Here is a 144,179-nt window from a genome sequence, read left to right as displayed (position 1 = left end):
TGATATAGGCAAATCCTCTTCTCAAAACAAATTAGGAGCATTACTTGAACACATTAGTACCCAGCATAGCTACATACTCAAAATAAATGAATAAAATAAAAGCCAATTATATCATGATTAAACCTGAGTTTTCAGCCCTGGCTCACTTAATCCAGTGTGTTAACAGAAGCAAGTCACTTAACCACTCCAGGTCTCTCCTTACTTCCTGTAAGAGAATGGAGCTAAAAATCTCTTGATGAGGCATCTCAGCTCTAAAGTGTTGCTAATACTGACCCTTCCCCATTTGTCACTGAATAACTATACCATCACATATATTCTGTATTAAATGCTATACTTAACTGTTAAAATCCAGGATTACATTTTATTAATGTCAAGTTTTTAATGGAAATCCCTAAGCTCTTGAAAAGTTCTGGCTCCTTGCTAATATTTTGAAGAGAAAATCTAAATGAGAAAGAGTATTATTTACTCTTACCTTGTTTGGCATCATCACAAGCTGTTGGCCTTTACAAACAGATCCTGATTCCAGCTTTCCCAGGACCACAGTACCCATATCCTGTTTCATTTAAAATGAAAAATCAAGTTTCAGACTTTTATTATATAAAAATGCAACATGAAATCTTGCGGAGCTTATTCACAATGAGAATCATTAGCTCAAGTGGTAGAATGTTTAGGATTAATCTTAAACAGAATACGCAGCAAATATTCCATAATATTTGTATCATAAGCATATGTAAAATTATAATTCTAATAAGTAGTTATGCCTAAGATTTTAAAAGAAAAGGTGCAAGAGACAGCACAAATTTTTATATCTGATCTGAGTTGCTCAAATTCAGATTCTCTCAGTCTCTCTTCCGGGGCCGTCTCCTTCTCATCCAGATCTCAGCTCAAAAGTCGTGTCCTCCGAGTCGCCCTGCGGGGCTGCCCGCCTCCTTGTCCCCACGCTTTGGCCCACGACTCGGTTTCCCCTCTCGGCCTCCGGCGCCCTGGAGCGATGTGGTCTCCTTCCTCGAGGCCCGGCTCGCGGTGTCCGACGGCTGTGGGAGCCCGCCCGGCGGGGAGGCGCCCTGTGTGGCCGGCCGCCTCCTGACGCTGCGGGGGCTCCCACGGGGGGGTGCCCACCGGCCAGGGCCCCGCGGCTTCGCTGACCGCCCAGAACCGCAGCCCCAGGGCCCCCACGGCGCCCGGGTGTACGTTCCGGGGCGGAGGGCGGAGCTGGGCGGCCGGCGGGGCGGGGCGGGGCGCGCTGTCTCCCGGCCTGTCTGGAGCTCCGCTGAGGCAGTGGCGGCAGTGGCGGCGCGCGGCGCAGGCACCGGCCAGGGTAGCGGCACCATGAACGGTGAGTGGCGGCGACGCCGCCGTGACCCGCCTCCGGCTTCGGGGTCCCCGCGTCCCGCTGTCCGCAGACCCCCGTTGCAAAGCTCCCGGTTCCCTGATGCCAGGCACGCCCAGTTCCTGGCCCCGGACACCCGCAGTTCTCAGGCGTCTCTCTAGTCCCTGACTCTTGTCCATCGCTTACAACCCGCTCCTAGACATCTGCCCCCCGTTTTCCTGCCTCTGCCCGTGCTCCGACCTCCCTGCCCGGCTACCAGGCCCCCAGACCTCAGACCTCCAGGGTCTCAGTCCCTCTTAACTCCTGAGCCTACTGAGACCCAGTTCCGGCCCCCCTGCTCCCCAGTCATTCCCACCACCAAGGCCTCTTGTCCCCATTCGCTCCAGGCTCCACACAGACGGAGTGTCATCCCTGGAGACTTAGACCTCCTGGCTCTCAGTCCCCAGAGGTCTCTGAGCTGTCCAGCCGCTTCGTCTCCCCTGTCCCTTCTATTCTCTTGTCTCCTGTCCCCCAGCGCTTTGCTGTTCCAGTCACCAGTTGTTCCCAGTCAGCCTGAGTTTCCCTTTCTGGTCCTTGCTTCTTATGTTTTGGTTATTTTTTCATTCTCCAGCTCCTTCCAGTTCTTTTCCTAGCTTATTTGAGGTCTCCCTTGTCCATGCCTGCAAACCTTCCCTCCTTGTCCAATGCTGAGCCCATCTGGGGACCATCCTTTGGTTTTCCCAGTCCCCCCTCTCCCTCCCATCAGTGAGGGATGTAGTTTTGGTGGGGAGGTTGGGAGGGACAGGGAAGCGCGTGTGGACAGCTTATCCTCAGTGTATTTGAAGTTTAGTCCCTGGACTTGATGGTATTCTCAGTCCTTTCCTCTGAAGAGATCTCGGTGGTGTGGTGCTAAGTCATTCCTGGGTGTTGCATGTGGAGGTAGGAGTGACTCAGGGAAGCCTCTCGGGTTGCCCAACTGGGATCTGGATTTACTTAAGAGCACCCACCTACCCTCACCGTCTGTTTTCCCCTCTCTGTGGGATTGCCTCTGAAGAGTCCTTGTGTCCAGCCCCCTTGGCCCTAGCCTTTAACCCAGGAGTTTCTGGAGGTCAGAGGGATCCGTCTCTCTTCAATTTTCCCTTTTGGGTTATCTCTGTGGATCACTTTTTTACAATTGTGTGCCTTTTGTTTTGCTAGTCAAGAGCAAGATTTGTGAAATTGATGGTCCTAATGAGGAAGCTGCCAAGGGGGTTTCCCGAGAGGAACTCCAGCTTCTGTTGCCAGAGTGAATGATTTTTGGCCTAATTAAAGTTTTTGGTCCTTGAGCATTATTGATACCACAACAAAGATGCGATAAGTTGGTTACCACCCAAGAGCTCATACAGCTTGGTTTAAGTGCAGGCCCTGGAGCCAGACAGCCTGAGTTCACAGCGTGCCTGTGACCCATAAAACTGTGGATTTAGAGCAACTTACTTGACTTGAAAGTGACTTTCTGGAAGTCCCAGTAAAATGGGGATAAATAATAGTACCTGTCACCTAGGCTCGTTGCAATGACTGAATAACTACAGGTAAAGTGACTGTTACTGTGCCTCTCACGTGGTTTGTAGTCAGGAACTTAGAGTTATTGTTTCCCTAAGGACCCATGTGGGGTTCAGGTGTCGTGGCTTTCTAGCCTAGCTCTGGAACAAGGGCTGAGGCTCGGCGCTCCCTGAAAAAAAATCTTCCTTTTAATATGACAGGGAGTCTCTATCTCAAGCTCAGAGTGCTGGGCCATTCTCTCTTCTGCCTTCTTATCAGAACAAGTGAAATTGACAAGGCAAGGGAAATTGATCATATATTCTTCAAGGAGCAAATTTCAATCAAAGATTAAAATGTTTTAAAATTTAATAGAAAAATATCATACGTCTAAGGCCAAACAAATTAGAAAGGAAATCAACAAATGGCTATTTCAGGAAAAGGCTTTAAGGATGAAAGCCTTCTTTTGCAAAGATTCTAATTAAGGCAGAAGAAGTGGCTGAGGATGGAAGGGGGAATGTCCTAGGTATTTTCAATCATTTTCTCTTTTTTCCTGTTTAATTGAGAGATAATTGACATACATCATAAGTTTAAGGCAAACGGCATGATAACTTGAATTGCATATGTTGTGAAATGATTACCACACTGGATTTAACTAACATCTATTTTCTCACATACATACAATACAAAGAAATGATAGAAGAGTAAAGGAAGATTTTCTCCTTGTGTTGAGATCTCAGGATTTATTCTCTTGGCAGCTTTCCTATATATCATACAGCGGTGTTAGCAATAGGCATCATTTTGTTCATTATATTTCTAGTACTTATTTATCCTGAACGTGCAGTTTGTACCTTTTGACCAGTTTGTACTTCTAATTCCCCCTCCTTGTTTCTTGAAAATACAGTTGAAATGGTTTTTTCCTACCTGTGGGATTGATAGTTGGCACACAGTAAAGTACTGTGGCATAGAAATATCTCCTCTCTTTTGTCCTTTTTAATAGAAAAATTTGAAAATCACAAAAGTGGAGAGAATAGTCTAGTGAACAATTAAGAACTCATGACCACTTCATCTGTATACCTGTCTACCTATTGCCCCTCTCTCCAGTTTATGTTGAAGCAAATCTCAAGACACTGTAACATTTCATCTGTGAATATTTTGATAAGTATCTCAAAAGTGTAGGGAAACCATTTAAAAAATGTGACTCATTTCCAGTGTCATACCTATAAGAAATTAGTAATAATTCTTTAATATCATCATATTGTTCACATTTCCAATGCCTTATAATTTTATAATATATTTTTAGGACTTGGGACCTAAATGAGGTTTAAGCAGTGCAGATTGGCTTGTCTTTGAAGTTTTTTAGATCTCATTGTGTTTTTTAGTTGGTTATTTTTTTAGTGTTTATTCAGAGTTGTGCAAACATTACCGTAATCAATTATAGAACATTTTCATTACTCCATAAAGAATCCCATACCCATTTGCTCCCATTCCTCATTCTCCCTCCCCTCAGTCACAGGCAACCACAATTTTACTTTCTCTCAGTATGGATATGGCTATTCTGGATATTTCATATAAGTTAAATCATACAATATGCGGCCTTTTGTGTCTGGCTCTTTTACTAAGTATCATGTTTCCAAGGCTCATCATTTGGCCTGGATCTTTCTTCGGTCCTTTTTGTGGCTGAATGCTGTTTCGTTGTATGGATGTTAAATATTTTGTTTATGCATTCTTCAGTTGATGGACAGTTGACGTGTTTCCACCTTTTGGCCACTGTGAATAATGCTGCTGTGAACATTCATGTGCACGTTTTCATTTCTCTTGCATAGATACCTGAGAGTAGAATTGCTGGGTCCATTTGAGGAACTGTCAGACTGTTTTCCAAGGAGGCTGCTCCATGTTCCATTCCTACCAGCCCTGTGCAAAGGTTCTGATTTATTCACATCCTTGTCAACAATCATTTTGGTAATAGCCGTTCTAGTGAGTGTGAAGTAATATCTCTTTGAGGCTTTGATTTGCATTTCTCTAATGATTAATGATGTTGAGCATCTTTCCATATGCTTATTGGCCATTTGTATGTTTTCTTTGGAGAAATGTCTACTCAGATCCTTTGTCCCTTTTTTGATTGAGTTGTTCTTATTGTTGAGCTATAAATTCTATATAATTTTGGGATACAAGTACCTTATCAGATATTTATGAAAATTTTCTTCCATTCTGTTTTCTCACTGTCTTGATGGTGTTCTTTTTTTAAACTATTTATCTCCTTTCATCTCTTTCTTTTTTCCTCTTGGAATTTTTGTTGAAAGAAGCCATTTATCCTATAAGATTTCTTTGTGGGATTTTGCTGACTACATCCTTTTGGGGAGGTTTGACGTGTTTGTCAGTTTCTTGTATATCCTACACATTGAAAGTTAAGAGTCTGCTATATATTTAGTTGAAAATGTTTGAGCAGAGCCAGAAGTTAGATGGGTTAAAGGCCGAATACATTAAGTGCAAATAACCACGAAGTGGAATGTCCAGGTAGTTCATACACAAGACAAATGAGCATCATGAGGCCAGAAACAGCTAAGATGACCGTTAAGAGAAGAGGATTACATAAATATATGTGGCAGGGTCACATGACAGAAAACCTCCAAGATGTTAAAAGGAATAAAAGGCATTTATAAACATCACTATGGCTATATCACAACAGTAACATTCTCTAAAAAAATACTGGGGTGCAGAATTATACCTAAAATGTATATACCTTGGTGCACATTAAAACATGCATATGAAACAATGTTTATAAATTCATGTAAATATGTAGATTTAAACAAATTGGCAGCAGCAGGGACACCTGCCACATATGGTGACTGAATTAGGGGGATAGTGGCCAAGTTTTATTTTTGTTCTCTTAAGGAATCCCGTAGGTAGGAATGCTTGATTACCAGTGTCTCCAAGGTAAGGAATTCTGATTTTCAGACAATGATTTTGCTCTTACTGGAAAAGTAGACCTTGTAAGGCCAGAAAGTCCTTGTGATGCTTAACACTGTCTTTCATAAGGTCCTCAGCGCTCACTTCCATTAGTAATTATTCTGTCAAGAATCCTTCTTAAGTTAGAAAGACATTGAAAGCCCCATTTCAAGGATGGGGAAACCAGGCCCTGAGAAATCATAGAATTTGTGGAAAAGACAAGCTCTAAGGGTCTGATACACCAGAGTTTGGGGCTCAGTGGGTAATTTGCTGCTGTTTCTTGCTTGATGTTCATGTACATTTTGGCAGGTTTTTTCTTAATTTTCTGGAATGTTGAAGGTCACGTTTTTCTCTTTGGCATTGACTGGGTCATCTCCAGCAGTGGTCTGTAGTTGGCACAAAGAAGTGGCTGCAAGAAGTGAATGGAAAAAAGAATATTTGTGGTTTTTCATTCAAAGCAGAAAAAGTGATGGTATCAACTTTTCTCCCCCTAATGAAGGCACTGGGTTGATCTACTGTGGCAGACTGTACGAAGTAAGTGTTCCACTGTCAGCAAGTATTTGACCACCTCCTGTGCAAGCAAGTGGCAATGGACTAAAACTCATTGACACTGACTCTCCTGCTTCCCTGTTGCATGGCTCCACCTGGGTAAGCAATGGGAGTCAAGTTCTTAGAGCTCTTAAAATGTACAACTAAAATCTAAAATTTTATGAACTGTCCAAATTCTGGCAATGTGAGCATAATTCCAGATAAAGCACCTTCCATTCTGCCACCATCTTGTCTATACATAGGCCATGCATTCTCAGTGGGGGTGATACCACACCCTTGGGGCCAAAAATTGGTTCTCAAGGGAGACAAAAATTTTACTGTTAGGCACAAAGCACAGATATGCATATACTGCATAAACAGATGTACAATATATCTGTGGTATTAAAATTTCATGGAGGGGGTAATTTTAAGAAAAAAATGTCTACAAAGGATCCTAAGGGGGAAGTAATGAAAGAAAGGTCAATAAACACTGATACAGGCTTAAGTAATTTTATCATTATCACATACATTGTCATTTTACTTTTACCTTTAACATTTCAGGATAAAACTTTGCCACATTGCCATGTGGTCTTCATATTGACCACTTTTTAAAAAATTGAAGTATCATTGATAGACAATCTCACATTGGGTGCAAATGTACAACACAGTGGTTCAACAGTTACCCATATTACTAAATCCTTACTACCTCTAGTGTGGTTACTATCACTGTAGAAAGATGTTGCAGAATCATTGACTATATTCTCCATGTTGTACAGCCATCCCTGTGACTAGCTTACATTGTGATGGTGAATTATTGTGCCCCTTTACCCCTCTCACCCTCCCTCCTGCACCCACCCCAACCACTCCCCCTTGGTAACCACTACTCACTTCTCAGTGTCTATGAGCATATTGACCCCTTTTATGGACTTCATAATCCGTCACTAGTCCATTATTTTGCATGGAGCAGAATTTATAAAGTCTTTGACTCTACTCATAGAAACAGCTTAATTTCCTCCCTTCAGTTTTTTTCTGTTTGTCGTTCTTACTATAAATAATGATGCAGCTAAGAGTTTTGTTTGAGGGAGTTTTCCTTCCTTGAAATTGATAGTTTGTAAGCTCACGTCTTTAGGATGATTTCCCTGAAGGAGCATTAACATGTGTTGGTCCTTCTTAGTTGCCCTGTCTTTCAAAGTTGTAGTGGTTTAAAATACTTCCGGGAAGAATGAGGACTCTCGTGGCAGCAGAGCCTGGCCAGAGACTCAGGGTTCAACAGTGAGCAGACATTTATTGGCTGACAGTTTGGTGCACCTTCTATCACTTAGCAGAGGGCTGTAGTGTTGGTCTCTGTCAAAGTGAATGAAACAAACCTACCAAAAAATGTCTTGTCGGGGTCATGGGTGTGTCAGCCAAGATTCTTTCCAATTGCGTGTGGCAGAAGCTGATTTCAGCACAACGGGAACTTAAAGTGTCTTGTAGTGGAAAAGCCTAGAGATAAGGCTGTCTTTCGGCTCAGTCGTATTCAAGTGCTAGAGTATCGGGACTACCTTTCTGTCCCACTCACAACTCTTCTTTCCTTTCTTAGCTTCATGAGGGTGCCTCGTCCATGGAGGCGAGGTGGTTCCTACCGGCTCCTGGTCACATCCTGCAGTGTAGCAATGCCTGAGGGAAGAGCGGGCTTCAGAAGTCCTCGGGCTGACTCACCGTCCTGGAACCCATCACTGTGACTCTGGTTGACCAGGCCTGGGTCATATGCCCAGCCCAGAGCCCGAGGGCAGTGTCTGACCTACTTGTTGTCCTGGTAGAGGCTGGACTAAAGGTGAAGGGCTGTTGTGATTTTGAATGGGGTGGTCAGGGAAGACCTCGCAGAGAAGGTGGTACCTGAGCAGAGACCTGAGGGAGGGGAGAGTGACTCCTGGGTTTTGGTCCTGAGCAGCTGGAAGGGGTAAGAATGACCTTTTACTGAGGTGGGAAGGCAGTGGATGTGGGTGTGGGGTGAAGAAGTTTGAAGCCTCCAGGGAGAGTGAGGACTGTCCAGGGCAGCACCCCATGAGGCCTGTGCTCCTGGGCTCCCTAAAAGGAGGGAACCTTGCACACTCACATCTCATTTTTCCTTACCTGAGTCTGCACATCTTGTAATCTGCTCTTTCCCCCCCCATCATAAAAAAGAAGAAAAAAACGAGAACCCACAATGACATTAAAGACTGTTGTGAAAACATAGAATATACCTATAAATATTGCCTCTTTAGCACATTAAACATTTGGACTTTTAGGTGTTCCCCTTCTGTCCTTGTTGAAAGCATATGCATTTCATATAATTGCATGAGTTTCATATATATGCGTTTGATATAATTGCATGAGTTACTCTGAGCTAGTGTTTCCACTTACAGTCGAGCACCTATCCATGTTCCTTCTCATCACAGTTATTGAAAAAGGCTGAGTGTCATTCCACCAAATGGATGTACCTCAGTTATTTAACCATTCTCCCATTGTAGGAAAAGAGAGTAAATTCATTTATAGTGTTCTAGGGTGAAACTGGCACTTGGTTTCTGCAAAGGGCCAGGTAGTAAATAGTTTCTGCTTTGCGGGCCATCTGGTCTCCGTCCCAACTACTCAGCACTGTTGCTGTACTACAAAAGCCATGAAGGCCGTAAGTAGGTGGAAGGATGTGCTGTGCTCCATTAAACTTATTTAAACTTTTAATTCCTTCATCAGAAGATGGAAATTAAAGCAAGTGATGAATGTACAGTCCCTTACTCAGCACCTGGAAGATAGAGACACTGGTGAAATATGTATTTGGGACATTTCTCAGTTCCGCCATCCCTCCTCCTTAGCTTAGTTTCTGAGGTATCAAGCGGGTATTGTGATATTTCTGTAGATTTTGGTGTGCACTGCCACATGGCTTCCCAGAATTCATTGCACTAAGGTGTGGTGTCCATTGGCACATCCATGGCTCCTATTGTTTTACCAGCATTGGGGAACTTCATTTTAAGTGTTTCTTGGTGAATTTGGTGGTTATATAATGTAGTAAGTTTATAATTTGTATTTTCTTCAGCCATGGGGGAAGATACATTCTCTCTTCAAAGTGCTGGCACAGTGCCTTTTTAGTGTTTCTTGTTTTTTGTTTTTCTAAAGCAGGGATTGGGAAACTGGGCTGTCCACCTGTTTTGTGAATAAAGTTTTATTGGAATGCAGACCCATCTATTCACTGACTATTTTTTTTATTAAGGTCTGATTGATATACACTCTTATGAAGGTTTTACATGAAAAAACAATGTGGTTACTACATTTACCCATAGTATCAAGTCCCCACCCATACTCCAATGCAGTCACTGTCCATCAGTACAACAAGATGCCACAGAGCCACTATGTGCCTTCTCTGGGCTACACTGTTCTCCCCGTGATCCCCCACACCATGTGTACTAAACATAATACCTCTCAATCCCCTTCTCCCTCCCTCCCCACCCGACCTCCCCAAACCCTCCCCTTTGGTAACCACTAGTTCATTCTTGGAGTCTCTGAGTCTGCTGCTATTTTGTTCCTTAAGTTTTGCTTCATTGTTATACTGCACACATGAGGGAAATCATTTGGCATTTGTCTTTCTCCACCTGGCTTATTTCACTGAGCATAATGTCCTTCAGCTCCATCCATGTTGCTGCGAATGGTAGAATTTGTTTCTTTCTTGTGACCGAATAGCATTCCATTGTGTATATGTACCACATCTTCTTTATCCATTCATTTACTGATGGACATTTAGGTTGGTTCCATATCTTGTCTATTGTAAAAAGTGCTGCGATAAACATAAGGGTGCATATATCTTTTTGAATCTGAGAAGTTGTAGTCTTTGGGTAAAGTCCAAGGAGTGGGATTCCGGGGTCAAATGGTATTTCTATTTTTAGTTTTTTGAGGAACCTCCATATTGCTTTCCACAATGGTTGAACTAGCTTACATTCTCACCAGCAGTGTAGGAGGGTTCCCCTTTCTCCGCATCCTCGCCAGCATTTGTTGTTCTTAGTCTTTTCGATGCTGGCCATCCTTTCTTGTGTGAGGTGATATCTCATTGTGGTTTTAATTTGCACTTCCCTAATGATTACTGATGTGGAGCATCTTTTCATGGGTCTGTTGGCCATCTGAATTTCTTCTTTGGAGAAATGTCTCTTCATATCCTCTGCCTATTTTTTGATTGGGTTATTTGCTTTTTGAGTGTTGAGTCGTGTAAGTTCTTTGTATATTTTGGATGTTAACCCCTTGTTGGATATGTCATTTACAAATATATTCTCCCACACTGTAGGATGCCTTTTTGTTCTGTTGATGATGCCCTTTCCATACAAAAACATTTTGGTTGGATGTAGTCCCATGAGTTCATTTTTGCTTTTGTTTCCCTTTCTCAAGGAGATGCATTCAGGAAGAAGTCGGTCATGCTTATATTCAGGAGATGTTTGCCTGTGTTGTCTTCTAAGAGTTTTATGGTTTCATGACTTACATTCAAATCTTTACTCCATTTTGAGTTTACTTTTGTGTATGGTGTTAAACAATAATCCAGTTTCATTCTCTTGCATGTAACTGTCCAGTTTTGCCAACACCAATTGTTGAAGAAGCTGTCATTTCCCCATTGTATGTCTATGGCTCCTTTATCATATATTAATTGATCGTATATGGTTTGGTTTATATCAGGGCTCTCTATTCTGTTCCATTGGTCTTTCCTGAGGTAGGCCTGTATTGCAATATACTTTCCTCTTAGCACAGCCCTGGCTGTGTCCCACAGATCTTGCGGTGTTGAATTATTGTTGTCATTTGTCTCCATATATTGCTTGATCTCTGTTTTTATTTGATCATTCATCCATTGGTTATTTAGGAGCATGTTGTGAAACCTCCATGTGTTTGTGGGATTTTTCATTTTCTTTGGGTTATTTATTTCTAGTTTCATACCTTTGTGGTCTGAGAAACTGGTTGGTACAATTTCAATCTTTTGGAATTTACTGAGGCTCTTTTTGTGGCGTAGTATATGATCTATTTTTGAAAATGTTCCATGTGCACTTGAGAAGAATGTGTATTCTCCTACTTTTGGGTGTAGAGTTCGGTAGATGTCTGTAAGGTCCATCTATTTTATTGTGTTTTTCAATGCCTCTGTCTCCTTTCTTATCTTCTATCTGTTTGATCTGTCCTTCAGAGTGAGTAGAGTGTTGAAGTCTCCTAGAATGAATCATTGTATTGTATTTCCCCTTTTAACTCTGTTAGTATTTGTTTCACATATGTAGATATTCCTGTGTTGGGAGCATAGATATTTATAATGGTTATATCTTCTTGTTTGATTGACCCCTTTATCATTATGTAATGTCCTTCTTTGTCTCTTGTGATTTTCTTTGTTTTGAAGTCTATTTTGTCTGATACAACTACTGCAACTCCTGTTTTTTTCTATTAGTTGCATGAAATATCTTTTCCATCCCTTCACTTTTAGTCTGTGTATATCCTTGGGTTTAAAGTGAGTCTCTTGTAGGCAACATATAGATGGGTCTTGTTTTTTTATCCACTCAGTGACTGTATGTCTTTTGATGGGTGCATTCCATCCGTTTACATTTAGGGTGATTATTGGTTGATTTGTACTTATTGCCATCACAGACTTTAGATTCATGGTTACCAAACCTTGAAGGTTAACTTTCTTACTATCTAAGAGTCTAACTTAACTCACTTAATATGCTATTACAGATACAATCTAAGGGTACTTTTTTTTTCTCCTCCTTTTTCTTCCTCCTCTGTTCTTTATATATTAGATATAATATTCTGTACTCTGTCTATCCCTTGATTGACTTTGGGGATAATTCATTTAATTTTGCATTTTCTTAGTAAAATGAAAAAAAAGAAAGATGGTGTTCTACTCTCTTTACTGTGGTTTATTGCCTCTGGTTCACAGCTATTAAACCTTAGGAACACTTCCATCTATAGCAGTCCCTCCAAAACAGTCTGTAGAGATGGTTCGTGGGAGGTTCATTCTCTCAGCTTTTGCTTATCTTGAAATTGTTTTATCCCTCCTTCAAATTTGAATGATAATCTTGCCGGATAAAGTAATCTTGGTTTAAGGCCCTTGTGCTTCATTGCATTAAATACATCATGCCACTCCCTTCTGGCCTGTAAAGTTTCTGCTGAGAATATGATGTTAATCTGATGGGCTTTCCTTTGTATGTCATCTTATTTCTCTCTCTGGCTGCTTTTAATAGTCTGCTCTAATCCTTGATCTTTGCTATTTTAATTACTATATGTCTTGGTGTTGTCTTCCTTGGGTCCCTTCTGTTGGGAGTTCTGTGTACTTCCATGGTTGGAGTGATTATTTCCTCCCCCAATTTGGGGAAGTTTTCAGCAATTATTTCTTCAAGGACATTTTCTATCCCTTTTTCTCTCTCTTCTTCTTCTGGTACCCCTATAACGTGGATATTGTTCCTTTTGAATTGGTCACACAGTTCTCTTAATATTGTTTCATCCCTGGAGATCCTTTTATCTCTCTCTGCATCAGCTTCTATGCGTTCCTGTTCTCTGGTTTCTATTCCATCAATGGCCTCTTGCATCTCATCCATTCTGCTTTTAAATCCTTCCAGAGACTGTTTTATTTCTGTAATCTCCCTCCCTGTTTTGTCCATGAGCTCTTGTATTTTTCTCTGCAGCTCCATCAGCATGGTTATGACCTTTATTTTGAATTATTTTTCAGTAAGATTGTTTAGGTCTATCTCTCCAAGCTCCTTCTCAGAGGTTGTCTCTGTGATTTTGGTCTGGATCAAATTCTTCTGCCTTTTCATGGTGATAGAGGTAGTTGTGGGGAGCTGTCGCTTGTGTCGGCTGGGAGAACATCCCTTCTTGCTAGTTTGTGGCCTTCCTCTCCTGGGAGAACAGTGACCCCCAGTGGCTTGTGCTGGACACCTGCACGCAGATGGGGTCTCTGATTCTTGCCTGGCCTCTGTGTAGTTAAGCTCTGTGGTTGCGGTGGGTATGGCCGCTCTCAGGATTCTGCTCCACTATGGTGGGACCACATCGGAGGGGGAACAGGCGGGAGGCTGCGCTGCCGCTCAGGGGGTTAGGGTGCCTGGAGTTCCCCAGGATTCCCAGCTGCTGGGCTAATTATCCTGGGACGCTTTCATCCAGCTGTGGGGTCTCTGTCCCTTTAAGACTTTCAAAGGGCACTCGCTTTTCTTTTGTCCCAGGGGCACCGGCTGCGGGGACTCACTTGCAGATTTTACCGTTCCGTTTCCCTAGTATCCAGCACACCATGCACCGTGTGACTGTGCTCCGGTGCGGGTGGCTAGGCCAGGGTGTTTAGCAGTCCTGGGCTCCCTCTCCCTCCCCGCTCCGACTCCTCTTCTCCCACCAGGGAGCTGGGGTGAGGGGTGCCCTCGGGTCCTACTGGGCCGGAGCTTGTATCTTACCTCCTTTGCTAGGCCCTGGGTTCTCACAGGTGTGGATGTAGTCTGGCTGTTGGCCTGTATCTTCTGGTCTCTCTTTTAGGGATAGTTGTATTTGTTGTATTTTCAAAAATATATGTGGTTTTTGGAGATTTCTGCTACTCTACTCACGCCACCATCTTGGCTCCTCCTCCATATGTTAATTTTATGTTTGAGTTTCTGGGGATGCCCTCCTCCCAGTAGTGTTTTCAAAGTGGCTGTGGACCATTTTTTTTTCTGTTTCAGTTTGTTTCTTTTATCACAAGATCTAATTTCCATAGATCCTCATTATTGCCTGCTGAATAAGAGCAGCCACTTGCTCTCTGATTGGCCCATGTTTCTGCCTGGCACAGCTCTCTGTCCCTGCTGGCTTGTCACTTTGCCACCTCGATTTGGAAGCCCAAATTCTCCACCCTTGGTAAATTTGGTGGCCCCCAAGTCCTCTCCTAGTGTCTGGTCCAGACTGGTGATGTCCAAAGCTCCATCTAAGGAAGGCCCTTCCAAGGACCAGCTCTGCCCTTTCCAGACAGTAGGTCTGCATTGGTGACTGCCATCTGCAGGGCTTGGCGTGCTTGGGGAAGATGACAATGGCCTTCTTGGATTGAGAAAGGAGAGCCCAAGACACCTTCAGAGGAGCGTGTGAATATTAGAGCCCCTGTGAGTAAAGGGGAGGACAAGCCTCACATTTTTTTTTTCTGAGAGGGCATCTCTCATATTTATTGATCAAATGGTTGTTAACAACAATAAAATTGTGTATAGGGGACTCAATGCGCAATTATTAATCCACCCCAAGCCTAATTCTCAACAGTCTCCAATATTCTGAAGCATAACAAACAAGTTCTTACATGGTGATCAAATTTTTACATAGTGAATGAGTTCTTACATGGTGAACAGTACAAGGGCAGTCATCACAGAAACTTTTGGTTTTGATCACGCATTATGAACTATAAACAATCAGGTCAAATATGAATGCTCGTTTGATTTTTTTATACTTGTTTTATATGTGAATACCACATTTCTCCCTTATTATTATTATTATTTTTTTAATAAAATGCTGAAGTGGTAGGTAGATGCAAGATAAAGGTAGAAAACATAGTTTAGTGCTGTAAGAGAGCAAATGTAGATGATCAGGTGTGTGCCTGTAGACTAAATATTAATCCAAGCTAGACAAGGGCAACAAAACATCCATGGATGCAGAAGATTTCTCTCAAAACAAGGGGGGTGAGATTCTAAGCCTCACCTCTGTTGATCCCCAATTTCTCACCTGATGGCCCCCTGTGACTGTGCCTGTCTTAGGTTGTTCCTCCCTTGAGGAATCTTACCCGTGTCTGGCTAACCAGTCATCTTCCGGGGCCATACAGGGAAATGTAAAGTTGGTAAGTGAGAGAGAAGCCTTATTATTTGAAATGGTTAGCTTTTTACTTCTTTGAAGATTTATGCCCTGTGGCTTCTATGCCCAGCATTTGTCTTGAGGTATCTTTACCACTTGGAAGAATTATGATACTTGGTAATTTTCTATATGAGGCACAAATTATACTAAAGGGCTGTAATTAGGAAGGAAGAAGAAAAGCTATAGAAGTAGCAGACGGAAGAAAACATGGGAAGATTGATTATTTCTTTGACATATTTTCTTGTAGAGTAGCATAAGCATGTATAGGTTTTAAACTACTAATTAACTTGTGCACACACATTAACATAATAGGAATACAGCTACATAACCAGAGCAGACCTACAATTACCAGCCATCTCCAGTGAAACCAAGAAAACCAGTTAGGTACCCTAGGCATTTGTGAAAACTTATCAATGATATGTTGGATATTGTCTAACTGAATTTGAATAGTTTGAGAAAAATCAGACAAATTAAAACAACACATTCCTGGGAACTGTTCACATCCCATATGTTCTTTTAACAGTAGATAGTCTGTAGTCGCAAGATTTCGGAGCACTGCAACTTGCACTTCTCCTAATTCTTGGTTGAGTAATGACAGTATAGATCCAGTCAAATTTGTTGTTTTACTGTATGCACAGGCCAGCTTAGATATCTCCTTCTTCATTCCAATGGCAAGTCCAGGAACCGGTGGGATGAGTGCAGCTACAACTGCAACAGCGCCAGGATCTTTGTTTAAGTTTTTTGATGAACATCTTCTGGAATGACTCTTCCAGAGAATGTTGATGTTGGAATTTCTTCTTCATATCGTATCTTAATTCATTTTCTGGGTAGCCAAATTAGGCTTTGATCCTCTGTATAAACACAAACAGACCCTTTGCCCACACTTTGATATGCCCTTTATACCATTGTGAAGAACTTATTGGAGATCACCACACAGGAACTGCTTTTTTTTTAAGATAAATGAATATTATCAGAAAAATGTACTTCCATAGCTAATCATCTGACACCCTTTAAATGATCAAAATTAAGGATATTTAAAGCATGCATTAATTGTTGATTTACAGTTAGTTTTATCCTATCAGGGAGTAATCCCCCTTTTCTTTATTTTTCTTTTTTTTTTGTTATCATTAATCTACAATTACATGAAGAATATTATGTTTACTAGGCTCTCCCCTATACCAGGTCCCCCCTACAAACCCCTTTACAGTCACTGTGCATCAGCATAGCAAAATGTTGTAGAATCACTACTTGTCTTCTCTGTGTTGTACAGCCCTCCCCTTTCTCTCACCCTTCCATTATGCATGCTAATCATAATAACACCCTTCTTCTTCCCCCCTTATCCCTCCCTACCCACCCATCCTCCCCAGTCCCTTTCCCTTTGGTACCTGTTAGTCCATTCTTGGGTTCCATGATTCTGCTACTGTTTTGTTCCTTCAATTTTTCCTTTGTTCTTATACTCCACAGATGAGTGAATTCATTTGGTATTTCTCTTTCTCTGCTTGGCTTATTTCACTGAGCATAATACCCTCTAGCTCCATCCATGTTGTTGCAAATGGTAGGATTTGTTTTCTTCTTATGGCTGAGTAATATTCCATTGTGTATATGTACCACATCTTCTTTATCCATTCATCTACTGATGGACACTTAGGTTGCTTCCAATTCTTGGCTATTGTAAATAGTGCTGCAATAAAAATAGGGGTGCATCTGTCTTTTTCAAACTTGAGTGCTGCGTTCTTAGGGTAAATTCCTAGAAGTGGAATTCCTGGGTCAAATGGTAAGTCTATTTTGAGCATTTTGAGGAACCTCCATACTGCTTTCCACAATGGTTGAACTAACTTACATTCTCACCAGCAGTGTAGGAGGGTTCCCCTTTCTCCACAGCCTCGCCAACATTTGTTGTTGTTTGTCTTTTGGATGGCAGCCATCCTTACTGGTGTGAGGTAATACCTCATTGTGGTTTTAATTTGCATTTCTCTGATAATTAGTGATGTGGAGCATCTTTTCATGTGTCTGTTGGCCATCTGTATTTCTTTTTTGGAGAACTGTCTGTTCAGTTCCTCTGCCCATTTTTTAATTGGATTATTTGTTTTTTGTTTGCTGAGGTGGGTGAGCTCTTTATATATTTTGGACGTCAAGCCTTTATCGGATCTGTCATTTACAAATATATTCTCCCATACTGTAGGGTACCTTTTTGTTCTATTGATGGTGTCTTTTGCTGTACAGAAGCTTTTCAGCTTAATAAAGTCCCACTTGTTCATTTTTGCTGTTGTTTTCTTTGCCCGGGGAGATATGTTCAAGAAGAGGTCACTCATGTTTATGTCTAAGAGGTTTTTGCCTATGTTTTTTTCTAAGAGTTTTATGGTTTCATGACTTACACTCAGGTCTTTGATCCATTTTGAATTTACTTTTGTGTATGGGGTTAGACAATGGTCCAGTTTCATTCTCCTACATGTAGCTGTCCAGTTTTGCCAGCACCATCTGTTGAAGAGACTGTCATTTCGTCATTGTATGTCCATGGCTCCTTTATCAAATATTAATTGACCATATATGTTTGGGTTAATGTCTGGAGTCTCTAGTCTGTTCCACTGGTATGTGGCTCTGTTCTTGTGCCAGTACCAAATTGTCTTGATCACTATGGCTTTGTAGTAGAGCTTGAAGTTGGGGAGTGAGACCCGCCTACTTTATTCTTCTTTCTCAGGATTGCTTTGGCTATTCGGGGTCTTTGGCGTTTCCATATGAATTTTTGATTTGTTCCAGTTCATTGAAGAATGCTGTTGGTAATTTGATAGGGATTGCATCAAATCTGTATATTGCTTTGGACAGGATGGCCATTTTGATTATGTTAATTCTTCCTAGCCACGAGCATGGGATGAGTTTCCATTTGTTAGTGTCCCCTTCAATTTCTCTTAGAAGTGACTTGTAGTTTTCAGGGTATAGGTCTTTCACTTCTTTGGTTAGGTTTATTCCTAGGTATTTTATTCTTTTTGATGCATTTGTGAATGGAGTTGTTTTCCTGATTTCTCTTTCTATTGGTTCATTGTTAGTATATAGGAAAGCCACAGATTTATGTGTGTTATTTTGTATCCTGCAACTTTGCTGAATTCCAATATTAGCTCTAGTACTTTCGGAATGGAGTCTTTAGGGTTTTTTATGTACAATATCATGTCATCTGCAAATAGTGACAGTTTAACTTCCTCTTTACCAATCTGGATTCCTTGTATTTCTTTGTTTTGTCTAATTGCCGTGGCTAGGAACTCCAGTACTATGTTAAATAACATTGGGGAGAGTGGACATCCCTGTCTTGTTCCCGATCACAGAGGAAAAGCTTTCAGGTTCTCGCTGTTCAGTATGATGTTGGCTGTGGGTTTATCATAGATGGCCTTTATTATGCTGAGGTACTTGCCCTCTATTCCCATTTTGCTGAGAGTTTTTATCATGAATGAATGTTGAATTTTGTCCAGTGCTTTTTCAGCATCTATGGAGATGATCATGTGGTTTTTGTCTTTCTTTTTGTTGATGTGGTGGATGATGTTGATGGATTTTCGAATGTTGTACCATCCTTGCATCCCTGGGATGAATCCCACTTGGTCATGGTGTATGATCCTTTTGATGTATTTTTGAATTCGGTTTGCTAATATTTTATTGAGTATTTTTGCATCTACGTTCATCAGGGATATTGGTCTGTAATTTTCCTTTTTGGTGGGGTCTTTGCCTGGTTTTGGTATTAGGGTGATGTTGGCTTCATAGTATGAATTTGGGAGTATTCCCTCCTCTTCTATTTTTTGGAAAACTTTAAGGAGAATGGGTATTATGTCTTCTCCGTGCGTCTGATAAAATTCCGAGGTAAATCCATCCGGCCTGGGGGTTTTGTTCTTGGGTAGTTTCTTGATTACCGTTTCAATTTCTTTGCTCGTAATTGGTTTGTTTAACTTTTGTGTTTCTTCCTTGGTCAGTCTTGGAAGGTTGTAGTTTTCTAGGAAGTTGTACATTTCTTCTAGGTTTTCCAGCTTGTTGGCATATAGGTTTTCATAGTAGACTTTAATAATTCTTTGTATTTCTGTGGAGTCTGTTGTGATTTTCCCATTCTTATTTCTGATTCTGTTGATGTGTGTTGATTCTCTTTTTCTCTTAATAAGTTTGGCTAGAGGCTTATCTATTTTGTTTATTTTCTCAGAGAACCAGCTATTGGTTTATTTATTTTTTCTATTGTTTTATTCTTCTCAATTTTATTTATTTCTTCTCTGATCTTTATTATGTCCCTCCTTCTGCTGACTTTAGGCCTCATTTGTTCTTTTTCCAGTTTCGATAATTGTGATGTTAGACTCTTCATTTGGGATTGTTCTTCCTTCTTCAAGTGTGCCTGGATCGCTATATACTTTCCTCTTAAGACTGCTTTCGCTGCATCCCACAGAAGTTGGGGCTTTGTGTTGTTGCTGTCATTTGTTTCCATATATTCCTTGATCTCTATTTTAATTTGTTCATTGATCCATTGATTATTTAGGAGCATGTTGTTAAGCCTCCATGTGTTTGTGAGCCTTTTTGTTTTCTTTGTAGAATTTATTTCTAGTTTTATACCTTTGTGGTCTGAAAAGTTGGTTGGTAGGATTTCAATCTTTTGGAATTTACTGAGGCTCTTTTTGTGGGCTAGTATGTGGTCTATTCTGGAGCATGTTCCATGTGCACTTGAGAAGAATGTATATCCTGTTGCTTTTGGATGTAGAGTTCTGTAGATGTCTATTAGGTCCATCTGCTCTACTGTGTTGTTCAGTGCTTCCGTGTCCTTACTTATTTTCTGCCCCATGGATCTATCCTTTGGGGTGAGTGGTGTGTTGAAGTCTCCTAAAATGAATGCATTGCAGTCTGTTTCCCCCTTTAGTTCTGTTAGTATTTGTTTCACATATGCTGGTGCTCCTGTGTTGGGTGCATATATATTTAGAATGGTTATATCCTCTTGTTGGACTGAGCCCTTTATCATTATGTAATGTTCTTCTTTATCTCTTGTTACTTTCTTTCTTTTGAAGTATGTTTTGTCTGATACAGGTACTACAACACCTGCTTATTTCTCCCTATTATTTGCATAAAATATCTTTTTTCATCCCTTGACTTTTAATCTGTATGTGTCTTTGGGTTTGAGGTGAGTTTCTTGTAAGCAGCATATAGATGGGTCTTGCTTTTTTATCCATTCTCTTACTCTGTGTCTTTTGATTGGTGCATTCAGTTCCTTTACATTTAGGGTGACTATTGAAAGATATGTACTTATTGCCATTGCAGGCTTTATATTCGTGGTTACCAAAGGTTCAAGGTTAGCCTCTTTAGTATCTTACCGCCTAACTTAGCTTGCTTATTGAGCTGTTATATACACTGTCTGGAGATTGTTTTCTTCTCTCCCTTCTTATTCCTCCTCCTCCATTCTTCATATGTTGGGTGTTTTGTTCTGTGCTCTTTCTAGGAGTGCTCCCATCTAGAGCAGTCCCTGTAAGATGTCCTGTAGAGGTGGTTTGTGGGAGGCAAATTCCCTCAACTTGTGCTTTCTGGGAATTGTTTAATCCCTCCATCATATTTAAATGATAATCGTGCTGGATACAGTATCCTTGGTTCAAGGCCCTTCTGTTTTATTGCATTAAATATATCATGCCATTCTCTTATGGCTTGTAAGGTTTCTGTCGAGAAGTCTGATGATAGCCTGTTGGGTTTTCCTTTTTAGGTGACCTTTTTCTCTCTAGCTGCCTTTAAAACTCTTTCCTTGTCCTTTATCTTTGCCATTTTAATTATTATGTGTCTTGGTGTTGTCCTCCTTGGGTCCTTTCTGTTGGGAGTTCTATGTGTTTCCGTGGTCTGTTCGATTATTTCCTCCCCCAGTTTGGGGAAGTTTTCAGCAATTATTTCTTCAAAGACACTTTCTATCCCTTTTTCTGTCTTCTTCTTCTTCTTCTGGTACCCCTATAATATGGATATTGTTCCTTTTGGATTGGTCACACAGTTCTCTTAATATTGTTTCATTCCTGGAGATCCTTTTATCTCTCTCTATGTCAGCTTCTATGCGTTCCTGTTCTCTTGTTTCTATTCCATCAATGGCCTCTTGCATCTTATCCATTCTGTTTATAAATCCTCCCAGAGTTTTTCATTTCTGTAATCTCTTTCCTGGCATCTGTGGTCTCCCTCCAGACTTCATCCCTTAGCTCTTGCATATTTCTCTGCATCTCCGTCAGCATGTTTATGATTTTTATTTTGAATTCTTTGTCAGGAAGACTGGTTAGGTCTGTCTCCTTCTTTGGTGTTGTCTCTGTGATCTTTGTCTTCCTGTAGCTTTGCCTTTTCATGGTGATAGGAATAGTTTGCAGAGCTGGGACGAGTGATGGCTGGAAGGACTTCCCTTCTTGTTGGTTTGTGGCCCTCCTCTCCTGGGAGAACAGCGGCCTCTAGTGGCTTGTGCTGGGCAGCTGCGCGCAGACAGGGCTTCTGGTTCCTGCCCGGCTGCTATGGAGTTTATCTCCGCTGTTGCTGTGGGCGTGGCCTGGCTCGGGCTGTTGCTCCAGAGTGGTGGAGCCCATTGGAGGGGGAGCAGCCGGGAGGCTATTTATCTCTGTGAGGGGCCTCCGTGCTCCCTGCTGCCCAGGGTGTTAGAGTGCCCAATGATCCCCAGATTCCCTGCCTCTGGACTAGGTGTCCCTGGACGTTTCCATCCAGTTTTAGTGTCCCTGTCCCTTTAAGACTTCCAAAAAGCACTAGCCAAAACAAAACAAAAACAAAAAAAATTTTTTTTAAACGCTCGTTTTTCTTTGTCCTCTGGCGCCAGCCTCAGGGACCCACTCCCCGGTCTTGCTGCCCTATTTCCCTACTATCCAGGACCCCCCGCATGCATTGTGTCTGCGCTCTGGTGCGGCTGGCTGGAGCTGAGTGTTTAGCAGTCCTGGGCTCCGTCTCCCTCCCGCTCTGCCTATTCTTCTCCCACCGGGAGCTGGGGGGAGGGGCGCTCGTGTCCTGCCGGGCTGGGGCTTGTATCTTACCCCCATCACAAGGCTCTGGGTTCTTGCAGGTGTGGATGTGGTCTGGATGTTGTCCTGTGTCCTCTGGTCTCTATTCTAGGAAGAGTTGTCTTTGTTATATTTTCATAAGTATATGTGGTTTTGGGAGGAGATTTCCGCTGCTCTACTCATGCTGCCATCTTGGCTCCGCCCCTTCTGTGTATTAATTTCATATCCTGCAACTTTTCTGAATTCAGATATTAGATCTAGTAGTTCTGCAGTGGATTCTTTAGGGTTTTTTAGGTACAATACCATGTCATCTGCAAACAATGACAGTTTAACTTCTTTCTTACGAATCTGGATGTGTTTTATTTCTTTGTGTTGTGTGGTTGCTGTGGCTAGGAACTCCAGAACTATGTTGAATAAAAGTGGGGAGAATGGGCATCCTTGCCCTGTTCCTGATCTTAAAGGAAAAGCTTTCAGCTTCTCACTGTTAATTAAAATGTTGGCTGTGGGTTTGTCATAATGGCCTTTATTATGTTGAGGTACTTGCCCTCTATACCCATTTTGTTGAGTTTTTATCATGAATGGATGTTGAATTTTGTTGAATGCTTTTTCAGTATCTGTGAAGATGATGATGGGGTTTCTGTCTTTTTTGTTGATGTGGTGTATGATGTTGATGGAAATTTGAATGTTGTACCATCCTTGCATGCTTGGAATAAATCCCACTTGATCATGATGGTTGATCTTTTTGATGTATTTTTGAATTCAGTTTGGTAATATTTTCTTGAGTATTTTTGCATCTAAGTTCATCAGGGTATTGTTCTGTAATTTTCTTCTTTTGTGGTGTCTTTGGTTTTGGTATTAGAGTGATGCTGGCTTCATAGAATGAGTTTGGAAGTATCCCCTCTTCTTCTACTCTTTGGAAAACTTTAAGGAGAATGGGTATTAGGTCTTCACTAAGTGTTTGGTAAGATTCAGCTGTGAAGCCGTATGGTCCAGGGTTTTTTTCCTTAGGTTGTTTTTTGATTACCAATTCAATTTCATTGCTGGTAATTGGTGTGTTCAGATTTTCTGTTTTTTCCTGGTTCAGCCTTGCAAGGTTGTATTTTTCTAGAAAATTGTCCATTTCTTCTAGGTTATCCAGTTTGTTAGCATATCATTTTTCACAGTGTTCTCTAATAATTCTTTATGTTTCTTTGGTGTCCGTCGTGATTTTTCCTTTCTCATTTCTGATTCTGTTTATGTGTGTAGACTCTCTTTTTTCTTGATAAGTCTAGCTAGGGGTTTATCTGTTTATTTTCTCAAAGAACCAGCACCTGCTTTCATTGATTCTCTCTGTTGTTTTATTCCTCTTGATTTTACTTATTTCTGCTATAATCTTTATTATGTCCCTCCTTCTACTGACTTTGCACCTCATTTATTCTTCTTTTTCTAGTTTCATTAACTGTGAGTGTAGACTGTTCATATAGGATTGTTCTTTTTTTCCTGAGGTAGGCCTGTATTGCAATATACTTCCCTCTTAGCATGGCCTTCACTGCATCCCACAGGTTTTGTGGTGTTGAATTATTGTCATCATTTGTCTTGATATATTGCTTGATCTCTGTTTTTATTTGGTCATTGATCCATTGATTATTTAGGAGCATGTGAGTAAGCCTCCATGTGTTTGTGGGCTTTTTTGTTTTCTTTGAGTTATTTATTACTGGTTTTATACCTTTGTGGTCTGAGAAGCTGGTTGGTACAATTTCCATCTTTTTGAATTTACTGAGGCTCTTTTTGTGGCCTAGCATATGATCTATTCTTGAAAATGTTCCATGTACACTTTAGAAGAATGTGTATCCTGCTGCTTTTGGGTGGAGTGTTCTGTAGATGTCCGTTAGGTCCATTTGTTCTAATGTGTTGTTCAGTGCCTCTGTGTCCTTACTTATTTTCTGCCTGGTTGATTTGTCCTTTGGAGTGAGTGAGTGGGGTGTTGCAGTCTCCTAAAATTAATGCAATACATTTTATTTCCCCCTTTAATTCTGTTAGTATTTGTTTCAAATATGTAGGTGCTCCTGTGTTGAATGCATAGATATTTCTAGTGATTGTACCTTCTTGTTGCACTGACCCCTGTATCATTATGTAATGTTCTTCTTTGTCTCTTGTTACCTTCTGTGATTTGAAGTATATTTTGTCTGATAGAAGTTCTGTAACTCCTGCTTTTTTTCTCCCTTTTCCATCCCTTGACTTTTAGTCTGTGTATTTCTTTGGGTTTGAAGTGAGTCTTTTCTAGGCAGCATATAGACAGGTCTTTTTTTAATCCATTCTGTGCCTCTATATCTTTTGATTGGTGCATTCAGACCATTTATGTTTAGGGTGAGTATTGATAGGTATGTACTTATTGCCTTTGCAGGATTTAGATATGTGGTTACCAAATGTCCAAGGGTAACTTCCTTATGGTATCTTTTTAGAATGCCTATGTTTAGATAAATATTTTCTCTGGAACTATGTCCTTAAACATTTAAGCCTAGTTATACCATCCTCAATTATAAGGGGTTTATGAACTATGTGGGGTATTTCAGAAAACCTTTTCATACTAATGCATACAGGACACTTTAGTATTATTGTCAAAAAATGGAAGATCTGTGAGATTATGTCTTATTTATTAATTTTACTCACTGTACCAAATTAAATTTTCTTTTTGCTCATAGTCTGGCTGATACAGTTTAGTTTTCTGAGATTTCCCTTCAAAAAGAAAATACATTTATATGTAACACATTGTATTCTTAAAAAAAATAAGATCTAAAATATTAAGATGGACAGCAAGATGTTTTTCATTTTTTAAAGTAGCCATGACAGATGAAAGCCATTTCTGATTAACTCAGGTATCAATTAATTGATGTAGTTACCACATCCCATATATGGAAAAAGTATTCAAACCTTGAGATCTTTGTTTTTCCATCCTTGATGGTCATGATGTTGTCATCATTTTTTGCAAATGGTAGAAAAGTTGTAGGAACTAACCTGAAAATTATTTTCTCTCTTTTCCCTGTAAGCTGCTTCTCACCAGCTGAGTGATCTCAGGGAGGCAGGCCTGTGTTATCCTGCTTTGACAATGATTTATGCTTTTGCAGAGAGCAAATTTATGGCCCTTATCTGTTGAAGACTTTTATGAATGACTGGTGTAAATCAAGAATTGAATGACTCTTTTGCCCTCTGAGCAAAATTCTCTGATTAGGAGATTGATTTTTGAGTAACTTTTTGGTAATTATTTAAATTATCACCTACCAATTTTCTGTATTTTGGCATAAACTGAATAACTAAAATATAACTTAACAGCAGTTTTGTCTGTTTTTCTTCTGTTAGGCAACTATGGAATTCACCTGTACCCTTCATATAACTCCACTCAGTTAAAAGAAAACAAATTTATGCACTGGGAATCCCCATTAATGGGAATGGCCAAAGTAATTACATCTATCTTTTAGGTAAGAGAGGGAAAAATGAAATACATATTTAATTTTAAAGGTACTTATGACAAAATGTTAGGGAAAATAGGTAAATAGAAAAAGTCATTTCTAAGACATTTATAGACCAAAATCCTTTATGGGAAGTTCTAGAAACATATAGAAACATGTTAGCCCAAGACCTTTTGAACACACTTTCTAAGAGGCTTTCCTTCAGGAACACACATCTTTCTAAAAACAAGATGGAGGACACAGGAGTCCACATAGAATGGCATGCTGAAGTCAGGTGGCTTAAAAAAGTAATTTCATAAGCACTATTCTCCCCTCCCATACATAACACCCTCCCGCCCCCTCAATTTTTTTTATCTAAAAATGGCCGCTTACAAGTGGAAGGGTTACGAATTCAAAATTATTTTCTTAGACAAATGGTTCTTTATTTTCCTCTTGTTTGATGCAGTTGTATGACTTGAAGAGTTAACTATGAAAGAAATGGCTGGTCAGCAGACAAGGAATTGATGTTAGCTAGCTTTAAATGGAACTTTCACTACACTAAGAAGAGAAGGACAGTGCTGGTCTCATAGCGGGTTCTCAATAAGTATTGATTAAAGGACAGAGGAAGGAGAGCAGCCTGATGGGAGGATGACAGCATTAGAGAGCTCTAGGTGCAGTGATGGGCCCAGGGATGAAAGAGGATGGTGCACTGGATGACTGAGATGAGAATGGCTTCAGACTGTGGCTCTGGAGTTGGACCCATTTCCAGCAACAACACTTACTAGCTGTGTGACTCTAGGCACATTACCGTCTCTGTGCCTCATTTTCTTTACCTCTAAATGACCATAATAAGAGAACCTATCTCCTAAGTTTGTTAGGAGGATTAACTGAGTTAATATGTAGGAGTAAAGCCCTTGGATATTACCTGGCACATGGCATTCAACAAACATTAGCAAGTTATTACCCTGACTAGATAGTTGCAGTCATTCTCAGTACCTCTCTAGACAGTCACCACCTGCTCAATTCTATATTTCATTATTTTTTAAAGATGTTTTCTCCATCTTGAGGGCCAATCCCTTCATCGGTTCCCTGTCATCCTAAGGTATTTGTAACTAATCTTCAGCATTAAAGGCATGCATCATTTTTCAGAATCTAGCCCTTGCTTGCCTTTTTAGCTTCATCTCCAGCAGATAGTTTATGAGCATCACATCATTTAATTCTTACTACAGTCTTCCAAAGGGGATGTATAGACATTCCTCACTCAGCAGGGCAGTGCACGATGGTACCAGTGGCAGTGCAAGCTGGGCTGTACAAAGTGTTCTTAATAACCAATGGGAAAAATTAAGAGTTCCAGGACATAAAAATTTTTTTTGTTAAAACATCAGAAACTCTTACTCTCATTATGACTATGTAGGGAAATGAAAAAGTGGTAAAACTAATATTGATTTAGTACACTGTGGTGTTAAAATATTAGAAGCATTTACAAAATAGAAATACCATTTGACCCAGGAATTCCACTTCTGGGAATTTACCCTAAGAATGCAGCATTCCAGTTTGAAAAAGACAGATGCACCCCTATGTTTATCGCTGCACTATTTACAATAGCTAAGATATGGAAGCAACCTAAATGTCCATCAGTAGATGAATGGATAAAGAAGATGTGGTACATATACACAATGGAATATTACTCAGCCAGAAGGAAAAAAACAGATCCTACCATTAGCAACAACATGGATGGAGCTAGAGGGTATTATGTTCAGTGAAATAAGCCAGGCGGAGAAAGACAAGTACCAAATGATTTCACTCATATGTGGAGTATAAGAACAAAGGAAAACTGAAGGAACAGAACAGCAGCAGACTCACAGAACCCAAGAATGGACTAACAGTTACCAAAGGGAAAGGGACTGGGGAGGATGGGTGGGAAGGGAGTGATAAGAGCAGGAAAAAAGAAAGGGGGCCATACGATTAGCATGTATAGTGTTGGGGGGGCACGGAGAGGGCTGTGCAACACAGAGAAGACAAGTAGTGATTTTACAGCATCTTACTACGCTGATGGACAGTGACTGTGAAGGGGTATGTGGGGGGGACTTGGTGAAGGGGGGAGCCTAGTAAACATAATGTCCTTCATGTAATTGTAGATTAATGATACCACAAAAAAATATTAGAAGCATTTAGAATTAAAAACTTACGAAGAGCAAACAGTTTCTCCCTTCATCTTGTTGTGTAACATACATTTATGGAGCATTGGTAAATTTTCATACTCTTCCAAGTTTGGAGCAGCTTCCAACATTTTATCCTTTGTGCTTTCAATGTTACAAAGTATCTCCTGGAGTTCCTTTAATGTGAAGGTCTTTGCCAGCATCACTTCATCTGGAAATCTTTTATCCTTTTGCTTTATGTTAAATGAGCTGCCTTGGCTGAGTCCCTGTGGCCACACTGGTGGTGTCAACATTCCCATGTCAGCTATTTCTTCTGTAAACCCCATTTATGCTGGATTCACATTTCAGTTCCAGTTTTACTACTGCTTGTTTCTTTGCTGGACTTTCATCTTTGTTTTAGCCAACACTGTCTTTGTATTTTGCATTTTTATAAGATGTCAAGAGGGTTTATTTATCACTGGAAGACAAAGAGGCAGCACAATTTCACACTTTGCTGTCTGCATGTGAACTAACAGACACCCAGTGACCAGTCACTGACAGGCTTTGACAGAATGATATGACTGGTTATGGCTCATGTTACACATCTATTACTTAGTAGTGATTTGTGGATGGAAGAGCTAGTGGTAAAATTCGAATATAATTATTGATGGTTATATACTATAGCAACTGATATTTGAAACTTGTTATGGGGGAATGATGCTATTTAACTAAAATGTGGTATCTGAAATGTATGCATCTCAGAACTGTGCAAGGACAGCTTGCATGCTATAACTATTTACAAACAAAGCTGAGTCTTAGAAAGATTAAATAACTGCCTAAGGTCACATAGCTAAAAAGTGCCAGAAACACATTAACATAACTCTTTAAATGTCTCTAGTCTTTAATGTTATAAAGAGGCACAACCTGTCTCTTGATGCTTCTGTCAAAGACAGTTTTGATGCAGTCTGAATTACTAATGGATTGTCAAAAAAAAAGTCATCAGCATGTCTAATCAGATCTATAGCCCTTTAGGGACTCTGTCTCTGCCTATCTGGGCTGACCATGTAGTATTTCCAAGGCTTGCAAGGAAAAAAATATTGTACAAATCTTCTGGAAGCTGGTGACACACCTGACCCTATATGAAGTTCTTTCTTGGGATGAATCAAGAATCTTCAGTCTTGGAATGAAAGAGGGGCCAACCTGAAATAGGAAATTCCTGAGAAGAAAAGGAACTTTCAATAGTCAAGTGGAGAAAAATGTCCTAAATAGTTAACAGGGGAGATACCTGGTTAGAATGGGAGATAAGTAGACCGGATAGGGATGTTAAGTGAGCTGGCCTTCAGCATCTAGGATTCAGCGATAGCATCAGCATTGTCTCTGCTGCATTCACTTCTCAGCTGGTGGAAGGTGTCCAGGTGAAGCACTTAAATCTGAATGAGACTGATTCTGAGATACAGTCCAGCTTTCAAAAGAGAGGAAGCCCAGTTTGGAGCATCTAAAGTTGTTCAGTGTAAAGGAGAGCTGTGATATGGAGATGGACTAAAAGGATTAATACTATAGCCTGGGAAGATGAAGGCAGAGAAAAAGTATGATTAAGGAAAAAAAATTGGCATTATTTAGTGTCTCTAGAACTCCTACTAATGCTTTTACTAGCCCTACTGTGTAAACCATGCTTAATTAAATTTATTTCTTCTAGACTAACTCCTTCACGATTAAAGTCCTGTTGTCCTGAAAATTCAAGCCCTTACCAACTGATAAGTCTGCCAACTTGCTGAGGCCAGTCCTTATCAGAATATGCCACATCTATACATTAGTTCCACAGACTTTAAGAGAACTTGGGCTCACCCAGGCCACAGTCTCTGATCCTTCAGAGAACCAGCCTCCTCTATAGCCCAGGGACCCAAGTCTTCATCAAAGTCTGGAAAGACAGGTCGCCCCAATCTCAACTGCCGCCTATTTGGAAAGGACCCTACCCTGTCCTTATGTTTACCCCCTCAGCTTGGTACGGAAAAACACTGGAAAACTTGGACTGGATCGCTGACAGAAGAACCAAGCGGCACTCGGAGGTCATGGAGTGTTGAGGTTTTATTTCACACTGGTGGGCTCAGAGGGGAGTGATCTCCCAAGGTCTGAGCCCGGAGCACAAGCAAGGGGAGCAATTTATGTTATTTCGATATGTGGCGTTTGGGCATGCGCAGGGCTAAAGAGGACCCCGGAGAAGGAGGGAGGAGGGAGCTGGGGGTGCTTTGCTGACTTTGCCAGCTGGGGGAAAAGAGCGGTTTGCTGACCTTGATGGCTGTGTTGAATATTTTCCTTATCATTTCCCATGGAAAGCTTCAAGTTTTTCACCATTGACTATACTATTAGCTGAGAACTTTTCATTTTGGCTTCTGTTAATCTGCAGATAGTTTTCTTGTATTTCTAGTTTTCTGGGTGCTGTTTATTATGAAATAGTGTTGAATTTTGTCAGAGCTTTTTCTGCATCAACTGACATGATCATGGGATTTTTCCTTCATATTATTAATTTGTAATACAGTAATTCTCATATGTTGAATAATTTTTGCATTAATACCTATTAACTTGCCGTATACTGTAATGTGTTTAAAATACCATTGAATTCTAGTGTTGCGTTGAAAACTTTTGTTTTTATATATTTTCATTTTGTGTATATATAGTCATCAGTGATATTTGTAGATTTTATTTTTTAGTGTGTTTAATCTCATGGTTGTTTGGGCAATGGTGTGTGCCGACAGTGCCCATGTTACTGGCTCTCATGGGTCACCATTCCTCAGATGATTCTATGTAACTGTCCCATGGGCAGGAGGCAGAGGGTGCTGGGGTTCCCAAAGACTGGAAACCGCTATCTCCCTTTTCATGTTCCACCCTCCAACCTGGCAACTTCCTTTTTTGGGGGGGAGGCTTGAGGGAGACTCCTGGTGTTCTTGCTGCTTCCAACATCCACTTTTCCCTTCCTGGACAGTGAGTGTTTCATGGTGGCTTCTCCAAGCCACCTGAGCCTGCCACCAAAATCCTAGAATTGCACTGACCCTCCTTCCTCCCCTGTAGCCTCACATGTGATCCCTCACCCACGATTCCATGCCCTAGATCTTCTTGAATCTTTCCACTCCTCTCCACCTCCACTGTCACAGCACAGCTCACACCACCATCGTTTGTCTTAGAGGCAAAGCTTCTAACTGCCCCCACATTCATTCGTTCTTTCCCCTTCCAGACTCCAGACTCTGTAATTGCTAATCTCAGCCCACCTCCGCCACCTGCTGCTGCTGCTCATTTAACACCTCTCACCAACTTCCCAGCACTCCTAACAGTCAGTCCAAACAGCATGACCTCCCAGGCCCTGTGAATGCTGACTCCTGCCAGCCTCTCTCTGGTCACCTCATTCCACATTTTACTTTCCCAAGTACCAACCACAGTGCACTCCAACTCTTTCTGGTGCCTCCTGCATGCTAGTCCCCTAATTTCCTCTCTCCCTCTCCTCTTCCCCTTAGCTTGGTTTCAGGTCTCAGGAAAAGCCTTTGTTGCTCATTGCTCAGGTCTCAGGAAAAGCCTTTCCCTCAAGAAAGCCTTCCTGTAAATCAGTTCTGTCTTGTAAAGCACACCCTCCCTTCTGTGCTTTTACAGTGTTCTAGAATGTGTCTGCTGTCAGTCATTTTAATCCCTACTTTAATTAGACATGTACTTGCAGGGTCATTGGTTTGTTTCAAGTCTTTCTGTCTCAGTAACCCAGAAGCTCCAAGAAAGCAGGACCAGTGTCTGCTTCACTTGCCACTACATCCACATGGTAACACATCGTGGACCCTCAATTTAAAAATAAAAATATTATTTTGAATGAGTGTGAGCACATGAATGTGTGAATGAGCAAGCCCCAGGAGCAGGGTCCCTCTGTGAGGAACAATTGCCAAACAAAACCAAATAAAGCAACAAGTTCTCAAGAGGAAACAGGACAATCCTAACTTGGATTCTTGGTGGGAAGATACATTTGAGTCAGTAAGTAGTATAACTCATAGATGTTTTAAAAACAAATAAGTCAATTTGTATAAACCCCAAGGATATACATAAACGCTGGTATGGCAATTCTGTTTTATAATTTAGCAACCAAAACATTTCATCTCTCTTGAAACAGTGTTTTTCCTCCTATCAAATACGGAGAAGCATGAAGATCTGTGTTTTTCCCTTTTTGGGAAGGAGGTCCAGAAACCCTCACTGAATTTATTGTTCAATTATAGCAGCTGTGTTGGCTTTTCTGGTTATTATAGTTATCTTGTGTCATCATTTAATTTTCTACTTAAGTTTAAAAAAATCACCCTACCTATGTATTTGACTCTTAGCATGGAAATAAAATATTGCCTAGCAGAGGTGTCCAGAGGGTGTGCATTAATGCCCATTTAAGACAGAGGGGTTTCTATAATGTGAAACCATCCACTATAGTGCTTAATATGACCCTTCGTTTAAGTGGCTTAAGTGTTATTACCAAATCTCATTTATTCTCCTAATTTTCTTATCACATCCTTTTAAAACAGGTAATGGAAAGATAAAGATAGTATTGGGGAGGAAGAGTATTCCTCTGATCTCCACAAAGTTCTAGCTAGTCTAAAAATCAATTTGACAGGAGACAGACTAACAGGAGGAAAAAAGTACAACCTTTTATTTCCTATATAGGGAGGCCCATTGAGACCCAAAGAAACCCACCATGGCAGGAAGTTTTTATACATTTTATACTAAAACAAAAACAATAGATCTGTGAGAAATTGATAGGACAAAGATTTCTGTTTGGGAGCTTCAGTTGGCAAGGAATTCTGCATTAGGGCTGGGATGGCAGATTAGTAACAAGATTGCTTTAAGTGGACTTCCAGGCCGAGTTTCTGGTCGCTGGTGATAAGAAGGCCTTGTATTCCCCAGGTGCAGGGAGGGTACTTATCACCTGGGAGATGTTTCCTGGCTCCAGGGAGGGGCAGAGCATCCCTTCTGCAGTTTCCCCAGTTTTTAAAGTAATCATTATGTCACTGCAGCTGTCTTGGGGTGGCCTGTGCTGGCCCTCACAGCAGCCTTGAAAGAACACAAATTATAAAGAGAGCCCAGATGCAGGAGATTGGTTTCCTTGTTTGTTTAGTGTGCAGGTAGAGCTGGGCCGGAGCCGCGGGTGGGTGGAAGCGGCAGGCTCGGGAGCCCAGGCGGTGGTGGTCTTCCGCATGAAGGGGGGAGCACAAGGCTCACACCCGTGCCCAGACGTGGCCCTGAGGGTCTGGTCCTCCCAGTGCTCATGGCAACAACCCCTCCCTAGGATCCTTCCACAGGCCCCAGGCCCAATTCCCACCCAGTTCTTCTTTTTATAAGATCCTGCAGTCATGGTCACACTTCAGACCCACAGGGACGTCATCTGATGCAGGAAGGGGGATTGGCTCCCTCCGCCGCAGCCTGCCCGACCCAGGCAGTAGCCAGGAGACCCCGGCCCTGGCAGCTCCCGTGGCCTCCCCAGGAGTGCTGGACAGGGGTTGGGCCCAGGGCCAGGAGCCATGCTGGGAGCCCAGCATGCCAGGGGACTGGCGGAGGGTGGCTGAGGGGAGGGGCCTCGAGAGCGGGTGCCACCCCCTCCCCTGTGCAGGAGCCCCGCCCTCCAAGGGGTGTGTTCGCTGACCACAGCCTCCTCCTGCAGCTCCCACCTCCCTCCCGCTTCCGCTTTCCCCCAATGACCGGGACACCTGCCGCCAACCTCCTCACCGCCTCCCCAGCGCCCGCTGCCGGCCAGTGCCGCCCGGCGCTCACCGTGTCCTCCGGGCGCCGCCCGCCACTGTCCGCCACCGACATGGAGCCCCACGGACGCTGCTGCTGCCGCCGCCGTCAGTACTCTCCATCGCCCGCCCGGACGGGGTCCTCCACCGACATGCCGCTCGCCGTCCCCACCGCTGACACGGCCCTGCGCGGGTGCTGCCAACCGCCAGCGCCGCTGCCCGCCCCCGCCTTCCATCGCCAACCGCCACCAGCGGCGCTGCCTCTGGCCGACGCCTCCCTCTGCCAAAGCGCAGCTGCCTGCAGCCCACCACCTACCGGGAGGACACCCGCCGCCCGCCCACACCCACCGACGGTGCCCTCCGCTCGCCGCTGCCGCTTGCGCCGGCCTGTGCGCTCAGCTGCTGGCCCGGCGGACTCCTCTTCCGCCCAAAGGGGGCCCCTTGTCAGGACCTGGCTCCCTCCTTCCCACGAAGTCCTTGCCGCCTCCCTCATCTCCTCCCAGCAGCAGCTCATAGTAAGTCATCACCCCCATTTTGGTTTTTTGATCAGGGCCTTTTGGCGGGTGGTGCGTGGGCCCCAGGAGGAAAGTTGAAAGCTATGGGTGGCCGTTGGACCCTCGAGGGATTGATGGGGGACACCCCTTGCCTCTGCAGCAGGGCACCTGCCCAGCACCCCCACTTACAGCCGGGGCCAGAGGCAAAGTTGATATGCAGGGCGCAGCAGGGGACCATAGGTTGGGGGACTCTCCTGGTTTCCCCCAAGGTGGCATGGAGGGCGGGTCTCCTTGGCAAGGGGTCCGCCAGGTTGGGGTTCACCAGGTTGGACACACACACACACACACACACACACACACACACCCTCACCCTCTGCCGCCTCCTACACCTTGTCCTACCCCAATTTCTCTCCCTTATTTCTCCTTTCCCCCTCCCCTGTGTAACCAGAGGCAGAAGGGTGCTGCAGAGTGCATAACCCCTACCCTGGGGCCCTGGCGGGGGCACACAGTGAAAAACAGGGGTGAAGATGGCCTCAGCAGTGCCCCATCTCCAGGCCTGGCAAGGTGCGCCCGCTGTGGGAAAATGGCCCCTGCAGAGGAGGGCGCAGAGCAGGAAGCAGTGCCCTTGGCTGCCTTGAACTTAGAACAGGGCAGTCGGCCTCCACCCCGCCTGCCTTGGCGCCCCAGACTGGGGCAGTGCATGCACATCCCCAGCCAGGAGGGTGGCCCGGTCTCACTGGGAGCACCCCAGGCCTGTCAGCTTCTCGGCCTGCAGGTACAGGTTGCCATGGCAGGTCTGTGGGCATGGGGGCATTCCCACTGGAAGGGTGCATCTGCAGGCAGAGGGCGGGCTTCAGCACTCCCGAAAGGGACAGGGTCGGAGTCCAAAGGGATGGGTGTGTCAAGGTTCCAGCAGCTGTGTGGTGGTGGCCTGGCCCATTGGTGAGTGGGTCCCCGTGGTGGTGTTGGTTCCCCTCCTTCATGTGTCTGCATGTGTGGTGCTGCATGTGTGTTAGACATGTATGTGTGGCTGGGGACAGTGTGTGTGTCTCTGGGCGCCTGTACCCTAGAAGAGGCTGAGGAAGGTGGCTGTTTCCCCACGACTGCCTAGCTAAGAAGCCAGGTGAGGAGATTGTGGGGTGGGCTTCTGGGGAGACTGGTCCCCACAGGGAGGTCCCTGGAGCAGGAGTAGTCACAGCGGAGCACATCCTGCCCTTCCCCTCTCCATGGCGGGACTCCTGCAAATCAGGGCTTCTCCTGTGACCTGCCCTCCCTGCCTCTGAAAAGCGGCAGCCTGCTAGCGGACTCTCTCTTCTTTGTGGGGAAGCCCTGTAAGTTGGGTTGACCCTCTTAGTGACATTTGACATTTCTGTTTTCCCTACAAGGTCTCAAAGGGAACAACTTCATCTGTCTTCAGTCAACTCACAAAAGTTCTTCTGCTCAATCCATTTCTGCAAACATCTGCTGTTCTCTGTGTCCAGGGTCATGCCAGGCAGGTTAAGTAACTCCTTTTAGTATCCTTAGCAAGCCACCATTCTCTGCCCTCCCTCATCCCATAGCATTACAGAGAGCACAGTTGTTATTTGTGGAACCTCCATCCTGCTTTCTTTCCATGGTGGCTGCATCAGTTGCTATCCTGCCAGCAGTGCCCAAGGGTTCCATTGTCTCCACATCCTCGCCAACACTTGTTACTTTTTGTCTCTTGGATAGTGGCCGTTGTGACTGGTGTGCTGGGTCATCTCATCGTGATTTTGACTTGCATTTCCCTGATGATGAGTGATGCTGAGCATCTTTTTAAGTCTGTTGGCCATCTGTATGTCTCCTTGGCAAAAATGTCTATGGAGTAAGTAAAGGGTGAGAAAATGGTTGAGAATATTTGATACCTTGATCTAGGCAAGAGTTATGTGTGTACATGCATCAAAATTCATCAATCTGTACACTATGATTTGTGCGTTTTGTTGTATGTATATCTCACTCTAAAGTTTTTTAAGGAAAGTACAGAAATTGCTCATGGTCCTTTGACAAGGGTCAGTGTTGGAGAGACACACCATTTATTCTGTCACTCTCTGAAGGTGAATTGGGGCTGCTCTAACATATATGCATATGTGGCTGTATGGAATGGCTATTTTCTTTTGTGCAGCAGGCTGGGCAGGCTACTTAGTGAAGTGAAGTAGTCATTTCTGCTTGCTAATGCAACCCAATCTGTTGTATTTGGTGGTGGTGTATTAGCTCTTTTTATAGTTTGGAAATGAATCCCTTATAGGACATATCACTTGCAAACATGTTCTCCCATGCAGTTCGCTCTGTTTTGTTGATGGTCTTCACTTAGTCCAAGAGTTTACTGCCCATGGTTTTCTTCTTGGTGTTTTCCAGTTTTAGGTATTATATTTAGGTCTTTCACCCATTTTGAGTTTATTTTTATATGGTGTGAGACAGTGGTCAAGTTTCATCCTTTTGCGGGTAGCTGTCCCGTTTACCCAATACCACTTATGGAAGGACTGTCTATTCCCCGTCATATATTCTTGCCTCCTGCACCATAGACTGATGGACCGTGTAAGCATGGTTTTGTGTCTGGGCTGCCTGATTTTTTTCAGTGATTGATGCGTCTGTTTTTGTGTCGGGACCATACTGTTTTGCTTTCTGCAGCTTTTGTTGGTATAGTTTGAAAGCTAAGAGTGTGATAAGTCCAGCTTTGTTATTCTTCCTCCAGCTTGCTTTGGCTCATCTGAGCCATCTGTGCTTCCATACAAATGTTTGGATTATTCATTCTAGTTCTGTGGAAAATTCCATGGGTATTTTGATAGGGGTGATTGGACCTGTACATTGCTTTGGGTAGTTTTAACAATACTATTTTTTAATTTTAATAATGTTAATGTCAGACATATTAATTCTTCTGTTTGATGAGCATGGGCTACTTTGCATTAACTTGTGTCATCTTCCATTTATTTCCTCAATGTCCCAGCATTTTCAAAGTATATATCTTTCACCTCCTTGGCTGAAGATACTCCTAGATATCTTATTCCCTTGATACAATTGCAAATGCGATTATTTTCTTACATTCTTTTTCTGCAAGTTTGTTTTTTATATATACAAATGCAACAGATTCCTATATATTAATTTCCGTGTGTTCATTTTGTATCCCGCAACTGTACTGAATTCATCCCTTAGTATTAATTTGTTGGAGTCAGTCATGTTTTCTCAAAATAGTGTAATGCCATCTGCAAATCAAGGCAATTTTACTTCCTCCTTACCCGTTTGGGTGAGTTTTGTTTCTTTTTCTCATCTGATTTCTTTTTCTTTCTTGATTTCTGTGGCTAGGACTTATAGTACTGTGTGGAATAAGTGTTGAGAGAGTGGGCATCCTTGCCTTGTTCCTGAGACTATGGTCCTGGCTGATGATCCTTTTAATACATTTTTTAATTTGGTTTGCTTGTGTTTTGTTCAATATTGTTGTATCTATATTCATCAAGGCTATTGGGCTATAATTTTTTATTTTTCTAGTTTTTCTCATTTTGATGTCAGCATAATGCTGACCTTGTAAAATGAATTTGGAAGTTTTTTTCCCTCTTTTTTTGGGAATATTTTGAGAATATCAGTCCTTTTCTATACATGTTTCATAGAATTCATCTGTGAAGTCATTTGTTGCTGGACTTTTTTTGATGGGATTTTCTTTTTATTAGTAGTACTAATTCATTTTTGTTACTTGTTATCGTCCTGTTCAGATTTTCTGTTTCTTCCTGCTTCAGTCTTGGAAGATTGTATATGTTTCTAGGAATTTATCCATTTCTTCTACATCATCCAATTTATTGGCATATAATTTTCCTAGTAATGACATTTAATCACTTGTACCGATGTAGGCTATATTTTAACATCTATTTCAGTACTGTTTGTGTTTGAGTCTTGACTCTTTTTCTAATGCATCTCAGTAAAGATTTATCACTTTTGTTTGTCTCTCTGGAGAAGCTCTTTTTAAAAAAAATTTGTTATTAAGGTATTATTGATATACACTCTTATGAAGGTTTCACATGAAAAAACAATGTGGTTACTACATTTACCCATATTATCAAGTCCCCACCCATACTCCAATGCAGTCACTGTCCGTCAGTGCAGCAAGATGCCACAGATCCACTATGTGCCTTCTCTGGGCTACACTGTTCTCCCCGTGATACCCCACACCATGTGTACTAAACATAATACCCCTCAATCCCCTTCTCCCTCCCTCCCCACCCGCCCTCCCACACCCCTCCCCTTTGGTAACCACTAGTTCATTCTTGGAGTCTCTGAGTCCGCTGCTATTTTGTTCCTTCAGTTTTGCTTCATTATTATACTCCACAAATGAGGGAAATCATCTGGCACTTGTCTTTCTCTGCCTGGCTTATTTCACTGAGCATAATGTCCTCCAGCTTCATCCATGTTGTTGCAAATGGTACAATTTGTTTCTTTCTTATGGCTGAATAGTATTCCATTGTGCATATGTACCACCTCTTCTTTATCCATTCATCTACTGATGGACACTTAGGTTGCTTCCATTTCTTGGCTATTGTAAAAAGTGCTGCGATAAACATAGGGGTGCATATGTCTTTTTGAATCTGAGAAGTTGTATTCTTTGGGTAAATTCCAGGGAGTGGGATTCCTGGGTCAAATGGTATTACTATTTTTAGTTTTTTGAGGAACCTCCATATTGCTTTCCACAATGGTTGAACTAGCTTACATTCCCACCAGCAGTGTAGGAATGTTCCCCTTTCTCTGCATCCTTGCCAGCATTTGCTGTTCTTAGTCTGTTGGGTGGTGGCCATCCTAACTGGTGTCAGGTGATATCTCATTGTGGTTTTAATTTGCATTTCCCTGATGATTAGTGATGTGGAGCATCTTTTCATATGTCTGTTGGTCATCTGAATTTCTTCTTTGGAGAACTGTCTCTTCATATCCTCTGCCCATTTATTAATCGGGTTATTTGCTTTTTGGGTGTTGAGGCCTGTAAGTTCTTTATATATTTTGAATGTTAACTCCTTGTTGGATATGTCATTTACAAATATATTCTACCATACTGTAGGATGCCTATTTGTTCTGTTGATGGTGTCCTTTGCCATACAGAAACTTTTTAGTTTGATGTAGTCCCATGAGTTCATTTTTGCTTTTGTTTCCCATGCTTGAGGAGATGCGTTCAGGAAGAAGTTGCTCATGCTTATATTCAGGAGATTTTTGCCTATGTTGTCTTCTAAGAGTTTTATGGTTTCATGACTTACATTCAGGTCTTTGATCCATTTTGTGTATGGGTTTAAACAGGTCTTTGATACACATTTTGTGTATGGGTTTAAACAATAACCCAGTTTCATTCTCTTGCGTGTAGCTGTCCAGTTTTGCCAACACCAGCTGTTGAAGAGGCTGTCATTTCTCCATTGTATGTCCATGGCTCCTTTATCATATATTAATTGACCATATATGGTTGGGTTTATATCAGGGCTCTCTAGTCTGTTCCATTGATCTAGTGGTCTGTTCTTGTGCCAGTACCAAATTATCTTGATTACTGTGGCTTTGTAGTAGAGCTTGAAGTTGGGGAGCATAACCCCCCCAGCTTTATTCTTCCTTCTCAGGATTGCTTTGGCTATTTGGGTTCTTTTGTGGTTCCATTTGAATTTTAGAATGATTTTCTCTAGTTTGCTGAAGAATGCTGTTGGTATTTTAATAGGAATTGCATTGAATCTGTAGATTGCTTTAGGCAGGATGGCCATTTTGACAATATTAATTCTTCCTATTCATGAGCACGGCATGTATTTCCATTTATTGGTATCTTCTCTAATTTCTCTCATGCGTGTCTTGTAGTTTTCAAACTATAGGTCTTTCACTTCCTTTGTTAGGTTTATTCCTAGGTATTTTATTCTTTTTGATGCAACTGTGAATGGAATTGTTTTCCTGATTTCTCTCTCTGCTAGTTTATTGTTAGTGTATAGGAATGCCACAGATTTCTGTGTATTAATTTTGTATCCTGCAACTTTGCTGAATTCAGATATTAGATCTAGTAGTTTTGGAGTGGATTCTTTAGGGTTTTTTATGTACAATATCATGTCATCTGCAAACAGGGACAGTTTTACTTCTTCCTCGCCAATCTGGATTCCTTGTATTTCTTTGTTTTGTCTGATTGCCATGGCTAGGACCTCCAGTACTATGTTGAATAGAAGTGGGGAGAGTGGGCATCCTTGTCTTGTTCCCAATCTTAAAGGAAAAGCTTTCAGCTTCTTGCTGTTAAGTATGATGTTGGCTGTGGGTTTGTCATATATGGCCTTTATTATGTTGAGGTACTTGCCCTCTATACCCATTTTGTTGAGAGTTTTTATCATGAATGGATGTTGAATTTTGTCAAATCCTTTTTCAGCATCTATGCAGATGATCATGTGGTTTTTGTCCTTTTTATTGATGTGGTGAATGATGTTGATGGTTTTTCGAATGTTGTACCATCCTTGCATCCCTGGAATAAATCCTACTTGATCATTATGGATGATCTTTTTGATGTATTTTTGAATTTGGTTCGCTAACATTTTGTTGAGTATTTTTGCATCTATGTTCATCAGGGATATTGGTCTGTAATTTTCTTTTTTTGTGGTGTCTTTGCCTGGTTTTGGTACTAGAGTGATGCTGGCCTCATAGAATGAGTTTGGTAGTATTCCCTCCCTTCTACTTTTTGGAAAACTTTAAGGAGGATGGGTGTTAGGTTGTCTCTCTTTCTTAAGGGCTTCCCATAGATCAATGCCCAGGTCTTCCAAGTGACACTGAAGTGTCTCTCTCTCCTCAATAACCCTTTTTATTATCTCGATAAACAGACATCTCACAATCCTGGCTGCTATACGGCTGCTCAGGGCTTCTAAGCAGTCTTCTGTCTCTTGGAAGACTAATCCCACAGCTTCCAGCATCTCCACCCTTCCCAAATTCTAGGGATGTTCCCACGCTTCTAGGAGGTTCTTTACCCTAGGCCAGTTCCTCACTAGGGGTTCCCATAAATTGGGGGTTCCTGGGTGAACCCGCACCCTCTGCCGGTGCCGGAAGTACTGGTGAGTCATCACCCCCCACCACAGCAGGCGCTGTTGCCTCCCTACCATCCATAAGGGGTGTTCTGGGTATCTCCCCACTATCTCTAGGGGCAGTCTGCCCATGCATTGCACCCATGAAGACAGATTTTTGGTTCAGAGATCCTCCCATCTCAGTCAGCTGTAACTCTGGGGGGAAAATAGTTCCCAGCCCGGGGCAAATTACCTTTGAAGCTGAAATCGGTCAAGGGAAGAAAGAAAGTGGGAAAAAGCCATTCATTACTTACAATCAGTCATCCACTTCTGCTTCCCATGCCTCTCATGACCTGGCTGCAAAAAGGGACCCCACTCAATCTTTCTGGTCCAGATACGCCCTCACTCCCTCTTGTAATCACCTAATGATATGGAGATGGACTACTTCTCTCCACCCTTTAGAGATACGTATTGATATGGAGACACACTAAGGCCGGGAGAGAAATTCTGGAAATACTGCAATTTTACCCATAGTAAGAAAGGTTTGCATTTACAAGGGTGTCTACCTCTGCATATCAGGAAAAAAGGATGATTCAAAATCTCTAGGAACTTATATCAGTGGAGAAGGCAATTACTTAAGTCTGCATCACACCCTTACCCCTATTTACGGTGCCTCTCCTGTTGAGCTCCCATAACCCCCCCCCCCAAACCCCAACATTTTTTGTCTTTAGCAGAAGCTGTTATTTAAGGTGCTGGCTTGGGCCATTTCAGGGAGTTACTCAGTGTTCTTGGGTATCTCCCATGTGTACACGAGATATTCATGTTATTAAGCCTCTGTTTGTTTTACTGCTGTTAATCTATCTTTTCATTACTTCAGGTCTCAACTGAGAACCTAAAAGACTAGAAGGAAAATTATTTTTCCTCCAGTACAGTTACAAAAAAAGATTAAAAATAATTATAGTTATGCTTGAATATGCAAATGTAATTAATCTAGTCCTAAGAACTATTTATAACCCCAAAGTTAAAATCATTCAAGCTAGGAAGAAGCCGGAAGTTGTGAAAATGAATAATGGAAGCCCTGAAGGGGGAGCTCTCACACCCATACCACTCCTTGCAGCCTACAGAACCAGCAGGAAGAACAAAAATTATTTTGACAATTTTCAGTTAAGAATTTTTTCTTCCCCTGTTATGAAAAGGAAGGAAGATCCCTTCTGCCCAGCAACAACACCTCTGCTTGCATCCATGAGAAACAGCCACGACCTGGAACTCTTTTTCTTCTTTAATTAGCTTTTCTTCCAAATATCTTTCCCCTATGTCCTCCAAAAATGCAATAAAAGCTGGTTTTCCCTTTGTCTCCTCAGCCTTGCCTGTGACTCATCGCATCTCATTGTTCCACGTGGTAGTTCCTCTGCTGCCCCTGCATACAGGCCTGCCTCGTTTTATTGCCTCACAGACACTGCACTTTTTACAAATTGAAGGTTTGTGGCAACCCTGTGTCACACAAGTGTATCAGCACCATTTTTCCAACAACATTTGCTCACTTCATGTCTGTGTCACATAATTCTTGCAATCGTTCAAACTTTTTCATTACTATTCTATGAGTTATTAGTCATTTGTGATCAGTGATTATGACTCACTACATGCTCAGATGATTAGCATTTTTTAGCAATAAAGTAATTTAAATTGAAGGTATTACATTACTTTTTAGATCTAATGCTATTGCACTAAAAAGACCATAGTACACACAGTGTAAACATAACTTTTAGATGCACTGGGAATCCAAAAAATTCATTGTACTCTCTTTCTTGTGATCATTGCTTTATTGCCATGGTCTGGAACGGAGCCTTCAGGGTCTCTGAGATCTGCCTGTAGTGGAGAAGAACCCGAGGACAAATTAGGCACCCTGGACACAACTGGAGTCATATTAGTATTTGGTGAGGTTATTGTGAAGGGGTGGGGAACAGCAATAATTCCACTGTATCTTTCTATGATGTTTCTTTACTTTTTAAGAGTTGTTATTAGAAATATCTCCCCTAACCCATTCCATTTTCTGTGTCTCTTGATTTTCTAAAACACTGGTGTTTTCTAAAACCAGATCACATCCTACCCACTGCTAGAAAACCCTCCTGAAACTTCTCATCAGCTTTGTGGTAAAATTCAAATCACTGGCAGAATCCAGAAGTCCTCCCTGATCCAACTCTTAGCTCTCTCTCTCTCTGACTGGCATGAAGGTGCCATTTGGATTCTACATTCCATGAGACCAGGTACCATATGTCCTAGCGGGCAGTAGCTACACTTGGAGGCTGTCTCTACAGGGGAGAAAACGTGCAGTGGCTCTGCCTGTATTCTTGCCATGACATCATGTTACCAGCTTCACAAGATAAGCAGCTCCTATCCCACCAGTTCCCCTCATCTCTCCATCCTTTTTCCACTTGATCGACACCTACCTGATTCCAGCTCAGCGGAGCCCTTACTGCTCATTCCATCCTCCCCGAATGGGCTCAGCACTTGTTCTGTGCTTTCCTCTGTCCCCATCTTCCATTCTCCCCTGTCTTTGTCACCACCAGCGATTTCCCCATAAGCTCCTCAAGGGCAGAGGCTGTTTTTATCTCATATTATTAAACTGAATAATAACTAAGCAGGAATTTATCAGGTGTTGAATTTATGTATCAGCTAGTTCACTGGATCCTGCCAAACTCTTTTGGATGAAGGAGGTAGAAAATTCAGTAAATAGGCAGCTGAAAATTAGAGTTTGGTAACTTGTCCAATGTCTTACAATACTTAGTCACAGAACTTAAGATAAAATCTGAAATTGAGATCTGTGCTCCTTTTTTGTTCTCTCTCTCTCTTTGCTCTCTTTCTACAGGTGAGCACACCCACACACAAACACACACACCATTGTAAATGAATTCTAGGTCAAGTTATGATGGTAACCAGATATTCTAACCACTGTGTGCTGATATGACTAAAAAAAAACTTTTTGAAAAACATTTTGCGAGACGCTTACACAAGTAAGAGATACATTTTTATTTAACCACCAGAACCTCTGTAAAAATTGAGACTGTTATTTCTGGAGACTTCAGAATTCCTTTGGAAATAGCCCCCAACTCAAAAGCAAGCCCGATGCAGTCTTGTGAAACCCTGTGTTGTAATAGCTGCTGTGTCACTGAGAACCACTGAAAAGACAGGGCTAAGAACACAAATGGAGCTGCAGACCATATATGGAGAAACCCATTTCTTCAAACTTGAGATGAACTCACATTCTGTTTTCCGCTTTCTTAAAGCTGAAGTCAGCAGTGCGTGGCAAACCTGAGAGGCACACTCCCTCTCGGAACCTGCTGTGGCTCCGGACGCCAGCCCCCTGGGCCCCATGCCGGGCAGACCAAGTGCACCCGGCACACTCGTTGTGGCAGTCTGGGTGGTTTCTGTACTCCCCGGTTGTTCGCATACAGCAGGCAGTTTGCCAGATATCGAAAATGAAGATTTCATCAAAGACTGTGTTTGGATTCATAACAAGTTCCGTTCAGAAGTGTATCCGACAGCCAGTGATATGCTGTACATGGTAAGGAAAATACAAAGTATTTGTAGCATGTCAGTCAAAAACAACTAATGTGTATTGATTTGGGATGTAAATCCTTGCCATTTGTGAATGATTGTTTTCACTGGGATTAATATGTGCAGTAAATTCACAGTCTGTGATCAAAAGAAATGCAGTTTAGCTCCGTCTACTAACTCTTGTTAAAAACAAGCTCAGCAAGTACATTTTAATTCTGTTTTTTGGACACTTCCTTTCCTCTGGTCACAGACAGATTTTACTTCTCTTTTTTGTCATTTTCTTCTCTGTTGATTTGTGAGGTTGGTTGGTTTTCATATCTAAGTTTCCCTTTTCGCTGCCAGGAGAGCCCTGACTGAGGAAGGCATCTGGGGAAAGGCCGGGTCTTACCAGGCAGGCCTGGGTTTGAGTCCCAGCTCTGTGCCATCAGGCTGGTTATAACTGTTCTGGGTTTCTCAGGATAAGGACTATTGTAGTTGTTAAATTATATATGTGTGAAACAGAGAATACACTATTGTGCACATAATAGGCCTTCAGTGAGTAAGATGTTGGTCTGTGTCCCTAACTTAGATTCTAACTTCCACAAAACTAGATGGTCATGTTTCCCACTGACTCTGGGCAATACCTGAAGACCATACTTGGGTAGAGGAACCAGTGAACGGATGTACAGAGGTTCCTTCTTAATTCTTGTCATCACACCTCATTCCCCATTCAAATTCCCACTTCGCTCACTCCACTTACATCGTTAGGTAACAAGTTCTATTCTTAATCCTCCTGCTGTTTAATATTTATTTTTGCAGACTTGGGACCCAGTACTGGCCCAAATTGCAAAAGCATGGGCAAGAAATTGTTGGTTTGAACACAATGTACAGTTGAAGCAACCCCACAGGCTGCACCCAAATTTCACTTCGCTGGGAGAAAACATCTGGACTGGGTCCCTGTCCATCTTTTCTGTGTCCTCAGCCATCACAGCCTGGTACAATGAAATTCAGTACTATGACTTCAAGACTCGCAAATGCAGCCATGTCTGTGGCCATTACACTCAGGTAACTGTCTTTCCTATATTCTCTCGAAACCATCTTTTCAAGGGTGAGGAGAAAACTGCAATTGGGTGTTAATAAAATGCATAGTAAGCTAGTGTATCTGTAACTATGAGAGAGTAGGGATTACATACAGGCTACTTAAAAAAAAATAATGAATTGAACAGACTCCAATGCCAGAGGAGATAGTGCTTGAAGAGTTTAGTTATGTGGATATAGGTACAATGTGAGGCCCACCAATCTGGGCCTTTAAATACTTGGACAGGCTTTGAATAATTTTGAGAACAGTTATCTTCCTGGGGGACTTTATTCCATTGGTGATTCCATTCAAAGGACGTTATGAGTGAATGGAATTTCAGGTAAGAGTCCTCTGTGAAATTGGAGGCCTTTGTTTAGGGACTGTGAAATTGGGAGATAAGCCTCTCAGAAGCGTCTATCTGAGCAGAAATTGCTGCTTCTGTGTCCTATTCTCAACATGACTCTGAGTCTAGGATGTGCAACACCAGGAGGGAAAAACAGCAGCCCCGTCCCCAGTGGAGAGGCCAACTTATGCAAGCTTGTATAAACCATCCGTGCTATTCTGCCCCTAAAATCTATAGTATTTGTCTCAGTAGCCACATTCAGAGCCTCCTGTTGATATTTTTTTTCTTTTTCTTTTACTCATGCCCATTTTGGCTTCAAGTCCTAATTCACCTTTACTACATGATGGAAATAAATTCGTAGCCTTCTGAAGTCTTAATATGCTGCCTCCTCTGGCCACGTTTTATTTATTTACTTTAATTTCCTGACAGTCCTTGCCAAACTGATAACTAAAGTGCTAAACCTATGCTTGACTGGCTTAAAGTACAGAGTTGTGTTGAAATGAAGTATGGGTGCCAAAACATTACTAACAAAGTGGGTAACTTGGAATTAATTTAGGTGTTTTTAAAGAGCAAAATATAGTTAGAAAAACTGTCAACAGAGTTCAACCTTATGAAGCCTCTGATCAAAGTGGTGGTGTTACAGGTAAAACAAGTTTGGCATAGTTGTAGGAGGTTACGATGAGGGGAAGGCTGGATTACAGTGAAATTTTCATCTCAAGATTATTGTAGGTGAGGAGGGGCTATTAAAATCATCAGTAAAATCATCAGTAACATTGGTGCCTTTCTTGGAAATATAAATAAGTTTCCCCCTGGAAAACCCATAAACCATCAATTTTGGTTTATGTTTACAAATAAATTTAATCAGAAAATAAATTCTGTTAGAGTCCTACAAGCACTAGAGGGCAAGAAAGCTAAAGCCAGATCGCCTACGAGTGGCGCCTCACACCAGTACGCAAGGTGATGCCTGCATCTCCAGAAACAATTCAGTTTGAAAGAAATGACTCTCATTCAGCCGGTGTTTAGCTTCTGCCCTCCCACAGGCACTCTGTAGGGTGCTGGTCATATGCCTTAGTCCAGACTCCTGACACACAGTCTGATGATAGCTTATGTGTGACATTTTATTGGCGCATACAGCTGCAGAGAAATTGAACGGTGAATGAGGGACACAGCCGGAAAGGGCCCCTGACTCTTAGGATTGGACCTTTTTTTTTGGAGAAACATTGGAAATGGATGTATAACAGTGCACGGCCATTGCAGTTTGGAGAAACTGACAAAATGCCATGTGAGCAAAGAGGACAGAGTGACTTAATTCGCCAAAAGGTAGAGAGACGTAGGAGTTTTCACGTAGCAGGAGACATATGAGTTGGTTCTTCAAAACCAGCTGAGAGGTTGTCAAATGAAAAGGGAAAGGAAGAGAACTCCAGGCCGAATTAAGAAAGTGCAGAAGGTGTGCAGTGTAAACGAATGAGTCCGGTACTCGAGAAGAACGGCCAGGAGCCCAGCGTACCACAGAGAGCTGCTGATAAGCTACTAGCCCTTCATTCCATAATTCCAGGGAGTCAGACATGAGGAGGAAACTTCTTTTTATGTCATTTAGGCTTGAGATGGCCCTCCCAAATAACTGAGCTGACTTGTAAATTTCCCTCTTATATCTAGGGAAAAAAAGGAGGGCTATTATTTTAGACAAGAGAAAACTCATTCGCTTGCATACAGGTATCAGATCCCAGGCTGAGTGATCCTAACTGATGCTCTTTAAGAGACCACTACATGCTACCCCCCACTTCAGAAGAGGGACCCTCATGATGGAGAGGATGCTCGGAGTCCCTGGGCCTGGGAAGATACAGCACCTATTGCTATTTAAATGAGCATGTACTTCCCTCTCTACACTTAAGATCTCACTCAGTTCTCACCACAAACCTGTAAGAGAGGTGCTGTTAGTCAAAGATGAATAAACAGACTCAGAGAAGTTAAGTTTTCATAATGTTATATAGCCGGTAATAGGAAGAATTGGGATTCAAATATCAGGTGTTTTGTATTAAATAATATAACGTGCATAAATTATCTAGTACAGTACTAGTATTTAGTAGGCAACAAACAAAGGTCAGATCTCTTCTATGATCTTGTTTCCCATCAATTATATTGAGAGAAGATCGATAGCTTGATTAAAAACTCCTTTCATTAAAATTGATGTTTTTGTCCTTGCAAGAAATATTACTGGGAGATTCAAGACATTTAAAAGTTGCCATTTTAAATTAACTCAAGAGGGTATTGTAACCTCCCACTTATCCTCCTCTTATATTAATTAAAAACAAGCCATTTTTCAGATTTTTGCCAGTGAGGGGTGGTTGGAACTGAATAAAGCCAATAGCTTCAGATCCAATTACCTCATAAAGGTGTGATTATTTCTCAGCATGTTAACTCAACACTTTAGCTCTGTGTTCACTAGAGATAGATTTTTCATTGCAGAATATTTTTGGTATATTAATATGGAAGATTATTCAAATTAGTATTTTGTTGCCAACAGTTCAGTTTTGTAAATTTTGGGACTAGTTTTGAGTATCTGGGCAGGGTAGCAGTTTAGGTTTGGTAGTTCCAAGAATTCCCACTAGATGGCACTACTGATTGCATTTTTGTTTTATCCCCACACGACCGGACCCTCACCCTCTTGAAATACTTCTTTTTATACTCTAGAGGGACCGGTGGGAGTGTGACACCTTCACAGTATATGTAGCTGGTTTTATGTATGTTGCGTTGTTACCATGCTTCTGATAATGAGCCCGATGGACTTGAAAAAGGAAGATGGTAGGAAGAGGTTAGCCAGAAGGGAAAGGCCCCAGCTGGGCTCCCCAGAGGTAATGTTTTTGTTAGTAAGAAAACATAGAGTTGTTCCTGGTTCTGCTAAAAAGAAAGGCTTAGGGCACGGACTGCCTCACAGTATTTGTGGTCAGGTAGCATTAGGTTCCAACTCTCGCCTACAGAAGCTAGGGCAGTGCCTATTCAGTGGCTTGTTAGGAAGTTAAGAATGTTGCATGTAAGTGCTTAATATTACCCAGTCCTAAGTAAATTCTCGGTTTTCAGTAGCTCTTGTTATCTTTTTATGATTATTTTTTTGTTTGCCATATTAAAATAAATGCATAACAGCAGGAAAACACACAACAGGAAACATACAACAGGAATCTGCCTGATAAAATATTTCAAAAATTTAAAGTGAAAGCAAATGAGTCAGAGGAGAATCAAACGTGAACACTTGCTGAGTCCTTGCTGTGCCCCAGCAGCTGTGATAAGCCCTTTCATGTGAGCCCATTTAACCTGTCAACAGAAGTCTGTGAGGTTGGTACTGTCATCCGCATTTAATAGACACGGAAGTGAAGGCCAAAGTCACACGGTGAATGACTGAGCTGGAATATGAACTCAATCTTTGTAGCGCCAGAACCCACAAGTTGAACCCAAGTGCCCATGAAACTTTTAAAAAGAGACCAACCTGAATAGATGAACAAACCATGGTACATCCATGCAATAAATACCACTCAGCAATAAAAGTAACTACTAATGGATTAAACAACATAAATGAACCTCAAATGCTTATACTTAGTGCAAGAAGCCAGACTGAAAAAGTCACATCTAAATGGATTCCCTTTATATAACATTCTGGAAAAAAAGCAAAATAACAGTGACATAAAACAGATCAGTGCCTGCCGTGGGCTGGGGGTGGGGAGGGACGGCACATAGGAGAAGGAGCTGACCACAGAGAGCACAAGGGAAATTTGGGCGTGATGGAAATATTCTAGATCTTGACTATGTGGTGACTACAAAATACATGCCAGTGTCAAAATTCAGAGGACTAAGAAGGAAGGATTTTGTTGTATTAATTACAAACTGATTTTAGAGAGACCAACTAAAACAGAAAATGAATGAATGGTAACTCACATTTGCACACTCTTGGAAAAAAGAGACCAGAAATATAAAGGAAAGCAGAATAAAAGAAATAGCATAAAGTATTAAAGGTGTATGTGGGGGGAACCCAAAGATTAGGAAAACTTGAGGTACAACCACAAGGAAAGAAAGTGCTCAGAAACCAAAGGATAAAAAATACAAGTCGATTTACTGAGGTAATGGGGATAAGATAAAAGGGGTACAGACAGCATTGCCTCCATTAGTGCACATAAAGATCACTTGGAGTTGTGAAAATACAGATTTTATTCTTCTTTAGGGTTGAATAATATTCCATTAGATATTATATTTAAGATATCTGAGTCCTTAAAAAAAAAAAACGCTTAGGAAAAGAGAACAGATTGGTGGTTACCAGAGGCGGGAGTTGGTGAGGCATCGAATGGGTAAAGGGGGCTGGAAGGTATTTTTCCAGTTGTAAAATAAGTAAGTCCTGGGGATGTAATGCACAGCATGGTGACTGTTATTAATAACACTGTATTGTATATTTGAAAGGTGCTAAGAGAGTAAATCTTAAAAGTTCAAAAATTGGGACAGAAGCCTAAGCCCCTTGGTTACCTGGAGTCCCCTGCAGGGCATCCCGGGCATGAGATGGAAAAGAAACACCCTACTTCCATCGGGGAGCAGGGAAGGGCCCATCCCTTGCCAACGGAGAGCCTCGCTCCTGCTCTGTGGGAGGTCACAGCTGCCGTCCCGCATCAGCTCCGGGGGCCAAGTCAAGGAGGAGGCCCCAACCCACACTTCGCGTACCTGCTCCCTAGCCCCTTCCCCATCTCCTGCCCACCTGGAAGCCTTGGAGAACCTGGCTCCATCCTTATCTCCCCTCTCTCCTCACTCAGGGAGCAGTTTTCACTGATTTCTAAAAAGTAAACTTCATCTTTTTCTGCAGCCACACTGGCCTTATCTCAGTTCAGTCTCTTTCCCACAGGGGCTCGCATAGATGGTGCCCTCTGCTGGGAGACCTCCTGGCTCCCTGGGCTTCAGCGGGACCTCACTAACTTACAGCAGGCTCCCATGCCAGGCTCCCTCAGCACCCTCTATGCCCTCCACAGTGGGCAAAACCCTTGGGTTCTGGTTTCACGAGGGCTTAGTTCTCAGCACTTTGTGGAGGCGCAAAGTGCCTTCCACCAGCTTATCCACTTTTGCAGTCCCTGTATTTGGCACAGTTCTTTTCACAAAACTGCTAAAATAAATTCATGAGTAAAAGTAACTTAAAATTCAATTTGGCAGCACTGTAAAAAGGAGTGCATTTAATTGCTTGCTTATCTTCAGATACCAGCTAAGTACTCCTTTCTTTAGGCTTCTTTGACATCAAACACTCTTAGTTAAGATGAGCTATATAATTTGTAGGGACTAGTGCAAAATGAAAATGTGGAGTCCCTTGTTCAAAAATAAGGGGGAAAGTGCCACTAGAGGTGTTAAAATATTTGCCCACATTGAGTCTGACCAAGCCTGGTGTCCCCCTGGTCACAAGCCCGTGCGACAGCCCAGGCCCTCTCCTGGGAGCCGGCTTCACCCTTGGCTTCCCTCCTGGGACCCTGACCACTGCTTTTCAGTCTGCAATGTTGGCTGTTTTCTTTTTTTCTTTATCCCATGATCTCATTTACTTGCTTATTATCTTTGCCTGTGTGACCTAATCCAGTCCCATGTCTTCCAGATTTCTATCTTTAGCCTTGCTCTGACCTCTGAACTCTAGGTGGTTCTGTGTGGCGGCCACGTCAGTCTGCACTTGGGCATCCAACAGGCATCTCAGAAGTCACAGGACCAGGACAGACCCCTTGCCCACACTCCCAACCTCCTCTTCCTTCCCTAGTTTCCCCATCTCAGTAATTGTTCTCAGGCCCAAAACATTCACTTGATTTTTCTTTCTTCCCCTTGCCCCCCAAACAAAAGCAGATTCTGTCAGCTTTACCTGTAAGCTGAACCAGGAACCTGCTCAGCACTCAGGGACTCCTAGCCATCATCCAGTGTGAGCCACCATCTTCTCTTCTGGTGCCACTGAAACCGCCTCTCGGATTCCCTCCTGTCTTTCCTTGCTCTTCTCAGTCCGTTTACTTCCAAACAACCAGAATAATCTTTCTAAGATGTGAAAGAGCCTATCACTTACTCACAAGATTCCCGTGATGCGCTCCTCTGCCTCTGACCTCAGTGCTTGACTGCCCCCACTCACTGGAGCCCAGCTCTACCTTCCTTCTGCTGTTCTAAGCTGCCAAGCAGATGCCCTCTCCAGGCTTTGCACCTCACGCTCGCCCTGCACGGAGCGCTCTTCCTCATCCTGCGGTCTCCTGCATACGCATCCGGAGAGCTCCAAGGCCTCCTCTGTAGGGACATCTTCCCCAACACCAAGTTAAAGCAGCCCCTCCTCCCCAACACTCAACTGTGTTCCCCTATTTTATTTCTCATGGTACTGTCAAAAATTGTCTTATTATCTGTTTATTTCACACATGCACACACCACTAATAATAACGACAAGTCTTGTTTCCAACTGAGTTCTGAGCCCCTGAGACTTCCCTGGTGGTAAGTCCCTACCTAAGTAGCCTGAACCTGCCCGGCTTGCTCTCGGGAGGCCAGTCATACTTGGGCGCTCATCCTGTGGCCTCCCTCTTGTTAACAGTGCTTGTTTTCTTTCAGGTTGTTTGGGCAAATAGTTACAAAATTGGCTGTGCTGTACAATTTTGTCCTAAAGTTTCTGGTGTAGCAAGTCTTTCCAATGGAGCACATTTCATATGCAACTACGGACCAGCGTAAGTGCTCAAATCAACCTCTTTATGAAAAAAATCTATTTTAGAATTATTTATCTTCATTGTAGAAAATCTGGATAATAAAGTAAGTGTAAAAAAGAAAATTAACATTACCCTTAATTCCTCTACCCAGAGGTCTACTCTACTAACATTCCGATACTTTTCTTTTGAGGGGGGCCTGTCCGTGTGTGTGTGTGTGTGCACACCCTTTATAAACACTACATAAATAAACACACTTTTTTTTTAAGTAGCAAGATCAAAATGTTTTCAAGGACATATATTGATTTTATATGGTAAAACCACAAGATAGGAAGATTGATGTTACTTTATATATATTGGTTTATTAAAAATTTGGCAATTTGTCCATAATTTTTGAAACCAAAATAACAATTTATCAATTTACATAACTTATTTCATTTACTTTTGACAGTTTTGTTTTTGAAATGAATATTTTTTTCCTCCCCTTGGAAAACAAGGTAGACACATGACATCCCCCCCAACTTCCTTTAAACTAATATATGTGTGCATATATATCTTATACATTTTTAGAAAGCTGAGATCATACTGGAAATACACATTTTCTGTTTTTTATTTAAGATTATACATGAGCATTTTCCATGTCATTAAAATTTTAAACATGGTTTCAATAATTATAAAAATGAGGTCATGCCTGTGCAATGCTTACCATGTGCTAAGCACTGTTCTAAGTGCTTCACAAATGTTAACTTATTCGGTCTTCATAAAAACTAAGATAGGTCCTGCTATTACTCATTTTGTAGATAAGAAAACAGAGATATTGACAGAGTGAGCAGCTTGCCCACAGCTCTGCTAACTGCAAATGTCACAGCTGGACTAAGGACCCCGAGTCTGGGCTCTTACTGGTCACACAACAGCTCATCCTATTGAAGAATTCAATTGTTCCTGTAGAGGAACAACCATATAAATGTCTTTGGTCACATCTGTTTTCCTACAATGATTAGAAATGGGTATAACCAGGAAAAAGATGTGATCATTTTGCTTTTTATGACATATTGCCAAATTACCCTCCATTATTTTTTTCTTTCTTATTAAAGTATCATTGATATACAATCTTATGTTGGTTTCAAATATCCAACACAGTGGTTCAACAGCTGCCCATATTATTAAATCCCCACCCCTCTAGTGCGTAAAGTTACTATAATGTAGTAAGATGTTACAGGATCATTGACAATATTCTCCATGCTGTACTACCATCCCCGTAACCAGCTTATATTGTGATTGTGAATTACTGTGTCCCTTTACCCTCCCCCCTCCCCCACGTCAACTCCTCCCCCTTGGAACTACTAGTCCCTTCTCAGTGTGTATGAGTCTACTGCTGTTTTGTTCCTTCTCTATGTTTTTATACTCAACAAATAAGTGAAATCATATGGTATTTGTCTTTCTCCACCTGGTTTATTTCACTGAGCATAATACTCTCTGGATCTATCCATGTTGTTGCAAATGACAGGATTTCTTTTCTTTTTATGGCTGAATAATATTCCACTGTGTATATGTACCACCTCTTCTTTATCCATTCATCTATTGATGGGACACTTAAGTGGCTTCCATATCTTGGCTATTGTAAAAAGTGCTATAATAAACATAGGGGTGCATATGTCTTTTCCAGTCAGGGATTTTATTTTCTTCAGGTAAATTCCTAGGAGTGGAATTACTGGGTCAAATGGTATTTCTATTTTTAGTTTTTTGAGTAACCTCCATATTGCTTTCTGCAGTGGTTGCACCAATTTACATTCCCACCAGCAGTGAAGGAGGGTTCCCCTTTCTATGCAGTCTCACCAGCATTTGTTGTTTCTTGTCTTTTGGATGGTGGCCATCCTAACAGGTGTGAGGTGATATCTCATTGTGGTTTTAACTTGCATATCTCTGATGATTAGCGATGTGGAGCATCTTTTCATGGGCCTGTTGGCCATTTGTATTTCTTCTTTGGAGAACTGTCTCTTCAGATGCTCCACCCATTTCTTAATCTGGTTATTAGTTTTTTGGGTGTTGAGGCATGTGAGTTCTTTATATATTTAGGATGTTAAACTTTATAGATGAGTTGTTTATGAATATATTCTCCCATACTCTAGGCTGCCTTTTTGTTCTGTTGATGGTGTCCTTTGCTGTACAGAAGCTTTTTAGTTTGATGTAGTCCCACGTGTTCATTTTTTGTTTTGCTTCCCTTACCTGAGGAGATGTGTCCAGGAAAACATTGCTTATGCTTATATTCAAGAGACTTTTGCCTATGTTTCCTTCTAAGAGTCTACTGCTATTTTGACTTATATTCAGGTCTTTGATGCATTTCAAGTTTACTTTTGTGTATGGAGTTAGACAATAGTCCAGTTTAATTCTCCTACATGTAGCTGTCTGGTTTTGCCAACACCAGCTGTTGAAGAGGCTGTCATTTCCCCATTGTATATCCATGGCTCCTTTATCATATATTACTTGGCTGTATATGTTTAAGTTTATATCAGGGCTCTCTCTTCTGTTCCATTGATCTGTGGGTCTGTTCTTGTGCCAGTACCAAGTTGTCTTGATTACTGTGGCTTTGTAGTAGAGCTTGAAGTCAGGGAGCATAATTCCCCAGCTTTATTCTTCCTTCTCAGGATTGCTTTGGCTATTCAGGGTCTTTTGTGGTTCCATATGAATTTTAGAATTATTTGCTCTAGTTCATTGAAGAATGCTGTTGGTATTTTGATAGGGATTGCATTGAATCTGTAGATTGCTTTAGGCAGGATGGCCATTTTGACAATATTAATTCTTCCTTTCCATGAGCATGGGATGTGTTTCCATTTATTGGTGTCTTTGATTTCTTTCAAGAGTGTCTTATAGTTTTCAGGCTATAGGTCTTTCACCTTCTTGGTTAGGTTTATTCCTAGGTATTTTTTTTTTTGATGCAGTTGTAAATGGAGTTGTTTTCCTGATTTCTCTTTTTGCTAGTTTGTTGTTAGTATATAGGAATGTGGCAGATTTCTGTGTATTAATTTTGTATCCTGCAACTTTGCTGAATTCAGTTATTCTAATAGTTTTTTGGGGGAGTCTTTAGGGTTTTCTATGTATAATATGTCATCTGCAAATAGTGACAGTTTAACTTCTTCCTTACCAATCTGGATGCCTTTGATTTCTTTTGTGTTGTCTGATTGCCATGGCTAGGACCTCCAAAACTATGTTGAATAAAAGTGGTGAGAGTGGGCATCCTTGTCTTGTTCCAGATCTTAGAGGAAAAGCTTTCAGCTTTATACTATTAAGTATGGTGTTGGCTGTCATAGATGGTTTGTCATATGTGGCCTTTATTATGTTGAGGTACTTACCCTCTATACCCATTTTTTGTTAAAGAGTTTTTGTCATGATTGAATGTTTAATTTTGTCGAATGTTTCTTCAGCATCTATTGAGATGATTTTGTGGTTTTTATCCTTCTGTTAATGTTGTGTATGATATTCATTGATTTACGAATATTGTACCATCCTTGCATCCCTGGAATAAATCCCACTTGGTCATGATGGATGATATTTTTGATGTATTTTTTATTTCGGTTTGCTAATGTTTTGTTGAGCATTTTTGCAACTATGTTCATCAGGGATATTGATCTATAATTTTCCTTTTTTTTGGTGTCTGTCTGGTTTTGGTATTAGAGTGATGCTGGCCTCATAGAATGAGTTTAGAAGTATTCCCTCTTCTACTTTTTGGAAAATTTTAAGAAGGATGGGTATTAGCTGTTCTTTAAATGTTTGATAAAATTCATCCATCTGGACCTAGGATTTTGTTTTTAGATAGTTTTTTGATAACCAATTCTGTTTCATTGCTGGTAATCTGTCTCTTCAGTTTTTCTGTTTCTTCCTAGGTCAGTCTTAGAAGGTTGTATTTTTCTAGAAAGTTGTCCATTTCTTCTAGGTTGTCCAATTTATTGGTATATAATTTTCATAGAATTTGTATAATAATTCTTTGTATTTCTTTGGTGTCTGTAGTGATTTTTCCTTTCTCATTTCTGATTCTGTTTATGTGTGTAGACTCTCTTTTTTTCTTGATAAGTTTGGCTAGGGGTTTATCTATTTTGTTTATCTTTTCAAAGAACCAGCTTCTGGTTTCATTGATTATTTTTAATTGTTTTATTCTTCCCTATTTTACTTATTTCTGCTTCGATCTTTATTATGTCCCTGTTTCTACCAACCTTAGGCATGATTTGTTCTTCTTTTTCTAGTTTCTTTAATTGTGAATTTAGACTGTTTATTTGGGATTGTTCTTGATTCTTGAGGTAGGCCTGTATTGCTATATACTTTCCTCTTAGAACTGCACCTGCTGCATCCACAGGTTTTGGGTTGTTGAGTTTTTTGTTTTCATTTGTCTCTGATTTCTGTTTTAATTTTTTCAATTAATCTATTGGTTATTTAGAAGCATGTTGTTCAGCCTCCATGTGTTTCTGGGCTTTTTTGTTTTCTTCATGTAATTTATTTCTAGTTTCATATCATTGTGATCTGAGAAGCTGCTTCATACAATTTCAATCTTTATGAATTTATTGAGGCTCTTTTTTGTGGCCTAGTATGTGATATATTCTGGAAACATTCCATGTGCACTTGAGAAGAATTTGTATTCTGCTGTTTTAGGGTTGAGTGTTATGTAGATGTCTGTTAGGTCCGTCTGCTCTAATGTATTGTTCAGTACTTATTTTCTGTCTGGTTGATCCATCTACTCATGTGAGTGGTATGTTAAAGTCTCCTAAAAGGAATGTGTTGCAGTCTATTTCACCCTTTATTTCTGTTAATATTTGTTTTACATATTTTGGTACTCCTAAATTGTGTACATAGATATTTATAATGGTTATAGCCTCTTTTTGCACTGACCCCTTTATCATTATGTAAGGTTCTTCTTTGTCTCTTGTTACTTTCTTTGTTTTGAAGTCTATTTTGTCTGATATAATTACGGCTGCTACAGCTTTTTTCTGTTATTTGCATGAAATATCTCTCCATTCCTTCACTTATAGTCTGTGTATGTCTTTGGGTCTGAAATGAGTCTCTTGTGGGAAGCATATAGATGGGTCTTGTTTTTTTATCTATTCTGCCATCTTTGTCTTTTGATTGGTTCATTCAGTCCATTTACATATAAGATGATCATTGCTAGATATGTACTTATTGCCATTTTATGAGTTGTTTTCTGGTTGTCTTTATTGCTCCTCTCTGTTCCATTTTTCCTCTCTTATACTCTTGCTATTGATGGATTTCTTTAGTGTTGTGATTCAGTTTCTCTTTATTTATTTATTTTTGTGTATGTCTGTTGTTGGCTTTAGTTTTGTGGTTATCAAAGGTTCAAGGATAGCTGATCACTCTATTTCCAGCACCATCTAAAGATACTCTTCTCCTTCTCCTTCTCCTTCTTCCTCCACAGTATCTGTATTAGATGTCGTAATCTGCACTTTTTGTGTATCCCTTGACTGGTTTTGTGAGTAGTTGATTTAATTTTGTACTTTCTTGGTAATTAATTTACTGTGGGTTTATTTTCACTGGTGAAATCTATTTAGCCTTAGGAACATTTCCATCTACAGCATATTCCCTTTAACATATCCTGTAGGGCTGCCTTAGTGGTGGTGAATTCATTCAACTTTTGTTTATCTGAAAATTGTTTAATCCCTGCTTCAAATGTAAATGATAATCTCTCTGGGCAGAGGGTTCTTGGTTGGAGGTCCTTCTGTTTCATTACATGAAATACGTCATGCCCCTCCCTGCTGGCCTGTAAGGTTTCTGCTGAGAAGTCTGCTGGTAGCCCGATGGGCTTTCCTTTATAATCTTTTTTCTCTCTCTGGGCACTTTCAATACTTTCTCCTTGTCCCTGATCTTTGCCATTTTAATCATTATTTGTCTTGGAGTTGTCTTCCTGGGGTTCCTTTTGTTGGGAGCTCTCTACCTCCATGACCTGAGTGGCTATTTCCTTCTCCAGATTGGGGAGTTTTCAACAATTACTTCCTTAAAGAGACTTTTTATCCTTTTGTCTTCCTCTTCTCCTTCTGGTATACTATTATGCAAATACTGTTCCGTTTGGGTTGGTCACACAGCTTCTTATAATTTTCATTCCTAGAGACTCTTTTTTCTCTGTTCTTCAGCTTCATTCTTTTCCTGTTCTCTCATTTCCATTTTACTCACAGCTTCTTCAATCTGCAATTATCTACTCTTAAATCCCTCTGTTGTATGTTTCATCTCAGGTACATTCTTCTGCTCTTAGTGGCTCTTTTCCAGGTCTTCTCTTTGTTGAAATCCTCCCTGGGATCTTGAATATTTTCTGTAGATCCGTGAGCATGTTTATGACTTTTCCTTTGAAGTCTTTATCAAAAAGAATGGTGATCCCTGTCTCATTAAACCCCCTTTCTGGTGTCTTGTCTTGTAGTTTTGTTTGGAACATATTCCTTTGCCTCCTCATTTTGTCAGGGTTCTTGTGTTTCTTCCTTTGTATTAGATGCCTCTGCTGCTTCCTGGCCTACGGAGTAATAGCTTCATGAAGGAGGCATCCTCTGCTGCCCAGAAGCTCAAGACTCTTTACTTACCAGTGTGGGGAGCCCCAGCTGTTGGCGTGTAGTGGGCAGGGCCACCTTTCTGTCTGGTTTGGGGTGGTATGATTCTAGGTGGGCAGTTTGCTTTGGCCACGCCTTTGTGATCAGTGCAGATGCCTCTGCTGGAATTGCTGTGGGCTGGCTGCCCTCTGCCTGGCCTGCAGCAGTGGCGGGGCTGCAGGTTTAATGGAGTGGGCAGGCAGATGTGCAGCTCAGCCCAAGCCTGATGTAGAGCACCCGGCTTGGACACCCATGGGGAGGAAGGAGCTCTTGGGACTGGCTCTGGGGGCCAGCTGCCCTGTCAGGTTGAAGTGGAGCTGAGAAATCTGGGAAAGTCTCCCTCTGCTTTGCAGGCAGCAAAGTCTGACACTACTGCTAGGTCAAGTCAGTTGTCTGTCAGCCGTGTGCTCAGGGAGGAGCCTGGGGGCTGTGTTGCCAGCAAGCAGGATGGAGTGTCTGGGGCTCCTGAGAGTTCCCTAACGGTTGGGCTGAGGGTGGGCTCGGGAGGTATCGTCCACCTGTCCTTTCTCCTGAGAAAAAAGCTCCTTCCAAAACTCACCCCTCTGGCACCCGTCCTGCTACTGGGAAGTCCTTCAAACTGCCCGCTTTGCTTTTCACGCAGGGGGATTGGTTGGGCATGTCTGTTCTCCACAGGAGGCTGGGGTCTCAGCCTCCCCAGGTGTTCCACCTGTCCTTGGTGTCCAGCCGCACTAATCACTAGAATCCCGTGTAATGTGGGCTCGTGCTCCCAGAGCAGATCTCCAGGACCAGGTGTTCAGCAATCCTGGGCTCCTACCCTCTCCCAGCTGTTCCTCTTTCTCCTGCCTGTGGGCTGGGGTCAGGGGAGGGCTTGGGTCCCATTGGTTGGCAGCTTTGCCACTTTACCCTTTTTTGTGAGGTCGTCTCTTCTTCTGCAGATGTAGGCAGTCTGTTCTGCAGACTTAAGGTCATTTTCAGGTTTAGTTGTATTTGCTGTATTTTCATGTTTTATGAGTTTTTGGGAAGTTTCCACCTTGCCTTCCTTCTCTGCCATCTTTTTCTTCCAGAAATCTACCCTCCACTATTATTACATCCATTTATACTTGCTCATCAGTACTGAATTTTATTTGCCACTTTACCCTTTTCTAATATTTTCTAATATAAAATGGCATTTCCTGGGGTTTTTTGCATCTTTTTGATTCCTAGTGATTTTAAATTTTACTTCATTGACATATACATTCCTTCTTTTGTGAATTATATGTTCTGCTTATTTTTCTACTAAAGTGATTTTCTTAATGACTTATTATAATTGTTTATAAAGCTTTTAATTTTTTGTCATATAGATAACAATTTTTCTTGTCCTTGAATTTTGTTTGAATTTTACCCATCTTTGGGATTTTTGAAGAGATATGTTAGAAGAAACCTTTTTTTCCCTAATGTTCAGAAGAGATATTTTATAGTCTGACTGGGTCTGGCTGGGAGTGAGGGGACTGAAATCAGTTACCACAGAAAGCCCTTACCTGATCATTGTATCTCAAATAAGGGCCCTGTCTATTCATAGTGTCTATGACCTTATTTATAGTTCCTTTACTCCTACTACAGTGCAGTTATTTTATTTGTATTTTTGTTTTCTATCTGCCTCATAAATACAAATTCCACAAGGAAAAGGACTGTGTCTAGCTCATTCTCCTTTGAAGCTCAGTAAAAAAAACATCTCGGTGAATAATTAAAAACATGAATTTGTATGAATATTGTGTATAAAATTTGTATGGATAAACGTTAATCTTTGTTAGAAGCATTATAACTCATTATGTTTTACAATTCCATATTATTCACAGCTCTGAAGATGAACTGGGTCTGAACGAGGATTTTGTACCCATTATTAGAACAATAGTTACAGATACTTCTCAAACAATCAGCAGTGCCAAGCATTGCATATCCTTTGTGTTTTACATAGTTTTCTCATATAATTTTCTGTAATAAAAAATAAGGGTAACAGCTTCGATTTAAGATCCCAGAATGAGAAAATAAGGGAAACCAGCCCCCCCAAAAAAGCCAAAATCAATCTGTGGTAACTTCTCATGACATTTATAGCCTAATGGTTAAAATACAGGCTCTGGACACCTACTATACCTTAGTTTGCTTGGACAAGTTACTTAATGTCTCTGAATCTGTTTCGTCTCTAAAAGATCAGGATAGTAATAGCACCTACTGCTTTTACAGTTATGAAAATTACATTGTGATTTTTGGCAAATTGCTACATTTCTTTGAGTTTTTTAGTTTTCTTATCTGTAAAATAGAAGTTATTCTTCCAGGTTTAGAATTAAATAAGATTATATAGATCAAGACATAGGTTTATAGATATATGCACACAGAACTCTGCAAATATTAACAGGCTTCCATTTCTGCTTCCCTCTCTGCACTTCCCTTATGAACCCTCTGAATCTGTGGACTTCCAGTTTATAGATTTAGTCAAGGATTCATAGTAAATTTCAATTGAAAAAAAAAAAAAGTCCCTGTTAATGGACAGCTTTTTTCTACCTTATAGAGGAAATTACCCAACTTGGCCATATAAAAAAGGATCCACTTGCAGTGCTTGCGCCAGTAGTGACAAATGTTTGGACAATCTCTGCGGTGAGTAAAAGTAACAATCTGCTTATAACACAATGTGTTCTAAACTATTGTAACTTTCTATAGAGTTAAGAATGCACTTTTTTATCCTAATAGTTATTTTCTGGGAAGCTGGCATCGGGTAGCAAACCAATGGTTTTCTGTCCTAGAATGAATATATATGCTTACAATTAGGAAAGCAAATATCCCTTTTATTTAGTTCTCATCAGTACAACAAAAAATGACTATGGGGTTGGAAAACTATAGACTCAAGATTTGCTAATTTCAGCAAGATCAAAATTTGTATAATGTATATGTCTGAAAGATCAGAATTCTGAATTTTGTGCTACCACCTGTCCAAGGCACCCAAATCTTGCATTTTCATCTGTGGAACTACGCAAATGGAATAAAGCTTCAATGTGCCACTTTTTATTAGCAAAATAGCATTTAATGAGGAACAGTCTAAAGGCTGTTTCCAAGGATGTTTTAGTAAACTTCTTAGCAAAACTGTTTTGTTCTGGGGAGGGATGCTTCGAATAGAGGGACAGAATGGACTGCGTTTAACTGCACAGGTTTTGTTTGGCAAGTGTTCCAATGCTTGCACGTTTTTGGAGGTCCCTTCCAGGATGCAAACTACACATTTCCTTTAAACTGCTTGCTCCCTTCTGATTTGCATATGTGGCATTGTCATCTTTATTCCACGTACAGCAACACTACTGTGACCAGCTTTCTAAGCAGTCGTGTCTCCCAGTTTATTGTTTATTTCACTCACGTCAGTCGTCTTAGTTGAACTTGATAATGATAATATGTAGCCACAATGCAAGGGAATTTCTTCTCAGAGTGTCAATGTATTAACTGAATTTTGCCTTTCATATTGCTGCAACACTAAAAAGCATGCTATTTATTTATTTTCCAAGTTAAGCAGTATAACATGAATTAAAACATTTCATAAACAGTATGCCTGAGTTCAATTTCCAGTTTCACTGCTGTGCTCTTGGGCAAGTGTTGGGACTTAATTCATAAATAAAATATAGATGACTACCTCTTCACAGATTTGGTAAAAAAAATAGGGAAAAAATTTGTACTTAGAACAAGGGTCCATCATACAGCAGCACTCAAATACTGTAACCCCCAAATTCACCCTCCCTGTAATGCCAAATCTTGAGTTTACTGTTTTCCTTATGTCCAAACTTTTAGGTGATAAGGTTTTATAACCATGAACAAGCATGCTGCTGCTTTAAAATCAGTGATGAAAACTGAGATAATTATTTTAAATTATTTAAAGAGTAATTTAACCTTTACCTGTTTAGTTGTCTTTCCAACTGGGCTCTAAATTCACCTTCGTATCCAAAGTGCCTAGTCTGGCCAGCAAATAAGCACTAATCTGAGAGCTGGTTTCCTAAAAAAGATCATTCTTTCCCTTTAAAAACCTAGATAATTAGTAAAAACCACATGATCACACTGATAACAAGAAGAAATTGCTGGAGTTCAGACTTTTGATCTTGGAGATCCAGCTTGAGATGGCCTGTAATCTTGGATAAATCAGAAAACTAAAATTTTTCTTAGTAGATCAATAACAAAAAGCCACTGGGTTCTGAAGGGAAGGGAAGACACAGGCATTACTCGCATGGGGTTAAGTTTTAAGGATAAAAGCTTTTATTTGACAGATCCCATCTCTGACAGATTATGGCAAACACTGGAGGAAAAAATGTTGTGGTCTTCTAGGTAACAGTTGGTAGGTTCAATAAATATCCATGGAGGCCAAATCAGGACAGTTTTGCAGAATGTGCTGGGGACACTGATGGCACACAAGATGATTTCGCTAGCGTATGCATTTGCTTCAACATTCAGTAGCTGAATATTTAACATTTAAAAATACATACGTAAGAACAAATGTAACTAGCACAGCCCATGCTTGATTTCATGGATGTAACTGCCAGCAGTTCAAGTAGCAGCATCTTCATGGCAGTTCACCACAGACAAAGCCTAGTCACGGTGATGACGCCCATGGATGCTCCCAAGTACAGGGTCAGCTCCTTGATGGCGTCCACTATGGGGCTCCAGCAGCAGCTGGCTTACACTGGTGTGGAAAAGGTGTCTTTTAACAAAAGTAAGAAGCCTAAGGTAGATGGGGAATTTTCTCCCCAGTGTGCTGAATGTCGAAATTCGAATAAAGCTCAATGAAAAGAAAGGAGTTAATGACTGTATGATAGCCAAATGCCCTCCTGATAATTTAATGACATACTGGGATGGGTGAGAGGCCACTGTCTCTTTATTACTGACTGATCACAAGTAATATTTTTCTCAGAGGAGCTTATTTTCAGGAAGATATATTTTTTAAAAACTGCTCACATTGATTATTACTAATATTCTTTAAAAAATTCTAATGTTTTAATTTAATATTTATTTTAATTGTATGTATTACCTGATTTTCCTTTTATGGTAGTGGTATATAAAAAGTTTATGTAAAAAGTCAATTAAAAGTTATCAAGTTAGTACAAAAAGTTTTTGAATAATTAACCTTGAAAATCACTGCAGTGAAGACAAAAAAGCAGGTAATAGAGTTATAAACCAGTTATAAACAGTCTTGGCTTTTAAAATAAAACAAATGAGTCATCAGCACTATTTTAATTTTTTTCTTTCTTCTGACTTCACAGTTAACCCAGAGAGAGACAAAGTGAAACGTACGTATACAAATCTTAAATTGTTTCATTAAGATCTGTATGAATTATGTTCCTGCATTATGAGAAACTATGCTTAACAGGACATTTTGTTTGTTTTACAGATTACTACTCCATCGTGTATCCAGACTGGCCAATACTTGCACGCAACAGACACTTATCTCTCTTCCTCATTGTTAGTTCACCAATCCTAATACTTAGTGTTCTAATTACCATTTTGGTCAAGCATAAATTCCTCATGTAGTTCTTCTGGACTAATAAAATCTAGGAAAAAAAACCATACTCATTCATATAGTTAAAAAAAAGCTGGGTGTATTTCTAATTTAAAAATATTTCTGAATAAAAAATATGTCGTTGCAGTAAACCCTCTATCAGAAGAAACTGTTCGACTTCCTAACTCCATAGATAAACTCATCTTTACTTTCTACTTTTCTGGGAACAAGTACTGTTTTCAGGCTGCCACAACTGTGACTCTGAGTAGGTAACCCAGTCCCTGTGCATCTCAGCATCTCAATCTGTAAAACAAGTGAGCTAGATTTAGGGGCTTCTAGGTACTTCCCCCATTCATGAAAACATTTTTTACTGCTTCAACTCTGAACATCTGGTTTTCTCTGCTTTCTTGCAAAGTGATGTGTTTCTGGTTTATTCTTCCCCAGGGTCAGAAAAGAGTAATTATGAGATTTAAGAGGCCTTGCTTTTTTTGCTTATGGGTTATTTAATCTTGGAACAAAACATAAAATGAGATAAAAAGAATTAAGCCTAAATACTTTTAATCATTAGAGAGACCTAAAAAATCTGCATTTATTTTCCTCAAAACCAAAAGCTGGGACATGATTATATTTGAAGACTAACCAATGGCATCAGACACTGGATTTGATGGATAATTACAATAGCCACAGTCCAAAAATGTTTATATAAACAACCTAAAGAATTACTCGTAAAAAATTATGTAAAGGCAAAGAGATTAGGTACAATATATAAAAAGAAATGTTTCATTTTCTAGTATAATTTTTTGAAGAGACACATGAATACAATAATTTATATTTATAAAGACTAGCTGTTCATATAAACATATAATGAAGAACAAAACGAACTCAGAAAAAAGTGATCAGATGAGCACAGATAACATAGGGGGCTGCATGGGGAGGGCCGTACAGCACAGAGAAGACAAGCAGTGACTATAGCATCTCACCACGCTGATGGACAGTGACTGTAATGGGGTATGCGGTGGGGACTTGATAATGGGGGACTCTAGTAACCACAATGTTGCTCATGTGATTGTATATTAATAATACCAAAAAAAAGTGATCAGAGTAATACTTCTCACAGAAAAGGCAAATAATGCCCTAATATCTCAAAATCCTTTACAAAAGGAGATAGCTTAGTAAGTTCTAGTTCAGGGTTTTTTAAAAATATATTACTTCTTTTTCTTCTTTTTCTTTTCATCTGCTTCCATTTTAAGCTTAACTTCTTCTGTTGTAAGAGCTCCCAGTTTCTTATTCTTTGCTTTCTTCACCTTTTCCTTGATGGTGGCCACATCAATTTTAGTTTCAGTAGAAGCTAGACAAATTAAAAACACAATATACACAATTCTTTACTTTTTATATATATTTAGGACAGTAATTTCAGAATATTGTTGTAAATGAAAGGTCATGTTATAAAATACAGAGGAAAGTTAGGAATTTCTTCAAACTAAGAGAAGACAGATCATAAAGCACTTTAAAAATATGCTGGTGAAAGTATACGTGAAAATTGCATTATAGTTTTACCTGGTTGAACCAATTACTGGGTTCAACTATATTAAAACTACATTTTCCCCCTTAAATTGCACTTAGATTATTTTTACTTATATTGTTTTCCATATTTTGGAACTTTAGAATACTCATTAATATACCAATTTTCCATCTTGCATGTTAAAATGATTTAAAATTACATTTCATGAATATTACATTAGCTCTTCTAACTTGAGTAATTTTAATAACTAAACATGAAGGTCAAAATCTACAACACCTAATACCAAATAAAAACAAAATTTTATAAATATTAATTCAATGAATAACTATTTTGCTAAAAAGAGTATTTGGAGATCCTAACAACAGAACCCAATCATCTAATTAATGCCAAAAGCTTGAACAAAAGAAAGGAAGCAGAGAAAAAAACGTAACCTTTTCTCACTGATTAAAGAACAATATTCAGAGCATAGGAGAATCACAAGATAAAACACCACCATTCAAAATTCCAAGCAACCTGGGAAGCAGAGATTGAAAGCGTCCACTACAGCGGGGCACCTACATTAACAGTTCTAACTGGAGATTAAACTAGCTACTGAACTACCTCCAAAGTAGAAAACTGACAGATTATATAAACTGCACAAACTGAAATTATAATGCTTATGACATTTTAAACTTCTACGTAACCCATCATCTACACAGAATAGTTATTTTTAAAGCTGTTAACAGTGATGTAATATGAGATACTAAAAAGTAATGTTCTATCTGGTTTTGGCCAGTAGCCACGGGCAGTGCTCCTGGTTTCCTGGCTACCCTTCTCCCTTCACTGCGCCACTGGCCACTTGAGAGAGTTAGTTTAGGAAGAGTTACAAGATTACTAGTGAGAAAGAAAATACAAGAGGAAAATATTAATCAAGATGAGGCTAAGAATGGAGAAGAAAAGGCACAAGAGTGTTTTCTCTGAGTATCTTTTTCATACACTCGAGGAAGACCCTCCTGTTATTTTGTTGGTGTCCTTGAGCCCAAGTTGATGAAGAATCCATGGCAACAACACAGGAATCAAACTTTAAGCCACAGGTCACACAAGTAAAGAGAAGAAAAGCCTGGCTTCTGATACGCACTCTCTGAGAGGCACAACAGCAGAGCCCAGGGATCGCACCACTTTAATTATTTTTATTTTTACAGGGGCTTCACTGCTCTGGTTCATAGCTTTAGCAACAAAGAGTTCTTCCCAAACATAATCAGGAGCCAAGAGAACTGTCAATCTGGGATACTCTTAAATAGGTATTTGCTGCTACTAAACAAATGAGCTCAGTCATCTCTTGTCCCTAAGGACTAGTGACTAATGAAATGCTAAGAGAACTGATGGGGGGTATGGTTATTTATTTGATCAACACTCAGAGATTCAGACAAATTAACTATGGGTCTCCTTTTTAGCTAACAGACTTTTACATCATACCAAGGAGAAGGAAGACAAGTATTACCTTCCTTAGGTTTCCTGACTGGTTTTTCTTCAGGTGGAATAAAAGCTTTGTTTCTTTCCTTTTGTCTTTTGCTGAGAGCTTCTGCTTGTTTAGCCTGCATTATTAATAACAAATACATGGGTAAAACACAATTTATAGTTAAATAAGAATTCAAATTTCTATGAACTTGTCAGTATTGTTGTAAGCTACATAACCTTACCTTTATTGCTTCCATTTTCTGTCGCTTCTTTTGACTTGCCTTCAAAAAGTATTCACCACTAGCCAATTCTTTATCAATCTGTTGAAATCAGATTTACAATTACATCAGAAATACTACAGATGAGAAGTAATTTTCTACAAAAGACACAGTGTCCTTTAGGTCAAGACAGTGGGGGTGAGTATCTATGATTAATTCACAAAGGTAGTAACATAAAAAGGAAATGTACTCAGTGCTGAAGGGAACACAGGCACAAAAGCATGGAAGCAGGAAAGTAGGGGACATGTTTGTGGAACACACAACCGGCTGTTCTAGGTTGATGGGAGGTCAGTGATTCAGAAAAGAGAGGAAACTGGAACGGCAGTTTTGGGAAAATACAAAAAGGAATGCAGGCAAAGGAAATGGGATAATACTTAGAATGACTGAAGGTTTCTGAGGAGTGAAAAGACCAAAGCAGCAATGTTTGAGGTACAAAACAATGGAGAATAAATAAAAGCCTGGAATAAAGCTAGTGGCATGTAAAACGAAAAACAAGAATTGTCAGGATTTCTTGCCTAATTAAATATTAATTAGAGAAAGCTATGGCTCATTCATTTACTATATAATCAACATCCATAAATGATCTACTTCACACTTATGTAACATTATCATATCTAAAGCAATGGTCTAAACTCTTTGTAGTTACTAAGCTCCTTACAATTGCTAGTTCGTTTAATCCTCCTTAACAGTTCCTTCAGATATTATCATTCTTCCCATTTTATGATAGGGAAACTGAGTCAAGGAGGAGTTAAATTGCCCAGTCACACAGCATATAAGTGGCAGAATACTCAACTGACACACTGCTGTTTTTGGCAGCATACAGTCATAGGGAGAAATATAAGATGATTACGAGCCATAGGAAAGGGTCATAAAAAGCAAGCAGGTGTCACGGAAGCGTAGTCTGGGGAGTGGATCACTCTACTCCCCCCCGGAGCGAGATCCCTCCCGAGTCAGGTGAAGACAGAATTCAGCGAACAGGTAAAGAACGGTCTGATGCAGATGGAAAAAATTACAGGCGAAAGAAGAGGAACCTGCAGGAGTTCTTGCCTGACGGTCTTAAATATTTCAGTAAAATAAAACGCAACGTCATCCGCTAGGAGTGGGAGGGTGCCTGAAAAATTAAGAGGACACACAGAGCTACTACACAACACTAAGGACTATCTGAGGTTGGAAACATGAATTAAAGTGGATATAATCCAAAGATGTGATTTTGTCCAGCTATGTTGGGTAGCCACATTATGGGAAAAAAGTCGAGTTTTAGAATTGCCCCAAGTTTAAGAGTTTTGATGAGCAGGTGTGAAAGAAGGAGAAGGGAACATTAAAGAAAACAGTGATGAGCAAGAAAGGAAAGGAAATTTTGGGAAAGAAATTAAGCCGGAAGACAGTTGACAAAACGACAGGCATTCCTAACTTAGAAAAAGAATCAGTATCAGAATTTAAGATTTCAAAACGAGCTACCATAGAGCCCATATGTGGTCACAGGAATGGTGCTGAGGCAGAGTAGAGAGCACTGAGGCTAAATTGTTGAAATTTTTACCCACAAAACATTTACAGTAGGTACAGGAGCATGACTGACACCAACCACCCTGAGGACGTCACACTCCCCTGTGAGGTCCCTGCCCCCACCCCACACACTGGCTCCAAATAAGCCTCCAAGCACTTAGTTTCAGTTTCTTAGGTCTCTACACACCTAAACACACAGACACACAAATTCCACTTAAAATACCCTCAATAAAGCTTCTGACAAAATAGATTAAAAGTTTACACCTCATGTAAAAAAAATTCAACACTTCATACTGACCTGACTCTCTGGCTGTGGTGGTGGGAATGGTGTATACTCCTTCTTAGCAGTTTTTTTCTTTGGTTCCTTGCGTTTATTCACATTTTTGTGCTTGAACTGTGGCAAAAACCTTTCCCAACTCTGTGATCTTAATTCAGAATCCTTTGCCAACTCTCGTTTAATCATTAAGGTCTTCAGTCATGGCAATAGATGAACAAGGTAAAAAATGTTAATTTCAAAAGTCATACATCTGTCAAACTAAGACATTATAAATATTGTTCCAATAAATAATAAAATTAAAAGTAGTTCTTAGCTTCTTCAGTAGAGTATGCCAGTTCCATAAAGAAAAAATACATAATCTCAAACGTGTAACTCACCAAGATCAGAAATTTAGATTAAGAAATACAGAATGGTTGAAACCAATATCCTCACATATCCCCTGCTCCATTTAGAATTTTGTAGATATTGAAACATCACAGGATGCAATCCAGGAATCAGATAAAAGACCGATTCTATCTTTAATGTCCCAATGTAACTCAAAATTGTTCTTTCACCCCAAAGAGTGACTCTTTAACTGAAGTTCATCAAATTTAAGTGAACTGGCTGACAAATACCCATCATAAAACAGCTCATTATACCATGGTTACATTCCCAAGTACAATCATGAACTTTGTGCACAAAGGGATATAATAGTTCTCTCTCTCTGAGTCTATGAGTGTTAAATTGCAAAAAAAGGTTTCAATACAATCTGAAAAAAAAGACAAAATTCTGAGAGATTTAAATATAGTACATGGGCTCATAATCTAAGAAAACTGGAGTGGTATCATCTACAACAAATTCTAGAAGCTTATTTTTGTATTAGAACTATATAATACATTACAGTGTCCCCTTCAGTAATTTCCAATCTGTACTCCACACAGACCTAAGCTTCAAAGGCTGTAACTGCAGGACTGGGGTTGAGTTGACTAAGCTGAACTCTACCTTCAATTTACCCAAGATCGTCCTGCTTTTTTTGTTATTAGGCTCTCAGAAAAGATTTAATTTCAAGAAAGATTTCTGTAGCAAGAGAAGTCTGACAACCACTGTTATATCATTCTTACTTTAATGTTGTAAATTGGATGAATATTCTTCATAGTATCTAAGACTACTTTCCGAACCTGAAATTTGCAAAGAAAAAGGAATTAGTCACTTTTAAAGACTTTAATGAGTAGGCAGAAGGCCCTGGGTTACCATATTGCAACACTCTCTGAACCAGGCAATGGCCATCGAATTGAATACAATTCATTCACCTGCTCTCAGTAACTTCCAGATCTTTCATGATCATCAGCTTCCCCTGGATATAATGAAGTGTCTCGACTTTAATGCTAAAATGTGATACACGGAACTAATACAACACTTTGGAAAACTGTATGATTTAGTTGGGGGGCGGATTAGAATGAGGAAATGTGAACTCCAATGATGGGACTGCCACTTCATTCGGGAACGGCATTTAATTTTCTTGTTCTAGCTTTCTTATTTATAATATGGAAATAAAATTACCTCAAGGGTTTTTTGTAAAAATTAAATAAAACAATATATACAGATTTTACAAAACTATAAAGTATCCAATATATTTAAGTTATTATTGCCACATGAGGAAAGGGCAGATAACTTATGAGAAAGAGGTCTAACAAAATTACTATTAGTCCTGGAACGGAAGCAAGGCCTCACAGTCACATTCAGACAATAGCATCAAAAGGAGTTAATAGAAACAGTGTCTACTCCACAGATAGTAATATTTAAAGTTTAAAACGTTTACAAATACACTAAATAAATATTATACTAAAAGTCAAACAAAAGAAAACATATCTTAATGTCAAAGAAGTTTTCAGGCTCTGATCTCTCCTGGCTGTGTATGCTACTGCAAATAACAAGATTTCTACTAAATTCTCCAATCAACCTGTGACTACACCATGTTTCTTGTACATGCTACAGACTAAGATCTTAAATACCCACGTAACATCTGTAAAGGAAGGAATGATCATGCTGAGGCCTTCTAATTCAGAAATGCATGCCTTAGTAGTTGCCAAAGGTTGGCCACAGTATGTTAGGGTTCAGGAGTGATGATTTCCTCAAATTACATGCATTAAAAAGTATTTACTAATGGGAAATCAAACAAAACATGCCAAAAAAATTAAGTTGTTATGAAACAATTAACTATTATAACCAAATTATTTCAATTGTTCTCTGCTGAAAATTAACTGAAGATACTAAAGAACTCTCACCTCTTTTAAGCCACTAAAAGGTCCAATGGCTGAAACTGTGTTTCCCTGAACCATAATGTAACAGTTTGTTAAGAGCTCCAATGCCTGTATCAAAAGAACAGCAAATTGAATTTCAGTACGCTGAAAATTAATGATAGAGGAAGACACTCTAGTTTTCCACTGGTAAGAAGTACCTTCAGTGTAGATCCTTTGGGACCAATGAGCCGTTGTCTTCTTTTTACAAATCTTTCTTTATTTCTTACTAACGAACCTATTTTAATGATGTCACATGCAATATCATCCTGAAGAATTCGTACTGCCTTTTGCAGAAATAAAGAAAACACCTGATCAGTATTTCTTTTTAATTTTTGTATTGAAATATCGTTGACATACAATCTTTTTTTTTTAGGTATTTTAATTAGTTAATTTTTATTAAGGTATCATTGATATACACTCTTATGAAGGTTTCACAAGAAAAACAATGTGGTTATTACATTCACCCTCACTGAGTCCTGCCCCAAACCCCACTGCAGTCACTGTCCATCAGTGTAGTAAGATGCCACAGAGTACCTATTGTCTTCTCTGAGCTACGCTGTCTTCCCCGTGACCCCACACACACCATGTGCAACCAATCATGATATCCCACAATCCTCTTCTCCCTCCCTCCCCACCTGCCCTCCCCCACCTCTCCCCCTCGGTAACCACTAGTCCCTTGTTGGAGGCTCTGAGTCTGCTGCTGTTTTGTTCCTTCAGGTTTGCTTGTTACACTCCACAAATGAAGGAAATCATGTGGTATCTGTCTTTCTCTGCCTGACTTATTTCACTGAGCATAATACCCTCTAGCTCCACTCATGTTGCTGCAAATGGATTTGTTTCTTTCTTATGGCTGAATAGTATTCCATTGTGTATATGTACCACGACTTCTTTATCCATTCATCTACTGATGGACACTTAGGTTGCTTCCATATCTTGGCTATTGTAAATAGTGCTGTGATAAACATAGGGGTGCGTATGTCTTTCTGAGTCTGAGAAGTTGTTTTCTTTGGGTAAATTCCTAGGAGTGGAGTGCCTGGGTCAAATGGTATTTCTATTTTTAGTTTTTTGAGGAACCTCCATATTGCTTTCCACAATGGTTGAACTAGTTTACATTCCCACCAGCAGTGTAGGAGGGTTCCCCTTTCTCCACATCCTCACCAGCATTTGCTGTTCCTAGTTTTTTCTATGTTGGCCATCCTAACTGGTGTGAGGTGATATCCACAATGGAATATTATTCAGCCATAAAAAAAATAATAAATCCTGATCAATATTCTTTATAATACTTTTCTTTCCAAAGCCTGGGTTCATGATACCTAAGCAGAGAAGTGAAACTCCCTGAAGAGAGGGGATGAAGGAGGGAGGCAGTATTATATGTTGTTCCTAATGCTGATGCAAAGCAAAGTCTCTCTGATTCCAAATTACCTGTTCAAATGAAACGCTCCTTGCTAGAAGTTTTATTAGGTCTCTGGCCCTGATGATGATATATGGGTCAAAAGTCTTCTTTGTTGTACAAACACTCATGCTGCCCTCGATCAGGTCCAGGGTTGCATTAACATGCTGGGAAGGGGAAGGAGCAAACGAGCAGGTGTTTCAGAGTGAATCCACTTTTAGATGATTATAAAGGCTGCCCTAATCAAACTATTAATCATTGCAAATTAAGCTTTTTCTCAAATTCCACCAATTCTTTCCTTAAAGAAGCTGGGTAGTTAATATAAAAAATGAATATCTGATTTTCACACTTCAAAGGGTCTAAGAAACGCAGACAATTGAAACCAAGTATAGTTGCTTGGCTTTAGAATACATTGTACTTACTGGAATAAAGATTACCTCTCGTTTAAAAAGTATTTAGCAACCCAAATGAAGACATAATAAAGACCTAAGGCAAAAACTAAAGCTCCAGCTTCCCTACCTTGGACCCGGCTCTAATCTACTGTCTATTCCTAGAGTGGAATTAAACTTTCCTTTTCAAACTTTTTTCTAGCTGGTTTGTATTGGCTAAGTCAAAGTAAAAACAAATTGTCATAGGTTCAGAAAGAAGCAGTAATTGGAAAATTATGTACTGAGCCTCAACAGGAACAGTCAGATTTCAACAAAGCAAATAAAAATGCTGTTCTGACTTGTGAGCATAATCTTAAGAATATTTCAACATAGTGAGTGACCAACAAGTCAACATAAGGTTGTATCTCTTTGAGTTTACTGAACATAAAAAAAGTCCAATCCCAGACGTAGACAGCTATAAAAAACAGCCTGGAGTTTGCCGAGCCACCTCCTACCTAATGAGCACAAACGACTCCAGGGCACTACCGTTGCTGAGCAATACATTTTCTATCAGGACCTGCTAGGTACACAGAAACACACACAGAACCAGAAGCTTCATTAAGTTTTACTTACCATTCCACAAGTGATTTATTGTTTTATATCCACTAAATTGACTTATTGATCCACAATGACTTTCAATCCAGTTTGAAGAACAAAAACAAACACTGCTCTAGGAGCCTGCCAGCAGCAACACAGAGGGCAAGCTGGCCACATAAACATCTCATTTAAAATGAAAAATCACAATTCAGGAACATGCCTAGACTTAAACTGTATGGCTACATGGCAACTACGACAGCATTTGGAAACTTGGAAGCTCATGGTCGAGTGTCAGTCCATGAAATCCCTACAATTTTAAAGGTAGGTATATTTTTCAAAGCGATTAATTGTGAAATTGAAAACAAATGGATTATAAGGATAAAGCTTATCTAAGCTACTGAAAGTATCAAAGGAGTCAAATAACCAGTTATGCTAATACCTCAAAAAAAACCCACCAGCACACATATACTTACTTAAAAGTAAAGGTATAACCGGAGCAAATCTCAAAGAAATATATAAAATATACATACATGTTCATTCAAGGCTTTCTGTACCAATGGCCAGCACTCTTTCAGGTAAGCCTCTCTGTATTTTGGGAACAAAGTTGCAAAACTGCTCTCCTCCAAGAATCCTCTGGGATTGTCCTCTTTGGAAAAAGCTGGTTCCTTCCAACCGTCAGGAACAGTGAGGAGTTCTGATTCATCTGCGGAGGTAAACTATTCATACGTCAGATTTAACCTTATTTTGGACAGTTATTGAACACTTAGTAGATACATTTACAAACTTCCCAATAATCTCACTGCAGTTCCTCTTCCCATGCTTTTTAGATTATTCAACAACGAACAAAGCTCTATCAGTATCATCAACACACCGTAGGAATTATCTGTAGATGTTTCGGTTCTCTCTAAGACAAGGTTCCTTAAGGGCAGGGACTCTCTTTGGGTCCTCAGTAACTAGCATTTGCCTGACAGACAGTGGGTACTTAAGAAACACAGGAGTTTCACGAGTTTCACAAATAGCCCCAAAACATATGAAAAGATGTGCAACCTCATGAGTAATAAGGAAAGTTAAAATTAAAACCCTAACCAGATACCATTTCAGCCTTACTAAAATGACTGAAATTCAAAATTTATGTACTATCAAGTGTTAGTGTATATGCAGAGCTGTGAGAACGCTCTTCCACTGCTGGTGGGAGTGTAAACTGGCACAACTCCCTTGGGAGTAGGTTAGCATTATCTGCACATACACTATACTTTCAAGGATTCCAATCCCATGTACACAACCTAGAGGAACTCTTGGAACATGACCAGGATTTATGGACAAAAGATGTTTGTAGCAGCATCGTTTATAATTGCAAACAATAGGGAAAGCCCAAATGTCCACCAACAGTAGAACGGTAATAGAAATACGTGTATATTCATACAAGAAGCATCATACATTAATGTAAAGAATAAGCTACAGTTACAACTATCACCGACTGAGTAACAAAAACAAAGAAGCCAGAGAAGAATGCCTACAGTCCTCTTTCATTCATATAAAATTCAAATACAGATAAAACTAAATCCCTTTTTGCATAGGTAGTAAAGATTATAACGAAAGGGGGCAGAATGATCAACACAATTCAGACTGGTTACTTCACCTCCCTCAAGAGGAAAAGAATAAATAGTTCGATCGAGGATAAATAGTGCTCCTCGGAGGGCTTTTCCGGTGGAGTAATGCTCTTTTCTGCTTGATGCTCGGAGTGCTCCTTTCTCACGTTAGTTTTATACTGTGAGCTGTACATAGACTGTACTCTGCTATGTACATTAAATCATTAGAAACAACAAAACTCCTTTAATACCTCCCTGATGCCTACAACATCAGAGTTCAAGGTTTCTGACACGTTCAAGGACACTCCAGATGCTCCTCTCCCTCCACGGTCGGCGCTCCCATACCTGCCCTCCTACCCACTCCGCCCCTCATTTTGTCAACGGCTTCCAGCCACCTCCGCGAGTGTCAGGTCCCGCAGTGGCCCCCGCAGTCCCCTAAGCCTCGTCCTTTACGGAAGACGGACCGGGCGGCACCTTCACCGCGCCGAGCCTCCGGCAAGACGCCCGGGCAAGAGCACGAGGCCGGCGGCGCTCCCGCCAGCACAGCCGAGAGGCCCACGACAGAGGAGCCTGCCTTCCAGACCCCAGGACTTGGCTCTCACACAGCCTCACCACGGCTCTCCGGCTTCGGCTTCTTGCTACGAGGTTCCCTTTTCCCAGGGACTGCGGCTCGCCCGCTCACCGAGGACGCCATCCTCAAGCTACTTCCGCTGTCGCCGGAAGTGGAGCAGTTCGTAAAGTCTGCCGGGTTCTAGTCCTAAGAAGTCCCTCTACTCAAAGAGCTCTGCGGAACGCCGAAGAGGAGACTGCGCAGCACCGGTGCGGGCGTGCGGACGCCAGAGCCCGCGTAGGGCCGGAGCGCGGCACCGCCGTCCCGGAGCTGGGCCGCTTGCCGGGACGTGTGGTTCGGCCCAGGGGCGGCGGCCGTCCTACCTGCAGTGTTCTCGCTGCCTCGGCGTCTCACCTGGAACCCCTGGTTTGACCCCAAACTGCCATCAGACCACTACTGATGGCGCTCGTTCATTTTATAAATATTTATGATCGGCAAATAAGTACTAGGCACCAGGAGGAGGTACAGATAGGAGATCACATGGTCCTCGAGGGCAGCAAGTGACAGCAGTAGCTGCCATTTATTGTGAGCCTGCTCTGTGCTGGGCACTTTGTGTGCATTTCTAATCCTTAGAGTTAAACAAAACTGTAAAGATGGATAGTTTTCGGAAGGTCAGTTTTCAAAGTCCTTGTTTCTGATGGTAATTTTCTAGGGTTTTGGTGTTTATTTTTCTAAGTCAGAGGGATAGCAATTAAGCGACACGAAGTATTTCACCTCGCCTTAGATTTCCCCAAATGGGTAACTGCTGTCTGCCCCAACGCTGCCTATGCCAGACTTCAAGATGTGAGCTCCATCACTATTACAATTTTTTATGCTTCTAGGAATCTAAAAGTTCTTAGACCCCTTAAAGGTAAGACTTCTTTTGATAATTGGTCTTACTGCTTACCGTTTCTAAAATTTTCTGCAGCACTATTAGGGAAAGTCTTTGATTGGTTGAATTCCTTGCACTAGTGAAACTGGGAACGTTTATCTGAAATCCGCCTTTGCGTATTTTCTTTAAGAATTAGATTTTTGTAGATGAGATACATGTATAAAACAGACTGTTACTTAGGGGCAGAATATACCAAGACACATGATTATGTTAGGATTTTTGCTTTCATCCTGTGTGTCTTATAAATAGGCAATGGTTTCATCCCTATATTAGTAGTTTGATGAAAAAGCAGTGACAAATCCCTGTAATAGAACAAATAACAAGTGAAAGAATTCCTTCAATGTTCCTAGAAACCCTATGAAGCAGGTTTCTATTATCCTTATTTTAAAGAACTCATTCACTAGTAAGAGGTGAGCTAGACTTCAGATCTGACCAGTCTGACCACTAGCAGCTCCAGAAAGACTATTACACGGAAAAGATAGTTCTTGCAAATGTATTAGGAGGACTTGAGCTGCAGCATCAATGCTTCTCTAGATCTCCAGCCTGATGGCCCACCCTGTAGATTTTGGGCTTGGCAGGCCTCCGTATTCATTTGGGCATACAGATCTATAGATATAGGTAGAGAGAGAGAGACATATACAGATATATAGTTTCTCTGGAGAACCCTAATACAGAAATTTATAGTAGAGTAAATCCAAGTGGATGATAAATGTGCTCACCCTCACTACTGTCAGAAAGCATATAGACATAGCAATGAAAAAAATACTGCTTCTCATCCACCAAACTGACAAAAAAGAAATAATAAAAATACTTTTTAAAAATGATAATCTGCTGGAGGAAAAAGCACTCTCATACACTGCTGGTGGAAATGTAAACTTGTTTCTGCCTATTTGAAAGCAATTTATCAATATAAAATATAAACACATTCTTACACAGTAATTCCACTCCTGGAAAACTAAAAATAAAGCACCATTCCTTTAGGTGTAGGTACAATTGTGTTGATTACTGACGAATACAGAAGTAGTTCAGTGAGAGGGACTTCGGAGCTGCACGGATTAGTAGGTCAGAACAAGTATTTTACCCACCCTGTTCAGTTTCCTGCAATGGGGAGGATAACCTTAACTTGGTGACTTTATACATGTAAAATGCTAAAAAAAAAATGCATGTGGTACATACTCAATAGATGTTAGTTATTATTTATATACAGTAGCAAAGAAAGTAAAAATCTTGACTATAAATTAGGAATGCAGTTAAATTTGTGTTATCTTTATAACTCTGAGATATTAGCAAACAGTCATAAGCATTAATTAAATCTATATGGAGTGATTACCTAGAGAAAATGAGTGACAACAGCCAGATGAGAAACATGGGGCAATTATATCTGTATATATTTAATTATACATTTATGTATTTAAATATATATTTTAAAACTATGAACAGAAATATAATTCCTTGCATTTATAAAAAAATGCCTTGCATTCACATAATGATAGTATATATAACAATCACATATGTAATAATTATATATTTATCTCATTCTTATAAAACAAACCATTCAATAAATATTATTGAGCATCTATGTCTCAGGTACTATTCTAAATACTTGGTTCTGTTCTATGTGCTGGGCATAATAATTATGTGTGTGTGTGTGTGTGTGTGTGTATGAATGTGATTGTACAATGAAAAAAGATTTGGAAGGATACACATCAAGTTTACAAGGCTGGCTACCTTAGTGATGAAAACAATTAGAAACGAAAATGCAGGTAGACAAAAAGACTAAAAAAAATGTCCACGATAAAACAGCGTGAATATGACCTGTTTATGTAAAACTGTATATGCGTAGGGAAGTCTATGAAACAATGATCACCAAAATTGTGTTCCTCTCAGTATAGAGACAATTCAAAGGATGGCCATTTACATACCAATACAATTGTAAGTCAGTCACAGTTTATAATTTTGTTTTAGTATCCTTAGAAATCTGAGTATAAATATGTCCTCAGATTTGCAAGGTTACTTCCAGAAATTGCACAAATACACTAAAAGGGGAGAGAAAAATTGCTATCTCTGAAGTTTCTTGGCACAAATCCGGGCTGGCAAAGTCCTCTCCATGTCACAGCGTCAGCAGGCAGACTCATTTAAATTGTGACTTCTCTCCTCCCTGGCCCCTTAAACAATCCAGACCCACAGGCAGCTATCCTTCTACAGATGATGTGTTCCGCTAACTCTTACTCTGCTTATTCATTTTCCCATGAGAAGCAAGTTGGCCTCAAAACTCTTCTTTGGAATTAGAGACCTTAATTCTCACAAAATTGTAAACCAAAGGGTAGTGAGCAGAGAAATCAGAATGTGGCTTAACAATGTCTGGGGTTGGGGGAGGGGAGAAGGACACTTATTATTAAAAACATAAAAACTGGGCACATAAGTGATTTATTTTCCATTTAACATTTCTACATTCATTTGTTAGAGGTAAAAATGATTTTTGTACTTTTTCTTTGCTGATTTTTAAAGAAAAAAGCAATCAACAGAGGGTTTCTCAAATGGTATGTAGGGATGACACATTTTAATTTTCTTACACACAAACTGCCTTCCAATCCAATCAACCTCACAGAAAGATGTAAAATCTTAACACATATCTTTCAACATTGATAACAGTAATAACAATTGTGGCTATAAAAATAAGGCCCCTTCTAACTCCAAGTGATTGTGTATTAGAAAGGAATCTAGTGATGACAGTTGAGAAGGAGAAAACCCAGTGAAGCAGGCTAGCTGTAAACTACCCACGTTATAAACCCAACTTTAGAAAAATAATGTCAATGAAAGTGAAATACCCTGCGTGAAAGCACGGCAGACCCGGGAGCCTAGGAGAGACGCCAGCCTTGAGCATCGTATCCAGACAGTCTTGGAATGTTTCCTGCTGTGTGGCGATATGTTTCATGTGTCACGGTGCTGGGATGAAATACTCTTCCAGGACGTGCATCTCTTCATGCAAGGCCATGCTTTACACACTCTCTGAATAACAAGATATGACATACTTCTTTGGCTGCTAGGCATCGGTTGGGTCTTTAGAAAACACCTAACCAACCTGTTTCTTCAACTGCAAAATGAGGGAGTTGAGTAAAATTACTGTTTCTCCAACTTAAGCCAACCTCAGAATCACGTGGAAGGGTGACTCCATTCTCAGTTTATAATTGTTCAGAAAGTTGGGGGTAGGGCCCAAGAATTTGCAACCCCAACAACAAAATTATGCAACCCCAACAACAAAGAATTATCCAACCCCAAAATGTCAATAATGCTAAGCTTGTGAAACTCAGATCTGTAATTGTTCTTAATTACTATGACGCTACTTCAAAGGGCCAGTAAGGGTTTTACTCCTAACCAGGCATGCAATGAAAGCAAAGTTATTTTCCACTCTTTTTATCTACTTAGGACAGAACTTGCCGGGTATCAAAAGCCAATGTTTCCAGATGGCTGTTAATAATTATGTCGGTTCCTCAATGGGCAATCCTGTTCCATCTCCCTCAACTCCCCACTGACGTTCTGAAATTCTGCTGTCTCACTACCGGAACAAACAATGGGACTTGCACATACGGCAGATCGTTGGGGTCTCAGACACTCATTACTGGTGGAATATTAGTCTCTCCAGAACCCGGGCTCACAAAACATTAAATTTTCTTGGGAATCTAATCTAGCATCTCCTATTTCCAAGGCAACCTTCCCTTTTTCTCTTCCTGTTTGCACTTACTTTAAGCACTAGCTTTGATTTAATTTTCAGTTATAATATTCTTCTCCCTAAAGAAAAGCTGGAGCACCTGGAGCACATTTTATGGTACTAGGCTCCACCATGGAGATAGAAGGCTTTTTAATGCATGTGTGAATATTTAAGATTTAATCAGGGTATGTGAAATGTATTGATACTGCTGAGAATTATTATTTTATGCAAACAGAATATGTAAACTATAGTCTTTTATTTCCTTACATGACACTTGGGGAGTACTTGAACTTTTCCAAGAATAAGATTTCTAGTCATTTGTTAAATCTATGTGCCTCTTCCATCATTTAGATAGTGGTAAACACAGATGGCTTGCGATGAAATGAACTTTTTAGATTAAGTATTTCAAACATTTAATGGTTTTATATATAAAAAAGTCATTTCATGATGTTAATAAGATGGTGACATTGCTTGTTCATTGTTTCAAACTGTCTAATTAAAAAGTCTAGCTACCCGACATGCTTAGAGACATGAAAATTCAGACTTTAACACTAGATTGTTGCCTTTGATCATCTAACACTGATTTTAACCTCTTGGTTAACCAGTCCCTTCATTAATATGACAAAATCCATAGACTCTTTCCCAAGAAAAGCACATATATTTGGGTCCTCATAACATTTTACCTGCGTTTTGATGGGATGTTCACACAACTGTCATGCTCTTTCACAGAAGCCTCAGAGCATGGGGCCATCGAGTCACCCTTGTCCTAAAGCAACACGGGAGGGGTACAGAGCCTGGATCCAACCTCATGGGCACTAGGGCTCTCCTCTTAAGAGCTCCCCAGGCGGGTAACGGGATGGAGGGGTTCCTTTGTCTTAAAAAACAGGCACATGCCTTCTACAGTTAGAATTTGAGTATGCTTTAGTACTTGTATTTAGGGATATTACTCAAGATTCCTTTGACTGCAAGTCATAGAACTCAAAGTAACCAGTAGAGGATTGATTGTCCTACACACCTGGGGACTGGATCTAGGGCCTCAACAATGTTAGAGACATTGATACTCTTTCTCAATCACGATCTCTTTTTCTTCTCCTTCTATCTTTTGCTTTGCTTTTTCTGTGCTGTCTTTATTCTGAAGCAAAGATGTCCAGGATTAACTCCTTAAAAGTAGTATTTCTTTCTTCCTAAAAGTTCCATCAGAAGACTTTCAGTAACTGGTCCTGGATTACATGCCGGAGCCAGAGGTGGGTCACACCCATATTAAACCATGTGGGCAGGAAATAGGAAGGAATGATTCCTACGGGGAGATTTGAGGGTTGTTGCCAAAATAGGGGGAATGGATGCTGCGCAAAATACACAGTGTTTACTACAGTAAGTATAATAGGTCATCTTAAGGATTAATAATTGATTTTCAGGTTTTATCCATCACTATCCTTCATTGCCATGCCACCATTTCATTAAAATAAGCTTTACACATAAAGAATTACTTAGGCCCAGTCACAAGATAGATGGAGGAATCATTTGCTAAAATTTTATTTGGAGGATGTGTGTCAAATAATCCTCTATATTTGCGGTGAGATTTCTGAAATACACTGATTGATCTAATAAATTTATTTATATTTCTCCAGGCACATGTGATACTGAAAAGGTGGCCTGCTACAATTGTGGTGACTTGGTGCAGCCCTCTTTTATAATAATAATGTTCCACATCATGTAGCATATTTCCCTACAAGAAATGGCTGTATTTTTTTTCTCTTTAATTTTGAAGAGAATAAAAAAGAAAAATATAAGAAACAATGCAACCATCATCCCAGACCCCTTTATCTGTAAATAAATGTTTACATTTTGTCATTTTTGCTCCAAATTTCCATAAATGTTTGTATGATAAAATCTTACATATATGTAAAATGAAGTCACTCCATAGTCTTGTTTCTCTATTTTCTTTTCTAGGGGTAACTATATGATTTGACTTTTTATGGACTGTTTCAGAAAGCAGATAGACTAATATAACAAATGTTTTGTTTGTATAGTCATAATTAAACTTAAAACATAAATATTGCCAATTAAAGTCCCTGTATGCACCTCCCCAGTCTCATTCCTATCCCCTTCCAACAGAAGTCATCACTATGACAGGTTCAGTATTTGTCATTTCCATGTGTATTTTTGTCATATGGCTACTGTACACACATGCATGAGCACACACACACAAAATCTTTAAAGTAGGCTTTCTTCATTTTATATATGACATATCTACATACTATGTTAATAAACATATATAATATTAATTATTATATACATAAACTGCATATTTATAAATACAAATGCTGTATGTACTCAAAAACTTGCTTTATTTGTACAATTGTTTGTTTTGAAATTTACCCATGTTGAATTTATATAATTCTAGTTCATTTATCCATGGTATAAAACTTTTGAAATCAGTCTGCAAAGACATGGCAGCTTGTGTCCTGGGCTTCTCTCTCTGGGATGGCTTGCCCTGGGAGGAACCAGCGGCCATACCTTGAGCAGCCCTCTGGGGAGATACACAGGGTGAGGAACTGGGGCCTCCTGCCATCAGCCTGGTAGGAGAATTTGGAAGCACCTCATCCAGTCTAGTGAAACTTTCAGACTAGCAGCTCTGACCCTGAGCCAGAAGCACACGGCTAAGCTGCTCACATATTGCTGACTCTCAAAAATTGTATAAATGTTTGTCGTTGAAAGTTGATAATTTGGGATGTAATTTTCACATAGACATGCTAGAACAATTATGAAGCAAGCCAAAGCATTCACCAAAACGCTGTGGACATGAAACTTTCTCAGGGTCATTTTTCCTTAATTCTTGCCACTAGAGGGCAAAATGGTCATAAATGATAGCTTGAATAAAGAATTGAAAGGTGTTTATTATTTCTACAGAACTGTAGATATCGGAAAATGTAGAAAACTTTAGAGACCGTGTGGTCCATCTCTGTTAAATTACAGATGAGAATTCTAACACCCAGAAACATTAACTGGTGCAAGGTCACACAGACTAAGATCTAAATGTGCTGACTCAGCTGCATTTGAGATCATGCAAACCCATTAACTATAAATCAATCCTGCTGTTTTTAAAAATCACTAGGTGTAGGAAGAACAAAGAGAGAAGGCCTTTAAAAAATCCTCTTCATTTCAATTAACATATCAATCATCCTACTATCAAGAGCCTTACAACAGCCATCCTCATTTACTGGGCGCCTATTATACCGCTCCCGCACATGGCACGCTCCGTGTCTCTTCCTTTAATCTGCCCAATGGAACTTCGAAACATACTCACCAGTATCTTGTCCAAGGATGTACAGCTAGGAGGAAGTAAAGCACATTTGAATCTGATATAGCTTAAATTTCAACACAATGATTTTGTGGGGACAAGTCATAGTCTGATTTTACCAGAAGTTTATTGCTTCTGGAAAGTGTTTAGCATGTTAAGACATATAAATTGTTGTCATATAGCATTGGAAGAAAAAAGAAAAAAATTTTGATGATTCTTCTTCCCTTTTTCCCTGTCTTTCCCCTTCTTGTGTGCGTGTCTCTCATTATCTTTCTCATACACACACATTGCCTCTTCCCTTCATTCGCTGCCCAGCTGTGTGATCTTGGTGAAGCTCCCTAGAGTTTCATTTGTTGCATGTTCTTCATTTCTAAAATGAGAATATACCTATCTCCTTCAAACTCCCAACGGGGATGCTGTGATTATTAATGAGGAGGTCTTTACGAATCTCATGTGGTTTTGCAGAAGACAGGTGTTTAATAAAGCTGAAGAACCTTTATAACAGTCATCAGTCATGTTTGAGGACAGATGGGCGCAATGACAGATGAGCAACTGGCAGTAGTGACTTGGCTGGAGCTGCTGCCACATCGAAGTGTTGAAGTGATATCAACATGTCAGCAGCACCAAGCTAGGAGCAAGGAGGGCGCACCGTCTTCCCGCCTCACCCAGCACTCTGCTGTTTGTCCCTGCCTGGCACGTACTGGTACACAGGCAGGCAGGCAGGCCACCCTAGAACCACCTCCCTGTGGGGACATACAGCCTCTGCAGACAGCCACTAGTGATGCACATCACTCCTCACACCAAGAGACTGAGCCTGTTCCTCCTCCCTTCCTCCCCGTTGGCCCCGGGATGCTTCCTTCCTCCCCTTAGACCGGCAGAATGCTGAGAAGAGGACTCTGCGGATCCAAGTCAAGCATCGTGAAGAGCAGCCGCTTCTGCTGCTTCTTTCTTAGAAAAGTGCTGCAGCGTAAGAACTCAGCTACCTGGGGACGACTTCACTGTGAGGAAGCCTAAGCCAAGTGGAGAAAGAGAGAGACATGACATGTCTGGCCAGCTCTCCATTGCTCCAGAGATCACAGCTGACATTCTGGATATCAGTGAGTGAAGAAACAACCCTAGACATTTCAGCTCCAGTAGACACCATAGGGGCAAAAGAACTGTCCAGCCAGATTGCAGAAACGGGAGAATCAAGAAATATATTTGGTGGTGTTAAGCCATTATGTTCTCAGGCTGTTTCTTACATGCAATCGATATTTGAAACACCTACCAGCATTTGAAATAGGGTCACATATCTCTTGATGCCCTATTTTTGCTTAATGAAATACAAGACTCTTTCAGAGAAATGAAATGAGGGAAAAATAAGTTGGGTAAAATGGAGGGGCTAACTCCTTTTTAGAAGATATGGCTTTTAGCTTCATGAAAGTCCTGTTAAAATAGAGCATTTACCCCTTCCTTCGCTCAGTCATGATCAATAAACACTTGTCGGATACATCTGCTGTCTCTTGGGCGTCTGGCGTAGCTCTGAGCGTGGAGTACGTAGTGCTAAACGAGACAGATGAGGTCCCTGATCTCACGGCGCTCACATCCTGATCAGAGAAGACAAATGACCACCGCACAACAAAGAGATTGTTTCAGCTGACGACAATGCCAGTGTGGGGCGATGTGGCAGCATTGTCACGGGCTTTCCAAGGGTCCCTTCCTCAGGCGGCGGCGATAAACTAACAGGCAAAAAAAAAAAAAAAAAAAAAAATGGAAGCAAATGTTCCCTCTGAGCTGTAATACAATTATCTGCAATAGAATTAGCTATTTCTTGGTATGAGTCCTCATTCCTGGGTCAGGATGGGGCGGGGCCTTTCCCTTGGGGATGTCACACCTGCAGCTTTGCTGACTCTGAAAGAAAGGTCTTTCCTCCACCCATCAGCTCTGGTTGGTGAGGATGGAGCGCGACCGGTGAGCTGGGACTGTGCTGGCCAGAGTCCCCTCTGTCACACTGTCCCTGACACATGGCCACGGCTGCTCTCACAGAAAATGTTCGAATTGGGAGAGAAACAGGGACTAGATATTTTACAGTCCTAAATTTCAGGAAGCCTCCATTACTGATTTTCTCCTGAAGAAAGGGCATTTTTTTATGAGAAAATTCCACGTGAGAAAAACCACCCTCCTTCCACACAGCATGGCTCTCTGTGGTATCCTGGAGTTGAGGTACTTCATGTTCTTTTAAAATTGGTGGTGACTTCTTTGAAAGAAGGGATTGAGACTTACTTTTTTGTGCTTCTTCATCTTCTGACACAGTATCCCTCCCACAGTACATGCTTAATAAATATTTGTTGAGTGAACTGATATTGGATAAAAAGACCACTGTCTGCATTTGAATCCCAGCTCTGCAACCTTCTAGTCATGTGACCTTCATCAATTTACTTAATTTTTTTACATTTCCACTTTCTCAATTGTAAAGTAGAAAAAATGATATTTTCTGGTTTCTGTGAGCCAGAAGGCTGGCCCTCACCAGACCTGACCTGCAGATGCCTTGATCTTGGCTTCCCAGCCTTCAGACTGTGAACAATTTCTGCTGTTTATAAACGGCCCTGTCTGTGGTATATTGTTACAGCAGCCTGAGCAGACCAGAACAGTTCCTATTGCCAGAATGCAATTTGACCACATCTTTACTTACATGGTGACTTTTTAAACTCTGCTTTCATCTAAGATAAATTTCTTATTTGGCTAGTATTAACTGGCAATAGCTGAGCATCTATTAAAATTTATCAAAAGTCACTATTTTGGAAACATAATAACATTAATTTTAAATCGATGAGTAGTGACCATAGTTTGCTAGGACAAGAGCCAGAAGGACAGAGAAAAGGAGCAGCAAATGACTCACTTTACAAATCATAGGTCTAATGCCAGAAGAGCTCATCTCAAAATGTCTATTCAAGAAAAAAAATCATTGTAAAGTCCCGTGATGTTAAAGGGATAAGTGATACGTCCCTGCATAAAAGAAACCCAGGTAGAAGTTTTGAAACAACATGTATTTAGTAGAGATAAAAGAGTGACACGAATTTATAGGTTTTGTCCTTCTGTACGTTTATCATGTATTTATGGAGTAAGTGGATAAGCAATTACTGACACAGAATTTGAAAAACATTCTGGGATGACTATAATTTTTATAGCATGCACTTTATTTGATGAGAACACATCATGACTGAAATGGTATGATGAAAATATAAGATTTTAACATTAATCAGTATTCTAACATTAATCATAATAGATAAAGTTATGGTTAGGACTATTAGTTTAACACTAAAACCTGTTTTAGACTTTAACTTCATAGGAAACAAAATGATAATATTCAATTTATAGGATACTGTCTTTTAAGTGGTAGAAACTATAGTCTGTAAGAGGATTCAAACCTTTTCTTCTCTAACCACCAGGGAGAGCCTTATCTGCTTTCAAGTTACTGAAATCTGATCTTTCAAAACCTGCATCATTCCTAATTCCACTGTGCCCCTCATCCTGCAGTGAACATAGGGTTTATAAACAATTTAGAAATAGCAGCAAATGATTCCTCTTTCTATAATGCCTTCTGAGAGGTTTCCAACTACTCACATGCCTTGATGGCCAGGCAATCTGCAATCTGAGGTGTTCTGTAGCTCCTGGCAATCCAGACAGTATCTCTGTTTGGAATGAAATTAAGCAGAACAATTATCTCTGTAACCTTAAAACACTGACTGCCTCTTAAAAGCAAGCTCTTGAAAATGTAGATAACAGCAGACCCCATGGATATGGCAAAAATAAAATGAGGTGTTTTATCACTGGGCTCCAGCTGGTAAATACATGGCATGAGGCAGGGCCTATGTGAGCTGGTCACACATTCCCTCCTGCCCCAGAGAGCACGGTGAAGAATCCTTAGGATTTACCATGACAGGTACTAGTATAATCTTTTTAGTTCTTCACTTAAAAGTGTATGTTTGGCTCAATTGCCACCCAGAATTTCTGGGTCTATATCATTATCAGATAAACAATATCTTCTCAGTGTAACATTTTACTGAAATTTTATCTCCATTCATTCACAGACTCACAAATATGAGCGGACTTAAATGCTCCTTAGTCCTGAGAAAGTGGGTGATGACAGGGTCAGGAATGGAATAGACAGGAAAATATTCCCTAGTCTGTACTGTCTTGGCTTTTTACCCAGTTTCTGCTGATGACCAGAATAGCAATGGCCTTGAAATACTGGTGAATGGGAAAAAAGACTACTATCTCTACCAGGTGTGGTGGGGCAACCTTTGACTATCTAGTCTTTCAATTCATAAAAATGTATCAAGTGCCTACCCTATCCCCCAAATTATACTGGGGTTAGAAACACCACCCTTAAAGAGATAGTTCCTACCTCATGAGAGTTTACAGTGCAGAGGTGCAGGACACCATACAAATATTTACAGCAAATTGTTACATATGTGCTGCAAAGTGTCACATAGTGCTATGGCAATACACTGTAGGGGTGGTTCTACTTCGTCCAACTGGTGGACTAGAAAAGGGCACTAAAGTGATCCTCATGTGAGTAGCCCAATGCAAATGATTTAATTTCCTGGGCTCCATTTCCTCTAATGGAAGTAAAGAGCTTAAACTAAATGAATTCTAAAGGTCTTTTCCAGTGCTAAGGTGCTAGCATGCTACTCAAACCTCCCAATCCCAGTGATATAGTCAATGGCTTTCTCTAAAAGAATAACTTGAGAACTTCTTGGGTATTAACTGCAGACAGTATTACATCTTTGAACATCCCTAGGGTGGCAGCTGTGAAGATCCAATTTGGAATCCTGAGAGGCTCACTCACCTCTACTGGAAGTGCCCTGCAAGCAAGGTCCTGAGGACCCCAGGTGGTCTTCCTCTTTGTTTCCCCAAGGCTCCCTCTTTTGTTGTGTGTACCAAGGTACTCTCTCTGGTCCATAGTGAGCAGTTACATGCCCCAAAGGTGCCATCTCAAAAGGTTGCACCCTGTCATTCTCTCCTTGAAGTAACCAAGTGATTGGCAAGAACTCCAAATTATTCTTCTTAGACCTTTCATAACCTGACCTAGTGATAAATCACATACACAAAGACATAGGAACATCTCTTTCTTTTCCAAAGTTTCAGAGGTAAATATGCAAAAGACTTTCATAGTTGATGCTGTAGCATGGCTCTTTCAATGCCTTTCTCTTTTATTTTCTCTACTATTGAAGCTAGAAAGTGAGTATGTTCAACTCCTAGCTTTTCCCTCAGTTAAGAGTAGCCATGTAACTCAATTCTGGCCATGAATGGTAGATGGAAGTCCCTGGAGACTATGTGGGCTTCTTGTTGCTTTGTTTTTTCATATTCCTCCTGCTTGGAACATACCTGTGATGGCTGGAAGTACAGCAGCCATCAGGAACCCGCAAGGATGAAATTTATCACTAATGTTGGTGGAGCAGAAAGAGAAGAATTTATTTATTTGTTGACATTTTAGAGATGCTGTCTCAGCCTTGGGCAGTCTACACTAAACCTGATATTTTACATGTTTATTGGGTCCTTGTTACTCACAGATGAATATCATCCTAACTGATCAACTTCTAATAATAACGTTGATCATATACAGAAGTTTCATATATAGAAACTCTAGGGTGACCTTGGTGTATTTAACAGAAACCTAAAATTGATCAGAACATGCTTACATGTGTTTGGGTGATATAAAATTGTCTTGGTTTTTTCATAGCATTTATTTTCTGAGTATGAAGTTTTGATCGACCATGTGATGGTTTTGCTATGTTTTGATTGAAGTGACCTCTTTCCTAATTACAAAATTCACATCCACTTTTAAATATCTAAACTTTGTCACAAATTAGGATATTTTTTAAAGTAAATAGAATGCTCAGTGATTTAACAGGGAAGAATGTAATATAAACATCAATATAAGAAAGCCATTTCAAAAATGTTCGCAAACATTGTGTGTATATGTCTCCCAAGATCACTGAATTGCAACAAAAACTTTTTAGATGTACTCCTATAATTTTTTATATTATCCATTCAACAGATATATTTCCCCACAAGCCTTGTAGGTTTATAATAAACAAGTTGCTTGCATATTCTTTAAGATGTAGTTCTTGCTCTAGTGGAGGAGCCCTATCCACAAAGAACTCCAAAGACACACACTCTCTTCCAATGGGTAAGGGCTATCCCAGAAGTAAATACAGGGCAAGGAGTACAGACATCCAGAGGGGCTTGTGGCTTTTCATGCCAGGTATAAGAGAGGCAAGGGCTGCAGAGGAGGGGCTCTGGCAGGGCCTGAGAATCTTGTCATATGGCATAGAACCATTGCAGCCTTCATTTTTACTCAGCTAGATCATGTCTATAATCAGCTGGGCCATCAGGGCCTCTGAGGCAGTTCTGCCCCTCCCATAGAAGGAAATTCCTCAATCTGGCTTGTGGTGAGTGAATAGGGAAAGCTCAGCAGCAGTGCTCAGCACCCAGGCGTCTCTCTAGCATGTGTTCCAGGCTGCCAGCCTCAGCGCGAAACAAGGGGCAGTGGGGTGTGGCAGAGAGACAAAAATTACCAGAACATCCTGTTTTCATGCTCATCGCTGAATCCTATTTAAAAGAAAAGTGCACTGATATCTCTCCAAATATAAATACAACTCCAGCATCCACAACTCTGTGTTTTATGCTCAATCACATTTTCAGTGATTTAATTCATTAGGAGAGCAGACTTATCGGCCACCAGTTTTCAAGCATCCTGACCATCTTCTGTACTCTTAGCATCTTCGGAGAGAGTATCCTGTAGGGATGCAGACGTGTACAGGGCAGAAAAGAGTTTGTTTCATTTTTCTAGTTATCAAACTTATTTACCAGGTATAGCTCTAACACTTGGGTAATGTGTATATGTCCCGATTAAGTTATAAGACTCTTTTGTAAGAATAATTTTTTCATTGCTTCCAAAGAAAGAAATCCAATATAATGTGGAATAGAAGTATCACATTGTTTTAAAATGTTACCCAATTAATCAAACACATGCACACATATACATTTATTTATTTATTTTAAAATCAATGGCTGTTTAGATATGTTTGTGAAATATTTTATACATTCAGAAAAGTACAGAGAAAATATAATAATCACCTAGTATCCACTATTAAAAATAACAATTTGTCATACTGTTTTTCAGGATTCCTAACTCTTCACACTGTATGATTACTGTCATTTTACCAATAAGATAGTCACAAAATGATATAACATTTTTGTTGCAAACTACTTCTTCCAGTACATAGCTTTTCTCACTTTCTTATATTGTCCTTTGATGACTAGAAATTTTACATGTGAATCTAAAACTCTTCCTTTAGGATTTGTGAATTCTTCTTATTTAAATTTGTTTTCTCTTCATAAAATATGATCACAAAGTATTCTCATATTTTTTTCTAAGGCTTTCAGAGTTTTATTTTGACATTTTTTTCTTAATTCACCTTGAATTGATTTTTGTGTGTGATGTAAGGTGGGAATCAAATAGTATTATTTCCAAGTGAAAAACCAATTGTCCAGGACAACTGATTAAACTGCCCTTTCCTACAGCATTGAAATTTTTCCTCTGTCATAGTTCAAGTTTCCATATTTGGGCTTCCTCATCTGTTTCACTGTTTTACTTATCTGCCCCTGTGCTAACACCATGCTTTTTAATCTTAAATACTGATACTTAGTAGGGAGATTTTCTTCATCTTGTCCTTTTTGAAAATTGCCTGGGCCATTCTTGTCCCTTGGTTTGTTAAACATTTATAATTAGTTTTCTAGTTACAGACATACACACATGCACACACACACAGAGCTGTTGGAATTTGATTGTGATTGCAATGAATTTAAAATTAATTTGGCAGGAACTGACACCTTTATAGTATGGAATTTTCCTATCCATCAGCATGGTATAATCTCTTCACCTATTTACATCCTTTTAAATGTCTTTCCAGAACATTTCATACATTTCTGCACATTTTTAGAGGTACTCCTAGGTATCTAGCAATTGTGTCCTTAATTTAAATGATGTGTTCTAAAGTTACATGTTTTGTATTATAGATAATTAAGAATGTAATTGGTTTTTAGATATATTATATGTAGTAAGCATTCAAGACACTCATTAACTCTATTAATTTGTGAATTCTCATGGAATTTTTACATAACTAATAATGCAGTTGTGTATAATGGTGATTTTGCTTCTTTGTGTCCAATCCTTAGCCTTTAATTTCTTTTTCTTACCATGCTGGTTTGGATATGCAATATAATGTTGCATAGAAGCATCACAGATTGTTTTTAAATATCCTCCAATTAATTAAATGTAACACATGTGCACGCTTACATATTTATTTTAAACTCAATACTTATTTAGATCTAATTACATTCCACTGTTTACAGATTCAATTATTTTCTCACTGAAATACATATATATACTTAAATTTTTTATTAAGGTATTATTGATATACACTCTTATGAAGGTTTCACATGAAAAAAACAATGTGGTTACTAAATTTATCCATATTATCAAGTCCCCACCCATTCCCCAATGCAGTCACTGTCCATAAGGGTAGGAAGATGCCACAGATTCACTGTTTGCCTTCTCTGTGCTACACTGTTTTCCCCATGATCCCCCACACCATGTGCACTAAACATAATACCCCTCAATCCCCTTCTCCCTCTCTCCCTCCCCACCCGCCCTCCCACACCCCTCCCCTTTGGTAACCACTAGGCCCTTCTTGGAGTCTGTGAGACAGCTATGATTTTGTTTCTTCAGTTTTGCTTCGTTGTTATATTCCACAAATGAGAGAAATCATGTGGCACTTGTCTTTCTCTGACTGGCTTATTTCACTGAACATAATGTCCTCCAGCTCCATCCATGTTGTTGCAAATGGTAGGATTTCTTTCTTTCTTATGGCTGAATAGTATTCCATTGTGTGCATGTACCACCTCTTCTTTATCCATTCATCTACTGATGGACACTTAGGTTTCTTCTATATCTTGGCTATTGTAAATACTGCTGTGATAAACAGGGGTGGATATGCCTTTTTGAGTCTGAGAAATTGTATTCTTTGGGTAAATTCCAAGGGGTGGGATTCCTGAGTCAAATGGTATTGCTATTTTTAGTTTTTTGATGAACCTATATATTACTTTCCACAAAGGTTGAACTAGTTAACATTCTCACCAGCAGTGTAGGAGGGTTCCCCTTTGTCCGCATCCTCGCCAGCATTTGTTGTTCTTAGACTTTTCGATGCTGGCCATCCTTACTGGTGTGAGGTGATATCTCATTGTGGTTTTAATTTGCATTTCCGTGATGATTAGTTATGTGGAGCATCTTTTCATGGGTCTGTTGGCCATCTGAATTTCTTCTTTGGAGAACTGTCTCTTCATATCCTCTGCCCATTTGTTAATTGGGTTATTTGCTTTTTGGGTGTTGAGGCGTGTGAGTTCTTTATATATTTTGGATGTTAACCCTTTGTTGGATATGTCATTTACAAATATATTCTCCCATACTGTAGGATGCCTTTTTTGTTCTGTTGATGGTGTCCTTTGCCATACAGAAACTTTTTAGTTTGATGTAGTCCCATGTGCTCATTTTTGCTTTTCCCTTGCTCAAGATGTGTTCAGGAAGAAGCTGCTCATGCTTATATTCAGGAGATTTCTGCCTATGTTGACTTCTAAGAGTATTATGGTTTCATGATTTACATTAAGGTCTTTGATCCATTACAAGTTTACTTTTGTGTATGGGGTTAAACAAAAATCGTTTCATTCTCTTGTATGCAGCTGTCCAGTTTTGCCAACACCAGTTGTTGAAGTGGCTGTCATTTCCCTATTGGATGTCCATGGCTCCTTTATCATATATTAATTGACCATATATGCTTGGGTTTATATCAGGGCTCTGTAGTCTGTTCCATTGATCAATGGGTCTGTTCTTGTGCTGATACCAAATTATCTTGATTACTGTGGCTTTGTAGTAGAGCTTGAAGTTGGGGAACATAATACCCCCAGGTTTATTCTTCCTTCTCAGAATTAAATTACTGTTAGCACTATATTCCCCCACATACCCACCCTCTTGTTTGTCTTTTCCTTCACTCTGAGTAGTTTTTTTTTTCTGATTATAAAAGTGTATTTATTCAAGGTAGAAAATAAAGTACAAAATAACAAAAATTCTTTACAATTTCAATTTATGAAAATAACCACTCTTAACATGGTAGTTTCTATCCTTCCAATATATTTTTGTAAGCATGTATGTATATACATAAAAGCACATTTACTAGAGATCATAACTCTATACAATTTTGTAATTTCCTTTATCCCATAATTTCCCCCAAGACACAAATTTTAATAACTTCACAATAACAGATTATGCTTTTAATTATGAATTTAGGTGACAAGTTTTTAAAAGTCCTTACCTTTTAAAAAATGACCTTATCAAGTGCCCTTACCAAGTGACACTCTTCAAAGACATCTGTGATCCATAATAATCTAATTATTTTTTAAAAAACCACTGAATTTCTGTACTTGATTGATCACATTTATATTTAAATTTATTAAATTAATCACCCTATTACAATGAATTAACTAAAATCTTAGGGAAATTTAGAAGAAATAAAAGAGGTAACTTTCTCAATTACAGTCATTCTGCTATATAACACAAAATATGTGCTTCCAACAAAGTCACTGCACCACACAAAATCATGTACTAAAACCCAGAGGGCTTACAAGAAAAATGAGGTTAAGGACAACATTGAAAAAAACTCCATCAGTCTTACATTAAAAAGAAAAAGTAAACTAACAAAAAATGGTACCAGTTCTGTACATGTCAAACTGTTAAAAAATACATAACCATTACATTAAATATGACACGTTACCTTGAGAAAGACCTGAAGGTGGCTGGTGGAAGCGGGTGCTGGAAGGGCTGCAGCTTTAAGTGATGAAGCAGTGGAGGGCAGGTGTCTGAGGTGTGTGCATGTTTAGGGTGTTCCTAGGCCACTCAGATCAGAAGGGTGCAGTTTCTGAATTCACCTAGTGGTTCTCACAGATGGAACTGTGTTTAAACAGAGGCAAAATTCACCTTTCTTTATGCTCATATTATTCCCTAACACATCAACTAGAACAAATGTAAGTGTTATAGCAGAACTGATGGCATGCTGCATTCTAACACTGCACACTTAAGCATAGCTCTTATTAAGACAAAGACTTAAGAAATGTATTATAACAATGTACTAGACTCAAGATTCTCTTATTTTTTAAAAAGTTAATTTGATGCAGTTCACAGGCAAGATAAAGGGAATGAGAAAAACTCAAACATGGAAAATCTGCTTTTAATTATGTCACATAGTTCATTATAAGTAATACTCTATAAATAAGTATGTCTTCCTTACATCAAAGGTTTAGCTATACTAAACAGAAGTAAAATTAAAACCAGACTTAATTAAGGCAACTTATAACTGCATTTGCATTATTTGAAAACCAAATCCACAGAAAAAGATACAATTTTATTTAAAAAATGAGATGTTCTGGTATCATTAGAGTAAAAATACAGAGTGAAAATTTATATATATATATGTATATCTCAGATACCAGATAATAATCATCAATTACTTCCTGGCATATAAATTATGTTTTTATAAACAATAAAGATGAACCGAGTTTGCAAATTCCAAAGTTATAATCAAGTAAACCAATAAAATTTCTACCAGCCAGAAGGTATTTTATGTTTATACGAGGTACTCACAGATGCACTGAAAACTAGAAATGAAGGGCAGTAGAGCACTCCCTCCGTGCTAGACAGAATAAAATCCGGTTACCTTAGTATTTATTCTGCTCTTACAGGCTGTTAGAAGAGGAAAACCAAATCTACTACCTCTCCTTATAATGACTCATTCCAGCAACTTTCAGTCCAGATATCAACATGTATTTAGCTACATTAGAGTTTATGACTTATAAAAAGGAACGAAATAAAATCATCAGGACCCTTGGATGAAATCCTTGGCAATTAAGGAACAGAAACACTGAGATAGTTCATTTTTATTTATGAGACAGAAATGGAGGTAGAACATTGAATTTCTAGATGCTTTCCTTTTATTCTGGATATTGAGAATTTCCACCTAGGGTGAGGGAAAGCAAACATGGAAGAGAAGCAGCTAAGGGTGTGGTCATCATAGTTTTAAGCAAGCGACATTGCATACCTGATGCAGATGATCATTTTCAAGAATTAAAATTTAGGTTGAAAAAATTATTAAAAATACAGAGGCACAATGACCACATTACTCGGCCTTGAAAATATTTAATATTTAATATTTACTATCCTTTTCCAAACAGTAGCATATTTGGATGATTGAAATTTTATTCATACCTTCAAAATTGTTAAAGATAAGCACAATCTATTAATATCTATAAAAAGCCAAAGGGTATGTTTTCCATTTTATCTCCCTTCATAATTATTTAGAAAATACCTTCCTGTCTAGCCACAAAGTAAGCTCTCTAATACCTAAGTCATATTCTGTATACCTTTCAATTCTTCAAAAACTCTGAAATGTAATGATTAATGTAGTAACTGTAAATTAAAGTATCTCCTAAAAATAAACACCTTTTCCTATCCTCAGGTCCTAATAGGTAACATCTCTAGATTAATAAACAATGTCCAAATTACATATTTGATAAATCCCTGAAATTTACACAATACGTCTTATTTACCATACAGTAAAAAAGTAGAGCAAAACAAACTGCAATCATCTCTTGAATTCAAAATTAAAGAGGAAAACTAATTTTCTTATTAAATATTAATAAACACGAGTTTTCAGAAAAATCCTGGAATGACTGATGTAATAAAGTAATATGCTATACAGACAGCTATAATACCTTCATTCACTTCCAGACTGAATGTATCTATGGCCACCTACACATACACTATTCTTCTCTGGCAATCTACCCAGTTACCATGGTTATCAAATCTATGAGCATTTGTTTTTACCTCAACGCATCTCTAATTTGCCATCACATTTAGATTTGCTCTCTGCCCCATCCTTTACTTAAATTATTTGTTCTACTCTTATTTCAAAACAGTAAACGCTCTTAAAGTTTTTATGAAGTACACATTTATTATTAACACAAACAAAAGAGAATGAAGAGAAGTAGATGATAAAAGTAATTTCTAGTAATCCCATCATCCAGAAATGAATAGCACTTCTTTTGGTGTCCATCCTACAGTATCTCTTTACCTTAAAAATGAAAATGAAAAGCTTCATGTCTTTAAAAAAAAAAACCAACACAAGTTTTTCCAAGTTAATAACCTATTATGGACATCAGTTCACTTCAGCACATAGATCCACATCCTCAGAGATGCTCAGTGCTGCATTGTATATCACATAATTTGCTTAACTAAGTTCCTCATGAAGAGTAACTTCAGAGTATTGAGTATTTTAATGGTAATACTTAAAAGGTGAGAGACAATTCAACTGGAAAGTAACCCTATACTGAAATAAGGCTTAGTCAAGGAGGAAATACAGAAAAGAACAGAAAAATTACATGAGATAACGTGATCTTCCTCTTTGGACTCTAATACACAGCAACTCTCACTTTCCCTGAAGGCTCGATGGCCCAGCAGTGAGAACCAAAGGGTTCTGCTTCTTAAGCAGGCGTGGAAGCAAGAGGGATCTAGGGAGGCGGGCTGCCAGTTGAGTCATTTTGACAGAAGAAGTGATCCATACAATCAAATTTGTAGGAGCCAATTAGAAAAAAAATGGCATAAATGGTTCAGCTTTTATTTTTAATCTTGTCATTGCTTCCAGTGTTCCAGAGATAATTCTGCTTAAATATGATAAGAAATGACCCCTGATTTCATCAGTATTTTTATTCTTTGTGAAAATAAAATTACAACTAGTTAGGCAACCCTTTTTTCTCAAGCTGGACCCCAATCCTAAACTTATATCCAAGCTTCTCAAGTCTTCTATTAATCTGAAGGTAGTAATTATCACTCATTAGTGAAGGGAAGGAATTACTGTATAGCATTTTTAAATACTCAGATAAAAAGTGCTAAATAAGAAAAGGTATGTTATGCTAGCTTTATCAGTCATGCAGTAACTGACAGGAAATATTCTCATACCTTGCTTTTGCTGTACTGCTATTTTAGACCTTGAAAATGCTTTTTTAAATTTCCTTTTTTTATGAGTCTCAAAGTCAAAAGCTGACTGCCCATTGCCATGGAGACAGTTCTATTTAAGGTACTATATTAGTCATTTCCTCACAGGAGAACAGAAAAGTGGTCACAGAAAAGCATCATTCTCCATGGTTTAGAATTAAGTAATTACATATGCCTCTGGGGCAGCCAACGCATAAGAGAATTTGGGAGGGGGATGAGGCATGCAATTTAAACAGCCTGTTATTTTTCCTGAGTAAGATCACCAGAGGTTAAACTTAGTACTAAGCTAGTGACAATATGAAGAAAATTACCTCAAAATTAGATGCAACCAAATAACAGAATTATTTATATTCGCTATCCTAGATAGAACTGTGACTAACTGAAACTGGTTTTTCCTTTTCAAAGAGCAATCTTTTAGCCTTTTGATTTATCTGGAGTGCATGTATAATATACACTCCTTAGGATTGTTGTGTTTCGATTTTCAGGCTTCCTGCTATGACTTTCTGACATCCCATTTGTAACTGAAGAGTAAGCTACTGGCTTACAGGTGAAAAGACTGCCCATAATTTACATGCATATTTATTCTTAGCTAACAGACTCAAAACAATTTTTTTTAAACCCAATGATATCAATCCTAAAACTGCCTTTAGGGTAAATATTATTTCTCCTTCTGTTTAAGGGAAAAAATATCCAAGATAAATCTTATTCTCCATGAAAACTTAATACATCAACATTCCTTGAAATAAAAATAACCTAAGATGGTTATGACCTATCAGTCTAACAATGTCAACACTAAAACACTTATTTTTACATAAACAAGCAATCCCAAAAGATATTCTCACTTTATTTCAATCATAAATGAGGTCCAAGACCCAACTCTATTTTATCCCTTAAGACAAAGCTCAGAATCTAGCAACGATAAAACAAGGCATTATACTTTTCTTAGGGTAAGAGCATAGTGTACCTGAAGATCTCAAATCTACAAATCAGAGGAATTTTCCTGATTCTTAGCTGGTACTGCCATAATTACACATAAAGATCAGAGACATAGTATTAATTTAATTTGAAACAATTAATTAATCCTCTTTTTACCATATTTCTCAAACAACTGAAAATGCACACTGAAAATAAAATGGATGCATACAATTGTGATTTGTAAAAGCATTTGGTTAATAATTCTAGACCAGCGGTTCCCAGTCCTTAGGAGTGCATCAGGATCACCTGGAGGCCTTGTTAACACACAGACGAACAGGTCCCACCTGCAGAATTTCTGGTTCAGCTGGCCTGGGGTGGGATGCAAAAATGTGCATTTCTGATAAACTCCTAGGTGACAGTGACACCTCTGATTCTAGGACCACACTTCAAGAACTACTGTCCTAGACACCACACAGACTTGTTAGTTTACAGAATTGCTATTCCCTGTTCATAAATCCCTTCAATCTTTCCCAAAATGAACCACTTAAAATAAAAACAATAGCTTCAGTCAGGGGTACAGTCAATCCTAGCAATATGAAAAGGATGTTAATTCCTAAAACTTGTTCTCCGGTGGTCGGATAAGTGCTGTGAGTTGCAATGACATCCAGGAAGATAAAACCCTGAGCAGCAGTATATTGCGTGTGTCCCCTGTGAATTCAACTGGCTTTGAAAAGGAAGAATCTACCATAAATCTGTGAAGCAGAACTGAAGTGTCTGAATGTAAATTTTTCTTAGAAATAACCGACTATGCGTTACATATGTTCCACAGCAAGTATGTACCAAGTTTCTGTGAGTCCAATTTAACTTCCCACTGACTTACATCTTCATTTTAGAAATTACATTGAATTGATTGATCTACAACTGGCAGCACAATACATTTTAGTTTTCAAGTGCTCCACAGCTCTGTCAAACAGTTAATTATCCATAAACACTAAATGCATTAAAATGACCATAAAGATAGAATGAAAGGAAATGGTCTTTTATAATAGCTATGTGCTCTCTACTCTTTCATGGCCATGAAATGCAAACCTGCCACAGAAAAAGTGAGGGACAAGTTAGGAGATCAAGAGCACAAATTACTTCATTTTTATGACATCAGAGTACCTTTCGTGAATGGTAATATAGTGGTTTATTAAAAACTAAAATTGCTAAATGTGCACTGCCACAACAGGCTGAAATATCAGTGACACCCTAAATAAAAGATGCAACACCTAGTAGTACATTGGTGGTAGGATTCTGAGTTTCTTACTCAATATTCTAAAAAATCCAATTGTTTCTATAAATTTCTAAGTTAAATGGAGTTATCATTAAGGGTACTCATTATCAATCTTTCCCATCTGTCACTGTGACAAACATGTTTTCTGCAATAGCTTTAATAAAGATCATTTGTAAAGAAAGAGAAAAACACATAGATGTCATATACTTACGTTTAAAAAATTTAACATAAGTTAAAAGTAAAATGTTTTCCTGATGGCTGCTTATACATCATGGAAACTTGTTTTTTAAAAGCAAGTGCATCACACATGGTGTGTGTGGGGGATCAGGGAGAAGACAGTGGAGCACATTGAAGGCAAATAGTGACTATGGCATCTTACTACACTTATGGACAGTGAGTGCAATGGGGTCTGGGGGGACTCGATAATATGGGTGAATGTAGTAACCACATTGTTTTACATGTGAAACCTTCATAAAGTATATATCAATAATACCTTAATGAAAGAAAAATAAAAACAAGTGCCTCAATCCTAAAATTTTTATGGACCCACAAAAGATCCCAAGTAGCCAAACCAACCTTGGGAAAGAACAAAGCTGGAGGCATCACTTGACATGATTTCAAACTATATCACAAAGTTATAGTAACAAAATAGTGTATTACTGACATTAAAATAAATACACAGATCAATGCAACAGAATAGAAAGTCCAGAAATAAACCCAAGCATATATGGTCAATCAATTTATGACAAAGGAGGCAAGAATGTACAATGAGGGAAGAACAGTATCTTCAATAAATGGTGCTGGGACAACTGGACTATTACCTTACACAATACACAAAAATTGATTCAAAATGGATTGAAGACTTGAATGTAAGACCAGAGACAATAAAACTTCTAGAAGAAAACATAGATGGTAAGCGATTTGACCTCGCTCTTGGTGATATTTTCTTGGACCTGAGTCCAAAGGCAAAGGCAACAAAAGCAAAAATAAGCAAGTGGGATAATATCAGCCTGGAAGGCTTCTGCACAGAGATGCCATCAACAAAACAAAAGGCAACCTACCGAATGGGAGAAGATATTTATAAGTCACATGTCTAATAAAGGGTTAATATACAAGATACATAAAGAACAGTAACAAATAACAGCTTAATAACAAAAAAAGAAAAGACCCAGTTAAAGAAATAGGGAGAAGATCTGAATACTTTTTTCCAAAGAAGATATGCAGACAGCCAGCAGGCATACAAAGATATTTGACATCACTGATCATCAGGGAAATTAAATCAAAACCACAATGAGTTATCACCGCATACTTGTCATAATGGCTATTATTAAAAGGACAAGAAATAACAAGCATTGGCAAGGATGTGGACAAAAAGGAACATTCATATGCCATTGGTGGGAACGTAAAATGGAGCAGCCACTATGGAAAATAATATGGACAGTCCTCAAATAATTAAATTTAGAACTACAAAATGATCCAGCAATGCCAACCACTTCTGGGTATTCACCCAGAGAAAACAGAAACCCTAATTTCAAAAGATATATGTACCCTTACGTTCATTGCAGCATTATATTACAATAGCCAAGATCTGGAAACAACCTTGGTGTCCATCAATGGATGAATGGATAAAGATGTGCTATGTATATAATGGAATTTTACTCAGCCATAAGAAAGTATGAAATCGCGCCATCTGTGACAACATGGTTGAACCCCGAGGGTATTATGTTAAGTGAAATAAGCCAGAGAAAGACAAACACCGTTATTTCCCTTGTACGTGGATTCTTAAAAAAAAACGCACAAAACAAAACAAAACAAAACAAAACAAAACTCAGATACAGAGAAGAGACTGGCGGCTGCCAGAGGAGAGGAATGGAGGGTGGGTAAAATGGGTGATGGGGATCAGAAGGTACAAACCTCCAGTTACAAGTCAAGGGGATGTCATGTACAGCATAATGACTTTGGTGACTGTAGTTTAATAATACTGTGTTGCAAAGGAAGTTATCTTAGGTGTTCTCATCACAAGAAAAAAATTTTGTAACTTTATATGGTGATGGTAACTAGACTTAGTGTGACCATTTTGCAATGTATACAAATGTGGAGTCTTTATGTTGTACACCTGAAACTAATTTAATGTTGTATGTCCATTATATAAAAAAAGATCCCCAAGTATATCAGATCAGTGACTACTTCATACAATAAAAGAGAATGAAGTAAGAATGATGATCTATATCAGTGCCTGGTTATGTACATTTAATTTCCCCATACATAGTCATAACAATACACAATCATAATGAGTTGGTCAAAGAACTCCTTACCTGATCTAGTTTGAAGCACACATTATTAAAATGCATGGCTGTCAATCTTCATTTCAATACAAATTCTCAATAGGGTGCGAATCTTGCACCTTGTGCATTGGCTGAGCCATTATCCTGGTATCACTGGATCTCAACCACAGAAAACATCATATACTGATGCTTTTACAAATGTGCAACTCTAATAAATGGTGCCATTTTATATTCACTGATTAAAAGCTTAGTGTGAGCATTTAATTTTTTTTTATTTTAAATTTTCAAGTTCATCTCCATAAAAAGTATTCTTCAAGAAAAATGGTTTTCCATTTTTAAATTATTGACAGTCATCACCTAATGGTCATCAGAGAAAAGGTTTGTTTCCACTGAATCGCTACTCCCAAAACACACATTTCCCAACCCCCACAACTCATGCAGATCTGTATTCATCTATTATCTTTGTCAGCTCGGGCACGTGTTCATTTCGCTTATTATATGACACATTTCTTGAGTGCCAATGTTAATGTTGGTTGAGGAAGGAAGGGAATTATGACTTTAATGGAATAAGACAATGAGTTCGATACTTTAAAAGTATTTACTATAGAAAAACTACTATGCTTGCTGCACTACCTGTAGCCGTAAAGGGTATCTATGGAACTACCATATGTTTACTTCACATGAGATCTCAAAGTATAACAGCTATGAGATCCTAACTGGGGACTCAGACCAGCACAAAATACATTCAGACTCTTAGTGACTAGTTTTGCACTATGACATGTCAATCCAAACTATTCATATCAATTAGGTTTTGGAAAACTCTCAAAATGCAACTTTAATTAAAATGTAAGGCTCTGTCATACATAATGGCAATTCTACTAAAATCAAACAAGGTATGACAAAGTGTTACTTCGAAAGAGGTAGAAAGCACTGTGTGTGCTAAAGGACCTGACAAATGTGTTTTTCAAGTGTATTTAGTATGTACACATTTTTTAAAGTTTTACTCTTGATCCATCTAAACTACACGGTACCTATCCAGGTACGAAATAGACAGGTCATTCCAGTTAAATATTTTTATAAATGTAGTGTTTATTATATAGTTGGCTTTTGATTAATTTTTCACACCAATGAATGTACAGTTACAGTAACAGAAAATGTTTTAAAATATTTACTATTACTATGTATATTTCAATAATGAGCAACTTAAGAAAGGTCACCTAACCTTGGCCTGTGATGCCAAATTCTTTGCACAAAGGCAGAGTTGAGCAGTTGTCATAGAGACAACTACCTGTAAAATATGTATTCGCTAGGTCTTTGCAGAAAAAAATCTGCCAAACCCTACATCAAGTGAGGGGCATAATCTTGAAGATCTCTTCATAAGATCCAGATTTTTGGTCCAATTCTTACACACTGCTTAGGCAAGAACCCTGATATCCTCACTCTGTGTCTTTAATGTCTGTTGAATGAGTAACTAAGGGAATGAATATACTCATATAGTATATGAGTAGTTTGTAAATGTTAACAGCATTTACATTTCTTGCTGGCATAAGAACATGGAGGACATGAAAGGGTAATAATGCAGAGATACAGAACAAGCATAAAATGGCAATGCATGTATTTTTACCAAAAAAAGAATTGTATCTATATTCCTATTTATCTACACGTATTCTTCCCTCATTTTTAAGAGCACCAAATACTAAAGAGTTCTTTTGCATAATCAAAACAATATTTAAGAGTTCATGCTAATCTTGGGTGTTTAACAATGAAATCTGCCTAAAGAGTATTAGAACCTAGACCTCATAGATTTTTTTTAATAGCTACACAATATAAAACAGCATCTCACAAGATCATTAACTATATAGGTCATACTCTATTAAAAAAGACGACTACAACACAAATAGGTATTTTGCCACCCCAGCTGAGCATTCACATATTTCAGTTACATTATAGAAAAAAGTTTTGATAAAATCAAAGAATTTGAACATTACTTGGGGTTTAGTGCCAAGGTACCTTTAGGTAAGATGATTTTGTTTTAATTCTTTTTTTTTAGGGGATTAAATTTACTGGGCTTCTTTTCCCTTATTAATTTATAGCAGAAAAAAAATTAAGAGACACAAGTTAAATTCCTAATTTCATATAAAAGGAAAATTTCTGAGGAATTAAAATTGATTATTTTTTCATTCCTATTACCTTAGAGACAACAGGGGTAGGTAAAAAAAATATGCCACCCAGCTTAAAATGCACTGTGCTGGGCCAGAGCCTCAGCACAAAGCGAACCAGGGAGAGCCAGCTGGGTGCTGGCCCTTGGTCATCCCAGCGCCCTGATTATCACCCAAACTTTATCTTTCTTCACTTCAACTACCTGAAAGTTGGATGGAACTGAATTAGCACTGAATTTTCCTACTAGACACAATAACCGAATATACTTTTGGAGTGAACATATCAAAAAATATTTTTAGTCAAAAAATTACTTGTTTTTAGTGTTAAGTATACAACGTAGGAAAAATAACCTACAGTGGAGCAGTTACTTAGATTTCAGGATGTATTTTCCCCTGGAAACAATGTTATACCAAATAGCTAGGTTTCCACGATAATCAGTAAGTGCCTACTGAATATACCTGTAATATGGACAGTACTTTGTAACTTTACTAGATCTTATTGTGTTTCTATGGCAAACTCTTGAGAGTTATAATTTCCAAATAGCAGCCCTACCTTCCCACAAACCTCTCTCCCCAGCATAAGCCCAAACTCTTTGTAGGACTGGGAACTCTCCTGGAGACAGCACTGCAGGGGACGGAGGCAGGGGTGCCAGTGAGGGACAGCAGTTCCAGGGGTTCTTCACCTCCTTTTGCCATCATTTTTGCCTTTACATAGAAAACCAAAATGGGGGAAATTAGTTCATGTTATTTATCATCATAAATAATTATTTTCTATTGTAAAAAATTTACCAAAAAAGCAAGAACCTTTCTTACAGGTCCTATTCAGGAGATGCAATACTTAAACTCAAAACGTCTCTTGACAGTGTCCTTTGTCACAAATATTACAGCAGTATTGAATGAACCAACATTAATGAATTAATGAATGACTGGTTGGTAAAAGGAGTAGGTTAAGCTGGCTGGGAAAATAGGGGAAATATATTCTGGGAATAGGAAAGAATGGTCACATAATTAACAACAGATTGACATAGATACAAGAGCTAACTAGAGAGTTCAAAACTGTTCAATGAGAGCTTCACTTTGTTTCTTAATTAAATCTCATAAAGGTAAGAAAATTTTGCATTTTTATTGTAAAAATATAGAAAATACCTAAATTTAAAATCACTCCTATTCATCTCTTGAGTAATCAAGTCCTATTAAGTTTCATTAATTTACATTTTATAAGAGTCTTTGCTTAAAGAAAACAGGGAAGGAGATTCACTGTTTGCACTTGCAAGCCAGGCTTTGGGGTTGGACTTGGTCTCAAGTCCTGAGTTGCCATTTAATGATATGATGACCTTAAGCAAGTAACTAAAACTCTCTGATCCTTAGTTTTTTCAACCACAAAGTATGAGTAATAATTCTTCATAGGTTCATTGTCATGATTAAATGTGATACATAGATCGGGCTTAAATAGCAAGTTGATGGCACATAGGTGATATTCAACAGAAGCTACTATTGTTATTGATATTGTAAGATGCATTTCAAAACTTAAGGGTTACAGTCTCAAATAATTACAATAATCTCCTGCACAATCCAGCTTTAGTTACCCCTAAGGTGGATCTGACCTTTCTAAATATTCAGCATCTTTCTACAGCTGGGAAGATTTCATTTCTTCAACTGACTACTGCCAACTTTGCAACACAGCAAGCTGTAAAAATAAAACATGTTCAAGACAAATGCTGGGCATAGAAGCTACAGGGCATAAATATGCAAAGAAATAAAAAGCTAACCATTTCAAACAATAAGGCTTCTCTCTCACTTACCAACTTTACATTTCCCTGTATGGCCCCGGAAGATGACTGGTTAGCCAGAGACGGGTAAGATTCCTCAAGGGAGGAACTACCTAAGACAGGCACAGTCGCAGGGGGGTCATCAGGTGAGAAATTGGGGATCAACAGAGGTGAGGCTTAGAACCTCACCCCCCCGTTCTGAGAGAAATCTTCTGCATACGTGGATGTTTTATTGCCCTTGTCTAGCTTGGATTAACACATAGTCTACAGGCACACACCTGATCATCTACATTTGCTCTCTTACAACACTAAACTATGTTTTCTACCTTTATCTTGTATCTACCTACCACTTCAGCATTTTATTAAAAATAATAATAAGAGAGAAATGTGGTATCCACATATAAATCAAGTATAAAAACCAAGTGAGTATTCATATTTGAACTGACTGTTTATAGTTCATAATGCATGAGCAAAACCGAAAGTTTCTGTGCTGACTGCCCTTGTACTGTTCACTATGTAACTTATTCATTATGTAAGAATTTGTTCTCCATGTAAGAACTTGTTTGTTATGCCTCAGAAGATTGGAGACTGACGAAAATTAGGCTTGGGGTGGATTAATGATTGTGCATTGAGCATTGACTCCCCTACACAGAATTTTATTGTTGTTAACAACCATTTGATCAATAAATATGAGAGATGCCCTCACAAAAGAAAAAAAAAAAAAAAAGGACAGACTTCCAATGGTAAAATAAATAAGTAACCGGGATGTAATGTATAGCATAAGGAATATAGTCAAGATATTCTAACAGCTTGGTAGGGTGATAGCTGGAACCTAGAATTATGTATATAAATGTTCTACCACTGTGTTGTACACTTGAAACTGATGTAATGTAATACTGTGCGTCAACTACCCTTCAATAAAAAATAATTATCTAAAAATAAATAAATAAATAAAACATGTATCTAGAAATGAGAACATATACCACCATTACAAGTAGCTATTAATTGTAGAGAAAATAAGTCTTATTCAAATATATATTTTATATTTCAAGAAATCTCTGGTGTAAGAAATAATGTGGCCCTAAACCAGCTACTTTTATACTTGCTCATACTTACTCACTTATGATATGTTCAATTAGATTCTTTATGAAGATGCCTGTCATTCCTTATTAGAAGCTTTGAGCAGCAAAATGCAAGGCATCTCAACCCACCACTGAATATCCTTATAATAGCCATGTTTCCCTCAAGGGGTACTCAATATCCTGGCCCACAGACCAATAAATGACTCACTTCCAGGTGGATCTAAAAAGTAAAGACTAGCTAAGGGGTAGCTCAGGCCTAGGAACAATTCTCCGGTTCAGTTAGTTACCAGAGGAGTGTCTGCCGGCCAAAGAGATCAGAGCCGGTCTGGGGAGACTGCCAGAGTGAGGCATCCTGGCGGGAGCCGGAAGAGGAAAAGACTTAGCCAGGATTCTATGGTGACATGAATCTTAACTGGTGGCCTACAGAGCATGTTGGAAGCTTGAAGGTATGCCCTTAACCACTCTAAAATAGCCATCCATTACAGAACACTAGCAGTTGCCAGGAGGTGGAACGTATGTCCATATCAAAGCAATAGCCCTTTCACATTGTTGAGAAGGACCAACAGCTAAGGCCAGTATCCTGACCCTCCTGGCGGACTAACATTCTTGCTCCCTATCAGAACTCCCACCAAAATGTGGTATGATACTTAACTGAAACACTCCCATGGTCACAAAGACAACAAAATAATCTCTTGCTAAAGAACCTCTCAAAGCATTCCTTACAAAGAGAACAAAATATGGCTGTAAAGAATAACATGTCAGACAAACATCAAACATATTTTGGAAAGTGTAAAAGTTCTCATTCTATTAGATTATACTATGTGCAATATTAATATATTGCCAATATGCATAAAAGCAATATATCTTTAAATCAAAATACTATTTAGCTAAAGATAAACTTTCCATTAACCAGATCCATTAAGAGGCAACCCAGTAGGGGAAAAAGATGTATGTACATTGTTCATTATAATTCAATGTTCTATGTGCAATAAATGCAGTAGACATGGGTGGCACGGCAGTCCTGAGGACAGAGGGAAAAGGAAAAGAGTTTGAAGTTCAGGGAAGGCTTTTTGGAGATGTCACAAGAGTTTTGAAGAAAATTTTGAAAGACAAAAAGGAATTCTACATGCTTACTATGGATTTAGATGGTGTAGAATATTTATTTTTAAAGAGTTTACACTGCATCCCCTTGTAGGTTTAAGGTAATTGTTACCAGACACATGACTACACGTCTTGACCTAGCAATACATACAGAGGGAGAACCCTGTCCTCACTCCCCTCAGTGATGGCCAAGGGGCAATTTACACACTGGCAGTTATTTGTAGGTCTCATCAGATACACTCGGAGTGGATGAATCCTTACTCCCATGCCTCCAAGACCACACTGAAGTGCAGGCAGTGGTCTGCCCTGGCTTGTGTGCACAGTGTAGCCTCCCCCCTGCCCCCACCCCAACGAGATGAAAATGCCCGGTACCTCTGAGGGCTGCACTAGGTAGGGACTCCCGCATTCAGAACTGTCCTATCGCCCGTCTACAGTGGTGGTTTTCTTTTTCCTTATCATCGGTGGTCTACATTGATACTTCTTCCTTGTCCCTTCTTCTGTTGCTTCTCCCACACTACTCAGCTTTCAGGAAAAAAAGGCCAAGCAGGCTACTCAGGCCTTTCTTTCCTTTTCAGCCAAGAACCAACCAATTAAAGCACAATGGACGAAATCTTTGGATCTGACCATTCTTCACTTGTTGCACAGTACTAAGGAGAATATTCTTTCTTTTTTTCCCCTCCCTGGTTTTTACCAAGTGAAGGGATATTCACAAAAATTAGAGAAAAAAGCATCCCCTAGTTAGCTTAAGTCTTCCTGTGGTAACAGAGAAGCTTCTAGGATGTCACTGAAAGAGTGCTAGGCAGCATCTGCAAGTGAATCCACACAGAACATAGATGACTGGGTTGGACTTCTCCACATTTTCTGTTAGTAGTATTAGCCTTGTATCTTCCCAAAGACACTCCTGAGAGTTGCATTTATATGTATTACATACAGTGCTTTCAGGAACTCTGGTTTGTGTGTGTGTTGTAACTGACCATATTATTGACTGTATCACCATATGATTTCACTTATATGTGGAACCTAAAAAAATAAAATAAATGAACAAATAAAAGAGATAAACTCATACAGACACAGAGAACAGACGGTGGTTGCCACAGGGGAAGGGGGATGGGAAGATGGGTGAAATAGGTGATGGGGAAAAAATAGTAAGAATTTTGGTACCTTGATCTGGGTGATGGTTACATGAGTTCCTACCTACACGTAAAAATTCATCAAGTTGTACATTATCACCTATGCACTTTATTGTATCTCAATACAAATAAAAACTTACTGTATTCGAAATTAAAACAAAATTTTTAATTACTTCATTTAAATAAATCCATTACATGTTAGTATCACTTATTTTTATGAAAACAACTATTTTTCAAAACAAAAAACAGTGAGAAGAGTGAAGTTTATGTTTTTGCAAATCTTAGTGTCTGTTTAATATAAGCCAGCTAAATTTCATATCTGCTTCTGCATTCAATTTGTGATACATTCTGGTGAAAGTATGTGAGGAAAACCTGGCCTCACACAGATACAGAGTTGGAAAATGAAAGAGATACTGTAAATATTCTTCTCTGATACCACACCAAAACTTGTGTTCAAAACACAATGTGGAATCTGAAGGAATTCTACATGCTTACTATGGATTTAGATGGTGTAGAATATTTATTTTTAAAGAGTTTACACTGCATCCCCTTGTAGGTTTAAGGTAACTGTTACCAGATACATGACTGCAAGTGTATAGGAAACTCTATTTTATTAAAGTCTATGTGGCTAGTTTGTACTCTGAATGACTCTTTTGCCAACGCAGGATTTTGACAGACATTTTCTCAAAAACTGAGTGATCCTGAAAATTCAAGGAAAACAACTGACAATATTCAGTGCCACTGACAGAAAAAATTTGTCAGATGGAGAGTTTTAGGTATCTACAGGCATTCCACAAATACTAAAACTGGGAGTGGGAGGGAAATAAAACTATTCCCTGGCAGCTTCAATACTGCAGTGGACACTTAAAATACAGTTCTGAGGGGGCCTTACGATTAGCATGTATAATGTGTGGGGGGAGATGGGGAGGGCTGTGCAACACAGAGAAGACAAGTAGTGATTCTACAACATCTTACTATGCTGATGGACAGTGACTGTAATGGGGTTTGTGGGAGGGGACTTGGTGAAGGGGGGAGCCTAGTAAACATAATGTTCTTCATGTAATTGTAGATTAATGATAACAGAAAAAAATACAGTTGTTTATTACAGAGGGAGTACTAAGAATTAAATGGACTTCTTACTAGTTGTATGACAGAAGCCAGGCCACTTAAATTTTCTGGTTGAATCAACAGAGAATGGGAAGGCACTCTAAAAAATGTGAAAGCCTAGACCAACTTGATTTATAACCCAATCCCTTCAAAAGAGAAAAAAAGATAAGGATAAATAGGGAGAAAAGAGTAAGAGACTACTACTCCCATAATTCTCCTCCTAAGTTAAAATAACTAAAAATTCTTCATTTTATCCTCCATTTGCCCCAGTTTCTATTAAGTACATTCATCCTTAACTCTTCATCTTTCAAACCAAATACTAATTTCCTTTATCTGCTTAAGTGTCCAAAAGGAAATTTCATTTTATTTAATTATTGGAAAAACCCAAAGCAACACACTGAATTACTATTTAAGAGGGGATGGGGTAGATACAAACAAATATGCAAATCAAAAATCAGTGTGTTGACTAAGTGTCCATCAGAAGATGAATGGATAAAGATGTGGTACATATACACAATGGAATATTATTCAGCCATGAGAAGAAAACAAATCCTACCATTTGCAACAACATGGATGGAGCTAGAGGGTATTATGCTCAGTGAAATAAGCCAAGCGGAGAAAGACAAATACCAAATGATTTCACTCATCTGTGGAGTATAAGAACAAAGAAAAACTGAAGGAACAAAACAGCAGCAGAATCACAGAACCCAAGAATGGACTAACAGTTACCAAAGGGAAAGGGACTGGGGAGAATGGGAGGGAAGGGAGGGATAAGGGCGGGGAAGAAGAAAGGGGGTATTATGATTAGCATGTATAATGTGGGGTGGGGGAATGGGGAGGGCTGTGCAACAGAGAAGGCAGGTACTGATTCTACAACATCTTACTACGCTAATGGACAGTGACTGTAATGGGGTTTGGGGGGGTACTTGGTGAAGGGGGGACCCTAGTAAACATAATGTTCTTCATGTAAGTGTAGATTAATGATAACAAAATTTTAAAAATGTATATATATATATATTTTTAAAAATCAGTGTGTTGATAGTCCTAACTAAAAGCTTAGTCTCTTCACCTCTCATTTACAGGCAATAATTTAAAAGGACAGAAAAATTAAGACTAAACAAATTACTCAGTATGTATTGAAATATATTGCCACAACATACAAAGAATGAAGGTACTCTGGGAAAAGAGAAAATTAACAAGCTTGTCTTTTTCTTATGCATAGTTGTATTTTATAGTTTACGAAGTACTTGAACACACATTACCTCAAGAGCTATGCAGCAACCTATAAGGTAAGTAGAAATTATCTGCACTCTATAGAAAAAAAAACTAGGCTTCAAGGAATTTAACTCACTTGCCCCAAATTGAAAGACCCATCAAAGGCCTCACTGTGAGCACAGTCTGGTGGTTTCCAGTATCACTGCGTCAGCAGTTATGTTTTAGAAGTTTATTTGGTGGGGGTGGAAGCAGCAGAATATTTTAGTTACAAAGTAATAATTACTAATAACAATAAATTTCTTTTCTTACAAGTAAAAAACTAACCTGAATACCTATATATAGATGTATAGAGAAGAATTCTTTTTAAAGGTCAGTGCCTTCAAAATCAATGATGATCTTTCTCATCAATGCCATATAATCAAAAAATTCAAATATATGTACAAAGCTAGAAGAACAAGTTTTAATTCAAGGCCTGAACAATAATATTGTAACAAAAAATAACTTTTTAAACAATTTGTTAAAGTTTGGTAAAACATTTTGGGTATTTTTAAACTATAATTTAAAATAATTTACTATGTACTTAAAAATTTAATCCAACTCAAGCATTTTTGAACACTGAAACATCTGAAAGTTCCATGAAAAGCAGCTTGAAAATCAGTGCATAATGGTTTGCTCTCATAAATTAACTATTTGATCTATGCTTAGTTAATTTAATACCAAATTAAGTAAAAAACTGCTTTTTGAAATAAAAAATATGTATATAAGAAATCTAATTAACCAAGGTAGAATATAGCTAAGTAATTCAAGTCAAAACAATTCCATTCTACTGATTGAACCATATAAATTTTCTATTAACTGACAATTTTGACTATAAAAATGAGGTTCATATGGTTCAACTAATATTTCCCACTTTATTTTCAGTGTCTTCACTTGTGAAACCATCAAAACGTCACAATAAGTGACTATATAAGCAAACTGGAAAACTGCAATAGCCAACAAAGCTCTATCACTAGAGCCACCTAAACATAACTAAGAATTTTTAAAATTAAAAGTTAATAATGCAGGTTTTCTTCACTCCATTAGCTCCCAGCTGCTCAATACTCAAAGGACACTGTAATGTGCCACCTCTTGTTTATCAGAGGATAAGTGGGCAGTTACTTACCTTTCTTAATACAGTTTGGCACTCCACTTTGAAATGCATCTGGTTTTCACTGGAATTTCTTCAAGTAAAATGTATTTCACTTCAAAACTCATTAACTTTTCCAAAGTAAATTAGAAGCATTTCCTCTTTTATTAAAAATGTTATTGAATTATTTCAGTGGTAACAGAGCAGTTGGGCTTACTAGGAGTTACAGATCTGAGGACAGTTTTGTTTGTTCATTTATTCCCCTATACAGTTTACCTCTCCATTCTTTTTACTGACTTAAGATTACCAAATTAGGTATATCCAATAGTTTAAGAAGTCTCTTTATTTTGGAAGACACTGAATCAAAATTGTCAGGGCACTTCTAGGAATAAATGTGATTGTCATACAATATACAATTCAATTTTCACATATTGGGTTAAACTTAATTATTTCATTTGAAGGTGAATCAGTTCCTTTTGAAGTTCTCCCCAAAGTCAAGAAATAAGCCACTTAGAGAAAAAGGTTTTATGCCACATATAAAGGTGACTATTCCCCTATCATTAATGAAGATTATAACAGCAAAGAGTAATTCACAGTGGGTGTGCATGAGTTTCATTCTTCCATTTATGAACTACACTGAGCTAAAATTCAAAATGCTCTGACTCACTTGGTTATTACTAAACAGTTCATTAAATGAAAAACACAGATAAATTCACAGAATCGCATTTTGGGAGTTATAGAAAAATTTTGAAGTTACATATTTTCTAACAAAAAGGAAATACGAGAAAAAAATTTTATTAGAAAGAAACTCTAACATGCTATTTTTAGAATGAAGAATTTAAAACCACTAAACACTTGGTATCTTTTAAGAGCACTTAAGAATGGCATTCTTAAAAAGCTACAAATGTTGCCAAGTCATGTCATACCTGGATCAAACAATCCCATTTTCATCTAAAATAATTATTTCATGCTACTGCGTGAATCAATATTAAATACCCTGGAGTTACTAAAAACTGGAATACTGGCAGAGGTGTGCATAGCAATTATAAAATATGAAAATGGTGAATATCCATTTTCCATATACCTTTCTTTCAATAATGGCTAGAAATGAGGATGTTCTTTCTAGGTGAACAGAAACAGTTTCTTAAAAGCTAAGAGATATAAAGAAAGCTAGCAAAATATGATGGATCCATAACCATGGTTATCTCAAAACTAAGACAAAATAGATTTTGAAGCCTAATATCACCTCCAAACACTGGCCTACCGAATTGCCAGAGCCATTAAAAAAAAAGTCAATATAGTTCTTTTTTTCTTTATTCAGTTAAAAAAAAAAACCTAGCTGTTACTTAATCAGGCTTGACTTTAAGCAAACATCTCAACACTCTCCACGTTAAATATATAACTTAATCACTTTTAAAGTTAGGAAATAATAGTAATCATTTTTTAAAAAGCTGAGTTCAAGTGACAGACATCTGGCCCTGAAAGTAAAGTTAACATTCAACTAAGCCGATCTGCCCTTCTGATCCATTACATTTCTCATAAGCTGCCCTACTATGAGCTGAGCAAGTATCAACTGTAATTTATCCCAGAGTTTATGGAAAAAAATAACTGCACATACTCAACATGCACATTTAATAAAAACTATTTCAAGAAAAATATACCCAATAAACACAATTTAAGGCACATTTAACTGTTCGATCAACTTCAAATCTGCAATCTCTACTTTCTTCAGTCTCTCAAATAGAAAAGAAAGAAAAAAAAAAAAAGGCAGCCCTACTGCAGGGAAACGAGGCTTGAAAAACAACTTTGACTGGCACTTGGCCTAACCCACAGAGAAAGAAAAACAGTATTTGGACAAAGAGTGCAAATATTTGGGCTTGCTTATTTACGTGTTTTCTTTCTATTTTTAATATATACAACCCCAACTGAACGGTATTCAGAGAAATTGACGAAGAACGGTGCATATTCATTTCAGTCTTTCAGTCCCGGTGCATTTGCCCAGCTCAGCAATTTAAATTCATTTGTACTGGACAAGCAGCAGCGCCTCAACTAATGTTTCCATTTAGTGAAATGCAAAGACAGAGTTTGGAGAAAAATAAACCAATTATATTACTGAGTGGCGGCTGTTAATGTCTGATAAAGCTATTATCGGTCTTAAGAGAAATCTTTTCATTTCCCCCCCACCCCCACACCCCACTCAGCGGAGCAATGAAGCCAAGCAAACAGAACAATACCGGAGCGAACTTCCATCAGCCCCTGGAAAGCAGTCGGCAGCCCGCGCGCTGATTCCTGCGGACTAACACGTGGCGGCGTAGGGAGCCAAAGGGTGGTGACCGGTCCGCCCTCCACCCCCGCCCGCCCCCTGCAGAGCCGCGGGGTAGGACGGCATTGCGTGGGCGTGAAAGCCGCCTCTCCAGTTCCTTTCCGGCCTGGACTGCAGGCACAAGCCGGCCGCCTGACGAGCGCAGCGCGGGGCAACCCCGGACGCTCCGCTCCCACGCCGGCCGCCGCCAGCAGCACGCAGAGGACTGGCCCGCCGCCCGCAGCCCACGCAGTTCTCCAAAAAAGAAGTTCAGATGGCCAAAAGACACATGAAAAGATGCTCCACATCACTAGTCATCAAGAAATGCAAATTAAAACCACAATGAGGTATCACCTCACACCACTAAGGATGGCCAACATCCAAAAGACAACAACATATGTTGGCGAGGTTGTGGAGAAAGGGGAACCCTCCTACACTGCTGGTGGGAATGTAAATTAGTTCAACCATTGTGGAAAGCAGTATGGAAGTTCCTCAAAAAGCTCAAAATAGAAATACCATTTGACCCAGGAATTCCACTCCTAGGAATTTACCCTAAGAATGCAGCAGCCTGGTTTGAAAAAGACATATGCACCCCTATGTTTATCGCAGCACTGTTTACAATAGCCAAGAAATGGAAGCAACCTAAGTGCCCATCAGTAGATGAATGGATAAAGAAGATGTGGTACATATACACAATGGAATATTATTCAGCCATAAGAAGAAAACAAATCCTACCATTTGCAACAACATCGATGGAGCTACAGGGTATTATGCTCAGTGAAATAAACCAGGCAGAGAAAGACAAGTACCAAATGATTTCACTCATATGTGGAATATAAGAACAAAGGAAAAACTGAAGGAACAAAACAGCAGCAGACTCACAGAACCGAAGAATGGAGTAACAGTTACCAAAGGAAAAGGGCCTGGGGAGGATGGGTGCAAAGGAAGGGATAAGGGGAGGGGAAAAAAGAAAGGGGGCATTATGATTAGCATGTATAATGTGTGTGGGGGCACGGGGAGGGCTGTACAACACAGAGAAGACAAGTAGTGATTCTACAGCATCTTACTACGCTGATGAACAGTGACTGCAATGGGGCATGTGGGGGGAACCTGGTGATGGGGGGAGTCTAGTAAACATAATGTTCCTCATGTAATTGTAGATTAATGACACCAAAATAAAAAAAACAAAAAACAAAAAACACATGGTTATAAGAGTGGAAGACAATCCACAAAAAGGAGCTTTGTTCCTAAATTCCTCAAGAATAAAAGAGAACACTGGACAAGATCACTATGATAATCTTAAGGTTACTAACAGGATCCGCGTGGTTTCCAGTATCTCAAAAAGCCCAAGTGAATCACATATTTTCCTACAATAATGCTATAGATTTGACTAAAATATTACTTTTTGTTAGTATGGCAACTCAAGGCTCTTTACTGTAAAACTTTTAATCCCTTATTGATTAGTCCTAATAGTGCACGGTCCCTCTGAGGTAATATATTAGTTATTATTAAATTCACACAGGGAAATTTCCAATTAATAAGAATTTCTACATAAGGAATATCTGGTAGCATTCCACAAACACAGAGCATGATTTTTATGTTAGACAACTCTATTGCATTCTACTCCTATGAAAATAGATACGTGATATACCCCATCATACTATTTCATGATCGTGTCAGTCAACACTTTTGGCCTTGCCTTGTGAACAAGGAAAAAAGTCTTCATTACCTGTATTTGATCTTTGTATGAGAAGGCAGGTCTCTACTTGAATGCTGCTTTGACAGTTGGCTCAAATCACCTTCTCCTTTTCCTCTTCCGCCTCTTGCAGGTTTAAAAGTTGACCTAGCTGCTGTCATCTTTTACACTTTGAAGAAAAATAGTATCAAGTTATTCCCAAAATGATAAACTTTCATTATATAAAGTACTGACAAATATCCAACTTGTGAAATCATTTCCAAACTCATTTTCTAAATTTTGCTTTCATCTCAAACAAAAGCTCTCAAGAAAACAAATAATGAGTCTCAGGAATACAGGAATACAGCTTCTTAAGCAGTTTCTTGTGGAATGGGGATATTCCTAAAGGGATTACCAAAAGAATGATTAGACTTGACATATCAAAGCCTTGTAAAATTCAGTATAGCCATGACTGAGTTTTTAAAATTCTCAACTCAACCTTACTCCACCAGACTCCCTAAAGTTTGTACCTCATACAACAGAAAATAGGCTACAAAAACAAAAAAAATACTTTGAAAATCCCCAGACAAAGTTACTGTCTTGGAGAAAAACGTGCTAAATTTCAATGACAGTTACACAGGCAAAATTCTCCAACAACTTTTTGTTGATGCAATTTTCTCTACAGCAACCATGGTAATAAAAATCTTGTATTTTGCAGGTTATAATTTACTGAATGTCCAAAAGACAGGAACTTCACCCTAAGTGATTCTGATAACCAAAAGTCTTCATGGTACTTCTGGGTTTGAGCAGCCAAAAGTGTACCGCCCAGCAGCTATGGTTCCCCAAACCCGTCAAATGTTGGAAAAACAAGTGTGTGGGGAAGCTGGGGGAACTGGTTTACTTCTCTAGATTTTCAGAAGAGGAAAGGGGATGTATCCAGAGAGGGAGAAATAGGGTTTTCTGCCCCGGGGACACAACTGCCTCCCACGTCCCCCCCACCGGCGAATAATCGTCACTCCCGCCTCGGGGCAGGGAGCCTTCGGGCTCTCCCGGGAGTCGCCGACTCCTACCCCAGGCCCGACCCGCTTTGGGGCGAGGCCGGTGAACCCGGCTTAGCAGCCCGCACAGCGGCCTTCCCGCGGCGCTGCGCCCGACAGCCGCTGGGCTCCGCCGCTGCCCGCAGCTCCCGAGCACCGTTCGCCGCCAACCCCGAACTCACCGCACTTTTTTTTTCCGCCCCATGTGGACAAGGAAGACAATCCGCCAGCCTCCTGTCACTCACGTTGGCCGAGGCCCCACGGAGCGACCTCCGCACCTCATACAGACACCACGACTCGCGACTCCCAGAAACCCCTGCGCCAAAGCCCAAGATCCCGAAGTAAACCCGGGCTTTTCCAACGCACGTCATAGACGGAGGCAGCCACCAATCCGCGGAAGGCATACGTTGCCATGACGACGGCGGGAGGGGTCCGAGCCTACGCATTCGAGAGGCCGGGCATTTGAAACCAGTGCTTTAGAGAAGGCTCTGAGGGCGGTTGTGTACCTAGAGGTCTCTTCCGTCTTTTCCTTCTCCGATCCCCTCCTAGACCCTTTCGTGGACAGAAAGCTCCGGGTGGCCGACTCCACATCTCCGGCTAGCGACAGAGAGCGTCCACATCCCCGACCAGCGACAGAGAGCGTAGAAAAGGATTGCACCCAACTGATAGATCCACCGGCTCCTGCTTCGTTTCTGCTGAGCTAGACCTAGCGAGCCTAGAGAGTTGGGCTGAAAAACTAGTATTTTCATTTAATTGGATTTGAAGAAAGAACAAATATATACGGGGGCAACCACGATCTTTATAAAGGTACCATTCCCACAAAAATATTAGTCTTCAAAGCAAAGGTTGTATTTGTATTGTTGGTTAAGTTTTATTTTTAAAGAAGCCTAAGTTCTAGTGGGAGGGGAGGTGTTCCCGCTTCCACTTTTGTCCTAAAGTCAATATAGCAGTGAGACTGGTCTTTCAAAGTTATGAATCAGGTAATGTTGCTTCTCTGCATAAAAATCTACTGATTTTAGAATAAAAAATCAAATTCCTTAATGTGACCAGAGGCCCCATGGGCTCTTGTTCCTGACTATCTCTGACTTCACTTCCAATCAATCACTCTTACATACTAAGCCCTACTAGCTACAGCCAGCTGGGAATTTCTGTTTCACAAACAAGGAAAGATTCCACTGTGCTGTCTTTGCTCTGCTGCCTGTGTCCCACGATAACACATCACCATCCTTCAGGTCTCAGCTCAGATGTCACCTCCATGAGTTTTTCCCTCATATCTACATTTTCACCTCTAACACAAAAATACCGTTGCATCACCCTTTATTATTTTGTCATAGTACTAAACAATCCTGAACTTACTCTGTTAATTGTTTACTGCCATTTTTCCTGTCTGAGAGGAAGCATAGCAAAGTCATTAAGAGAAAGAGCTCTACAGCCTGACTCTCTTGGTTTGAAATTCCAGCTCTGCCCTCTGCTAGCTCTGTGACCTTAGGCAGGTTATTTTCCTTTTCTGTGCCCTCAGTTTCCTCAAGTACAGAATGAAGATAATTCTGGTCTCTCCCTTATAATGACGTAAGAATTAAATGAATACTTATAAAGTGCTTAAAACTGTCTCAACAAATGATACTTGCTAAATGTTAGCTGTTATTAATATTATTTTATTATTATTGTCTATCTTCCTGTATTAGAACATAAGTTCCAGGAAAACAGGAACCTTGTCTCTTGTTCACCTGTATATCGTCTGCATATAGAACAGTGTGTGGCACATAATAGGTGCTGAGTAAGTATTTGTTGAATGAATGAATGACTGTTGCACTATGAAATGGAGAAATGAAGTAATAATGACAAGGTGCTGACACCATCACAGAAAATACCCTTGGTTTTTGTTCCAGTGGCCTTTAACATCTAGCCCAACACCTAATCTTTTGATAACCAACCATGATTAAATAACCACTCCTGTAATTTCATTAATAGCAACATATAATCAGTTTGTGAAATTTAAAGCTCTGACTTAATGGTCTGAAAGCATTAATAAGAAATAAGAAAATTAAAGTGTTAATAAGTATTAAGTAAAAAGTTTATGTAAGTGATTTGAAAGTACTAATAAGAAAACTACAAAGCTTTTGGCTTAACTGTTTTGAAAGTATTAGAAAAAGAAACTAAAATTAAGTTTACTAAAAACTTAAAATTCATCCTACCAGTTGCCTTTGCTGGCAAAAATCTTATATAATTCTCATTTTAATTCCATTAATACAAAATTCTATTTGAGCCCTTAATTCTCCTGCTAATCCTCTTATACTCTTAATTTTGTACTCCCCCTCTGCAATAATATGATTTCCCACATTCCCCTTTGCTCAAATCTACACACCTCTTCCACCCACTTTTCCCTCCTGACCGTCTTTACCAGGAGTCGATGATGTTCTGACTTCTCTGGGAAAAGCAGCTCTTAAACAAGGACTACTTATCTCCCCCAGGCAAACCTACCAGGCTGCCTTTGAGTTTGCCCATACCCTCAGTTTTCCATATGTGGTGACCCCAAACCCTCTCCACTGTTCTCTGGGTTCCAAGTTCTCTAGCTCCCTTAGTAACTGGCATCCTGCTGTATTTACTATCTTTCATTATCTATGAATCCATCCCTTTCAGATCATTCTTACCAGCTTCTGGATATGGTGTAGTATATCTTAGCCTTAAAAAATGCTCCTTCAAAAAGAAAAAGAAAAAGAAAATTCAGCCTAAACATGCCTCCAATGTAAGCTTCACAAAAGAGAATGAATAAATCATTAGGCAACTGTCAAAAAAAGTGCTCCTTCATTTTAATATGACGTTACTATTTTAATCAATGTAAAAGGATGTTTTATATAATAGCTGTAATTACAAAACTGATTATTCCTATGGCAGGATGTAGGAATTCCAGCTTCAATGCTTATACAAACACTATATATCCAATTGAATTAAACATCCAAAAGAAAACAAAACTATAAAAATTTAAAAAGGAAATTTAAGAGACTATTTGTACAACTTAGGATTTGTAAAGACCTTTTGACCAAGGCAGAATACCTAAGAGCTATAAGAGAAATAACTTAAAATTTTTATCTATATAAAAATTTAATTTTATGGCAGAAGATGCCCCAAATTAAGTCAAAAGATAAATATTCAATTGGCAGGTAAATTCTGTTATGCCTATAACATACAAAACTTTACTGCTAGTAGTACTATTACTAATAGTAATACACATAAATACAGCCCAGTAAAAAAATGGCAAAGAATATAAAGAAGCCATCCAGAAACAGCAATTCCAAATAGACAACATAAAAGACACTCAACCTCCTTATTATGAAAATGAAAGTAAACTAACAATGAATTACCACATTACAGCATCAAACTGGCAATAATTCTTTTAAATTAATAATATTATTGAATGGGATTGGGAGAAAAGGGGATAGAGTCAGACAGTGGGGAGGCATTGGCTCCCCATTCCCCTTACGGTAAAAGTCAAAGGACTCACACTAACCTACAAGACTCTCCCCTATCTAGTTGACCTCCTGTGTTGCTTGTGCCTCTCTTGGTGTTGTCTGAACATAGCTCCTGTCTTAGGGCCTTTGCACTAGCCATTTCCTCAGCCAAGAATACTCTTACCTGTCTTACTCAAGTCTTTGTTCAAATCAGGTCAACCAACCATGACACCCCTATTTAAAGTTTCAGCCATCCTCTACCTTGGTCCCCAACCTCCTGCACTCCTCATCTCCCTTACCCTGTTCTACTTTTCTTTTTTCTGTGGCACATATCATCCGTGATCCTGTATAGTATGATCCTTATTCAATCCTATATAAATTTGTTCTCTTCTTTCTTTCTCTGTCCCATACAGAATATAAATTCTACAAATGCAAGAATCTTTGTATTGCCCAGTGATGTAAGCCGAGCATCTGAGACAGTGCCTGGCACCAATAGGAGCCCATAATGATTTTCAAATGAGTGAATGAGTGAATGAATGAGTGAGTTCTAACAGGAGAAAGTCACATTTTTATGTAAAAGGTTATTGTCTTAAGCTCTTTTATATTTTAAAGGAAAAAAATAATTAACATTCTGCTAGTCTGAAATTCAGATTTGCAGTGACGATATGCCAAGACACAGAAAGATGATTTCTTCTTAGGAAAGAATCTCTAAATGAAAATCATGTGATTATTAGGTTCTATACATACCATCACAATTCTAATTCAGTCAGCCCCACCCTGAATCCAGGCACAACTCTAATTTAATCCACTGCCCTCCTCTTCTAATTGAATCACTTTCTCCAATTCTAGTAAACCCTTTCATTACAAAGTTACCAGCCCACAAAATGTGAAAATTTTGCTTGAGGCTTTTAGTAAGAAAATGGAGGAAAAAAACTCAATGCTCACAAGTTAGAAATTACACTTAAAGTAGTATAAATGATAGCATCTGCTCTATTTTTAACCTAAAAATGATTAATGTTCTAATATAAAAAGCTGGTGCTTTAATCTATTTTGATAAGTGAGAAGAATAGAAAAATAAAGTAGCTTGCCTTCTACCAACAAATCCTGATTTTAATTGAAGATACTTTGGGGCCCAGAGAGATGATTTCCTGGGAACAGCCTCAAAATGAAATTTGCTGATGGTCCAGGCTAGATTACTAGATAATATTATAATTTAACCACCTCTTACCCAATCCAAGCACATAGCTACCTATCACTTGCTGGCCACTCCATTATTACTAAGACAACTAAAAGCAAGCATATTTTTAAAAAAGTTAAAATGAAAGAACTAAAATATAGAAAATAAAGGGATAGAAAAAGACATACCAGGCAAATATTAAAAAACAACAAAAAATTCTGTGTAGCAAATTAATTATCAGAAGTATTCTTTGAGTAGCATTAACAGGGATATTTGTGGGGCATCTTAATTCAAACCAAAGAAAAATCTAGGAAAACATTAAATCATTAACATGTATGTAACTTATTGCATGGTCTGAAAATTCTGAAGCAATAATAAAGAATTAGAAGATAAAACTGACAAATCTGTAATGGTGGGAATTTTTTTTAATGGCAGTCTCTCCCAGATTAAACAAATTAGCAACATTGATGCATTGTGTGCATAGATACATATGTTTACTGTATTTATATTTGCATATATATTTGTCACATTTGTATATGTATATAAAATCCTTCAACCAAAACAAAAGAAATACACATTCTTTTCAAAAAATGTTGGACTTTCATAAAATTAACTGTAAAGCTCCCAAATAAATTTCAATAAATGCCTATGTACTCATTTCTAAATGATAATCTTTCTAATTTTTGAGCTTTATATAATTGTTCCAAATGTTTATGTAAATGAATCATGTAAAATGTTCAAAATGTTTTATGTAAATGAATCATATGCTTTCTTTTATGTTTTGCTTTTATATAGCTGTTGTATACTATATAGAATTTAACTGGGTAAAAATACACAGTATACTGGGCTGTTTATACTCTGCACCCTGATTCCCAACACCAAGCTACCCCCATGAGGACATCTGGGCCCAACAGCTTGGGAGGAAGAATGATTATTTATTAATTTAAAAAATTATTTCCAGTTTATTCCATAGTTGTTACTTTTTTCAGTGATGTCAATTAAAATATTTTAAAATTATTTAGCTTCCTTTTAATATCATGTATTTTCCTGAAATATTATGTTACTGTACCTTTTTTCTTATTCCTACTTTTTCACTTATTCCTACCACATACGCTTTTTTCCCTCTTGACTAGCTTTGCTTTTGCAGGGGTCTATCTTTTTGGATCTATTTACCATTAAGCTTTTACAAATACTAACCAATTCATTAATTTCTAATCTTAATGTCACTTATTCCTTCCATCAGCTTTTCTTAGATTTAGACTATTTGTTCTTCTAATTCTACAATAAAGTGCTCAATTTTAAAAATACACAGTATAATTTATTCTAATAATTATGTTTCCAGTATGGTGATATTACAAATAATGACACTATGTACATTTTTGTAAATGTGTAGAGGTGCATCGGTATACATTTCATTTATATATCCCATCAGCAGGTTGAGTTCTCCTTGTTCTGTAATCTCACCACACTTGATATTGTCCAACTTTTCAATTCTAGGTAATCTGGTAGGTTTATAGTGATATCTTATGGAGGTCTTAATTTGCTTTTCCTTCACTGCTAATTACTTTATGTTTATTGTTCACTTGAATGTCTTCTTTTGTGGGCTATCTGTTTAAGTCTTTCTACTGAATTATCTTCTTTTCAGATTGATTTCTATGAGTTCTTAATACTTTGGGCCCCAGTTCTCTGTCATTTATTTATGCTACATATATATTTTCCACTTCTTGGCTTTTCCTTTTGGTATATTTTGATCTACAAAACCATTAGTATTAGGGTAATTCAGTTTATCAGTCTTTTCCTTTTTGCTTAGTGCATGGTATTTCTTAAGAAATTCTTCCCTACTTTGCGGTTACATTGGTATTGTCAGATAGTATCTTCTGAAGGGTTTATAGTCATGCCTTTCACAGGCCCATCAGAAATTCGTTCTATGCATTGTGTGATAGAGGCTCTTGGAATAATCCTGTGAAGCAAGTGAGGCCTTGTCCCTCTCTTCTGAGTGCAGGGCTCTTCTTGGCCCTTTGCGCTTAAATATAAAATCTTAAATGTCATGTTTTACAAAATTCCTTTTGGGATAACTGAATCTCAATTTAAGAAGAAATGGATAGTTCTACAATACTGAGTCTTCAAATCTATTAACAGGTTATGTCTTTCCATTTATTTAGGTCTTTAATTGCTTCTAAGTAAATTTATATTATTGTTTCCATAGAAATCTTGTAAATTTTTGTTAGCTTTAGCATTAGGTGCTGCTCAATTTTTAATACTTTAGTAAGTAGCCTCTTTCTTAATTTGATTGTCCAATAGTTTGTTGCTGGTATATGTAAGTATAACTGTTTTTTATATATTGTATTTTAAATGCAGAGACCTTGCTAAACCCTCTTATTAATTAAAATAGTTAACTCATAACTCTTTGGGATTTTTTATGTAGACAGTCATATCTATGAATAAGGATAGCTTTCTCTCTCCTTCCCAGTCTTTTTCCCACTCCTTTTATCCCCTTGCTGCCTTATGTCAGGTCAGACATCCAGCGAAATCATAGGCTTCCTTGTCTTCTTCCTGATCTTAATGGGAAAGCTTTCAAATTTTCATTGTGAAGTATGGTTTTTACTGAAGGTTTTGGGTCAGTGCATTTTATTCAATTAAAATTTCCCCCCACAATTTTCAGTTTCCTAAATGGATAAATTTTATCAAACATGTCTCGGCATCTAATGAGACTCTCTTTTGGTCTGTTTGTGTGTATTATTATATTAATTTATTTAACTGTCAACTAACCTTTCATTGCTGAAATAAACCCTTGATCATGATGAATATATTGCAGGAATCTGTTTACTCAGATTCTATTTAGGACTTTTGCACCGATGTTCCTAAGTGAGATTGGCCCATTATTTTCCTTTCTCATAGTATCTTTATTTGAGACTTCTTTAATAAAGTTTATATTATAGAACATGTTGGAAAATACTTTCTCTTCTATGGGAAAATTTGTCTAAGCTTGGAAGTACTTCTTCCTTGAATGTTTGGTAAAATTTGCTGGGCCTAGGTTTTCTTTGTTTAGAGAGTTTTGACTAGCACTTCAGTTTCCTTGACAGTTATAGATATACTCAGTGTTCTATTTTTTCTTTTGTCAATTTTGCTGTTATGTTTCTCTAAGAATTTACTTATTTCCCCTGAATTTTAAAATATATTGGCTTAAACTTGTCACACTATACTTACTAAATGTTTGTTTACACGTGCAGCATCTGTAGTGATGACTGCTTTATCTTTTCTGGTATTAGTGTGACTTTGATCTCTGGTCTTTCCCATTTTCACCAGAAGTTTGTCAATTTTGACTTTTCAAAAAGCCAACTTTTACTTTTGTTCCTCTCTATTTCATCAATCCTGGTATTATTTTTATTATTTTCTTTCTTCTACTTTATTTGCTGTATTCTTTTTTTAACTTCTAGAGAAGTTAGATGCTTAGTTCATTTAATTTTCCAGCCTCCAATCTTTTCTTAGATATTTATTTAAGCCTATAAATCTCCCTTTTACTATTGCTTACCAACATCTCACAGGTTTCAGAACATAGAATATTCACTCTCATTTAAAGTATTTCCTAATTTCCATTTTTACTTCTTTCCTGTTAAAGTTTTATTTAGAATGCATTTTTAATTTTATAAAATTGGGGATTTTTCTAGTTATCTTTTTAAAAGTAATTTATAACTTTATTTTATGGTCAGAGAACCTGCTTTCTATCCTCTTACATTTGTTAAAACTTGTTTTATGGCCACAGTTTTATAGCCAATTTTGTGAAATTTATGAAGTACTTGAAAAAAATTTGATTCTGCAGTTTGGGAGTACAGAAGTTCAATATATGCCCATAAGGTCAATTTTTAGATTGCACTGCTCAAATATTCTATGTTGTTTTTCAACTACTTGATTAGTTAGTAGAGTCCTGATTTATATCTGATTTCCCTTGGTCCCTGTTAGTCTCAAAAGTGTGTCTTAAGGTGATAAATGATAGGATGTAACTTAATGTTAAAGTTTAGAGCCACCCTTGTTAAAGTCCAAAATGAGGGTATAATTTCTACTAAGTCAACATTCAACATTTTACTTGAGATTACACCTAGTTATATAAGACTGTCGTTCCTGCCCAGCTACAAAAAGAAAGAAAGAAAGAGAAAGAATAAGAGCTATGACTACTGGAAAAGAGGTAATAATTTTTGTATTTTTTTCAGAAAATATCATCTATATGAAAACCCTTGAATCAATGGTCAAGTTAGCAAACTAATAGGAAATAAGTATGAGATTTGGAAAGAGGTATAAGATCAACAAATAATAAAAATTAATAGAAAAAGTGTCCATTTACAAAGCACTCAAAAATTATAAAATTCCCAAGAATATATCTAAAGAAACATACATTATCATTATGGGTAAAATTTTGAAACTTTATAAATACATATAAGATCTGAATAAATGGAGGAATATACCAGTTAACTGATGGGCATGCCCAATATGGGAGCTGTGTCCACCCGCAAATTTATTTTAACTTCATGCAATTTCAATTCAGATCAACAGGATTTTTATGGAACTTGACAAATTTATTCTAAAATGAATACTGATGTTTAGCTCTACTAATTCTTAATATGAATAAAGACATGGGGACTTGCCTTATCAAGTATCAATACTAAGTGTAAAGCTATAATAATTAAAACTATAGTTTTGGCACAGAAATGGGCAAATTAGTGGATTTAAATGGAGAGTCTAGAAAAAGATCCATGCTTATATTTGAACTTGGCATATAAGAGTGGAGTATTCCAATTCAGGGGGGAAAACGGTGGTAGACAATTAGATTTATACCAAAAATCCTAACCATACACATCCCTACCTCCCAACAATACAATTCTAAATGGGTGAAACAAATAAAGATGAAAAACAAAAAAAAACAATGAAAAATGAATCTTTGTGACTCCATGGAAGAGTGGGTTACTTAAACAGGAAGAGAACAAATCACAATTGAAAATATGAATAAATGATTATGCTTTATTTTTCAAAATAAGACACCATAAATTATTTGCTACAATACAATAGATAGAGGATTAGTACCCCAATTATTTATAAAATAGTATAAATCAGAAAAAAAACAATTTAACTAAAAAAATAAGTGAAGTATATAACTAGTAATTTACAAAACTAAAACCCATAAAAGGCCATTAAATCTATGAAAAAGCACATCACCAGAAAACAGGCAACATATTAATATAAAAGGAGATAAATTATTTTGCCAATCAAATCACCAACAACTAAAAATTTGACATGAACTACAACTGGGGGTGCGGAGAAAGAAACTCTCCTTCTCTGCTAGTGAGTGTGTTAATTAGGAAAATCACTAGGTAAAGCAACTTGACATTGCCTAACAATACAAAATGTAATTTGTATTATTTCTACACTACCTAAAAATACGGTGGTATAATTTCTATACCACATAAAAATAACACTTAGGAAGGTCTACCCTGGGTAAATTATCACATATAATTACAAGGACACATATAAAAGGTTTTTAATGCAGCATTGTTTATGGGAAAACACTGGAACTAATCCAAATACTCCCCAATAGAGAAATACATCGATAAAATATATTCTTATGACAGACTACATATGTAGGTATATACAGGTATATATAAATATATCTTGAATCTGTTAGTGTTGAATTTAAAAATTGCACAAGTGTTAGCGTATCTGGTGTAAGATCATTTATATAAAATAAAAATAGATGCACAAAACAATACTCTGTATTAGTACATAATGCACACGCACACACAAAAACATCCACAGAAAATGCACTAAATCCATGATGCTAGGGAGAAGAAAGAAATTAGGATTTGGGGTTTGAATCTGAAAGGGACTTCTTCACTTGAAGTATTTATTTCTTCTATTTAAAAGTACTTGCTGCACGGACAAGACCCTTCCAGATGTCTATTCTCACTACTTCTATTAAGCTTTACACTGGAGCTTCTACTCAGGGCTGTTAGGCAACAAAAAGAAATAAAAGGCATCCAAATCAGGAAGGATAAAATCTATATTGGTACATGAAATGATTTAATGTAGAGAAAATCTTAAGGAACCACGAAAAAACTACTAGACCTAATAAACAAGTTCTGTAAGGTTGCAGGATACAAGATCGTTATTCAAAAATCAATTGCTTTCTATACACAATGAAAATTCTGCAAAGTTAATTCCATTCACAATAGCATCAAAAAGAATAAATGTTTAGGAATAAAAAAGCACAACACTTCTACTGTAGAAATTATAAAACATTGTTAAAGAAGAGCTAAATAAATGGAAAAGCACTCCATATTCATGGATCAGAAGACTTAGTATTGTTAAGATGGCAATACTCACCAAATTGATCAATGGATTCAGTGTAATCTCTTATTTTTCCTCTGACTCCCCACCCCTAACCTCCAGAAATTAAAAGCTGATCTTAAAATTGTTAAGTAAACATAAAGAACCCAGAATAACCATAACAGTCTTGAAAAAGAATTTTAAAATGTGGATGACTCACACTTCTCCATTTCAGAACTTTAATATACAAAACTATACAAAGCTATAATAAGACACTGGTATAAAGATAGCTATGTAATTGAATGGAATAGAATTGAGAGTCTGAAATAAACCCTTATATTTGTGGTCAATTGATTTTAACAAAGGTTTCAAGACAACAGTGAAAGTATAGTCTTTTCAACAAATGTTGCTGAAACGATCGATATCTACCTGCAGAAAAATGAATTTGGATCTCTACCTCATTCCATTCACAAAAATGAAGCTAAAATTGGTTATGGACCCAAATGTAAGCTAAAATCAGAAAACTCTTAGAAGAAAACAGAGGAGTATATCTGCATGACCTTGAGCTAGGCAATAATTTCTTAGATAAAACACCAAGAGCACAAGCAATAAAGAAAACTGATAAATTGGACTTCATCAAAATTTAAAACTTGTGCACTTCAAAAGACATAAGAAAGTGAAAAGATTACCCACAGACTGAGAGAAAATATTTGCAAATCATATGTTCAACAAAGGACTTGTAACCAGGACATATAAAGACTTCTTGCAACTCAAAAAGACAAATAACTCAAAAAAATGAGCAAAGTATTGGAATAGAAATTTCTTCAAAAAATATATATGGCCAATAAACATACGAAAAAATGCTCAGTATCATTAGTCATTAAGGAAATGCAAATCAAAACCATGAGATAAGATTTCATGCTGACTAGAAGTGCTATAAAAAAAGACAAAAAGACAAGTGTGCATGAGTACATTGAGAAATTGGAACCCTCATATATATTTGCTGATGGAAATTTAAAATGTTGCAGGCACTTTGGGAAAATGCATAACAGTTTCTCAAAACATTAAACATAGGGCTGCTATATAACACAATTCCAGTCCTAGGTATCTACACAGGAAAAATAAATGTCCACTTAGAGATCTGTACATGAATGTTCATAACAGCATCATTCATAGTAGCCAAAAGATTAAAACAACTCAAATGTTATCAGCTGATGAGTGCATAAATAAAATGTGATCTATTCATAAAAATGAAAAATTATTCAACCACAAGAAGAAACAAAATGCTGATATATGCTACAATATGAACTCCAAAACATGCTGAGTGAAATAGACTGGACACAAAACACTGTATATCGTATGATCCCTTTTATATGAACTGTCTAGAATAGGCAAATCAAGACAAAGTAGATTAAAGGTTGTCTGGAGCTGAGGATGGAAATGGGCTGTGACTGCAAATGGCATGAGGTTTCTTTTTGGAATGATGAAAATGTTCTAAAATTAGGTAATGGTGATGGTTGCATGGCTCTGTAAATATACCAAAAAATTACTGAATTGTACACTTAAAGTGGGTGATATTTTTGTTGTGTAAGTTACATTTCAATAAAGCTATTTTTAAAAACCATTTGAAGCAAACATGGCAATATAAAGATGTTAATTCTGGGCTGGTTGGAATGCAGGTTTTTGCTATATATTCTATTTTTTCTATTTTTAATGTATCTGAAGAACAAAAAAATAAGACAGCATGAATTCGTGGGCCCTAATTTCAAATGAGACAGATGCATAAATTTAAAGTCTTTTTATTATAGTCTTACCTCTAGATACTGACAGTTGCCCCCAGTCGCAAAAGAAATGACTGGATCCCTATCAGAGCACTCTCTGTTAAGCCTACCAGTCTTACCTAGGAAACGCAACTCTATAATGCTTGACTTTTTTTTTTTTGGGCAGTCATCACAGAAGCTTTCGGTTTTGTTCATGCATTATGAACTATAAACAGTCAGTTCAAATATGAATATTCATTTGATTTTTAAACTTGGTTTATATGTGGATACCACATTTCTCTATTATTATTATTTTTAATAAAATGCTGAAGTGGTAGGTAGATACTAGATAAAGGTAGAAAACAGAGTTTAGTGTTGCAAGAGAGCAAATGTAGATGATCAGGTGTGTGCCTGTAGACTATGTGTTAATCCGAGCTAGACAAGGGCAATAAACATCCATGTATGCAGAAGATTTCTCTCAGAACATGAGGGGGGAGGTTCTAAGCCTCACCTCTGCTGCTCCCCATTTTCTCACCAGATGGCCCCCTGCGACTGTGCCTGTCTTAGGTTGTTCCTCCCTTGAGGAATCTTACCCGTCTCTGGCTAACCAGTCATCTTCCGGGGCCATACAGGGGAATGTTAAGTTGGTAAGTGAGAGAGAAGCCTTATTGTTTGAAAAGGTTAGCTTTTTACTTCTTTGCATATTTATGCCCTGTGGCTTCTATGCCCAGCATTTGTCTTGAGGTGTCTTTACCACTTGGAAGAATTATGATACTCGGTAAATTCGACATGTGGCATGAGTTCTATTTAAAGGTTGTGATTAGGTAGGAAGAAGAAAAGCTATAGAAGTAGCAGGCAGAAGAAAACCTGGGAAGATTGATTATTTCTTTGACATATCTTCTTGTAGAGTAACTTCAGCATGGATAGGTTTTAAACTACTAATTAAATTGTGCACACACATTAACATAATAGGAATATAGTTACCTAACCAAAGCATACCTGTAATTACCAGCCATCTCCAGTGAAACCAAGAAAACCAGTTAGGCACCTTAGGCATTTGTGAAAACTTATCTATGATATGGTGGATATTGTCCAACTGAACTTAAACAGTCTGAGTGAATTCAGATAAATTAGAACAACCCATTCCTGGGGACTGTTCACATCCCATATGTTCTTTTAACAATAAATAGTCTGTGGTTGTAAGATTTTGGAGTGCTACAATTTGCACTTCTCCTAATTCTTGGTTGAGTTCCAACAGTATAGATCCCGTCCAATTTGTTGTTTTACTGTATGCACAGGCCAGCTTAGATATCTCCTTCATCATTCCCATGGCAAGTCCAGGAACTGGTGGGATGAGTGCATCTACACAGGTGGCAGTGCGTGGATCTTTGTTGGGGGTTTTTTTTTTGCTGATCATCTTCTGTCATGAGTCTTCCCGAGAGTATAATGCTTGACTCTTAAACATACACCAAGAATAACTAGACATATAAGGAAAACATTTAACATAAAAGAAACCAAATATCCTGGAAGGGTGGATTCAGAGGAAACAGACACAACATAGAGCACAAATTAATCTTTAAAAAAATCCCTAAAATTTACACTTCTAGAGAGAGAAAAGAAAAGCTGCAGCCATGGAAAAATATCAGAAATCTATAATAAAAGGAATATCCAGAGAACAAAAGAATTTCTGGAAGTTAACTGCTAGAAAGCTTGGAAAATAAAATATAACAAAAAGATGGAAAATAGAGCAAAGATAACAACATTAGACGATCAGTCCAAGAGGTTTAATATCCAAATGTATTTCCACAGAGCAAGAACTGAAAATAGTGGAAAGGAATATACAAAGAAATTATTTAAGAAAATTTCTCAGCCATGAAGGACATGAGTTTCTATATCAGAAGTTCTAGAACAATTGTTGACAAATAAGACCAATCATCTTGACTGAATCTGAGAAAATAAAGAGCAAAAGAACATCCTAAAGGTATGCAGAGAGTAAAAGTGGGTTGCATAAAAAGGATCAGAAAACAAACTGGTTTTGGATTTCTAGAAGCTAGAATTCAGTGAAACAATGTCATCAGAATCCCAAAAGAAAAGTGTAAAATTAGAACAAAGACACTTCAGATATGCAAACCTTGCTAGACAGTGGTTATATTTGTGACCAGCCAATAACTCTGAATTTCCTTTTTATATTGGGAAATTCCCACATTATGACCCTTGCCTTGACAAGGTTGAAGCCAGAATTCAATTGTCCAGCATCTACTGCAGCAAATATGTAGGCATATGACCTGGGCTCCTCCAGTCAGACACTTTTATGGAGACCTCAATTTGAGGAAATGTGAAGGAATCGGTTTTGTACAGGATCTGTTCCTGGAGAGGGTGGTGAGAGATTGGACTTTCAGAGGCACTAGTGGCATAAGTTCTAGTTGGTAGTGTCCCTTGCTCAAGGTCTTTGGTGCCTTTGACCACAGGAGGTACGGGAATACCTTAATATAGACTGTTGGATAATTTGGATATTGTTTCTGGATGCAGTCTCCAAACCCCATTCCCCCATCCTCCTGGAGATTCTGTGAGCTACTTCATAAACTCTAATGAAGCTTCCAAAGATGCTTCTGGTGGATATGCTCACTGACACAAGGGCATAAACTAGGAAAGAAGAGAGATGGGTGGAATCAAGGGGTCTAACATAATATTGAGGGAAAGGGAATCCCCAGGATTATGGTTAACAAACCCCAGGATGCAGGCTCAGCAACAGTCTAAAGACTAGCCAACCCAGGTTTAAGAAAGCATATGGAAAGCTCCAGGCAGAATATTTTTAAAAGAGAAATCTGATTTAGTACCTGGTGTGGTTTAAGTAGTTAGAAGAGGTGTACACGAGTGGAAATGAATTTGGGAATGAGTTAATGTGTATTAAGCCAAGCAAATGACATAATAAGAAAATTATTAACTATAGGATAGATAAAATTTTGTACATGCAAGGCAGGGTGATCATAGCTCACTACATGACTCAGCTGAGGCTAATTTTACATGGTAAAAATACAGACTTGATTTAACCAAAAAGTTTTGTATCTATATGACAGGCTGGGGCAGGGGAAGTCTCTGTGTTAGGATGAAACATAAGAGAACTTAACCCATGCCTTTTGTGGAATGAGTGTCCGCAATCTCTAAAACTGAAAAGTCTACAAATACTAGAAAAACAAAAGAAACAGCTAAAATACGTAAGAGTGATTTAGGAATGGGAATGAGGGAGACAGTGTATTGGTCAGGATTCTTTAGTTGCATACTATAGAATCCAATACTTTAATGCAAAGAAGTGTTTTTTTTTTAAGCATTAAAGTAATTTACAGAATCTCTTGGAGAATCCAAGAACGAGGCTTATGTGCTACTCAAGCAATGTCTTCAAAATGTATTGACAATTCAAAGAAGCATAGATGTTGCCTCAAAACTCAATAGCGTGGCTGTGTCTTGGTGATAAGGGGCTCAAGAAGGCTTCTGGCTCCTGCTGCTCCCTACTCCAGATACCACTGTGACTGCTAAGTGTCCCTGTAACAGAGGAAAGCAAATAGAGAAGACTAATGAAGTTAATATTATCATGCTCAACTTATCCTTTATATCACAATGAAGTCATAATGCGATATTTCAGTTGCTAATTTAAAGGACATGTCTTCCCGGCAAGTAAAAATAAAGGTCAAGTTCCAATCTTTGTCATGATTTAATCTGTACTCTTCCAACTATGTTACAATTTAGTCTATGCTGTTCATGCCTGACACTTCCTGCCATGAGTCTTTATATCTACATTCCTGGATGTTCCTAAATAGGAAATCTACACCAAAGATTGGACTTTGAGGCAAAGTACACAGAAAAAGTCACCTTTTTATCTTAACTCTTCCATGTAGCTTATCAAGAAGGGAATGTTGAAGCTTGTGAGGCAGAAGCATGAAAATATCTTGGAGAGAAAAAGCAAGCACATCTTATGGAAGGAATTTATTACTTTAGATAAGTGCCCATTAGAGGTGAAAGGAATATTCTGGAGAGCTCCCACCTCAGCAATTTGTATTAAGCACCAAATAAAAGGTCCAAGCAAATAGTACTCATGGAATGTGGAAGACAGAATTCTCACCAAGGTCTAGGATTTGTAGGGAGGGGTCAATCAGGTAGGACCTATATCAGGAAGGCAGGGGTTATAACTTAGAAAAGAGAAGTGAGGAAGAGAGAGCATTGAGTCAGACAGTGGCTAGGAGTATTTGCAGCCAAGGGTTTGTGGAAGGAGCTTTTGAGAGATACATTTGGGAAAACAAAGAGAAAAAGATGGTGACACAATCATTTACTTTGCTCCCTCCAAACTCCACTGAAGTGACAGTACTAGGATTTTTGTTTTAAGAAATAAGTTACAAAGAGAGCATGTGGTAAAGGAAATAAGAGAGTAGTAAAATCGATTAATGCATGCTTTAAATATCCTTAATTTTGATCACTTAAAGGGTGTCAGATGATCGGCTATGGAGGTACATTTTTCTGATATTCCTTTCTCTTAAAAAAAAAAAAAGCAGTTCCTGTGTGGTAACCTCCAAGGAGTTCTACACAATGGTATAAAGGGCATATCAAAGTGTAGACAAAGGGTCTGTTTGTGTTTATACAGAGGATCAAAGCCTAATTTGGCTACCCAGAAAATGAACTAAAATACGATATGAAGAAGAACTTCCAACATCAGCACTCTCTGGAAGACTCATGCCAGAAGATGATCATCAAAAAACCTCAACAAAGATCCAGGCGCTGCTACAGCTGTAGCTGCATTCATCCCACCGGTTCCTGGACTTGCCATGGGAATGAAGAAGGAGATATCTAAGCAGGCCTGTGCATATATTAAAACAACAAATTTGACTGGATCTATACTGTTGGAACTCAACCAAGAATTAGGAGGAGTGCAAGTTGTACCGCTCCAAAATCTTACAACTACAGACTACTGTTAAAAGAACATATGGGATGTGAACAGTTCCCAGGAATGGGTTGTTTTAATTTGTCTGATTTCTCTCAGACTGTTCAAGTACAGTTGGACAATATCCATCATATCATAGATACATTTTCACAAATGCCTAGGATGCCTAACTGGTTTTCTTAGTTTCACTGGAGATGGCTGGTAATTATAGATCTGCTTTGGTTATGTAACTGTATTCCTATTATGTTAATGTGTGTGCGCAATTTAATTAGTAGTTTAAAACCTATCCATGCTGAAGTTACTCTACAAGAAGATATGTCAAAGAAATAATCAATCTTCCCAGGTTTTCTTCTGCCTGCTACTTCTATAGCTTTTCTTCTTCCTTCCTAATAACAACCCTTAAATAGAATTTGTGCCTCATATCAAATTTACCGAGTATCATAATTCCTCCAAGTGGTAAAGATACCTCAAGACAAATGCTGGGCATAGAAGCTACAGGGCATAAATACGCAAAGAAGTAAAAAGCTAACCTTTTCAAACAATATAGCTTCTCTCTCACTTACCAACTTTACATTTCCCTGTATGGCCCCGGAAGATGACTGGTTAGCCAGAGACGGGTAAGATTCCTCAAGGGAGGAACAACCTAAGACAGGCACAGTCGCAGGGGGGCCATCAGGAGAGAAATTGGGGATCAACAGAGGTGAGGCTTAGAACCTCACCCCCCCTGTTCTGAGAGAAATCTTCTGCATCCGTGGATGTTTTATTGCCCTTGTCTAGCTTGGATTAACACATAGTCTACAGGCACACACCTGATCATCTACATTTGCTCTCTTAAAACAACTAAACTATGTTTTCTACCTTTATCTTGCATCTACCTACCACTTCAGCATTTTATTTAAAAAAATAATAATAATAAAGGGAGAAATGTGGTATCCACATATAAATCAAGTATAAAAATCAAACGAATATTCATATTTGAACTGATTGTTTATAGTTCATGATGCGTGATCAAAACCGAAAGTTTCTGTGATGTCTGCCCTTGTACTGTTCACCATGTAAGAACTTATTCACTATGTAAGAATTTGTTCACCATGTAAGAACTTGTTCGTTATGCTTCAGAAGATTGGAGACTGATGAAAATTAGGCTTTGGGTGGATTAATGATTGTGCATTGAGCATTGACTCCCCTATACAGAATTTTGTTGTTAACAACCATTTGATCAATAAATATGAGAGATGCCCTCTCAAAAAAAAAAAAAAAAAAGATAGTAGTAAATTTTGAAAACAGATGGACAAATAGAAACTGATTTATCAAACCCTAGAAAGTTGAATCTTAAATTGGTAGTGAGAAAAGCAAAGAAGGAACACAACTGTGCCACAGAATCCAAAAGGCTTAGATTTCATGACACTAGCTTCCTCTGGATGTGGAAGGAGGCTAAGGAAGATTTGCTGAAAGTCTAAGAAGCAGTTGGAGCCTCAGACTCCCTCGCATTCTCTAGTAGCAAGATAAACTGCTCCTCTCTCATCTTGATGGAAAACCAAGTTTCATTTCCTAGAGCAAGTGGAAAAGGTAGTCCCTGAACTGAGAACTTCCAGGAACCATTGGCAGTGTAGTTGTCATCAGGAAAACAAATTGATTTGGTGAGCTTCACATGTTGGATATTGGAAATTTCAGGATCTTTTTCCATGTGGTGGGGAAGCCAGGCCTGTCCCTTCCAGGAAGAAGATTGGAAGATCCTTCACTGTTGCACATGACCAGCTCTTAGAGATGCCAGTGTCAGAGTTTCACCCAGGACACAGCCCAGCCGGATCACCATTCAGGGAAGCATAATCACCAAACCTATCCATACATCCAGTTTTGAATCAGCTTTTTTTTGTGCTATACTCATATATGAACCAAGTACTAAGGATCATCAGACATTTGAGGAAAGCCTTACATCTGAAAGATAGAAAACAAAATGAAAAAAAAATGTAAAAAGAAATTTCAAAGAAACAAACCATGCAGGGGGAAAAAAACACTTCAAAGCCATTGACATTTTAGTATTTTCAGAGAGATTGATGAAGTGCACCTGTGAAACAAGACCAGGACAATAAGACTGAGGGGGAAAAGGGTGGGGGAAGGTACATCTGCACACAGAAAAGGTAATGGATCAGAAATGAGCTGTTGGAAATTAAAATTTTGATAGGGGGAATGAAAAAGATACAATTGAAATAGTTTGGGGAGGTAAAGATGAGGGGATTTTTCAAAAGAGAGAGTGTAGTGATAAAGGGACAGAAAAATGGGAGAAAAAAAGACACAAAAATTAAGGTCCAATCTCCAAATAACAGGAGTTAATGTGCACAGGAAAAATGTAGAGGAAGTCATCAAAGAAGTAACTTGAAAAATGTCTTAAAACCAAAGCACCTGAATTTTGAGATTGAAAAAATTTAAGAACACTGGGACAGCGAAAAGCTTCTACAAACAGAGAAAATACACAGCAAACAGGTCATATATAGAGGCCTGTGGACCAGTTTCACCTTCCTTATTCCTCACACCATACACACAAGACAATAAAACAAATTAATAAAACAAACCAGTTAGAATGAAAGGTATAATTAAAATCAGAATTAAAGGTAAAATTAATGTATAATAAAGAAAACCGCTCTGTCTCTGGTCCCCTGCTCTCCCCGCGCTCTCTCTCCCTCTCTCTGCTCTCTCTCTCCCACTGCTCTCTCAGCTGCTCCCTCTCTCTCTCTCTCTCCCCACCCCTGTCTGGAGCAGCCACTGTCTCCTTCAGATAATAAAGTCTCTCGCGTGGGCCCGTGTCTCCTGAGTCATTCTGGGCTCACCGCCCATTTCCCCGGTTGCTCGTCTTCTCATCCAACACCGGCCTTCGATTTGAGCTTCGCCGCTGATGTCTCTCTTCTAGTCTAATATGGAAGACTGGATCACCAGATCTTCCAATTTGCTTTTCTTCTTGCTTCTCAGCCTCTTTCAGTTTGCTCTCTGCACTGATGCTCTCTGCATGATACATATGGATATTTCAACTACTTGCCTTATGCATAAAGCTGTGCTGAAAACCTTTGATATATATCCTAACTCACTGGATCCTTTCCATGGATATTGTAAGCTTACATAAAGAATTCTCAATTTGAAAGTTCTTTAAATTAAAAAATTAAATCCTTAAACATTTTGGTGATATTATTGTTACAGAAATGTCTGTGCACAAAAGTGTGTCATATTTCTTACAATAAACTTTCAGAAGAATCGCAAAAAAAAAAAAAAAAAAAGAAAAAAGAAAACCCATGAGGTAATACTGATCTGCCTCTGGACAGGGAAGTAACTTACGGAATATAAAAGACATTACAAAGGAAAAGATAAACTGCACCATAAGACATTGGAATGCATGTGGAAAACATTTCCAATGAAATAGAATTAAAGTTTTAAACTAAATGGCAAACTGGGAAAAACCTACGTGCATATATAACAAAGGGCTTATTTTAATATGTAAAATATTCATATGAGCAATATTTAAATTGTTAATTATGTAAAATAATATGTGAAATATGCATATAAGTAATATGTAAGATGTTAGTATAAGTAGATGAGAAAAAAAGCACTAGAACCCTATTAGAAAAAAATGGGTAAAAGATATGAAGCAATACATATAAAATGCAATGGCTGATAATCATGAAAGAAAAAATAGCATCCTTCAAGGTAATCCAAGAAAGGTAAATTAAAACTTGAGGTACACTTTTTCACTTACCAAATTAGCAAATCTTTTTTTTTTTCCCTAAGTTAAGTTACTCAGTGGTGAGAATATGAAATGACATATTCTTTCTGAATAGTTTTGGCAATATGTGTTAGGATCTTAAAATATTTAAATACTAAAATGCAGTAATTCCATTCCTAATAACTAGTCTATGGAATTTCATTCATTCAAACAATATTTTACTGTATATACTGTTTTAGGTACTGAAATACAGAATAAATATAAGTGATTAGTAATAGTTGTGGAAAAGTAAAAACAAAATAACTGTCCAATAAGAGAGGGAAATTGAGCCATTTGCCTTAATAAAATAGAATTGCTTCAGTCATCAAATATTATGGCTATAAATTATTTTCAATCAGTGGTTAGGTAGATTTTCTACCTCAAGAAAGTTTTTGAACACAATTTAGATATTGTCAGCAGAAACAGTGGCCAATGCCTGAAGCATCTTGTCAAACAATCCCCATTTGAGATAATAGATTTGAAATATGTGTGCAGCATGAAAGACGAAAAGGCTTTCCTGCTATTCTGAAATTGGTGTGAAATCTGGACACTGGCTGAAGTGAAAGGGACTTTTAAATTTATTCATTTCGCTCCTCACCTTCTCTAGCTGAAAACACCCCCCCACACACACACATGTACACTCCACACACACACACACACACATACACACAAGGAAAGGTCAGAGGAATTATTTTTAAAAGACACAGAGGAAAGACTTTGTAATTTCCAGAGATCCATTAAGTTTAAGAGACCAGGTATTATTTTTTAATCATTCTGATAAGACAATATCTTTCCTCCATTGTAAGAACTGTCAAGTTTCCTTAGGTAAAGAATTTCTGTGTTACTGTGGATACCATGGATAAGGATATAATGTGTACCTGAAGTGAAAGTGTATTTATTTATTCTCAACCAGTACCTGCAGCCCAGCTTGAAAGAAGCAAGCAGGCAGTCTCATGGTTAAAGCAAGCAGCGGAGATCATAGAGAAGTGATGCATTTGGCTGGAATACTGAAGGATTACTGTCTGTACCTGGCAAATTCTGAGCAGTTTTGTTTTGAGTGCAGAGTTATATTAGTATATATAATATATACTTACATATGTTATATATACTAGTTATTATATATATTTATATTATAAAAGATTATTACCTTTTGTTCCTCAATAGCTATATATATACATATACACACACACACACACACACACATACACACACACCTATAATAGATATGATAGCCCTGCCTCATTCTTCCTAGAATTCTTAGAAATGCACAAAGGAAGTAATTTAGTTTCTAAAACAGATACAAAGTACTCAACTCAAAGATTATTTCAATTGTATATTCGATATTTCAATAAGAAATGAGGCCTTGTGTAATACTCATAGTCAGCATTTATTATTTCTTAAGGGAAAGGCCCTTAACATGGTATTTAAGCTTTTGCTATTTAGCTGTCCTTCTAAATTGTTCATTCTTCCCATTTCTTTAGAGCAAGTTTTCAAATAGAATGGAAAATTTGAGTATATGTTCCCAAGAAATATTTAAAGAATTTATAAAATATCATTATAGAAGAATTTTAAGGTCATAAAATTAGGGTGAGTAGGGAGCCTATGACATGATACTATCACAAGGCGATCCTGGCACAAAGCAGCCAAGGCCTGGCTTGGGTGGTGACAGCTAAGTAGGAGAGGAAAGCGAACTGGGCCCTTGGGGTCCTAATACAAGGGAGGTAAGGAGAGCAGAGAAGCCTCCCTGTGCTGTGTGAGTGTTCCTGGGGTCTCACAGTAGACAATCATGGGATCCCCTGACAGCCACTGCCTATAGGCTGGGCAGGGAGATGTAATGGTTGATGAAGGTGAGTAGGATAACTGTTTTACCATTTGTAGAAATAAAGACATCTAAAGGAGGAAATTAGTTTCAGAAGGAAGATGATCAATTTATACTAAACAAGTTAATTTCAGGGGCTTAGTGGACCTACCTAAGATAAAGGAAAGCAGAAGCTTAGGAGAAAGTCAGTATTAAGGAAAGCTGTAACAATAAATAATACTTGTAAGGAGAGAAAGTGCAGTACTAAAGAAAGCTATCGACATAAATAGGAAATTTAAAGGGAGAAAGAAAAAGAATTTAGAAGAGAGATGTTCCTTGAGCTTCAGGATAAGTTTGCATCTGTGTGTGGCAGGGAAAGGAAGTGGAACTAAGGAGGAAGAGGAAGAACCAGGAAGTTAAGAGTAGCATCAGTGAGGTCAGGGACCTTTTAGGAGCAAGAAGGTGTCTGTGACGGGTAAGATTCCTCAAGGGAGGAACAACCTAAGACAGGCACAGTCGCAGGGGGGCCATCAGGAGAGAAATTGGGGACCAACAGAGGGGAGGCTTAGAACCTCACCCCCCCTGTTCTGAGAGAAATCTTCTGCATCTGTGGATGTTTTGTTGCCCTTGTCTAGCTTGGATTAACACTTAGTCTATAGGCACACACCTGATCATCTACATTTGCCCTTTTACAGCACTAAATTATGTTTTCTACCTTTATCTTGCATCTACCTACCACTTCAGCATTTTATTTAAAAATAATAATAATAATAATAATAAGGGAGAAATGTGGGATTCACATATAAATCATGTATAAAAATCAAACGAATATTCATATTTGAACTGATTGTTTATAGTTCATGATGCGTGATCAAAACCGAAAGTTTCTGTGATGACTGCCCTTGCACTGTTCACCATGTACGAACTTACTCACTATGTAAGACCTTGTTCACCATGTAAGAACTTGTCTGTTATGCTTCAGAAGATTGGAGACTGTTGAGATATAGGCTTGGGGTTGATTAATGACTGTGCATTGAGTCCCCTATACAGAATTTTATTGTTGCTAACAACCATTTGATCAATAAATATGAGAGATGCCCTCTCAAAAAAAAAAAAGAAGGTGTCTGTGAGCCAAGGATGTACAGAGATAAAGTGTAACCCCTGGAGCGGCATTTGGGAGGAAACAGCTTGATGATTTGTAGCCATCAGTTTCAGTGGAGAAGTGGGGGCAGAACCAGAAGGTGAGAGGGGAGGAAATGGGATTGTGGACGCAAACTATTTTCACGCATGTTTTCAACATGTTTGGTATTGAAATGAAGGTGAGAGGGAAGACGGTAGCTTAAATCAAGAGACTGATAACTGATGATTTAAGAGAGACAAAGATGACTGTGATATTTAATGGACTGTGTCCTGGAATAAGGGGGAGGTGTTGATTTAAGGAATTTAACAAAAGAGATAGCCATGGAAAGAACAGAAATAGTTCTAGAGACGGAGAGCACAAGCTGTTGAATTAAATATACATTTTTCTACATTTCATTTTCTACTCCACTGATTGGGGGTAATAATAGTGCCAACTTCATAAACTAGCTGTGAGGTTTCAATGAGATATTATATAGAAAGTGCTTAATAAAAGGGCTGGCAAAGTGAAGTGCTAAGTAAAGGTGACTCTTGCTGTTCATATTATATAAGGTATAAATTATAAGTGCTAAACAAGAACTACAAGAGGTGGAAGAAGAGATGGTGCTTTGTTGGGTCAGTAAAGGAAGATATGGGATCAAGTTGCTGTACTTGAGAAAGGATGGAATTTAAGGACAAAAAGATGGAAGGGAAATATGGGAGAAATAATAGTGGAAGAGGAGGGCAGTTTAAAGTTGAATAGCATAAAGTAAAAGGGAAAATTTGAAGACATCAATAAGATAGTTTAAAAATGTCCAAAGTTAAAAAATGTTTCAAGCATCCCATTCTCTTTCTAGCTTACATTTCCCAGTGTTCTAACAGAATTATTTGACTTAATGGAGAAATTCAGCCCACAAATCAAATACTCTTTCATTCTCCATCTCTACCCTCATGTTCTCATTTCCTTTTTTTACCCAGGATAAACTTAATTATCCATGCTTATAATCACTCTTTTGTCCCTCCATCCAGTCATCAGTACCCTTGTTTCTCTCTCCCTGAAATGCACTGCCTGGAAAAACCCTAAGCCTGCTGGAAGCTTGCTATTTAAATGCTCCTTCTCTCCAGGAAATAATTCTGTCTTTGGTCCTTGGGAGTTGTCAATAGCTATGCAAAGTATGGGGAAAAATACCACAAAGTTATATAGTATGAGTTAAGGACTTGATACACCTGTAAGAGTGTGTCAAAACAAGGGACATAGT

The 144,179-nt window shown here is 38.8% G+C and overlaps 2 protein-coding genes and 1 long non-coding RNA gene across 7 annotated transcripts; 1 reads left to right on the top strand and 2 right to left on the bottom strand.

Annotated features, from left to right (window-relative positions):
* Positions 1-33,758: 33,758 nt before the first annotated feature.
* GLIPR1 (GLI pathogenesis related 1) lies at positions 33,759-64,725 on the top strand. The gene is given in 8 exon segments (XM_057487497.1): positions 33,759-33,914; positions 44,173-44,450; positions 45,242-45,487; positions 52,423-52,535; positions 61,614-61,699; positions 64,333-64,359; positions 64,461-64,586; positions 64,589-64,725. Coding segments are annotated over 7 exon segments (816 nt in total). The 5' UTR covers positions 33,759-33,914; positions 44,173-44,258; the 3' UTR covers positions 64,615-64,725.
* A 384-nt stretch (positions 64,726-65,109) lies between these two features.
* KRR1 (KRR1 small subunit processome component homolog) lies at positions 65,110-76,832 on the bottom strand. The gene is made up of 10 exons (XM_036878618.2): positions 76,421-76,832; positions 74,750-74,922; positions 73,287-73,421; positions 72,023-72,148; positions 71,850-71,933; positions 70,686-70,742; positions 69,607-69,777; positions 67,770-67,847; positions 67,571-67,664; positions 65,110-65,916 (listed from the first exon to the last, which is right to left on the bottom strand). Exons 1-10 carry the CDS (start codon positions 76,500-76,502, stop codon positions 65,774-65,776), a joined length of 1,143 nt encoding a protein of 380 aa, XP_036734513.2. The 5' UTR covers positions 76,503-76,832; the 3' UTR covers positions 65,110-65,773.
* Positions 76,833-103,990: 27,158 nt separating this feature from the next.
* LOC118908723 (uncharacterized) lies at positions 103,991-118,957 on the bottom strand. 5 transcript variants are annotated; one of them, XR_008992258.1, is made up of 6 exons: positions 118,807-118,957; positions 117,642-117,777; positions 109,405-109,554; positions 108,888-108,952; positions 106,685-106,767; positions 103,991-105,785 (listed from the first exon to the last, which is right to left on the bottom strand). It is a non-coding gene; the product is annotated as an uncharacterized LOC118908723 (long non-coding RNA). The 5 variants fall into 5 exon arrangements; XR_008992259.1 differs by lacking the exon at positions 106,685-106,767 and having other exon boundaries at positions 118,807-118,956; XR_008992255.1 differs by lacking the exon at positions 109,405-109,554 and having other exon boundaries at positions 118,807-118,954.
* Positions 118,958-144,179: the final 25,222 nt, after the last annotated feature.

Source organism: Manis pentadactyla, chromosome 10, assembly GCF_030020395.1.
Source record: "Manis pentadactyla isolate mManPen7 chromosome 10, mManPen7.hap1, whole genome shotgun sequence".
Taxonomy (NCBI): Eukaryota; Metazoa; Chordata; class Mammalia; order Pholidota; family Manidae; genus Manis; species Manis pentadactyla.
This window is presented reverse-complemented; position numbering and strand designations above follow the sequence as displayed.

Bases quoted from the DNA above. Each gene is read 5' to 3' on its own strand.
- KRR1 (XM_036878618.2), bottom strand. From the start codon at position 76,502: ATGGCGTCCTCGGTGAGCGGGCGAGCCGCAGTCCCTGGGAAAAGGGAA. The intron at 73,422-74,749 runs GTATGTATATTT...TCCCCTTCCCAG, and splicing joins AGAAAGCCTTGAATGAACAT to CATGTTAATGCAACCCTGGA. The intron at 71,934-72,022 runs GTACTTCTTACC...CTTTTGATACAG, and splicing joins CCAAAGGATCTACACTGAAG to GCATTGGAGCTCTTAACAAA.